The sequence below is a fragment of the Salminus brasiliensis genome, chromosome 7 (assembly GCF_030463535.1).
Source record: "Salminus brasiliensis chromosome 7, fSalBra1.hap2, whole genome shotgun sequence".
NCBI lineage: Eukaryota > Metazoa > Chordata > Actinopteri > Characiformes > Bryconidae > Salminus > Salminus brasiliensis.
Window position 1 is genome coordinate 602,649 of NC_132884.1, and position 141,328 is coordinate 743,976.

The window sequence follows — 141,328 nt, forward strand, 5'->3', positions numbered from 1 at the left end:
GGTGGCATTTCCGTGTTTAGTGTGAGTATGCATGTGGGCGGAGTCTCAGACTCAGGTGAGTTACCTGCGCAGAGCTCCCGGAGCTTTGTTATGGCTGTGTTCTTTATATTACTGTCATAAAGCATGACCATATTAAAGCATTACTGTGGTACTGTGAGTTCAAATACAACGAGAGAGAGAGGGAGAGACAGAGGGAGAGAGGGAGGGAGAGAGAGAGAGAGAGGGAGAGACAGAGGGAGAGAGGGAGGGAGAGAGAGAGAGAGGAGAGGAGAGAGAGAGAGAGGGAGAGAGAGAGAGAGAGAGAGAGGGAGGGAGGGTGGCAGTTATGCTCTCTGGACACTGACGGATGGCTGTGGCATCACTGGTGATTGTGAGCATGACAGAGCCAACACTTAGACAGCTGCTCCACTTAGGAGCCTGTGCTGGATTGTATTGAGTTTGAGACACACACACACACACACACACACACACACACATTGAACAGATCAGCGCTGAGTCGTTGGGTCGGGCCGGGTTAAGGAAAGCAGTGCTGTGTGTGTTTCTCTCAGTGCTCCATAAACACGTCTCAGATTTATACACCCATATTGTGCGGCTGAGAGGAAGCTTGCGTGGTGTGTGTGTGTGTGTGTGTGTGTGTGTGTGTGTGTGTGTGTGTGTGTGTGATTCCTCTGCAAGGCGCCAGACTATCTTGGTTTTGCTGACACACACCACCTTGAACACGCTATGTGCTCTACTCCCACACTGTGATCTATCTGTGTATGTGTGTGTGTGTGTGTGTGGTGTGTGCGTGTGTGTGTGTTACACTCCCTCATCCTTCTGTCTGTCCTAGAGGAATGGTTTAGTGACGCTAATGTTGCTAACAGTGAATGAAAGTCAATAGTCAATGAAACAGCATTGTCCACATTCCTGTGAAACGGGAGGCTACTGCTTCCATTCATTGTTAGCAGCATTAGCATAAGCAGCTGAACTTTGCCTTAAAAGCCACATGAGAGCTTTACACTTGTTTAGGTAGGGATGTTCTGATCCGGGTCCAGGCTGTTTGATGGATCAGTATCAGCTGTTTTAATCTTGGTCCAGTTCTCATCCTTTGTTTTACCCCTGTGTTCTAACAGAGCGCCCTCTGCTGTCCTCTAGTTTACGAACTCATCATCTGTAATTGGTGGATTTCTGCGCCCCATCTATGTGAAACTTTCTACCAGATTTTGGAATTAGCATTGCTGTGAGGATTTGATTGCATTCAGTGACAAGAGCATTAATGAGGTCAGGATGTTGGATGATCACTAACCCACATCATCCCCAACTCCCCAACTCATCCCAAATGTTTTATACTGGGGGGCTTCCATACCCCTCTAGCCCACACCTGGCATTAAGCAGCATGGTGCCAATAGGTTCATTTTAATCTGCTCCTTAAGTGACCTAAAGTAGCTAAAGTAACATTCCTTAGAAGGTGCGTCCACAAACATTTGGACAGATTGGAACAGTCAGATTAATGTAGAGTGAAGCGATTTCTCTGGTGCTGGTCTGAGACGTCCTGAGACATGTTTGTTCTGGTACTGGCGAGATGTGAGATGTTCTCTGAATAGGCCGGATGCTTCCTCTGAAACCTCATCCCACAGGAGTCTATTTATAAATGTGAAGCTCCTGAACTTACTTTTGTCTGATAACAACCCAAAGGAGAGGAGGAGAGAGATCTGAAAACGATATGAGACGCATAGAACCTACAGACCTGCTGTGGAAGACCACCCTGTGAGCCACAGGCTCCTGAGACTGAACCCTCTGACCCTGAAACAGGTCAAACACGGTCAGAGCCCCTCCAAGAGCACAGCACTGAGCCATGAGAGGCGGTGTGTTACTGCAATTTCATCATGTGATGTGGAGTCAGTTCCATGAGTCAACTCCACCGCATCTGGGAGTCGACTCTTTGAATCCACTGACTCAACAATTTTTTCATCGAATTCAGCCTGAGGGGCATTATGAGCAGTCAGCAGTTTGAGTTTGTTTAATTACCAGCTGGAAGTCGAGTATTTGTTAGCGATGTTAGCCTCGTATCTCCTGTTGTAAACTAAAGAAGCACACTTAAGACACACTTCATGTCCAAATGTTTGTGGACATCTCTTTTAATAAATGCATTGAACTACTTGAAGCTGCACCCATTGCTGACACAGATTATGCAAATGCACACACACAGCTTATCTAGTCCTTGTACAGATCAGCATGAACCTATTGCTGCCTAATGCCAGGCGTGGGCTAGAAGGGTTTGTGGGGTGATGATCATCCAGCATCCTGACCTTGCTCTGTTCCCTGAATGCAATCAAGTCGCAATCGCAATGGTCTAGTAAGTGACGTAAGTAAGTGTTGGTCCGTAAGTGACGCTCTGTTTGTTCTCATCTGTAGAGCACTGTGTCCAAGCATGGCTCCCAGTTCAAAGGGAATTCCCAGCATGATGCTCTGGAGTTCCTCCTCTGGCTCCTGGACCGAGTGCACGAGGACACCAACCAGGACACAACCAGCACCTCCAACACCACCAGTAACTCCATCAGCAATGGCTCCAGTAACAGCAGCAAAGCCAAGGCCATCAGCAAGGTAAAGATTGTCAGTGTGACGCTGCTGTCGTACCCAAACCTCCTATCTCTCAAACTCACTGTTGACTCCAGGTCGGCATCTCAGTCTATTCGCTGCTACCGGTCACTGGCTCTGTGTTTTTGGTGAAGATCTCGTCTAGGTTTCGTCTAGGTTTCTCAGATGTTTCAGAGGTGAAGTGAAGAGCTCTGATGATCTGGGTCCAGTGGTTTCTGTCGAGTAGTGCACCTACATATCAGTCAGTGAGTGAACAGTCAGTTCTGATGATGAAGATGCTGAAGCAGGGAAAAATGGACAAAAGGGTCAGAACATCTCCAAAACATCAGGCAGGTCTTGTGGAGTGTTCCTCCCGGTATGCACTGGTCAGTTTCTACCAAAAGTGCTCCAAGGAAGGATGACCAAAAGTCATGGGTGCCTAAGGCTCATTGATGCTCATGGAGGTCCCACCTCACACCTGCTGCTAATGTCTTGGTAGACTGCAGCACAGCTTCAGAGTTCTTCTGGAGTCCATGCCTTGGTTGGTCAGGGCTCTTTTGGGGGCGCAAGGTCTTGGGCAGGGGACATACACAGTCTTAGGCAGGTGGTATTAATGTTCTGGCTTAATACCAGAATTAGCCCCGTCTGACCGGGTTTAGTCCAGCAGTGTGTGTAATCAGTCAGGCATGAAAGCGCAGGAATGTGCTGTATTTAAAGAGCAGGAAGTTTCCGAACTTAAATGCACACACACACACACACACACACACACACACAAGCAGTTTGAAACAGCTGGGAAACCTGCTTTACCAGGTTCATGCATTTACACTCACTCAGACACACACTCAGACACACACTCGTACACACACACATACCCACCCACACCTGCTGAACCACACCGGCAGGTTTCCAGCGCAGGACTGAAGTAACCTGAAGCTTCACCCAGATAAAGAGAGAAACACTGGGTTTCAGTTTAATGACTCTGCTGATCCTGCTGATCCACAGTGTAGCCAACCTTAGCCAGAGCTGGCCCAGCGGCTAATGTTATCCAAAGGCTGCTAGCCCTGAGTCACTTCTTCTACAGCCGCTCAGGGCACATCCACAGTACAGCTGTGTAGCGCTGCACTGGCTGCGTGATGGATGATGATTGATGCCGAGTGTTTGGTGGCTAAGGTGTTGCTCACCCGCTCAGAGAGAGACCTTTTGTCTTTCACAGGTTCTGTTTGATGATGAAAAAGGCACACAGGTGCTCAAGCCGAGCAGGGCTAGTTCTGGAGTGGGATTAGTGCCCGTGCCGCTCCGTACCGCCCTGCCTGGTGGGAAAGCTGCATTAGTGTTGATCACATGTTCGGGATATCGGAGCGGAGAAGGCTGCTCCACCTGATCAGCACCGTCCCACACCGGAGGATGAAGAGAGAACATGAAAAAGTGGAACCCAGCCTGCTCTGCTCTGGACTTCCACACCGATGTGATTCAGGGTCACTCTGAAGGTGCTCTGCTCACCTCGCTGTGGTTTAGCCATGATGGGAGCTGGCCTTTCTGCCCTCTGTGCAGTCGGCAGTCAGGAAATCAGCCCGAACTGCTTATTCGGGGTAATTTGGTCTGTGTGTGTGTGAGTGTGTGTGAAGGTGCCCGGCAAGTAGTATTGATGTTGATGGTGTGTGTGTCTGTGTGTTGATTTTATAGTGAAGTGTGGGTGAAGTACTGCTGACTCCTCAGTCATTTAGGACGTTTATTCTGTGTGTGTGTGTGTGTGTGTGTGTGTGTGTGTGTGTGTGTGCGTGTGTTGAGCAGGGTTCATCACTGACTTTTCAGTGCAGACACACACACACACACACACACACAATATGTATCAAATGACTTGCCTTTTGTTTTCAGTTCAGGTTGCTATGCTGTTGCCAAGCAGTTACTATGGTACACCAGGTGGTTGCTTTGCAGTTCGAAGTAGTTGATTTTGTGGTTGCTAGGCAGTTGGTATGCTTTTCTAAGTATTTACTACTATATTACTATGGTATTAATTTACCATCATCAAATAGAATTACAGGTGATTGCCATGGGGTTGCCGGGTCTGCAGGTTCCTCCTCATACACACTGACCAACACACCGCACAATCCGATTAGAGCACAGACAACATGTCTGAAATTCTTTACATTCCACACGAGAGAGAGAGAGAGAGAGAGAGGGAGGGAGAGAGGGAGAGAGAGAGAGAGAGAGAGAGAGAGAGAGGAGAGAGAGAGAGAGAGAGAGAGAGAGAGAGAGAGGGACAGACAGAGAGAGAGAGAGAGAGAGAGAGAGGGAGGGAGAGAGAGAGAGAGAGAGGCAGGTGGGTGGAGGTGAAGACAAAGTGAACAGGTCCTTTCTGACCTTTCTGACATTGCCAGGAAATCACTGTGATGGAAACACACACACACACACACACACACACTCCAGCAGTGCTGCGTACTCAGACAGATTGCTTTTCCACGGCAGATATTCTTCATGTTTGGTTTACCGTCTGATCCGTCTTCTTCCAGCTGATCCAAATTTATGCAGAGAAAAGAAACATTAAAGGGGAGTTACCCAGAACCTCTAAAAGCTCCTCACAGAAAGTTCTTCACCTAATGGTGATGAAGACGCTGCCTGATGCCTGAGACACGGTTCTACCAGAGTTCTGAGAAGAGTTCGGCTCTAGAACCTGCTTTTAAAATCAGATCATTAAAATGGTGGAGGGATACATGCTGCAGGGTGTAGTGCGGCTACAGAAAGTAGTCCCTAAAGAGAACTGCATTAGTTCAGATTCTCTATTCACTATTTTACCTTCATCATCATCATCATCATCATCATCCCATATAAAACTCAGAAGACTCGTGTAGCTGCACTGGTGGGTTTGGATAGATGGGGGATTATACCTCAATACCAATACTGATACTTTTAAAAGTAGATAGATACTTTTAGATAAAAAGATACTTTTTAAATTCTTGTAGCTCCGCCCCCTTCCCTTTCTAAGCAGTCCCGCGAATGTTTGAACACTTTTCATGCTTGAACTCAGGGTGTTGTCACACTGTAACTCTTCACTCTCAGAGCAGCAGACACTGGAGAACTGGAAATGTGAAGAACGCATGCCTTCATTCTCTGTTGTGGTTCCCTGTCGCCGCTCAGTAACGGTTTAACTACAGCTCAGAGCTCCTGCCTGTGTCTCGCTTTACTGAACGGGTCATTATTCTCCAAATCCCCCCAAACAAAGGGCTAAAGTTTCACATTCCCTCAGTATCTGTCAGACCCGTTCCGCCGGGCTGGGGGACAGCAGTCCCATAGGAAAACACTCTCTCTCTTTCTCTCTCTCTTCCCAAACAGCGCCACAGGCCATAGCTTTCTAAGCACAGAGCTGAGAGTCAGACCAGATGAATAATTAAACACCAGAAGAGAGAGAGAGAGCGAGAGAGAGAGAGACAGAGAGAGACCAGCAAATACTCATGTCACAAATGTGTGTCATCAATCAGCTGAGCCAGCAAACTCTATGTGTATGAGCACCTGGGGCCCAGACAGGACTACAGTTATGGATTGGTCACCAGGATAGGATATTTTTTTGGAATGCAAACACGCAATCAGTGTTATTCAGTGTCACATCATCATCCGAACAAACCTGACACTGCCATCCTGTGGTGACGCAAAGCAACAGCAATATTGTAAACAGCTGTGTACAGTAACAATCCCAACTGGCACTGTAACACCCTTCACTATCAGCACTGTAACACCCTTCACTATCAGCACTGTAACACTCTTCACTATCAGCACTGTAACACCCTTCACTATCAGCACCGTAACACCCTTCACTATCAGCACTGTAACACCCTTCACTATCAGCACTGTAACACTCTTCACTATCAGCACCGTAACACCCTTTATTATTAGCCCTGTAACACTCTTCAGTATCAACACTGTAACACCCTTTACTATTAGCCCTGTAACACTCTTCACTATCAGCACTATAACACCCTTCACTATCAGCACTGTAACACCCTTTACTATTAGCCCTGTAACACTCTTCACTATCAGCACTATAACACCCTTCACTATCAGCACTGTAACACCCTTCACTATCAGCACTGTAACACTCTTCACTATCAGCACCGTAACACCCTTTATTATTAGCCCTGTAACACTCTTCAGTATCAACACTGTAACACCCTTTACTATTAGCCCTGTAACACTCTTCACTATCAGCACTGTAACACCCTTCACTATCAGCACTGTAACACCCTTCACTATCAGCACTGTAACACTCTTTTACTAAAGATTTAGTGAAATACTGAAAGTGCTTGAGAGAGAGAGAGGCGGAGAGAGAGAAAGAGAGAGAGAGAGAGAGAGAGAGAGATAGAGAGATAGAGAGGGAGATAGTGGGTTTTTCCTATGACCTGGTCATACCCCGGGGGTTTTAGAGAGTAAGCCGGGGTTGAATGGGCTGAATTACTGGACGCTGTTGGGCTGAAAGAATCAGCGTGAGTCAGCAGTGCTTTACTGCAGGGCTAGCATTTCACCCCCCGCTCCACTCCTCCGCTTACATCCCTCCATCACCCCCTAACACCCAACCCCCTCCTGCTCCTGCTGACCCGCAGTCTTTTTCTCTTGGCTCATAGGGGGCGTTCTCTGAGCCAGAGAGAGGGCTTGTATTGTGGGGTGGATTTTGGAGAGAGCGGAGCGTTGTTAGTTGATAACTCTCAGCTGTGATCGGTCATCAGTTGCTGTGATTCTCTTTTCAGGCCGGGTCCCAACTTCGGCTGTCCGAGTTCTCGAGGTTGATGGTGGGACGTAAACAGAAACATGGAGGCTGTGAAACGGAGCTTGTAGTTCATTAACAATCAGCCCATGTCTGTGTAGTCTCTGTTAGCTCTCAGCTCCTGTGATTTTGAGAGAGAGATGAAGAGAAAGAGAGAGAGAGAGAGACAGAAAATAGAGAGAGAGAGAGAGAGAGACAGAAAATAGAGAGAGAGAGTATAGTAATGTATCCTCTATTCAGTGTTTTCTGAGGTCCAGCTCTAAGTGCCTTTTGACCCATTTCTTCAGCAGGTGAAGCAACGTTCAACTCAGCTCTAGAACAGATCAAGAGATCTGTTTACTCTCTCTCTCTCTCTCTCTATTTATCTCTACAATGTGGAGAGATTGTAGCTCTACATTTAGAGCATTATTAATATTCCCCCTAATGAGAGACTGTAGCTCCGCCCCCTCAGTGTATATCACAATACCTACATTTACAGCATTATTAATATTCCCCCTAATGAGAGACTGTAGCTCCGCCCCCTCAGTGTATATCACAATACCTACATTGACAGCATTATTAATATTCCCCCTAATGAGATACTGTAGCTCCGCCCCCTCAGTGTATATCACAATACCTACATTTAGAGCGTTATTAATATTCACCCTAATGAGAGACTGTAGCTCCGCCCCCTCAGTGTATATCACACTACCTACATTTAGAGCGTTATTAATATTCACCCTAATGAGAGACTGTAGCTCCGCCCCCTCAGTGTATATCACAATACCTACATTTACAGCATTATTAATATTCCCCCTAATGAGAGACTGTAGCTCCGCCCCCTCAGTGTATATCACAATACCTACATTGACAGCATTATTAATATTCCCCCTAATGAGATACTGTAGCTCCGCCCCCTCAGTGTATATCACAATACCTACATTTAGAGCGTTATTAATATTCACCCTAATGAGAGACTGTAGCTCCGCCTCCTCAGTGTATATCACAATACCTACATTTAGAGCGTTATTAATATTCACCCTAATGAGAGACTGTAGCTCCGCCCCCTCAGTGTATATCACACTACCTACATTTAGAGCGTTATTAATATTCACCCTAATGAGAGACTGTAGCTCCGCCCCCTCAGTGTATATCACACTACCTACATAGAGAATTGTGAATTTCCCCACTGCGGGACTAATAAAGGACTATCTTATCTTATCTTATCTTATCTTAGAGGAGTGTAACACCTAAAATACATTCTTCATATATACTCCAGTGTATAAACTATATGTATAGGTTAATAATTTCGTGCTTCAATAAATGTACATTATTTTAAAGTGTGTGTACGTTTAAAATGAATAAAATAATTTATATTGCATAATATTGCAAAATGTATATTTAATAATGCATTTTTGCCTCCCTCCCTCTGTTAGTACCAGTGTTGATGTAGTATATTTTATTCATGTGGAAATGATGTAAACATCCGAGTTAAGTCAACACCCTGGTTTAAACCTGTCTGATCTCCAAAAGTGACAAAGTTGTTCTTTTCTGGAGCGGAGTGGAGCAGAGCAGGGAATCTCCAGACATGGAGTCAGAGCGTAGAAAGTTTATATTTGTCTAAAACTAAGAAAACCAGGCCAAAATATACAAACTCTACAGTCGAAACTCCAAACAGGGCTTCAGAGCTGCTGGCGCTGGTGAATATTTAATGGTTCGGCTGTTTTTGTGTCAGACTCTCGCTCTGCGGGTTTTCTATGAATGGGAGACTGAGACCTTTTAGGGAATAGTAGCTCTATATTTAGCTCCGGAGGAAACTGATAGTTGTGGTCTAAAGTGCAGCTTCTGGAACAACTTTTGTTCCGTATTGTCACGCAAGGCCCTGTCTTCACCTCCTCCTCCTCCTCTTCATCATCATCAACCCCTTTCTCTCACTGCTCCTTTTCTTCAGGCTTTAGCTCATACTGTAGATGTGGTGGGTCAGTCAGGAGTGTGCTGTAGATGTGATGGTCAGTCAGGAGTGTACTGTAGATGTGATGGTGGATCAGGAGTGTACTGTAGATGTGATGGTGGGTCAGTCAGGAGTGTGCTGTAGATGTGATGGTCAGTCAGGAGCGTACTGTAGATGTGGTGGGTCAGTCAGGAGTGTGCTGTAGATGTGATGGTGGGTCAGGAGTGTACTGTAGATGTGATGGTGGGTCAGGAGTGTACTGTAGATGTGATGGTGGGTCAGGAGTGTACTGTAGATGTGATGGTCAGTCAGGAGCGTACTGTAGATGTGGTGGGTCAGTCAGGAGTGTGCTGTAGATGTTATGGTGGGTCAGGAGTGTACTGTAGATGTGATGGTGGGTCAGGAGTGTACTGTAGATGTGATGATGGGTCAGGAGTGTACTGTAGATGTGATGTTTTACTGTAGATGTTATGTGTTTAGGTGGGAAAGCTGGCCTTGCTCAAACATTATAAAGCTGTACTGAAGTAATAGTATGGATTTCACAGACAGTTTAGTGACTGTTACAGCGCCCCCCTCAAGAGTTTTCTTGTGTAGCAGACGTATTCAGACTGACTATTAATGGCATTAATTATTAGCTCACTCAAGCGTAAAGTGAAGTGTGTTAGGTTGTGTCCTGCTTTCCTCTCGGACTGTAACTGAGTGTACTGCTCGAGTGTGTAGACTATATCTTGGTCTCTTGTAAACACATTTGCCCTGTATGAACCTTACTTACACTTACGTTATCAGTCTACAGGACACACACCCTCATTACTCTGTTTGGCTGGAAGGGTGAGAATTTGTAAAACCTAAGCTGTGTGTGTGTGTGTGTGTGTGTGTGTGTGTCCTGCAGGGTCACGTGGAGTCTTCATCTGGTCCAGACCTGCAGCAGGCCAGAACCAGGCACAGCTTCGTCCAGGATCACTTCCAGGCTCAGTACAGGTCAGGGATTTGAGACACACACACACCACCTAGACACCAACACCCTCCATCTGCAGCACATTCAGTAATATGTGTTCAGACCCAGCGCTGTAGCTCAGGCAGTGTGGGCGAAGTTCACTGATGGAGATTGGCTGGAACTCCTGAACATACACCGGATATGAATAATATATGAAGTCGCATACAGTATTTACACCAATCAGCCACAACATTAAAACCTGCCAAATATAGTGTAGTTCCCCCTCAGGCCACCAAAACAGCTCTGACCAATCAAGGACACCTCTGAAGGGGTCACCTATGATGTCTGTCACCAAGACTAATGTTAGCAGCAGATCCTCTTGTGACCAGTGACTTTAAGTTCTAGTTGAGAGGTGGGACCTCTGCGAGCATCAGTGAGCCTTGAGTGCCCATGGTCCTTCCTTGGAGTTCTTTTGGTAGGTACTGACCCCTGCACACCGGGAAGAACACTCCACAAGACTTGCCTGATGTTCTGGAGATGTTCTGACCCAGTCATTGTCTAAAACACCACAGTTTGGTTCTTGTCAAAGTGTCTCAGATTCTTACGCTTGAACTGACTGTTCACCTGCTGCCTAATAGATCCACCCCTTCACAGGCGCCCCTGGAGCCAGATCATCAGTGTTATTCTTCTGCTCCAGCTGTCAGTGATTTTAATGTTCTGGCTATTAACAATAATTTATGAATACACTTCCCAAATTAGATTGGGACAGGATGGTGACCGTACTGGTCCTTCTGGCATCATCCTTACAGAGGCCTGTGGCTGCAGCGTTAGTGTGTGTGTTGGGTCATTAGGAAGTGTTCAGCTACTGTCATAATAGCTGCGTATAATACCAGCATATTTACCACCTTATTTCATTTCACACAGGGATTTCAGTGTGACTGTTTGCGGCTGAAGGGTAGCGTAGATCACTGTGGGAGTCAGTAGGTTTAATACGACCACAGCAGACGGGTTTATTTATAACCCTAATCATGATTATAGCAACTCCATCAACATGCCAGAAAATAACTGTCAGTCTGTGTAAATAGGATTAAACGTGTTTCTTCAGCCTGATGAGCTTATCCAACAGCTGTGTGTGTGTGTGTGTGTGTGGTGAGAGCGTTGTCCTTCAACAGATGTGCTGCAGAAACATTTGTTTTGATAAAGAGTTTTGCACAGTCTTACATCAGATTTTTATAAAATGATTTGTTAGACCACCTTGTGGACTCACACACTGGCCATTTTATTAGAAACACCCACATTGTACTTCCACTTACTGGCCATTTTATTAGAAACACCCATATTATACTTCCACTTAATGGACACTTTATTAGAAACACCCATATCGTATTTCCACTTACTGGACACTTTATTAGAAACACCCATATCGTATTTCCACTTACTGGACACTTTATTAGAAACACCGTCCCCGTTGCTTCCACTTGCTGGCCACTTTATTAGAGACACCACACATTACTGGCCACACATTGCGATGGCGATGCTGAAACGATATGTTGTGTAGCCCTAGTTTGTCCACATACTTTTGCCACTTTTGCCGTATTTGCACCCTCAATCTATCCTCTTTTCCTCCTTTTCTTTTTTATCACTTTCTTTATTCCTGTTCTTTTGGTTCCTCTGCTGAAATATTCAGACAGAAACGGCTTCATGACTCCACCTGTGTAAATATTAAAGCATCCCCATCAGCATCGCTCTCTACCTCTACCTCTCTCTCTCAGTCTCTCTCTCTCTCTCACCTGGACTGCAGGTGTGTTAGTGGTTCTGCACTAAATGCATTTTCACTGTCCTACTGATCAATAATGAAGAACAGCTTTAGAGAGAGCGAGAGCGAGAGAGAGATGGTGGGAGAGAGCTCCTGGGTGAGGTTGTGTGTGGTAGAGTTGGCTGGCTGGCTGACGGTGAATTTATATCATTTATATAATCTCACATTTTATTCAGTTTGGTAGAGACGTGGCTCTGATCCAGCAGGAGGCTCTGAGTTAGAGCTCTGAGGTGAAGGACAGCAGTGCTGCTGTTGTTCAGTGAGTAGCTGCAGTGAAGGAACAGCAGTTAATGAGGGAAAAGGATCCAGTGAGGGAATAACAGTCTGTGAGGGAACAGCAGTCTGTGAGGGAACAGCAGTCAGTGGAGGAACAGCAGTCTGTGGAGGAACAGCAGTCTGTGAGGGAACAGCAGTCTGTGAGGGAACAGCAGTCAGTGGAGGAACAGCAGTCTGTGAGGGAACAGCAGTCAGTGGAGGAACAGCAGTCAGTGAGGGAACAGCAGTCAGTGGAGGAACAGCAGTCAGTGGAGGAACAGCAGTCAGTGAGGGAACAGCAGTCAGTGGAGGAACAGCAGTCAGTGAGGGAACAGCAGTCTGTGGAGGAACAGCAGTCTGTGGAGGAACAGCAGTCAGTGAGGGAACAGCAGTCAGTGGAGGAACAGCAGTCAGTGAGGGAACAGCAGTCAGTGGAGGAACAGCAGTCAGTGAGGGAACAGCAGTCAGTGAGGGAACAGCAGTCAGTGAGGGAACAGCAGTCAGTGAGGGAACAGCAGTCTGTGGAGGAACAGCAGTCAGTGAGGGAACAGCAGTCAGTGAGGGAACAGCAGTCAGTGGAGGAACAGCAGTCAGTGAGGGAACAGCAGTCAGTGAGGGAACAGCAGTCAGTGAGGGAACAGCAGTCAGGCTGATGTGGATTATGTTGGCCTTTAAAGCAGCACTCTGTTAACTCTGGAGTTAGTGATGAACTGACTCTCTGAACCTGTTAGTGAGATCAGTGTGTGGTTTGTTGTTGATGTTGTTGTTGTTGTTGTTGTTGTTTTCAGGTCGTCTCTGACCTGCCCACACTGCCTTAAACAGAGCAACACCTTCGACCCCTTCCTCTGCATTTCCCTCCCCATACCGCTCCGACAGACCAGGTAGGACTGTGTGTGTGTGTGTGTGTGTGTGTGTATGTGTGCGTGCTCAACAAGCATAATTTAAGCTACCGACTTACTTCAATCCATGTTCTAGATAACGTCCTACATGCTGTACCTCCTCTAAACCGTGTCTCCATCTCCACTGTCTCCAGTCTCCAGCAGTTAGTCTCCCTGTGCTGATATCGGCCCATTTCTGTTTTCCCCCAGAAATCAGTTTTTAACCCTTAATCTGTAATCGTGAGAAGGCGGGGCTACACTTAGGAATGAAGTGATTGACAGTCTTGGCTGGGTGAGGGCGCTCCTCTGCAGGACCTGCATGGCGTCCTCTCTGTTCAGTACATGGAGGAGCTGAGCTGCACTTTTACTGCTGGAGCGTCCATGTTAGCTACATTAGCCTCAGAAGCTGTACTTCTGAAGGACAGTGGGAGTGGTGGTTTGATTTTCCTCCAAACTATGGCTTTAGTGTGTGTGTGTGTGTGTGTGTGTGTGTGTGTTTAGGGCTCTGAACATAACCCTGGTGTTCAGCAGTAAGTCTCAACGGTTTGTTCGGGTGGGTCTGGCTGTGCCTCTGCTGGGATCAGTCCACACACTCAGAGTAATGCTCGCCCAGGAGGGCAGCACCAGCCCAGAGCAGGTAACACACACACACACACACACACATACACGCACACACACCCTAAAACATGTTCATTTACATAATTTCAAAATGGCCCGGTGCTCCTACTTACTGGCCACTAGTTAGAAACACCAGATCAGTCTCTCTCTCTCTCTCTCTCTCTCTTTCTTTCCCCCAGGTGATTTTGGTGGAGCTGTATTCTAACGGGTTCCAGCGTTCCTTCTCCGATGATGACGACATGACCAGCATCTCCGAAAGTGATGTCATCTACGCCTTCCAGGCTCCACCCTCTTTCTCCAGAGGCAGCTCCTCACGATGCTCAGGTAACCCAAACCGCTGCTCACCTGGTTCTTTTGTCCCTTCTGATGTGACTTTAGCTCCAGGTTGGTTGAGCTGAGGGAGCCCAGTTTGTTTTTGAGGGAGTGGACGATGAAGAACAGAGCTGTCCCGGTCATGAGGACTGGTTCCCGTAGCAACCCGTAATTTCATAACTAGCAGAGTCTGGAGGTGATGAGCTGCTGTCCTGCATCAGCAACACATTCTCCTGAAGTCGGCGTCAGGTTTTACTGTTGGGGTGTAAATATAAACGGTCAACACTGTGATGTAACTGTGATGGGTTGGAATTGGCCTGTTTTCCAGCTCTGTTTGGGTTCTGCTGGATGTTCTTTTGGAGGAGGAACAGCAGTGTTTGAGGTTCACCAACACAGAGAAACAATCTATAGCCCCTTTAAAGGAAAATGAGAGACCATTAGCACATTTGTGTTCATCGATATGGAAACGTGAACAGTACTGTTAAACGGCTTCCAGTCGTGTTGTAATCAAAGGCTGAGGCTACTGCCCTTTTCTAAACACACCCATAACACACCGAACACACTGACCAGAGTTCCCACTCCATCCAGTTTAAGCTTGGTCAACTCCAGCTGAAAAACGGCGAGCGCTCTGTAAAACGATGCAGGTGGACGGTCGACAACACTGCCATTTAGAGCGTCAGAGACGTGACGGCGCAGCGACTGTGAGAAAGGTCTATCCAAACTGTCTCATTTTATAGATCAGATTACGCAGCTTTGCTGAAGGCCGCTCTGAGTACGTACCGGGGGTCACTTTACGTTGGTACACACAGCCGACCCTCCGAGTTCTAGTGTAGTTAGTTTAGGGGGACAGTGGGGAGACTGTACAGTGTTTTCAGGAGCATTTGTACGTTATACTACACAGCACACAACTCTAAGCTCCAGTGTACACTCAATACACAAACAACCCCTCTCTCTCTCTCTCTCTCTCTGTGACTACAGAAGGAGGGTTAATTATGTATAAAGTGCTCACAGGGGTTATGAAATATTAAAGCAGTTGATGGATCCTGATCTGTGACCGTGAAAGATCTGTATTATTTCACAGTGAAAATACTGATCCAGGGTGGAGTAGCCGGACATGCTGGTGTGTGCCGATGGCTTGTATTTGCAGTGTATAAGCAGTGGTTATGACCGTGCCTTCCTGCCTATTCATGCCTGCTGTAGTTCCCTGAGCCCTAAACATACTGTCATCTACACAGTTATCCGTCCAAAAAGTTAACACTCTCTGGAGCAGATCAACATGAACCTAGAGGGGGTATAAAGCCCCCCAGCATTGAGGAGCTGTGGAGCAGTGGAAGAACTGTGTTCTCTGGAATGATGGTGGAGGAGCTCCATCCAGTACTTTTAGGATGAGTTGGGGATGATGAGGTGGGGTGGTGATCATCATCCAACATCCTGACCTCACTAATGCTCTCGTCACTGAATGTAATCAAATCAAATACTCACAGCAATGTTCCCCCAGAATCTAGTAGAAAGTCTTCTTCTCTGGACAGTAGAGACAGTTACTCCAACAGAAGCAGGATCAGCTCTTTAATAGCCTTGATTTCAGAAGAAGCAGTGAATAAGCAGGTGTCCCAATACTTTTGGCTATATATTATAGCTATTATGGCTGGTTGAAGCCTAAACTGTGTCCATACTTCAGCCCATGTTCTAAATGAGGGACTGCATGAGCAAGGCTATTACAGATAGTAGTTGGAACCGTCGATGGTTCCGGGCTGAGGTACGCCAGCTGCTCGCTGTGTGCTAGAATCTGTGGCTGAGTCTCAGAGGGCTCCTAACTCATCAGTCATAGCAGCTTCTGCTCTCAGATAGTGTTTCATAGAGCTAATAGAAAGCATTTATCATTAGCTCTGTGTTCTCATTCTGAAAATAATGGAATTATTGACTGTAATAAACACATTTAGATGAAGCGCATCTTGTCCACTCTCATATAAACACACTGCACTGCTCTTAAACCCAAACACCTTTCTTGAGCGAATCAGATTCATCATGACCAACGACATAAAGTAACGTGATGACCTGTGATCAAGCTGACCTGTCTGTCTGTACACTCAGCAGAGTGTTGGCTCAAATCCTCTGCATTAGCAGCCGGACTCACTATTTTACATTCATAGAAGGAGCCTCAACCACCTTCTTTAACTGTACAGAGATCCCTGGAGTGAGTGTCCCATTGGGTCCTGTAAGTGGTCACTTTGATCCTTTGAAGTTTCAGCCATGAGGTGATACAATCACCCCCTAAGACAATGACCATCAACCCCCTTAATGTTGATAAGTACCTTCACCTTCATCCCCCACTTACCCATCAAAGTCCTCCTCCTCATCTCAGTGTACTTAAACCCTGACTGTCTATGACTGGATCGGACTGGGCTGGGTCGGACTGGACCAGACTGACCGTGATTAGCTAAGCTGTCCGTGTGTATGATTTTCTGTCTGCACGTGAATAAACCCCAGCACTCAAGATCCAGTCTCCTGACTTCTGAATCTGACTCCTGTATGCTGAATTTCTACCAAACCCATAATAAAAAAATAGAAATAGTAAAAAATACCATGAAAAATCTGATGGACTTATAGCTCTGTAATGTTTAAGAACTAATCTGGGCTGGTTCTTGTCCTCTGTCAGTTGCTTGTCTTCTTTGTTACCAGTACAAATACAATAATAATAATAATAATAATAATACTGGAGTAATGTGATTAATGTAATTGTGACCCGCTACTCAGTAAAGTGAGTAAAGTGATTGATCCTGACTATATAAAGAAATGTTATTAATAATGTCTACACAAATTACCATTATTAATAATTATTAAATATTTGAGTCGCTTGACAGTCCTAGTAATTATCCAGCACAGTCAGTTCTGACCCGGCCTGACTGGACTCAGACTTGCAGTTTGCACCCTGCCGGCTGGTGGGGTATTAGCTTCCACGGCTGTTAGCTACATTAGCCTTGTAGCTCATAAAGAAGCAGACCTGGCTGATCCATTCTGTTCAAACAGTTGATTTGAAGCCAAGCTGCTCATCCAGGGCAGTAGCTGCAGCCCCTCTATGACGGCTGGCCTCTGTCTGAAACCTGCTGCCTCCGCCCGTCTGCGGCCCAGTGGCATGCTGGGTATGTTATTGATGGAGGCTCAGGTAAACTGCTGCATCACTCTGTCAGGACGTTCACACCTGCAGTGGCTGCTGGCTTTCTGACTGTGGGGTCAAGCCTGTAGTTCAGTTCTGAATGAGTTTTACTGCATTTATGGGGACTCGGACCTGTTAGCCTTGCCAACAGTAGGGCACCCGTGGACATGCGGGGAACTGGTGTGTGTGTGTGTGTGTGTGTGTGTGTGTGTGTGTGTGTGTGTGTTTTGCTGCACTTCTTGGGCCTGCTTACCCTATTAGCCCATTAGCCCAGCCAGTAATAGGGGGACCTGTGGACCGTTGGGGACCTGTTGTGTGTGTGTACATCTGTGTGAGAGAGCAATAGGTCTTTTTATTCTGTACGCATACAAACACACACACACACACACACACACACACACACACATACCCACACACACCAAGCTGATACCTAGGTAGTGTACTATTTTAAGAACACACTTACACACTCTCCCAGACATGCGCACACAGTCTCACGTTCATTGTGTGTGTGTGTGTGTGTGTGTGTGATGTATTGCTCTGTCAGTTATTAATCTCTCAGCAGGACCAAACGGCCACCTTTGCCTGGAATCTGAGATCATCACTCGGTATCGGTTGCCAAGGAAACACACACTGCCCCTCTGTGTCCCTCTCTTTCTCACAGACAAACCAAACACACACACACACACACACACACACACACCAGCAGCAGAATGTCAGACAGTCTGGGGCTTTGGAGCATCGATTCACCTAAAACTGTGTCACAGAGTTCATTTCCTCTCTCCTCTTTGTTTTACTCATTTCTAAGATATTAATAAACAGAAATTAATAAACATTGTTACAAATAAGAGCACAAACACAGGTGTCGTCACACTACGAAGAACATCACCTAACTTGATATCCTACAGCTCACTGGGGAAAAACACAGCGCATCCAACAAGAACCAACACAGAAAGCTACATTCTGATGAATGTGAATGGGCGGGGCTAAACTGCTACTGGCTAAATGGGTGGGGTTACAGTGCAGTAGACTGAACAGTAGCTCATGCATCCACCTATTCTCTGTGCTGTGACAGCTCCCTCTAATCATGGCATCCCCCGGTTTTCGTGTCTTTCAGGGCTCCATCACTCTCTTCCCGCCTCCCCATACAACTCTGGACCTGAAGGTCAAAGGTCACTGGCCGCAGGCACTATATCATCAGAGTTTCTGAACCAGGGCACTTCCTCCAAAATCCTCCTCCTCATCTGTAACACGACGGGGAGCGGACAGCAGGCAGCCAGGTCACTGTTTACAGTGTTATACACTCATACACTCAAATACAGGGGTAGTTCAGGCATGATCCAATGCCCACACCAATCTCAAAGTAATGACCAGAGGGTAATCTCTGGAGTAGGTAATGACCAGAGGGTAATCTCTGGAGTAGGTAATGACCAGAGGGTAATCTCTGGAATAGGTAATGACCAGAGGGTAATCTCTGGAGTAGGTAATGACCAGAGGGTAATCTCTGGAGTAGGTAATGACCGGAGGGTAATCTCTGGAGTAGGTAATGACCGGAGGGTAATCTCTGGAATAGGTAATGACCGGAGGGTAATCTCTGGAATAGGTAATGACCGGAGGGTAATCTCTGGAATAGGTAATGACCAGAGGGTAATCTCTGGAGTAGGTAATAACCGGAGGGTAATCTCTGGAATAGGTAATGACCGGAGGGTAATCTCTGGAATAGGTAATGACCGGAGGGTAATCTCTGGAGTAGGTAATGACCAGAGGGTAATCTCTGGAGTAGGTAATGACCAGAGGGTAATCTCTGGAATAGGTAATGACCGGAGGGTAATCTCTGGAATAGGTAATGACCGGAGGGTAATCTCTGGAGTAGGTAATGACCAGAGGGTAATCTCTGGAGTAGGTAATGACCAGAGGGTAATCTCTGGAATAGGTAATGACCGGAGGGTAATCTCTGGAGTAGGTAATGACCAGAGGGTAATCTCTGGAATAGGTAATGACCAGAGGGTAATCTCTGGAATAGGTAATGACCAGAGGGTAATCTCTGGAATAGGTAATGACCAGAGTGTATCAAGTGTTTGATTGACAGTTGATACACGTTTCCTACTGACAGTCACAAAGATCCCATAATTCCAGAAACTCTTTCCTGGAGTTTTTTGGAGGGGAACAGAGGACGCTTTTCCCTGAAGGAGCTGGAAATGTCAGCATGGCATTTCAATACCTGAGGATGTGAGAGAGAGGGAGAGAGAGACAGAGAGAGGGAGAGAGAGCAGGAAAGAGAGAGGGAGAGAGAGAGGGAGAGAGAGAGAGGGAGAGAGAGAGAGAGAGGGGGGGAGAGAGAGAGAGAGAGGGGGAGAGAGAGAGAGAGACAGAGAGAGGGAGAGAGAGAGCAGGAAAGAGAGAGGGAGAGAGAGCAGGAAAAAGAGAGAGAGAGAGACAGAGAGAGGGAGAGAGAGAGCAGGAAAGAGAGAGAGAGAGGGAGAGAGAGAGAGAGAGAGAATTGAACCCATAATTTTACTTTAATATTTCCGCTGTTCACATAAACACAGAGAGATCAGAGGGATGACTCAGATTAGACTGCAGATGTTTGTGTGTGGGATTAGATTCAGGTTATTGGATTGAGAAGATGTGAGGGAAATTAATAATAATCAATCTCTCTCTCTCTCTCTCTCTCTCTCTCTCTCTCTCTCTCTCTCTTGTTCTTTTAGGTTCAGTCCTCCAATGCTGGTCTGTGAAGAGCGGGGTGTGTCGTGGGCGGAGCTTCAGCAGAGCATTCTCAGCAAACTCTACTACCTAATGCTTAACGGCACACAAGTGCAGGTACTACACACACACACACACACACACACACACACAGTGTATACAGTCAACCAGTACACCTGAAACCAACAGTGACCCACATTCATCTCCACTGGGGCTAACGTTCTGCAGGCTGAAGGGGTGGAGTTAAACTACTGCAGGCTGAATGGGTGGAGCTAATCTGCTGTAGGCTAAATGGGTGGGGCTAATCTGGTGTAGGCTGAATGGGTGGGGCTAATCTGGTGTAGACTGAATGGGTGGGGCTAAACTTCTGTAGGCTGAATGGGTGGGGCTAAACTTCTGTAGGCTGAATGGGTGGGGCCGTTTATAAGGGTGGTGTTCTGATAAAGTGGACTGAAGGTCATTATGGCGGACTGGGCCTCTGAACTGTTAGTAGACTACAGTGAGAAGGGTGTCTGAGGAGGTGTTTGTGATATTTTTACTGTACATGTTTACGTGTGGGGATCCGAAATCCAGCGCCCCCTACAGTTCTGGACCCCCTTTTTGATCTCTCTGAAATCTCTAAATTAGACATCAGTGCAGAGCTGAGCATTGCTGCTGGTGAAAGCACAGCCAGCCTATCGCTTTAAGCCTCCAGAACACGGCCGCCTTCCCAAACAAAAGCTTGTCTTTCTCATCTGCTGGTTAAATTTTTATATTAGCTGCTTAATTTATTTCTCTTTATGCTCCAGTGCTGTTCCATTTTCTCCAGCGACGTCTTAAATTGTTCCCTCAGCCTGATTCTCCACAATAAGCTGAAGTTCAGGCTGCTGCAGAAGAAAGGGAAGGGCTGCTGCTTTTACACGACTGTCTGCACCGCAGATGCAAACAATGAGCTTCAGAACAGAGGCTGCGCTTAACCGAGCTCCGTCCACACGCTGCTGATGTTTCGATAAACGTCTTTCTCTCTGTCTTTTGTTTTTTGTTTTTTTTTCCTTAAATGATTTATTGCACAACACCTTCATTACTGTGTAAAACACACACAGTCATGTAGACTGACAGCGACTGAACGGAATGCCACATACTCCCAAAGTAATGGATTTTTGACAGTCATCCGAAAAAAACTCCCAGCCTACACCACAGCACACACTTCAGAGAGTCAAAGAAGACATTAGGCTGAAAGGGCAGAGCTAAACTGCTGTATGCTGAATGGGTGGAGCTAAACTGCTGTATGCTGAATGGGTGGAGCTAAACTGCTGTAGGCTGAATGGGTGGTGCTAAACTGCTGTAGGCTGAATGGGTGGAGCTAAACTGCTGTATGCTGAATGGGTGGAGCTAAACTGCTGTATGCTGAATGGGTGGAGCTAAACTGCTGTAGGCTGAATGGGTGGAGCTAAACTGCTGTAGGCTGAATGGGTGGAGCTAAACTGCTGTAGGCTGAATGGGTGGAGCTAAACTGCTGTAGGCTGAAAGGGCAGAGCTAAACTGCTGTAGGCTGAATGGGTGGTGCTGAACTGCTGTAGGCTGAATGGGTGGAGCTAAACTGCTGTAGGCTGAATGGGTGGTGCTAAACTGCTATAGGCTGAATGGGTGGAGCTAAACTGCTGTAGGCTGAAAGGGCAGAGCTAAACTGCTATAGGCTGAATGGGTGGTGCTAAACTGCTGTAGGCTGAATGGGTGGTGCTGAACTGCTGTGGGCTGAATGGGTGGAGCTAAACTGCTGTAGGCTGAATGGGTGGTGCTAAACTGCTATAGGCTCAACAGGCTGGGTCAAATGACTGTAAGATAAACGGGTGGGACTAAACGTTTGTAGGCTGAATCAGCGTTAAGCTGTATAGGTGAAATTTGCTGGTATAGACAATACAGTGTTATTTGTGGGGTTTATATTTTTAATTTTCCTTATCATTAGTCTGTATAGCGCCAAGGGTTAATATGGGTTGTATTTTAACTTAACTAATTTTGTAGACTTTGCATCCCTGTTTTGTCTGATGCTCCCATGCATTTCCTATGTGCTGTAGACCTCTGCACACTTACCTTTGTCCAGTAGCGAGGTTTCCTGGCCCTTACTGCATTGCGCATGAGGAATTGGGTGTCATTTAATTTTAATGCACAAATCCAAAACTGGTGATGTATAAGACATAACAGCGATACCTAGGGGCACTGGTTCTGCAGCTGTGTGTGTGTTTATATATATATATACAGTTTGTATATTAGTGTGTATACGCATTGCAGCTAATATGCTTGTTCGAGCAACAGCCAATATGTCCCACATATCCTGTGTCATTGTGTGTTTGTGTCTCTCCAGAATGCGAGTGTGTTATTCCGGATCCGAGTGGTGGGCGGATCTACGTCCTGCAGTTATCTCTCTCCTCAGGACAGCCGGCCGCTGTTGCATCCAGCAGTGGACAGGTGAGTTCGAGCTTTAACTCCTCAAGCATTATTATACAGTTATTAATCCTAAAGGGCCCAAATCCCTCCATCCTTCCCCTCTGACCTACAAAAACAACCAGTTACTTTAAACAGACTGTTTGTGTGACTGTTCCTTTAAGGCTGATACATGCAGGTAAGCTCAGCTCTGATTGGCTGCGTTGTGACTTGTTCATAGTGTTATCTGGTTTGAGGCACTCCTTATTACTACTGTGAATGATTTAGTACATGCTATAAAGTATTATGTATGTGATAGGAATTGTTCAGCTTCCACTATGATTTATTCAGTTTCTACTATGAATAATTCAGATTCCGCTATAGATTATTTTAGTATGTGCTAATGTGAATTATTGTATATCCACTATGAATTATTCAGTATTTACTATGACCTATTCCGGTACTGATATGGATGTAATGTGTAAGGTGTGCAGTGATGAGATTTGTGGATCTACAAACAGATCCTTAGGGTTTAACCCCTCATGCTCTGTGGCTTTTATCACCTCAGAGGGATAAACTAATCAGTAACTACATGTAAAACAGTGTAAGCTGGCTGAGCTGTTCCTGAGTTATACCAGTGTATCAGTATAACTTTAGCTTCATGGTTTACTGCGCTGTGTCGCATGATTTCCAGACGCCAAACATCCTCTTGACTGCACAAAAATGCTGTTTCTCGACGGTTTCACTGCAGGATTTTGAAGAGCCAGTCTGACTGGCACCATATGCAAACCCTGTGGTTTTCCAGTTCAGTAGACAAAAACAACTGGCTTGTATTTGACCCCCCCAGCTGGATGATTGATTTCATAACTGTAGTTCTGTTTGTCCGTGTGGATGGGTGTTCATGCTGTCTGTAGAAGCTGTGCTGTGAATCAGTCTGTATTTGTGTCATTATTATTTCAGCACTGTTAGACGACGCAGTTTAACAGTTAAACAAGCTCTGTGCTGGGGCCCAGTGTCTAAATAAGCTCTGTGCTGGGGCCCAGTGTCGAAATAAGCTCTGTGCTGGGGCCCAGTGTCAAAATAAGCTCTGTGCTGGGGCCCAGTGTCTAAATAAGCTCTGTGCTGGGGCCCAGTGTCGAAATAAGCTCTGTGCTGGGACCCAGTGTCTAAACAAGCTCTGTGCTGGGGCCCAGAATCTGAAAGAGCTCTGTGCTGGGGCCCAGTATCTGAAAGAGCTCTGTGCTGGGGCCCAGTATCTGAAAGAGCTCTGTGCTAGGGCCCAGTATCTGAAAGAGCTCTGTGCTGGGGCCCAGTAGCTGAAAGAGCTCTGTGTTTTGTCTCTCCAGACCTCCAGATAACTTCAGCTTGCATTTCTGTCATTAGATCTGGGATATTTTTTGTATTACAGTGTGTGTGTGTGTCTGTGTGTAGAGCTGTTGTGTACTGAAGCTTTCTAATGCAGCATTCCTAGCATTCTCTGTTCTCCCGGGTCCCTGACAAAGCACAGTGCTGGTGATAACAGGTTATAAGTACAGATCCCTGAGCTGTTGTTATTATTTCTGATATAAAGACTATTTTTAGGTTTCAGGATTGCGCTGGGTGGAAGGGATGCACTTTCTTCAGGCAGAGGCTAGTTCTGTCTCTCCCGCTCTATCTTCTCTATCTCGATTGGCAGCAGTTTTGTAAGTGAGATCTGTTTCGGGAATTATCTTTCACATTGCTAGCCTCAACAAGTCCCCGGGTGTTCAGCCAGCTGTCGATTAGTGTCTTATAAAAGAGAAGTTCCACAGAGTTTTAAAAAATGATCTGTAGAACTGAGAGCTGAGCTCAGTCAGAGTCGGAGGTTCAGTGTAGAGACACTGACCCCCTCTGATCTCTCTACAGTGGAGGTGAATGGAATCAGGCGTTGGTCACCATGACTACAACACAGATACAGCCCATAATGTATCTCCTATCTTTATATGGAATGATGATGATGATGATGATGATGATGAGGGTAAAACAGTGGAGAATCTGAACTAATCCAGTTCTCTTTAGGGACTACTTTCTGTAGCCGCACTACACCCTGCAGCATGTATCCCTCCACCATTTTAATGATCTGATTTTAAAAGCAGGTTCTAGAGCCGAACTCTTCTCAGAACTCTGGTAGAACCGTGTCTCAGGCATCAGGCAGCGTCTTCATCACCATTAGGTGAAGAACTTTCTGTGAAGAGCTTTTATTAGAGCTTCAGATGTCTGCTTCCCTTCACCTCCACTGTAGAACCACAGCTCTGACTGAGGGAGGTTATCTAGAACCTCCACTGTAGAACAGCTCTGACTGGAGGAGCTTATCTAGAACCGAGCATCTCACACAACCCCCCCTCCCCCAAGCATCATTACCTTATTTCTTCACTGTTTTTAAATCATGATGTAATAACTGACCACATTAAAATCTAATTTCATTTTTTTAAAGCAGTCCAGCACCCGGATCCCCTTGCTGTGATATCATCGCTCATCATTAATCAAACCTGTCAGGTGTTTAAATCACCTTTAGGCCAAAACAGCTTTGATCTGAGATTTTAACAAAAACAAGCTGCTCTTCGTCCTTCTCTAAACACAGAGAAAAGTCCAATTCTAAAAGAAGGTGAAGTGCCCTGGCGTCTGACAGGCAGCAGCTCTGGGAGTTGAGCAAGTTACACACAGCCTGTGCAATCACCTGCTACACACAGGTAACACGGGCCTTCAGAAGGTACATCTCTGATCCTACAGTGACACCTGGTGGACAGATGCTGCTACTGAACACTGGTTCCTCATATCGCTCCTGCAGCTATAGGGCTCACTGTTATCTATGACATGGATGCTCTGTAGTTCAGTGCATGTCAGAGATTAGTGATCAAGTCTGAGGTTCATCTCAACAGTAATGCATCTCCAGAGAGTAAGAGGACTGAATGCTGGGGTTTTGCTCTTCCAGAGCTCTGAAGCTGTGTGGTTCTGGAGGTCCTCCGCATGTGAAACTTGTCATCGAGTGGGAAACAAAAGTGAAAGAATGGTGAGCTACAGTGAGTGCTTTTTATAAAAGCTCCCTGTTTCGTATTTTAAAACTTACATACAGTATTTACTGAGATTAATGTCATGTGTAATGTATAGATACAGTTTACACGCACACACACAAACACACACATGCACATATATGACATACTATTACATATAGATACTTTCATATATATACGTATACATACATGGATAAAATGCAGATGAAATCCATTTTTGCATCTCTTTACTTTTTTGTTAATAAAATATTAAATATTATACTGTATCAGAATTTCATGATGAATGGGCCAATAGAAACGCTCAAAAATGGGGCACATTATTATTGAATAGAGGTTATTATATTATTATATATGAATATATGTAATACAGATGCCAGTATATATACCTACATGTATAAAACATATACATGTAAAAAAGTTTGTGTGTGTGTGTGTGTGTGTGTGTGTGTGTGTGCGTGTGTGTGTGTGTGTGTGTGTGTAGTTTGTTTGGCAGTATTCAGGAGGAGTGTGTGAAGGATGCTGAAAGTGTTCGTGTGCAGCAGCAGAATCACCTGCAGCAGCACAGCTGTACACTGGACGAGTGTTTTCAGCTCTACACCAAAGAAGAGCAGGTAAACACACACACACACACACAATCTTTAACACACACAAAATTAATAGACTAGAAAATTATGGTTGCGCAGATTAAATGGTTCTCACTGGTCGCTATGGTAACCCAGGTGGTTACTATCATGTTGCTGGGTGGTTGGTATGGTATACCAAGCCTCCTCTAGATAGTCAATACTGAACTGAAGATCATAAATCTGTCAGAGGTGTCATCAGCGCCCTCCTGGCAAACAGAACTGGGCTCTGCACTGTTCCCTGGAGGAGCAGCAAAGACAGCTGTCCGTCATCTTCAGCTGGAATGTGCTCTCTCCTTCCTGGACGTTTCTGCTGTTAAGGACCACACACCTGAAGGGCGCCCAGCTCGGGTCGATCGAGGGGAAGGACAGTTTGCTGGACAACTGCAGCAGTTTGTCCTCACCCTCTTTGATTGTCAGTGTGGCACTCTTCGTCCAGTCAGTGTTGATTTGGTCAAACCAGCGAATGATCCCTGCTGGATAGCCGCCACTAGCATTGCAGTAAAGGTCGGCGCCCTGACCTTCCACAATCTTTTCTGGCCAGGAGTTCATGGTCGGCTCAGTGAATTTAGCTAAACAGGGGAAAAAATTAGCTTCATTACTAAAGAACCCCTGGAGAACCCCTGAAGAACCCGTTCTCACAGTGCGGACCTCAGTAACCAAACCACTTGCCCTTGTTTCCCCCCTCCATGCCCTTTTGTTCACAGTCCAGAGGAAATGAAGCGTAACTCTTACCTGTGACGCTGATCCTGAACACTCCGTCTTTAATGATGCCACGATTGGTTGAAAGCTTGTACAGGTACTCTCCTTCATCAGTGAACGCAGTGTGGGTCAGCTCCAGAGACGGATCGCTCACAGATGGAAGTCTAAATCGAGGGTCTCCAGATCCACCGCTGTTTTTAATTGTAAACAGTGGATCTTTTTGACCATTCTTATAGACAAACACTGTATTGATAATAATCCCCTGATCTATTCCTAAAGAGGTCCTGAATGAGCAGGAGATCTTCATGCTCTGCCCAACGACTCCAGCTGCAGGCTGGCATTCCACTGAGAGCAGTCCTGCTGAATCAGAGGACGACACATTTACAGTGGTTTTCAGAGGCTTTAGTGCATTTTTTAAATAGACAATACAGGACAATACACAATACAGGACAATAGACAGTACAGGACTACAAACAATACAGGACTATACACAATACAGGACAATAGACAGTACCGGACTATACACAATACGGGACTATAGACAGTACCGGACTATAGACAGTACCGGACTATACCCTATACAGTACTATAGACACAACAGGACAATACACAATACAGGACTAAAGCCAGTACAGGACTATCATACTAAAAATGATTGTACAGTAACTTACTTTCAGTTAATGTTTCTGAACATAGGGATAGAAATGTCAGAGTGAAGGACAGGAGAAGGGCTGAAGCCATGTTTACCTGAGAGAGAAGTTAAGAAGCGTCAGGGTAATGTAGGGGTGGTAAAAACACCCTAACCAAATATATAATCAAATAATCAAAAAAAAAAATCAAAGACAATCAGTACTGAAGGTTTTTCTGACCAGTGACATTAGTGGTGCTATATTTAGAAGTTTCATAGAGAACCACCTTGAGGAACTGTTTAACCAGACCAAGCATTTAGTTCTTCATCATTGCTTTACTAAAGAACCCTTTTATGGGTATTAATCCCTAACGTTCTGTGGTGCTGTTTCTAGCTACATATGTATGTATATATATATATATATATATATATATATATATATATATATATATACACAGTGGGGCGGTCTCCAGACCTCAACCCCATAGAACATTTGTGGAGGGAGTTGGAAGTCTGTGTTGCCCAGCGACAGCCCTGAAACCTCACTGCTCTAGAGGAGACCTCTCTCATCTTTCTAAGTAGGGGAACTTACACAGTCAGTGTCTGACTAAATACTTTTTGGCCCCATTGTGTGTATATATATATATAAATGACCAGTAGTAACTAATATTATGATAAAATGCCAGTACTTACAGATGCAAGCTATTCGGACTGACTGAAGAGTGTGTGGAAGCTAAAACTCACAGACCAGTCTGTTAAAGGTGTGAAACTCCAGCCAGGCTTCTGCTTCTGCTCTGCACAGTTAGTGGTTTTCCTGTTGTAAGGCAGATCACACCCTTGTGGTCAAAGCAATGCTATATGTCTAAATGTGTCCTAATGAATGCCATCAGCTACTTAACACACACAGCTTGTCTAGTCCCTGTAGATGTAGTAAACAACAGTACAGAATGCTAGTGTTTGCTAATTATCTTTAAGAGTTAAGTGACCTGCTGGCCTGGTGCTGGTCTGGACCAACATACCTGTGTCCACTAATCAGCAGTGCTGGTCTACGCTGGTTTGTTTTAGCAGGATGTTTATAGACGACAGTGAGTCAGTGCTGAGATCTCAAATTATAGATAATTTAAAATGACAAATCTCAACATTTTCAGTTGCTTTTACTTCTATTTAATTTGCAGTGCTGCTTGTGAGTTCCCCCAGTGGTCAGGGCCCTGAACTGCAGCCTCTGAAGCATTTTGGGATAATATGGACCTGTGATAGAGCTTTAATTGGGCCTTAAAATTGCATAATAAATAATGCAGGGCTGAATGCGGGGGGTCTGTCAAAGGTGGGAGAGGGGCTAGGAGGACCTGCACATTTGAAGCCCAACAAGTATTTGGGAAAGGATTTCTGAATCCAGCCAAATCATACATGAAGACTGAGGTTCTGTTGAGTGCAGACAGACATTGAAGGCTCTACTCTGTGTGTGTGTGTGTGTGTGTGTGGACAGTTGGCGCCAGACGACGCATGGAGGTGTCCTCACTGTAAGCAGCTGCAGCAGGGCATGCTGAAGCTCAGCCTGTGGACTCTGCCAGACATCCTTATCCTGCACCTGAAGCGGTTCCGCCAGGTGGCTGACCGCAGAAATAAACTGTCCACGCTGGTCAGGTTCCCCCAGAACGGACTGGACATGGCTCCCCATGTGGCCAAACGCAGTCAAGGCAGCCGAAACCCTGCACCCTGGCCTCCAACCTGGACACACGGAGACTCAGACTTCCTGTATGACCTTTATGCTGTGTGTAACCACCACGGTGGGATGCACGGCGGACACTACACAGGTACCTCCACCTCACAGGCTTTACTTATTAATACACTCACTGGCCACTTTATTGGAAACACCTACTTTGTGCTTTCAGTCACTGGCCTCTTCACAGTGGGGGATCACAGGGTTGGGCCGCTGTATTTTAGTTGAATTAAATTAATTACTCTAGTTTTATTGTTGTGGATTGATGTCAGTTTTGGAGTTTACTTTTTAAAAGAGTGAAAATGAGTCACGACTAAATTCTGGAGTTTAAATGAAAATGATTTGCACACCCACATAATTTGCAGCGCTGAAGGGGTTCAGAAGAAGCTGCAGCTTCAGAAGCAGTGCTGATTTGTCTGGCAGATGCTCAGTGGGACGCTTAATGAGCAGGTGATGGAGGGGCAGAGTGTAGACCACTCTGTTGCATTTATAGAAACCTGAACTCAGAGTTCAGTGAAATAATAAACATGATTTCAGCAGAGTGTCGGAGTGTGCTCAGAGAACAGGTTTCACTTTCCTTCTGTAACGCCTTCATTAGCATCTCCAGCTGCTGGGATGTTCAGCAGGACAGAACTCTAGTTACTGCCCCCAGCAAATAATCCTGCAAAATCTTAGCCCCGCCCATTCAGCCTATATTAGTTTAGCTCCTCCCATTCAGCCTACAGCAGTTTAGCCCCAGCAATAATCCTGCAGAAGTTTAGCCCCGCCCATTCATCCTATATAAGTTTAGCCCCACCCATCCATCCTATATCAGTTTAGCCCCACCCAGTTAGCACACAGCAGTTTGGACCCAGCAAATAATCCTGCAAAGTTTAGCCCCACCCATTCACACTGAAGTTATAAGGAGTGTTTATCCCTGCTTTTTGAATTAGATTCAACACAGGAGAGCCAATCAGGACAGATCTTATGTCCTGTAAATAATCTGAGGTGTGTGTGTGTTTGTGTGTGTGTAGCATATTGCAGGAACTCAGTGGACGGTCAGTGGTACAGTTATGATGACAGCAGTGTGGATCTGGTGCCGGAGGAGGAGCTGTGTACGAGAGGGGCGTACATCCTGTTCTACCAGCGCAGGAACGCTATCCCGCCATGGTCTGCTAACAGCTCCATCAGAGGTATGAGCATCAGCCTGTCTAGAACCGCCAGAGGAACTAGAGTGATTGGTTGATTCTGGTTAATCTGGTTAATCTGACAGCCTTCGGTTCTACCAGTGAAGTCCCGACCAATGGGAGAGCTGGTTTAGCTGAATCTGCCCAGATACCACTGAGAGAGCCATCCTGACTGGACAGTTTTCTGTCCAGTGTTTGGTCTAGAACACCCACTCACTCCTGATCAGACAATGAAAAGGATGTTTTATAAATATTATTTAGGATTTCCACCCTGACCTGATTAACTGTCTGACTGTGAACCTGGTTATGAGGGTTAATTGAGCTGCTGTGAATTATGCCCATTATTATGACTGTATGATGTTACAGGGTCCTTCGTCTCCTCAGGTTCGACCAGTTCATCCGTGTCAGAGCACTGGCTGATGCGTCTGAACGGAGACAGTAAGAGGGGCAGCATGGTGTCGCGCTCGTCCACCACCTGCCCCTCCATCCCTGACTCACCTGACTTACCTGACCTACCTGTCTTCCAGGATGAAGCTCTAAAGGATGACAAGGGTAATCTGTCCTTCCCTAAAGACCGAAGCTGCTCTAATCACTGTTCACTACATTCAGAAAATTCTGGAGCACTACCTCCTACAGCCTGCTCATTACAGTGAGAGAAAATGTGTCCAAGTACGTTGCATGTCCAAATGTTTGTGGACTTCTAATGAATGCATTCAGCTACTTTAAGTTGCACCCATTGCTGACACATATACACACACAATAATAGTGATTGTACATGAACCTATTGGCACCATACTGCCTAATACCAGGCATGGGTTAGAGGGGTATAGAGCCCCCCAGCATTGAGCTGTGGAGCAGTGGAGGAGCTGTGTTCTCTGGAATGATGGTGGAGGAGCTCCATCCAGTACTTTTGGATGGGATGACTTGGGGAATTGGGGATGATAAGGTGGGGTGATGATCATCATCCAACATCCTGACCTCACTAACTCTCTTGTCACAGAATGCAATCAAATCCTAACAGCAATGTTCCTCCAAAATCTAGTAGAAAGCCTTCTTCCCTGCACAGTAAGGACACAGGATCAAATCTTTTTAACACTCTTGATTTTAGAAGACACAGGGAATAAGCCAGTGTCCCAATACTTTTGTCCATATTCTGTATCAGGAAGCAAAGCTGCCAAGCAGAAAAGTGTTTTCAGCTACAGTGGCATTGCTTCCATTTGATTTCCTTTTGGTAACATCTATAAAAAAAATATTTGAAATGGAATAATTGAATAAAATGACTTCTATAGGCGCTTCATTACTGCAGTAGATAATTCCCCCTCTTATTAATGCTAATGACCTCGCTCTCCGCGTAAGCACTGGTTCACATTTTACAGAAGAGTCAGACTTTTCAGTGCGTGTTGTTCAGAGAATTCTTAGAATGTTGACGTCTTCTATTTACAGTGTGTCTCCTCTCTCTTTCAGTCTCATTAGGAGGTTTCGAGACGAGGCCTTTTATCCGAGGGCTGCAGGGACGCAGTGTAAGCATGAAAAGCCCCACCAAACCAAAGGAACATACCAGTAAATTATTTCCTCTGAGATGGTCCTTCGGCTCCAAAGACAGACGCAAACCTGCTCCAGCTGCCTCACCTGCTCCCGCAGCCCCTCCTGCCCCTCCTGCCCCTGCTGCCCCTGCTGCCCCTGCTGCCTCTAACACCCCAGTCCAGCTAGTGGAGTACCTGGAATCAGGCAGAAGACCTCGGTGCACCAACGACCCCATCACTACTCTGGTGAGCTCATCTTCCAACAAGGAGGCCCGAGAAGGTCCGAAAACCCCAGAGGGTCAAAAAGGTCTCCACGACTCCCCACGGGTGGCTGAGGGTCAACAGCGACCCGGACAGAGAACCGGGCAGAAAGAGGATGGCACCTTGACACGAAGAAGCACCAGGAGGTCCAAACAGGATCAAGCAAGAGCCCAAAACCCACAGAACCAGAGAAACTCTAGCATTAGCATCCCAGGTTCAGGAGGGACACTCCTGAGGAAAAGCAAGACGGCCTCAGACACACTAGTGGTGGACGAGACGGAACGTAAGGCAGACGAAACGAAGGCTCCTGATGGCATCATGGCCTTCCTGAAGGGCGGGTTTCTGAAGAGGGACCCAGCACAAGCATCTGGCGAAGGTGACCCGGCAGAAGATGGCGTTCCTGGGGAAAGAAGCACATCCCGACTCTCCCTACCTTCCAGAAGCCATGGCACAACCACACGGGGGGCGACTAATGGCGTCGGGACACAACTGGGAGACGAGTTGGCCAATGGCAGAGCAGTTGACATCAGACGCTCACACAGCTCCTCCAGCATCCCTCGCAGGACTGGAGGGAACCTGCAGAGGACAGTGTCCCTGCAGCGGAACGGCGTCTCAGGGGGACTGCGGAACTCCAGTGGAGAAAAGCACTCGCATGGGTCACTGCAGAGGACTCGACACAGTAGCAGCTCCACACTGGGCAGGAGGAGAGCAGTGCCCGAGTCCAGCTTCTGACACAGGAACCAACCATAGCTGGGTTTGCAGCAAGGATCCCTGAGGAGGAGTTCATTGAAGGTGTTGCTATAGGTAAAATTGGGCGATGCTACGTTGCTGATAGTCTTGGTGCTGGAGGTCTGCTATCTCATGTAGCAGAGATGGTGGTTCAGATTGGCTTCAAGAGGATGTATGTGCTAGTCTTCATCTTCCAACACTCTTAGAAATGGTTCTTCAGTAAGGCAATGGTGCTATACAGAACCATTTAAGCATGTAAATATATAGATAGAAAAAACTGGATGTGTTTAGCACTAAAGCAGAGCTTGAGACGTTTCTAGCAGCAACACGGCAGGGCTACTCAAAACGCGAGCAGCTTTGGGTGAAATCTAACTGTGGTACCGGTAATGCTAAACTCCCAGCAGAGTGTGGGATATTAGGTGCAACATCACTGCTGAGAAAACACATCCTAAAGCATCCAAAGAACCGGCAGCTTTCTGGAAGAGCAGGGGCACAGCTGTGTTTTCCTCCGTATCTGCCCAATTACCAGCAAACTCACAAAGGTGTTCTGAATAAATTTTTTTTTTTTTTTTTTTTTTTTTTTTTGCTTCCAGAAGTTTACCGTGCCCAGTGGGCATGTATAATAGAGTAAACTCTCAATTTATGTAAATCAAAACTGTTAAAATGGAGATGAAGGTTTTTGATTTAATGGAGCTGTAGTAACAAAGCGCTGACAACTGCAGGTGACAGAAATTACAGCCATATTGAAAATATCATTGTGATAGTGATGCATAAACCCCTGCCATTCTGCTGAACAGCGGACAACAGAACTCGTTATTGGGAATATCTGTTTGTGTAACGGTGCTGTGCATATCAAGTGCCTCTCAGGAACTGAGATATTGTTTAGCACAGGAAGCATGCGTGTATTAGCAGTGCTGGGTAGTAAAGGTAGACCTGATGCATTCATAAGAAGAGTCTGAAGATCAACACTTTAATAAGTTAATAAGAATATCCTCTAATGCAATACAAACACCCTCAGATATTCATTCTCTTTATAGCTTTAATCTTTTCCCTCCTTAGACTCTGTTCTTTGTGTTCTTCTGCAGCTGTTTGTAATGTAGCCTTTCATGCTGCATTATTACAGCTTATCACAAACCATGAAAGATACATTTTTAATTTAAATTAGCATCATTCCTTTATTTGATCATATTTGTTTTAATGATAAAGAACAGGATCAAAGCAAACATGACTTAAAAGTGTTCAGTAAATGTGAGTCAGACGTGACAGCAGAGGAAACAGTCTACAGGAAACTGACCTTGATGAGGATGGTTGAGGTGAGCAGAGGCAGCGTCTACTGGTCGATGGTTTAATTGTGGTTAAAAAGAAGAAGCTTTATAGAACCTCCTCCACTGTTAACCTCATTAACAGAAACATTTGAGAATATATCTTTAAGAATGAATTATTCTTATAATCTTTATTAAGAGACATGTTTTGGAAGCATGGAGAGTACTGAAGAATATCAGTTGGTCACTTTTGTGAGTCTGGCCCCAGTCTGAGTGCACCCAGGGGTCTTGGGAGAAATGAGGGCCCTGTCTTGGAAAATTCAAACGCCTTTAACATTCGACCTACAGCTGTAGATTTAAAGAAGTGTTTAACGTGCTGCACTGCATCACAAACACTATATTAAATGCCAGGTTTAGGCTGGAACTCTTTCCTGTGTTCTGAAACGAATGTTCTCTCACCACGATCGTCCTAACAAACACAACCAAGCTAGCATTAGTGTAACTCTCTCCTCAGCTGCCAAATAACAGCGTCTTCTTGGTCAAACTCACTGTTTAATTAAAGCAAACCTGTGCAGTGCAGAATGTGGGGATGTGGGGAAAGAGACAGGATGACTGACTAGCATAGAAAACAGCCTGAGACCATTTTAGACCCTCTTATTCAGAGAGAAGGAGCCGAACGGTACAGAAGTAGGATCCAGGTAGCAGTGTAGCTTGTTGTTTTTCTCATCTGATGAGTCATATCTGTCATTCACATAATTCATTCTTCCCACTGTGAAATCAGTCAGCAGAGTTACACAGCTGAAATGAGATATTCAACAGCCTAGCAGTAGTATGAGCTTCACTATCTGGACAAAAGTATTGGGACACCCCTCTTGATCACTGAATTCAGGTGTCTAGTCAGTGTTCAGTCCAGCCTCTAGTCGTGAAGTCTGGGAGGTTCTGAAGAGCTCACTGAACTCCAGCGTGGTTCTGTATGAAATTTCACCGCTGCACCAACAACAACAAGTCAGCTGGTGAAATCTCCTCCCTCCTAGATCTTCCTCCATCAGCTGTGGGTGGTGTTATTATTGAACAGTGGAAGAGTTTAGGAGGAACAGCTCACAGAGAGCAGCTCAGCCACCGAGTGTCTGTCAGACCACGTAAAGTTACAGAGCGGGGTCAGGGCCGAGTGCTGAGCTCAGAGCAGAGTGCAGAAAAGCCTCCAACTGACTCAGTAACTGCAGCAGAGCTCCAGACCTGCTGCTGCTGCTGGTAGAGCTGCTGTTAAGGGGGGCCTGTGGGTTTAGACTGGGATGGCATGAAAGCTCTTATAGATGGAATGTGGAGGTGTCTCAAAACTTTTGTCTATTTAGTGTATCTGCTTTAGCCAGCTGGGCAAAAAAGAAAACGGATCATTTCTCATTGTGTGGTCTGTAGCCCTGCAGCGCTGCTGTAGGAGGACAGGAGGCATGTTCACAGCCATGGTGAAATGAGTCATTATGTCCGGAGGGTCGGCTTAAAAAGGTGCAGGGGAGAAAGTTAAGATCAGATGAAGTCCAAAATCAATTCAAAGGTAATCAGATTATATTTCATTCAGAAATGGTAAAGATTAAGTTACTAATAGGTTAATTGTGTGGTGTAATATGTAGTGACTGCTGGACAGCGGTAGGGAGACTACCCAGCACTGTGTTTACTCCTCCATCACTCCATCATGTCAGCGCCGGATACGCACAGCTCTCATTCTGAAATGTTCATAGTGTTTATACACGGGTTAATTTATTTGTGTGTGTAAGATTTGGGGATGTGTGTGTTGTATTTGCACTGTCCGATAGCTGCTAGATGCTCAGAGCGGTCAGCTGGGAGATGTTTTGAGAGGCAGTAAAACAGGAGTGTGTGGAAAATAGCTGGTGTGTGTGGTTTGTGTGAGTGTGTGTGAGTGGGTAGGTGTATTCAAGCTGGTGTACCCGGAAGGCCTCAGTGAAAACCTGTGTGAGAGGAAATGTGCACAATTTAGAAAAGCAATAATCACTTAAGCTTTTCTGATACACGCTCCAGTGTAAGCCATGGAACCGCTAAGCTAATCAGTTACTCTGAATGCAATAATGATTCAGATAGAGATGCCAAGATATGAGCGTCTGTATTTCAGTGATGTCATGTTTGTCATGTGCAACAGAGTGGCCTTACTATTGTCCGGATTAGCCGCCAGCAGTCGGTCCACTTCCTACACGCTTCCTGTTTTTAAGGGAAAGGTGCTAACAGTGAAGATCGAGCTAGCATCAAAGTCAAACTGGCCTGGTCAAGAAAATCTTTCACTTGAAGTGGAAGCTCATTGGTCAACATACTTCTGCTTACTAGACTAGCTAATGAACAGTTCGCCAAACAATGTTTCCTCTAAAACCACGTCTCATCAGCACTGCCCACGCTTAACGACCCTAATCAGCTTCATATCAAATTACATCATGCTAATTGTTAGCCTTTCATTGTTAGCCATGTTAGCATGCTTGGTCAAGCTAATCCTGGGACAGAAGAGCCTTCATTCTCTACATTATATTTATTTACACTATATGGACAAAAGTATTGGGACACCTGCTTATTAATTGTCTTTTCTGAAATCAAGGCTATTAAAAGAGCTGATTCTGCTTTTGTTGGAGTAACTGTCTCTACTGTCCAGAGAAGAAGACTTTCTACTAGTATTAGATGGAGCTCCACCACCATCATTCCAGAGAACACAGTTCTTCCACTGCTCCACAGCTCCTCAATGCTGGGGGGCTTTATACCCCTCCTCTAGCCCACGCCTGGCATTAGGCAGCATGGAGCCAATAGGGTCATGATGTTGATCTGCTCCAGAGAGTCCTATTCTATTGGTATTACTTCTTCTCTACAGGGACTAGACAAGCTGTATGTCTGTGTGTGTGCATTTGCACGTCTGTGTCAGCAATAGTTGCAGCTTAAAGTAGCCGAATGTATTCTTTAGAAGGGGTGTCCACAAACATTTGGACATACAGTGTATTAGTGTTCAGGCTGTAGTTCTCACACAGACAGAATCAGCTGAAAGCTTCGCTATAACTGAGGCCTGCGCTGTTAAAGAGTCCCAGATCCCTATGAAACGATGTGGTTACGCTGTATTTGGCTGTGTATCAATCACCCCACATCCTTCATCATATTTTATTGATTAAAAACGTCACATAAAAGCAGCACAGACACTTTTATCCTGTTCATCACAGCAGCTGTAGCTGAACCAGCTTCATCAGGACACCTGGGTGGAACAGAGGGCCATCGCTTTCTATCGTTTTCAGCCCACACTGAATCACTCGTACCTTTATCAATGTTTACCAAATGAAGCACTTGTTTTACGAGGATGTATGAAGGAGTTCGTTTCAGTCTGTTTTCCTGGATTTGTTTTTTTTATATGCAACTTTTATATGCATTTTGAATGTCTTTGTAAATGTGAATAAGAGAACAGATTTTAGAGTGAGAGTCTATTATTAGTCTATTATTAATCTGTACACGGAGGCCGAAACCCGGGTCAGTAACATGTAGACTTGACTGTATATCAGAGTTCCTCAGTTCTGCTCATCTCAGCGAGTGATGCTGCTCAAACACTGTGGTTCGGCCTCATGAAGGACTTTAGCGATAAGCTGAATCCAGTCTGTTCTGAGCAGGAAACACTGAAGCGTAGGGGTTTACTCGCAGAGCAGGACTGATAAACACACCGTACCTGTGGCACAGTGCTTCACGTTCTGCTGGTGAGATGATTATGTAAGACCTACAGTGTCTGAACTCTTTTATTTTTGTAAGCCTCTATTAAAGAAACACATTATTACCCACAATCTCAAGACTCTTCATCTCCTCCTTTAAATCCCTATGTTTAAGAATCTGAGACACTTTTACAAAAACCAAACTGGGATGTTGGGTCAGAACATCTCCAGAACATCAGGCGGGGCTCATTGATGCTCATGGAGGTCCCATCTCAGAAGGGTCAGAACTTAAATGATCTGCTGCTAACCTGCAGCACAGTTCTTGTTTTTGGCAGCACAATGAGGACCTACACAATATTAGGTGGTTTTAATGTAATGGCTGGTCTGTGTATGTCTTTTATAGATTTATATATTTATTACCTGCGCTGTTTATATAACCCACATAGTGGAAGACCTAGCATTTGAAAGCAAATGTCAAATGTGAACAGTTTTGTCTGCCAGCAGCACGCAGGCTTCTGGAGAGCCTGAGCTTCAGAGAAGAGGGCAGCTGTTCTGCAGGGTCAGAGATTACTCTCATCTACAGAAACAGGTTTTAACACCCAGGTGAAAATGAAGAAGAGTGGTAATGAGAAGGAGACCTGCAGATGAATATGATCTCCTGAGCAGTTTCACCCGGGATGTACGAACCTGGCCGCTCAAGGCTGTCTGCGGAGGAACAGGATGGGGAGCTTCTTCTGATTACAATAAATGTGGAGCGGCGACTTCAGCACCTTTTCATCTGAAGTGTCTGACAGAGTGCTGCTGCAGCGAGGAGCGCTCCTGTCCCCGTACCTTCTGACTCATTTCTCCACTGCTTCAAGTACATGCCTCTTGTTTTCTCCAAGGTGACTTATTCTAGCTGGCCACTTTATTAGAAACACCAACCCTTGTGCTTCCCTTATTGGCCACTTTTTTAGAAACCCCAACCCTAGTGCTTCCCTTATTGGCCACTTTATTAGAAACACCAACCCTAGTGCTTCCCTTATTGGCCACTTTATTAGAAACACCTTCTCTTGTGTTTCCCTCACTGGCCACTTTATTAGAAACACCAACCCTTGTGCATCTACACACTCTAATATACAGAATTCATTCAACTGAAATGTGCCAAATTAATTCCCATGGAACTAAAGCATTACACTGTTTACAGGATACAGGCGCTGGGCTGTAGCTGTGTGTGTGTGTGTGTGTGTGTGTGTGTGTGGACTGTCTTTATGTGTAAAACGATCAGATAGATTCAATCTGAGAGACTGGAGCATTAGCGATGTTCCCCCGCAGCATTTTCACACTCTCCCTGCCATTTCTGCCCACCTGAGTGTGAGGAACCACAGAAGCGCTTTGGCCCAAAAGGTTTCAGCACAAGAGCCTCCACAGCTGAAGAGTGGAGTGATGATATTATGGGATATTCCTGGGATGCTCCAATGAACTCAGACTGTATAGTTAATTTGCATGGAGAGGGATTAAAATTCAGTGTCTGAGGCTCTAGAACTGTTATTAGATTATTCTGAATATTTATATATATATATATATACTCATACACTGTCATCAACAAAACAAGCTCATTCAAATGTATTATTTCTTGAGACACATTTGACTAGACAGTATTTAATCTGTATAGAGCTGCAGACTGCCGTTCTGTGAGTAACACTGTAAAGCTCACTGTATAGAAATGTGCTGGTGTAGTCTGTGTGTACTGTGTGCACTACTCTGTGTGTCGTGGATTGTCTGTAAAATGATATGTAGAGTAGCTGTGTATCGTTAAAACTAGACAGTCACAGCCGGAAACTAAATCCTTGTGTGTGTGAACATACCTGACCAAAATACCATCTGATTCTGATTATAAAAATGAATCTGAATTTTGTCTTGCAATATATAAAAGGATTAGGATTTGTCTTAAAATAAGTCAGATGATCAGTTTTGTGTTTCGAAATGAGTAAAAGTATCATTATTTTGTGTTGAAAGAACAAATGTCTTATAATATTCTTAATATATAATGTTAATATATACAATATATAATCATATATAATCTCATTATACTGTAATGAGAAATATTAGATATATTTACCAGACGTTCCCTCGCCTTCAAGGTCACTGAAACACTGAAACATTGCATTTCCGTCTTCCAATTTCCCCGACTTTCACTGTGTGTGTTTTTATACCTTCTCACTTTGAAATTATGTAAATTCTGTGACTCAAACCCAGCTCCTCTGAGCAGTGTGAGTAATCCATCTGAGGGTCTGATTATAATGATGGAATGAGGGTCAACTCGGTCCTGCAATCAGCTGAGCCGAACAGAAGCCACATGTGACTTCACTTGTGTGTGAGATCACATCTGCTCTCCCTCTGCCCCACAACACACTCTCACCTGGAGGCAGAGGACACCTGGAATGCTGCGGGACATGAACACACTGACAGCACCGCTTAAATGTCACGTCCGACTTTGACTCGGTTCTTGCAGACGCAGAGATGATGCTCCTTTGTTGCCATGAGACTGCTGGTTGCCATGGCAAAGAAAAACACACTTTTCACTGTTGTATGTTCAGACATGTAATGTGGATCACAGGGGTGGGTCACTTCCACGTGTCTGCAGTGGAACATCGTCTTTTCCTGGGTTTTCACTTTTCCTGCACAAGGTTCTGCACGACAGTGACGACTGATTTACAGATTATTAATCCAGAACCTGCTGAGTGTGGAGATAAACATGCTTCTGATAGACAGCTGTGATGTTGTTAGTGCATTCACCCCAGAGTCGGGCTGGGCGATACGGTAAAAATACTACATCACGATATTTATCACGATATATCAAATAAATCACAGACTAAAAACATCAGCAGCGTCAGATTCTTATAAACTACTGTTCAGATTCTCTCCAGTACTGAACACAGTGATTTATACTCAACATCTGTTGCTCTTCATCTATAGCAACCATATCATCCATAGCAACCACCCAGCAAAAAAATACAGTTTCCTCCTAGTGGCCGTCCTGCAACTGCCTGGAAGTGGGATCCCCTTAAGTACCCATATGTATCATGTAGCAACACCATAGCAAGCACTTAGCAACCACCTGACAAACCACAACAATCACAGAGCAAAAAAAGGTTTACCCCTAACCACCACCTAGCAACACTGTGGCAACACCATAGCAACCACCAATCAATAAAAATGATTTCACCCTAGTGATCACATAGTAACACCACAGCAGCCACGTAACACATCACTCCAGCTGATCTCACAGATGTTATCTCCACACTCAGCACCTTCAACACTCATTCATAAGTTTGGCTTAGTCAGAACATGATGGGGAAAGATGCTGAGCTCTAGCTGTAATTCCACTAAACTGCGAGTTCAGTAAGTAAACGGAACATTGTGTTAATAGTAGTGTTCTGAATCTCAACGTGATCATTATCTCTGCTTGCTGCTGTAGAGAGATGATGCTAATGAAACAAATCTGAAGACTGTTCCTGACAAACTGAAAATAGCTGAAATCTGCACAGTTACGCCCCTCTACCACAGAAATAGCAGGATTAACACACTAGTGGAGGGCATGGTCAACGTGGGCACTTTTCATTTCAGCGCTTGCACTGGCACAGATTCTACACTCCTGTTACTGCAGGATAAGTGCTGCTGTGGCAGGTGTATCGGTTCCCCACTGGGGCTCTAACTGTGCCTCTAATTCCTATTAGGATCCATGTATGTGTGTGTGTGCTGACCTGAGATAAGCAGGAGTACCCCCCCCCCCCAAATTCCAGCACGATTCTTCCCAATTAGAGAGTCGTTTAGAGTCGGTGAGCTGATTCTGAGCCTAAGAGAAAGAGTCTGATAAAAGTTTCCAGAGATCAGCTGGTTTACAACTGAATCCATAATGATGCATTTATTTATCATTTCACACACATTTACAGAACATATACAAATAAAAACACACATAATGAGACAATAATCATCATTTCAAAAAGAATCATTTCACTTTCCTGAACTTCACATGAGTTATGAACTAAATTTACAGTAAATTAATACTGAACAACAATAAAGCTACAACCTTTACCTGCAGCACTGATTTACCCACATATACACTGAGCTAACAGCAGCTCTTCTGCACATCCTCCCTCTCCAACTGTTCCTTATTTATTGTCCAGTTCTAATGAAGAAAACATCATCACTGGCAACACAAACAATGATAGTTGTACAAAGTAGAAATTCATATTTACAGTGTTCAATATATTCCAGTTATACTCATATCAGTATATATATATATATATATATATATATATTTTTTTTTTTTTATATATATATATTTTTTTAATTATAAATATTTTTTAAATAATTATATATATATATTATTAATGCTCATTATTTAGGGCAGTAAATTGTCCGTCTGTCTCAGCTGGAAATGTTTTCTGCTGCTTATTTCTTTACCTTGTGCCCTTTACCTATTGATCTTTAGATCTTCTGCCTCTTCTAATCCACATCATCAGTCTTACAAAGGAGAGGTCCAACCGAAAGGCAGGTCTGGGGTCAGGGTTTGTATTCAGAGGTCATTTGAGCTTTGATTTAGAATAGATCTGCCCCATTACAGAGCATTACTCCACTAACACAGTCTGGATTCTCCTAATCGCTGTGTTTACAGTGCATATTTAGTTTATGTTATATATTAATTTGTAATGAATAAATATAAATAACATAATAAAAAACTGTTTTTTAATCATTACTACAGTGGGGAGATACATGGTGCAGGGTGTAGTGCAGCACAAAATAGTCCCTAAAGAAATATATGTATTAGTTGAGATTCTCCACAATTTGGGTTTCTGTTTCTGTTCCATTCAGAGCTCAGAGTGGGTCAGTTTCTCTACAGTGAAGCCCCCGACTCTGACTGAGCTCAGCTCACCCACACTGAGCTGTACAAAGAATGCTCTAGAAGGAATTCCCCTTCAAGACTTCAAGAAGTGTCCCCAGGTCACTGTCCAGTGTCCTCTGAGTGCGAGTGCCTCCGTCCATCCGGAGCCAGATGCAACGTGACGCTGCCCTCTGTTGTGCTGGGGTTGACCCGAAAGCGCTTGTGCACCGGCTGGACAGCCACGATGAGCTGCCTCTTGAAGTTGTCGCTGAGCAGGATGTAGAGGAAGGGGCTGATGCAGCTGTTAGCGTAGCCCATGCTAATGGCTATGTTGTAGGTGTAGTAAAAGGTCGGGCTGGGCTGCCGGACGCCCAGGTGAACCAGCTGCAGGACGTAATAAGGAGCCCAGCAGGTGAAGAAGGCCGAGCAGATGGCTACAGCCATGCGGGTCACCTTCTTGGTGCGCACCTGAAGGCTCCTTGGGGGCAGGGGGGCGATGTTGGTGGACATGTGCTGCAGGATCTTGAAGAAGACCAAGCAGATGATGGCCAGCGGCAGGGCGAACACCAGCACAAACTGGTAGAGTGTGAACCAGTAGATGTCGGTGGAAGGGTTGGGGAGAAGAAGGGCGCAACCAACTCGCCCACCAGGTAGAGGCATGAGTCCTGCATACAGAATTAGAGGCGTTACGGAGATGACAGAGAGCAGCCACACTATCACCACTATCCCCACGGCAACCTGCGGCGTCCGGGCGTGGTTAAAGCGGATTGGATGCACTGTAGCAACGTAACGGTCCAGAGTCATCACCGTCAGGATGTAGGTGCTGACTGTCTGGCTGTTAGAGTCCAGAGCGGTGATGACCGTGCATAGGACGCTCCCAAAGCACCAGGAGCCCTCGCCCAACAGCTGGTGGATGAGGAAGGGCATCCCCAAGAGGAACAGGAGGTCCACTATGGAGAGGCTGAAGATGAAGATGTCTGGGACGGTCTGCTTGGCGCTGCACTTGGTCCTCTTTACGATGGTGTAGATGACGAGGCAGTTGCCCACAATGCCCAAAAAGCAGATGATGCCGAAGATACTGGGCAAGAAGATGACATCATACTGAGCTGTGCTGTTCTCTGCAGATAAACAAACGCATGAGTGTAAGTTCAGGACAGTACACAGCAGAGCAGACTAGAGCAGCAGCAGGGTGGGACAACTTTGCATGACTGTGATTAGCTACATTTTGTGGACAAAAGTATTGGGACACCTGCTAATCCATTGTTTCTTCTGAAATCAAGGGTGTTTGTGTTGGAGTAACCGGTTTACTGTGCAGAAAAGAAGACTTTCTACTACATTTTTGGAGGAGGAGCATTGCTGTGAAGATTTGATTGCATTCAGAGACAAGAGCGTTACTAAGGTCAGGATGTTGAATGATCACCTGTCCCACCCCTCCAAAAGTACTGGATGGAGCTCCTCCACCATCGTTCCAGAGAACACAGCTCCTCCACTGCTCCACAGCTCCTCAATGCTGGGGGGCTTTATACCCCTCTAGCCCACGCCTGGCATTAGACAGCATGGAGCCAATAGGGTCATGATGATCTGCTCCAGAGAGTCCTATTCTATTTGAAGGTTTTTTAAATATTGAGGAATTGCTCAGGTTAAATCAGCCATATTTTAATTTTCATCACCTCCTCACCCTAACAGACGTCCAAAAATCTGCTCTCGGTGCTCTTATCTCCAGGGAGGATGTGCCTGATGATATTAGAGCGTTACAGTGTGCTGAAGCCCAGGGCCAGATGGGTTTAGTAGCGAATTCTGTAGAGTCTGGGAGGCGTTTGGTCTCCCCCACGCTGAATGTGTTTCATTCATTTTTAAAAAGGTCTTTGACTTCGTTTTTTTGAGGGAGGCTTAAACGTCGGGTCCCTTCTGAAGATGCCTGAGCCTCCTACAAACCAACAGCATCCATAACCCAGATTTTACACCAATCAGCCCTAGCATTACAACCACTGCCAGCTGGAGGGAATAACATTAAAGATCTGGTGGCTTCCAGTGGCTCCTGTCAAGGTGTGGATCTCCTGAAGCAGGAAAATGGACAAGCGTGAGAACCTGAGACACTGTGACAAGAACTGTAATGTTCTAGACAATGACTGGGTCAGAACATCTCCAGAACATCAGCAAGCAGGTCTTGTGGGGTGTTCCTGGTATGCAGTGGTCAGTACCTACCAAAAGTGCTTTAAGGAAGGACAACTGGCGATCATGGGCACCTAAGGCTCACTGATGCTCATGGAGGTCCCACCTCACAACCTGCAGCTCTTACAGGATCTGCTGCTGATGTTAGTGTTAGTGCTGCAGATACCACAGCAGGACACCTGCAGAGGTCTCGTGGAGTCCACACTCTGAACCTGTCAGATCTGTGTAAGTGGTTGTAATGTTATGGCTAATTATTGTTTACCAAAGCAACCTGTTCTGATATCAGATTTCAATCTGTTTGGTCTCTGATTCATGAATCTCACTATCTAAACTCTATCAGGTCAGATTCACTTTCTCCTCTCGGGTGTCTGGAACTCACCTGTCAGATGTCCAGTGGAGTTGAAGAGGAACACAGATGAGTTGTTAAGCGACCCTTTGAAGAAATCCATGAGAAAAGGAGGACACTTGAATCCCAGCTGCTGAACTTTAGCACAGGTGCGAAGCTGAAGTGCCCCCTGTGGGCAAAATACAACATTTACAAATTCAGCAGTGAGTGTTGAGGGTGTCTGTCCATGAACACCTCCAGGTTGAGAGTGAGAGAGATGTGCTGGTCGTGCAGACCCACAGTCCGGAGCTCATTACAGCTCCGGGCTGCTTGGACATATTGCTGTCATTGGCACAACGCTCCTGCCCCCTACAGGCGCACAGAAGAACTGCAGTCCTGGACGGTTTCTCCAGACCAGAAAGAAACACATTCTTCAAACACTGAACTCTAAAATTGAGTTACTGTAGAATCCATAACTTATCGATTAACAGCGTGTTTAGTTTGCTGTAGTTATGTGTAGTTTGTAAGTTAGTTGCTGTGTTTCCATGACACACCACCAGGTGGCCTCATGCTGTCACTGTTCTGACGTAAAGTCATTATAAACATCTTCGTGTTTATTTGTTTATTTATTAAAAGTGTTGAATGAGCTGCATGTCTGATAAAGGGCTGCTGCTCTTCCTCCAGGTTGATGCTGTTGTATTGTTTTCAGTAAATGTGTAATAATTCAGTAACAGTGTAGAAACTGAAAGAATCTGTAATATTTCCATAATTCTACACACAAATATTGGTCAGCCCAAATTCTACACACACGTTACATGCTGTATTAGCCAGCCATAGCATTCTATTGTATGGCCTGAATTCCACACATACTGTAATCACTGCTTTGCATTTCTTTAGAATTCTGAACATCCTATTGAACAGCTCAATTATTCTATTGGATTCTACACATTCTATTGGACAGTCTAGCAAGTCTATTGGGTTCTATTGGGTTAGAATTCTTTAGAATTCTAAACAGTCAATCAGACACCTTAAGAATTCTATTAGAATAACTACAATTCTATTGTACTCTAAACAAACTTTTGGATAGTGGTCAAAATTCTACATGATTCTAAGTGTTCTATTGAACATCCTAAGCACTCTACTGGATGGCCATAATTCCACACACCCTACTCTATTGGAGTCTAAACATTCTATTGACCTAACAACCTAACAATTCTATTGAATTCTGAACATCCTATTAAACAGCCCAGTTATTCTATTGAATTCTACACATTCTATATGCCAGCCTAACAATTCTATTGGACAGCTCAACAATTCTGTTGGACAGTCAAATCTTTCTACTGAACTCTGAACATCCTATTAAACAGCCCAATTATTCTATTGAATTCTAAACATGCTATTGGACAGTCTGACCATTTTATCTGATCCCTAAAAGTTCTATTGGACAGTCTAACAATTCTATTGGGTTCTAAATGTTTTATTTGAAAGCCCGACTATCCTGTTGGACAGCCCAATCATTTAATTGAATTCTAAATGTTCTATTGGACAACCTGACAATTCTACTGGATTCTAAAAATTCTGTTGGACAGCCCAAAATTCTACTGGGCAGTTAAATTTTTCTATTGGAGAGCCCACTCATTTTATTGAATTCTAAACATGCTATTAAACAGCCCAGTCCTTCTATTGGATTCTACACATTCTATTGGACAGTCTAATAATTCTATAGGACTCTAAATATCTTATTGGTTAGCCCAGTAATTCTATTGGACAGTCCATTTTTTCATTTGGACTCTACACATTCTATTGGACAGCCAAACATTTTTGGGGATTCTGAATATCCTATTGACTAGCCCAATCAATTCTATTGGATTTGAAAAATTCTGTTGGGCATCCCAGCCATTCTATTGGATTCTGAGCATTCTATTGGACATTCTATTGGACAATTCTAAAGGATGCTACACATCTTATTGGATAGCCCAACTATCCTTTTGACCAGCACAATCATTCTATTGGATTTTAATCATCCCGCTGGACAGCCCAGTCATTCTATTGGACAACCTAACAATTCTACAGGATTCTGAACATCTTATTGACTAGCCCAATCATTCTATTGGATTCTGAGCATCCCATTGGACAGCCCAACCATTCCACTGCATTCTTAACATTCTATTGGACAGTCTAACAACTCTATTGGACTTTAACTATCCCATTGGACACCCTGATGACCACAATTCTACACACCCCTATCACTCTATAGGACCTCCAGAATTCTATCCGCGTGCTAAGCGTCCTATTGGCCCGAATCTTAACGTGAAGGGGGTGGGGTTGGGGGCGGAGCCTTCGGTCCCGGCTTGTGCTCGGAGGAGCTGTAGCGCGCGCCGCTCTCTCTGCGCTCCTCGGGCTCCTCCGCGCTGCTCTCCGCCTCTCCCCAGCCGTCCACGGAGACGGAAACGGAAATAGGGCGACTCTCTCCGTGTCTGTCCCTCTTTCGAAGCAGAGAAAGTCAACAAAAGGAGACACGGATCCCTTTCAGAAGATTTCTGCTGGTAAAGCTGACGGAGCGGAGAGCTTTGGGCGCATCGAGGGGACAAAGAGTGGGATAAACACTGGGTGAGTGCTGCATGTAGCTGTCCTGGCTGGAGGGGAGATGGACACCATCGTTATTGGATGATTAGTGCCATTGATTTCGCAGTTTGGGGGCTGTAGTGTTAGAAAGCAGTGTTTTATAGTGTCTGGAGGGGTTGGAGACATTGCGCATTGCGTATAATGATTCATAGCTTGATTGTCAGACTGTTTCCAGCCTTAAAAGTGCCTGTTTTCAGCTTCTTGTTGGAATTGTCCGTTCCACCTTAAATGGTGCAGCAGTTCCATTCTGGCGCCTCAGGCGCCAGAATGGAACTGCTGCACCATTTAAGGTGGAACGGACAATTCCAAATACAAGTCAGCTCCAGCTGCCTGTAATGACTGTAACACAACTTAATATCATCTCTTCAACCCTCAAACACTCAAAAACACAGATTTTACTCAGACACCCCCATTAAAAGAACACATACCCATTAAAACCAGCTTCAGATGTGTTTATACCAACATAACAGGTTAAAACCTCCAACTCACATTACTTTTAGTCCTTCACTCTACTAAATGACCCGTATCACGATATCATTACCAATACCACACTTTTTTTATTTCAGTTTTTTTGTATATAATAATACGAGTAGACCAATCAGAACAGAGCTGATTTGCATGCATCAGTATTGTAAGCCAATATAAATGTGTCGAAACCATGCAGTGTATGGGCCCTTTAACCCTCCTGTTATCCTGCAGCCCATGATGTCCCAGATTGGAGGTCCCCCTGAGGATGCTCTGATGTGTGGTCTGTTTGCACAAAGCTAATTTGACCCTTCTAATTGTCCAGTTGTGCAGAGAGAGCATCGTGGGAAGCTGCACGGCCGCTGCTATGGAGGCCATCGCCAAGTACGACTTCAACGCCACTGCAGACGACGAGCTGAGTTTCAGGCGTGGAGAGACACTCAAGGTTGGTAGAATGTGTTTACGCTGATGTTATGACCTGCTTGAGTGGCGCAGCTGTCTAAGTGTTAGCTAGTAAGTTGTCCCTGGTGATGCCACAGCCATCCGTCAGTGTCCGGGTGTCCCAGAGAGCATACCTGTCCTCCCTCTCCCTCCAGCACTCCAGCGTGGGCATCTGTTAGCTGTTAGCTGAGTCTGCAGCTGGGTCGCCCTGCTGTATTCATGTTGAGGTTATAAGGGGTGTTTCAGGCTGGGCTGCTTCTTAAGGATCACAGTGGTGATCGTGCCCACCTGGAGGATGGTTTGGTTGGCCACTACTTTATCCTAAAAGGTATTGAAGATGCTGTGGTGTTTTTATTTTTATTAATTACAACATATATTCCAGCTTATCCACCATGACTGGGATAATAAAATGTAAATATGAGTTATGATTGTTTCAGACACGTAAACCCACACAGACGTCAGAAGTGTAGATTAGAAAAATGAAATAAATGGATGATTTTGTGCATCTTATGACTTATTACTCTGTAATAACTTATTTTTCGTCCAGTACGTTTGGCATAAGTGTTGTTGAGGATGATGAGGTGGAGTGGTTAGCATCATCCAACATCCTGACCTTACTAATGCGCTTGTTGCTGAATGCATCAGTCAATCAAATCCTCACAGCAATGCTCCATCCTCCAAAATCTAGTAGAAAGTCTTCTTCTCTGGACAGTAGAGACAGTTACTCCAACAAAAGCAGGATCAGCTCTTTTAATACCCTTAATTTCAGAAGTAGCAGTGAATGAGCAGGTGTCCCAATACTTTTGTCCCTTATAGTGTACATACACAGACTGCCAGTGTGTATTTGCTTTCACAGTCTCTTCTCAATAAGATGCGTGTTTTAATAACATCCATCTACCGAAGCTCCGACTGCTGAATCTGCCCTAAACTGGGAGCATCTGTTACTATGGCACAGCTGTGTGTGTGACGGCGGGCTGGCAGTGTGTGTACCCTGCACTCTCTCTCCGTCTCCCACACCAAGGGCTGATTACGCTGGTTTCCCAATTCACACAGCACTAACCCTGTCCTCAGCTTTATTCATACATTATAATGGATAGTGATATTAATTACTGTCACATTTTGAATGGGTCTTCCTCTCTTGCCCTAATTGCATGGTGAGGTCTAAATACCTGTCTGTCTCAGTTTCAGCATCCAGGTGCCCTAAAATGCTGTACATGAAGGGGCGTGTTTATTTATCATATTTTTACATTTACTTTCATTTAAAATATCAACTAAATATTTGATCAAATTTAAATACTCATTTAAACTGTATTTAAGCCTCTTTTCTGAAACTGAAACTGTGTCTGAATAATCCATTAAAGTACGCCTGATGCCGATCCTCAGGATTGTACCGGGACATCCCTAACTCCCTAACCCAGATTCTGCAGGCATTAACAGTATCTGCACACATTTTTGGACCCCTGTCATAAGCATGGCGACGAGGCTCCGGTTTGCCGGCAAATCTCTGAGGCCTGTGATGCTCTCGGCTCTGATCCAGAAGATTGTTGCACAAGCAGCCCTGCAGTTATGTGGTCGCTGTGACGCTCCTGAACCGAGTCCACCCTGCCCCGTTTGGCTGGGACTCTCTAGGCTGCAGTGAGGGGCTTCAGAAACGCCTGCCATCTTCTTCCACTCCTAATTGAATTTAGACCGCAGAGAGCCATGCTGCTATTCAAGCCCCCCAGGCCTCTCGCTCTCTCCCCCTCCCCCCCCTCTCTCACTCTCTCTCTTTCCCCCAAACCGCTGAGCTTCAAAGCATTCGGTCTTTCTCCATGTTCCAGACCCCTTCTAATCATTAATCTCCATAAGAACGCTGAGTGCTCGGCCCGTGCCAGCCAACACCAGCAAACACCAGCAAACACTTTGACTTTCAGGAGCACTCCAGAGCTGCCCTCCTCCGCTGCTGTCCTTTGAGTCCCGGCGCCAAAATCAAAGCGTGAGGATCGTCTGGGTTTGGTTCCACAGGGAGGAAAAACGAGGCCCATGCAGTGAGACAGTGACGAGCTGGAGTATCTGTCAGCACCCTCAGCTACGGAACCCACCTTTGATGTTGTGTGTCACTCTGTAGTTGGTGTCCTCGCTCATTCACTATATGGACAAAAGTATTGGGACACCTGCTCATTCACTGTTTCTTCTCAAATCAAGGAGATTAAAAAGAGCTGATACTGCTTGTGTTGGAGTACCTGTCTCTACTGTCCACTAGATGTTGGAAGATTACTGCTGTGAGGATTTGATTGTATTCAGCGTTAGTGAGGTCTTCACAGTGCCACTTGTTGTGTCCAAACAGCAGGAATAAACTGTGCTCCTGTGAGAATGTGGGGAAGAGGCCTGTCTGTCGTGTGGGGGATTTGTAATGAGTATGAGGAGATGGAGAGCCGTTATTACTGCTATTGCTGTTATTACTGGTTTCTGCTGGTGCTGAGCTCCGGTTTCTGATCCTTCCCTTTCAGCAGCTAATTTTAGCCCCGCTGCAGTTCAGCTTTTCATTCTCAGAATAATCGAATCCAGCACGCAGCCTCGAGCCGCCCGTCCTTCAGCAAACACGTTTGAACCTCTTGCTCCTTCCAGGACATCTGAGAAGTTCTGGAACTCTAGAAAACACTCCAGCAGTGTCTGGAGCAGGGCTTGGACTGCAACTGGACCACTGGTCATGGTACAGACTGAGGAAGTTTAATAGCCGAGTATTTGTGTTGTTCTGTGTCGTTCTGTGTCGTTCGGGTCCAGATTTCACACGCTCCTCCAGGCAGTCATGCAGGTTCTAAAAGCTAGACAGCTGATTGGCTCAGATTATAGAGCTCGGCTGGTAACTGGTTTTAATTACAGGCCAGTAGCATGTTATTAACATCAGCAGTCTGTTGAACCAGTACCAACAACAAACACAGCTGGGTTCCACACAGGAACTGGAACTTTGGGCATTGTTTTTTTTCTAAGCTACAAAAAACATAAATTATAATTATTTATAAACCTCGCCCGCCCCCTAGTGGTCACGGAAATCCACCAACTGTATAACACAGCGTATGAGGTGTGGCGTCACGCTTTCTGCTCCTCCCACCAACACATTCACTTCACCAGGCTCCATATCCCAGAATCCCACAGGTACCCACACGACAGCCACACATTCTCCGTCAGCCAACCACCAACCATTTCAAAGGTTATCCTCCCAAATCCATGTGTATATACGTAGTGTCTAAATATTTATGGACACTCAGTCTAATGAATGTATTTAGCTACTTTAAGTTATCAGTTGCTAAAACAGATGTGCAAATGCACACACACAGCTTGTCTAGTCCCTGTAGAGACGTACTGAGCTGTGGAGCAGTGGAGGAACTGTGTTCTCTGGAATGACAGTGGAGCTCTATCCAGTAACTTCGGGATGAGTTGGGGAGCGAACATCCTGACCTCACTAACTTAGTCACTGAATGCTGTCAAATCCTCACAGCAATTCTCCTCCAAAATCTAGCAGAAAGCCTGTCCTGGACTTTTAATGTTCTCGAGTTCTGAAGAAACAATGAATGCGTTGGTGTCCCACTTTAGTCAGGATAGTGTAGCTTTAGCTATCTCTAAAACATCTTATGATGTCATCACCCCCCACACATAGTCGGGTCAGAAGACGCTCCGCTAGCTCAGAGACCCTCCCAGACACTGTGTCCACTCGCAGACACGCCTTGCTCTGACCTGCGTCAGAGGTTGAGTGTGTGTTATGGCGGAGTGGGGGTGTGAGGGTGTGTAGCGGTGCAGTGCTGTGTGGAATTCTGTCTGAGTTGCGCAGTTCTTCACTTTCACTCCCGAGGTGGAGAGGCCGGCCGGCGGGGCGAGCGAGTGAGATAGAGAGATAGACAGACAAGGGGGGCGGGGGCAGGAAGTTGGGGGTAGCTGGGAGAGTGGGCTAATGTTTACCCTTCTCTCAGCTCTGTGGTGAAGATGACAGAAGAAGGCCAGCAGTTCCTAATCCACTGTGTGTGTGTGTGTGTGTGTGTGTGTGTGTGTGTGTGTGTGTGTGTGTGTGTGTGTGTTTAACAGAACAGAATGCTAACAAGCAAGCCTGGTGTGTCTGCACAGCTTCTTGACACATAGTCCACAGGGTCAAGCAGTGCACGGACACAGCTCTCAGGTTCCCACACACACACACACACACACACACACACACACACACACACACACACACACACAGATATGCTCTGAGCCTGATTACAGTCAGTAGTGAGGACTGGAGAACCCAGAGTACCAGTCAGTGTTCCTACATATCAGAGCCATAAGAACATCTGGTGTCTGAAATAGTTACTTTGTGAGTGTGTGTGTGTGTGTGTGTCTGTGTGTGTGTGTGTGTGTGTGTGTGTCTGTGTGTGTGTGTGTGAGAGAGAGAGAGAAAAAAAGAACTGTTGCTGTGGAGACGGCACACCTTGCCCCTGTGTCTGCCCTGTCTGTTTACATTTACCTCCACCTGTCTGCTTACTGACTCTTCCTCATCTCCACCCTCCTCCTACCGCAGCGTCTCCAGGTGTTCACTGTCCTAAGCCCTGCCCCACTTATTACCATTGACAGTTTGGTCTGTTTTGGTTTGGTTCTGTTTGGTTCAGTTTGGTTTGGTTCAGTATTGGTTTGGTTCAGTTTGGTTTGGTTCAGTATTGGTTTGGTTCAGTTTGATTTGGTTCAGTATTGGTTTGGTTCAGTTTGATTTGGTTCAGTATTGGTTTGGTTCAGTTTGATTTGGTTCAGTATTGGTTTGGTTCAATTTGGTTTGGTTCAGTTTGGTTTGGTTCAGTATTGTTTTGGTTCAGTATTGTTTTGGTTCAGTTTGGTTTGGTTCTGTTTGGTTCTTATTGATATTTAGCTGCTTGTGTTTGCTTTTTTAAACAAATGATTTTCTTAGGTCAGTACGAATGCATTTGGGCTCATGAAGCCTTTTCCCATTTATGGAACTGGTTGACTACTGGTTGAGTACTGGTGTAAATCTGCCTCCAGAGAAGTTCTGGTGGTGCATGTTCACACTGCACACAGTAGTTCTCCTGCTTCTGTAGGAGTAACTGTCTCCACTGTCCAGAGCAGAAGACTTTCTACTAGATCTTCACAGTACTCCTCTACAGGGGGTAGACCAGCAGTGGGTGACTTTTGGCAACATTTGGAAATATAATGTATGTTGCCATGGTGACCAGTGGGAGCGTTATCATTCGGCAGGTCGTCAGCCACCTCCATGTATAAGAGGGAACATGTAGATTTTAATAGAGGCCTTTAATGCTGTTGGACGTGGACATCAGAATGCAGCGGTCAGGGCTGCCTTTACTTCTTCTGCACACCACAGCTGCTTACTAACTCACACTGCAGATGCTGAGCAGAGTGTTTCCCTGGGAAATGCCTTCGGTTGTAAATCAGGTCTTTGCTAATTATAGCTCTGCTCACTGCATCACGCCGGCTCTCTGGAGGCCTGGCGAGGATGCTCCTCCTCTGGGTGCTGCTTTGAAGGAGTCGCTCCTCTACGAGTCTCTCGAGTCTGCCAGGCTGTGCCTCCCACCTCAGGGGAGCGGAGAGGGCTATATTTGGGATATTGTGGTGTGTTGTGTGCCCCACTTTCCCAAAGCCTTATGGGAATTGGAGGTTCCTACATCAAAGGCCATCACATCAGCAGCCGCCCACAGCGGAACCGCGGCTGTAATGGGGAGCATTTCACCTTCAAACACTTCTTGTGCTTTTAACTTGTGAAGCCACACACACACACACACACTCTCTCACACACACACACTCAGAGAGGGGTACCTTGGGTGTAATTTTGGATTGTCTGCTGTGTGTCGTGGTTCTGCTGGATGTTCCTCTGGTATCTGACACACTGTACCTTCAGAGGGGCTCTGAAGTCGTCTCTCAGGGTGTGTTCGGGTTCGGTTTGATTAAAGCAGACCCCGGTGAGAACTGTGCCATTTGAAGCCTGGTGGACCTCCGTTGACTTCCAAATGAGCACAACACGAACCAAAGACGTCTAAACGGACCAAACCCAGGATGAGCCGGCTCTTCATTACTATGACTTACGTTAGAAAAATGTTGAAACATCAGAAATTCTTTTGATTTTTAATCAGTACAGCCCTGTTTTCACCTTTTAGTTGCTGTAATAAATAAAACCATGAGACTGAAGCTGAGGCTGAAGCTGAAGCTGAGGCTGAGGTTGAGGCTGAGGTTGAGGCTGAGGTTGAAGCTGAGGCTGAGACTGAAGCTGATGCTGAGGCTGAGACTGAAGCTGATGTTGAGGCTGAGGCTGAGGTTGAAGCTGAGACTGAAGCTGATGTTGAGGCTGAGGCTGAGGTTGAAGCTGAGACTGAAGCTGATGTTGAGGCTGAGGTTGAGGCTGAGGTTGAGGCTGATATTGAAGCTGAGGCTGAAGCTGAGACTGAGGCTGAAGCTGAGACTGAGGCTGAGACTGAAGCTGAGGCTGAGACTGAAGCTGAGACTGAAGCTGAGACTGAGGCTGAGGCTGAGGCTGAAGCTGAAGCTGAGACTGAGGCTGAAGCTGAGACTGAAGCTGAGGCTGAAGCTGAGACTGAGGCTGAAACTGAGGCTGAGGCTGAAGCTGAGGCTGAGGCTGAAGCGGAGACAGGCTGAAGCTGAGGCTGAAGCTGAGACTGAGACTGAGGCTGAGGCTGAAGCTGAGGCTGAAGCTGAGGCTAGTATGCGTGCGCTGTGTGTTTTGGGCTAATGAGACTCTTTCTATAGGAACGTTTGAGAACTTAGGTTTCAAGAAAATGTCCTAACGCTGTGTTCAGGCTTGTAAAGTGTTCCAGTGGAGAGCAGAGGAGCGCTGGGTGTGTTTCTGCTGATGAGTCAGAAGAAGTGGTCACCCCCCCCCACCCCCGCCCCTTCTGCCCCTCCTCCCAAGAGTGACACAGAAGGAAGAGCTCAGTGAGGATGTAAAGTCACTCCTGCAGTTTCCTGAACAGTCCATTTTAGTCACACAGTGCCCCGCCTTCGGCCGGTCAGCCTCTGCCTGCTGTCAGTGAGCCTGATCCTGGATCAGCCAGCTAGCCACTTAGCTGCTAACAGAAGGGTTGTAGCAATACAGAGTATTGTACTGTATTATAACAGTATAGACATTGCAGCATTCTGTCGTGGCTAGTTTGGTAGCTTGTGGCTAGTGTGTCGGGCGGTTGTTTTTCTGTGCAGGGGGGGGCGGGAGCAGGCTAGTACAGATTTGGGGGGTACATACTGAAGGTTGGGGGTAGAGTGGGGGTGATGAAGGGTTGGGTAAATTGGAAGGGTGCTGAAGAGTATACTGGGTCAGGTTGGAAGGATATATTCAGGTTGGAGCAGACAGGGTAGGATGGGGCAGATACCGATTGTAGGTGTAGAGGTAGATCGGGACAGATCAGAGGCACAGGATTGGGTAGGAGGGGTGTAGTATACTGGGACAGATCGGAGGAGCAGGACCATGTTGATGGGGTGTGGTGGATTGGGGCAGATGGGAGTGGGTTGTACAGGTCACCATAAAATGCCCTCATGCTCACAATCAGTCAGTCGTCAGTGTCTAACATGAAGGTGTAGGGGCAGATGCAGCAGGTTGGAGGGTGGGGATAGGGGCAGGTTGGGGCAGGGTGGATGACAGTGTTGAAAGCAGAAGTGGAATCATGATCTCATGGTGCTTCGTCGTCATTACTGTGTCATCATGTAAAAGAGGAGTTACTCACTTTGCCCCAGAGGGATGGAAACGATGTTCAGCATAGACATGGAGACATCTCCAGTTTTCCCAGAGGGCACCTGAACATGCAGTCAGGCTGTATGTCATCACTGCCATCTAACAGGAGCTCAGAACTCACTCAGTAACGCTCAGCTGAAGGCTCTACTGCTACTCAGAAGCTTAGTAAGCTTTATTGGCATGAGCAGCTTTGAATGGATGGGATCTGGATTAGGGGTGGTCACTCTGAGGATGTTATCATGATGAATGATGTCACTGTGATAAAGTCAGCGTATTGCACACATCGTCAGTAGAGATGTCCCGATCCGGTCCAGTCCAGACTTGGCGTAAGAGGCAGAGCCAGGCATTTTTAATGGTATCAGCTTTTAAGGTTTCACTTCCAGTTTCAAGGTTTGTCGTAGCAGAGCCTTTAGTAGACTTGATCCTAAACGGTTCATCTGTGGCATTGTTTCAGTGAGGAAAACCAAACTGAGCTTCATCTGAACTGATAAGAGCAGAGATAACTGATGATGCTAACTCTCCATTCCACCTTAAAAAGTGCTGCAGTTACAGTGTGTGCATTACAACAGCAGAACAGCCCTGCCGCCTTATTTCAGGTGAACTGAAGCATTAGTGAACAGTCTGCATTAAGACAGTCTGATCAGATCGGGGGTAAATAACCTTCTTCTGGACGTCAGTAATGGTCTGTGCTTAAAGAGCAGTCAGTCTGGGACAGTGTTTAAGCAGCATGATCAGAGGCAGAGGATTGGAGAGGTGAGTTGGGGCAGATAGGAGGTATAGGAGGGTCAGGTTTAGAGGGGTGTAGTATGTTGGGACAGTTAGGAGGACCATGTTGATGGGGTGTGGTGGACATTATTTAAACAGCACGTCAAAATATAGTGAAAAATATTGAGTATATTATATATCTAATACCCCACCCCACTACTTAACACTCTCCCCCTATCACATGGTGACACTGGCTGAGGGGGGCTGACGCGCTCCGAGGAAAGTGCCGGGACTCAGCTCTGATACATCAGCTAACAGACAGCTCTGATCCGATCACCACCAACACTGTTAGTCCCTCCCTCTCCCTCCCTCCCTCTCTCTCTCTCTCTCCCTCTCTCTCTCTCCCTCTCTCTCCCTCCCTCTCTCTCCCTCCCTCTCTATCTCCCTCCCTCTCTCTCTGTCTCTCCCTCCCTCTCTCTCTCTCTTTCTTTCTCTCTCTCTCTCTCTCTCTCTCTCTCTCTCTCTCTCTTTCTTTCTCTCTCTCTCTCTGTCTCTTCCTCCCTCTCTCTCTCTCTCCCTCTCTCTCTCTCCCTCCCTCTCTCTCTCTCCCTCCCTCTCTTTCTCTGTCACTTTTCTCTATCCCTGATTCTCGATTTCCCATTTCTCTCTCTCTCTCCCTCACTTTTTGTTCTAATGACCTATATATTTTGAGGTGGTTTTAGAGAGAGAGAGACTGACATTCTCTTTCTCTTGGTCTCAGTGTCTCTCTCACTTTCTCTTTTGCTCTCTCTCTGTCTCTCTCTCTCTCTCTCTCACTCTTTGTTCTAATGACCTATATATTTCGAGGAGGTTATACGCTCTCTCTCTCTCTCTCTCTCTCTCTCTCTCTCTCTCTCTCTCTGGTGGGGGTTGAGTAGCTGCTGTAGCTTCAGAGATATTTTTTTCTGGAACAGATGAAATTGGGACAGATTTTACACTCCTCCCACACACACACACACACACACACACACACACTGTGACAGATACAGGGGAAAATGTGCTTATGCTAATTTGGGACAACATATGGCTAATTTCCTGTTGGACACTGTAGCTTTCCTTCAGTAAACAGTGTATGTATTCCACACACATACACACACGTTTTTTCACATTTTACATTTCCTGTAACCGACCTATACATTCCTGATATTCCAGGACATTCCTGCACTCAGTGGATGCGCACCATATAGACAAATGTAAAGGGACACCCCTTCTAATCACTGAATTCAGGTTCTGAAGAGCTCACTGAACTCCAGCGTGGTTCTGTATGTAATAGGAGACACCGCTGCACCAACAACAACAAGTCAGCTGGTGAAATTTCCTCCCTCCTAGATCTTCCTCCATCAGCTGTGAGTGGTGTTATTATTGAACAGTGGAAGAGTTTAGGAGGAACAGCTCACAGAGAGCAGCTCAGCCACCGAGTGTCTGTCAGACCACGTAAAGTTACAGAGCGGGGTCAGGGCCGAGTGCTGAGCTCAGAGCAGAGTGCAGAAAAGCCTCCAACTGACTCAGTAACTGCAGCAGAGCTCCAGACCTGCTGCTGCTGCTGGTAGAGCTGCTGTTAAAGGGAGACCAGCTCCAGATTAATAATGCCTATGAGGTTAGACTGGGGTGGCTTCTGTAAAAGCTTCTGAAGGTGTCCCAATACTTTTCTCCTTGTGGTGCACATACACAAAGTTAGTTCTGTAGTGAACTTTTCCTTTGTTTGTCAGGGTTGTATATTTAACCATTTTGGACCAGTTTGAATTTGTATTTTTATTCATTTCTACATTCTAGATGAATAATAAAAGTATTAAGGAACACATTTGCAGTTGTGTAGGGGCTATTTGACCTAGAAGGAGAGTGATGGGAGTGCTGTAGCAGATGACATGGGCTCCACAATCACCCATCCTAAACCCAGTTGAGATGGTTTGGGACGAGTTGGTCAGCAGAGTGCGGGAAAAGCAGCCAAGTGCTCAGGACCTCTGGAAACTCCTTCAAGACTATTTGAAAAGCACTCCACTTTTGCCTGGTACTGTGTGTGTATGATATATATATACATAAATTATTGTTTTTTGCAGCCCCTTAAGGTCAGTGTGGGTCAGGCCCTGTGTGTCCCCTCCGGGCTGCTTCAGGTCTGTTTATAATACAGCCAGGTTTGGGTCTGGGAGGCGAGTGAGAGCTGATTAATGTGTGTTTGGATTACCCGCTGAGGAACAGAGGAGCAGTGAGAACCTTCCAGAACTAATCTGCCCACTCAGCTCAGCGCGCTCACTCTCACACTGTTAGAGTTTCACTCTTAAAGCCACAGTTTGGTGAAAATGTTCTGTACCCGGTCTCCCAGCACATACCCGCGCCTGGCAGAGCTTTGAGGACGGCGTGTGATGATTTAGGCCTCCAGTTAGCACCATGCTAATTGGTGGGGTACAGTCTTCCACTGCTTGTTAGCTACATTAGCTACGTGGAACTTCACTTTAACCTAAAGAATCAAACTACACACAGTGAACACGGCCTGGATTTCAAATTTTGCTGAACTGCTCCTTTAAATGTGGTGTGAGTGAGTTTCCTGCTGGCTGGCAGCACTTAGAGCTACAGATGGCACCTTTGTGGGCATGGTGTTGTACATTTCCAGCCACTTTGAGCTCAGGAGCTCTTAATAAGTCTAAAAATCAGTGTGCAAAATGATAGACTACCTGGACAAAAGTATTGGGACACTTGCTCACTTGTTTTTTCTGTAATCAAGGACATTCAAGAGTTTCTTCTGCTTTTGTTGGAGGAACCGTCTCTACTGTTCAGAGAAGAAGACTTTCTGATAGATTTTGGAGGAACATTGCTGTGAGGATTTGATTTGATTGCATTCAGCAACAAGAGCTGGGGGGCTTTATACCCCTCTAGTCCACGCCTGGCATTAGGCAGCATGGAGCCAATAGGGTCATGATGTTGATCTGCTCCAGAGAGTCCTCTTCTATTGGCAGTACTTCTTCTCTACAGGGACCAGACAAGCTGTGTGTGCATTTGCACATCTGTGTCAGCAATGGGTGCAACTTAAAGTAGCTGAATGTATTCGTTAAAATGGATGTCTACAAATATTTGGACATGTAGTGTACAGTGGCTATTGCTGTATATAGGCTCTCTCTTTTATGGTCTTTTGTATGATCTGTGCTGACGTGCAGTGGTGTGGAAGTGCTGACCACACTCACCGTCCACTCAGAATACAGTATTGTGATGGAAGTGATCACAGTGATGATAACGTGTGGTCTTGTATTGCGCAGCCTCGTGTCTGAACCTCATTCGTTTGGAGAAAAAGCTCCCAGCTCTGCAGGTCCAGGTCTCTGCTGCCCCTCAGCCGGTCATTAGTTTGGTTTGGGCAGGTTTTCCAGCGTGTTTCTGGCCGGGCTGAAGGCAGGCTTATGTATACAGGATGTTGTGTGTGGGTTAAAGCTGAAATGAGGGATATTTCCTGTGTGTTATTTATAGAACGGATCCTTCGGTTTCAGCACCGCGGCCAACACTGCTGCCTCTAAACACGTGGGGCGGCGAGAGGGAGGGGCTTACCCATGGGCGGCTAACGGAGAGTGCTGTAAATAAACAGACATGAGAGAAGATATTGTATTGAATTCCTTAAAACAAAGCATTATTTGACTTTATTATTGGGAAGTGGAGTTGCTATGCAACACAGATGGACTTGGCTTACATGCAACACTGCTCCACTTCACTTTGCAGAACCTGGCTTTGACCTGTATCTTTAAATCAGTGCCTTCTGAACACAAAGATTTTCTCTATATAGAGCATCATCCTGCATCAGCTCCCCCTTAAACCATCATCCAGCATCAGCTCCCCCTTAAACCATCATCCAGCATCAGCTCCACCTTAAACCATCATCCAGCATCAGCTCCCCCTTAAACCATCATCCTGCATCAGCTCCACCTTAAACCATCATCCTGCATCAGCTCCCCCTTAAACCATCATCCTGCATCAGCTCCACCTTAAACCATCATCCTGCATCAGCTCCCCCTTAAACCATCATCCTGCATCAGCTCCCCCTTAAACCATCATCCAGCATCAGCTCCCCCTTAAACCATCATCCAGCATCAGCTCCCCCTTAAACCATCATCCAGCATCAGCTCCCCCTTAAACCATCATCCAGCATCAGCTCCACCTTAAACCATCATCCAGCATCAGCTCCCCCTTAAACCATCAGAAATGCGGGTGTACAGCTGTCCATGAGGGGGCGCTAAAACAGTGATTTGCCTTTACTGCAGTTCAATACATTCTCAACCTGTCCATGGGGAAAGTACCAGTTCTCACATGATACTGCTTTAATTACTGTCCTGATTGTCACTGTGTTCCAAGCCCTCGTCGTGCTGCTCTGAGTGGATTTTACTGCCCTGACTCTGGTTCTGATCTGTCCGCCGTTGTCCTGCAGGTGTTAAATGAAGAATGTGACCAGAACTGGTACAAAGCCGAGCTGAACGGGAAAGAAGGGTTCATCCCCAAAAACTACATAGAGATGAAGCCGCATCCGTGAGTACGAGCTTTAGTCCGTCACTCCAGCAAGAGTGCGGATCCACCACCACTGTGACCCACCACCACTGTGACCCACCACCACTGTTATACACCACCACTGTTATACACCACCACTGTGACCCACTACCACTGTTACACACCACCACTGTTATACACCACCACTGTGACCCACCACCACTGTGACCCACCACCACTGTGACCCACCACCACTGTGACCCACCATCACTGTGATCCACCGCCACTGTGATCCACCACTGTTACACACCACCACTGTGACCCACCACCACTGTGACCCACTACCACTGTTATACACTACCACTGTTATACACCACCACTGTGATCCACCACCACTGTGATCCACCACTGTGACCCACCATCACTGTGACCCACTACCACTGTTACACACCACCACTGTTACACACCACCACTGTGATCCACCACCACTGTTACACACCACCACTGTTACACACCACCACTGTTACACACCACCACTGTTACACAACACCACTGTGATCCACCACCACTGTGACACACCACCACTGTGACACACCACCACTGTGACCCACCACCACTGTTACACACCATCACTGTGATCCACCACCACTGTTACACACCACCACTGTTACACACCACCACTGTTACACACCACCACTGTTATACACCGCCACTGTGATCCACCACTGTTACACACCACCACTGTGACACACCACCACTGTGATCCACCACTGTTACACACCACCACTGTGACACACCGCCACTGTGATCCACCACCACTGTTACACACCACCACTGTTACACACCACCACTGTTACACACCACCACTGTGATCCACCACCACTGTTACACACCACCACTGTGATCCACCACCACTGTGACCCACCACCACTGTGACCCACCACCACTGTTACACACCATCACTGTTACACACCACCACTGTGATCCACCACTGTTACACACCACCACTGTGACACACCACCACTGTGACCCACCACCACTGTTACACACCATCACTGTTACACACCACCACTGTGATCCACCACTGTTACACACCACCACTGTGACACACCACCACTGTGATCCACCACTGTTACACACCACCACTGTGACACACCACCACTGTGATCCACCACCACTGTTACACACCACCACTGTTACACACCACCACTGTGATCCACCACCACTGTGATCCACCACCACTGTTACACACCACCACTGTTACACACCACCACTGTGATCCACCACCACTGTGATCCACCACCACTGTTACACACCACCACTGTGATCCACCACCACTGTGACCCACCACCACTGTGACCCACCACCACTGTTACACACCATGACTGTTACACACCACCACTGTTACACACCGCCACTGTGACACACCACCACTGTGATCCACCGCCACTGTGACACACCACCACTGTGACCCACCACCACTGTGACCCACCACCACTGTTACACACCATCACTGTTACACACCACCACTGTTACACACCGCCACTGTGACACACCACCACTGTGATCCACCGCCACTGTGACACACCACCACTGTGACACACCACAGATCACATGACAATTTTACTGAGAATATACTGAAAGAAACCAGTAGTAATAATTCTAGTAACCTGTTGTTGTCCCCACACACACACACACACACACACACACACAGGTGGTTTTACGGGAAGATACCGCGGGCGAAGGCGGAGGAGATGCTGAATAAACAGAGGCATGATGGGGCTTTTCTCATCAGAGAGAGTGAGAGCGCACCGGGGGATTTCTCCCTGTCTGTCAAGTATGTCTAATCTACTCTACTCTACTCTACTCCATTATACTTCATTTAATTCTATTCTGTTCTACTTTGCTTAAATTCTATTATTTCTATAATTTCACTTAATTATAATTTAGTTTGTTTTTCTGTATTTTACTGTTTACTGTACTCTGTCCACTTCTAGTCTGTTCTGTCTCTCTGAACTCTATTTAATTCTGTTTTATGTTCTGTACTTTATTCTGGGTTGTTTTGATGACTTTATTCTGTTCTACCCTTTTCTACTGTAGTCTGTTATTTTAATTCTGATCTAATCTACTGTACTCTATTCAGTACACTCTGTGATGCTGTAGCTGTGTGTGTGTGTGTGTGTGTGTGTGTGTGTGTGTGTGTGTGTGATGAGAGTGAATCGTGTGTGTAAACTCTACAGTGCACGTCTGTGCAGTTAAACTGGGTCAGCGCTCGTTAAAGAGCTTTACTCAGAGCTACAGTTCGCTCCGGTGTGCTGTAAGAACCTGCTCGCTGTGCCGGAATATTAAACCCGGAATGTTTTCCTGCTGTTAGATTTGGGAGCGACGTGCAACACTTTAAAGTCCTGCGGGACGGCGCGGGGAAGTACTTCCTGTGGGTGGTGAAGTTTAACTCTCTGAACTCTCTGGTGGACTACCACCGCTCCACCTCCGTCTCCAGGAACCAGCCCATCTTCCTGAGAGACATTGAGCAGGTGCCACAGGTGAGCCAGGCTCCGCCCACAGTGGAAAATCAAATGATAATTATACAATAATGATGACCCATGTTTTAGGGGATTTGTAATAATTCCTAAAGAGTTGAATATTAGTAGGAACCTAATATTTTAGAACTGCATTTGTTCCTTAATGTAAACTCACTTGCATTAAAGGCTAGGAACCTACTATATATATATATATATATATATATATATATATATATATATAATTATATACAGAGTTAACCAATATATATTAAATATATATTGGTTAACTCTGTCTATGTATCTATGTATATTCTAATAATAGAGTTTTACTGAGCAAATAAACATATATCTATCCATATATCTGTCTGTTTTTATATCTCTGTCTAACGATCAATAGATAGATGAGTAATACTTTAGTATTAGAATATACATAGATAACCTGAGAGTTAACCTATATATTTATATATATATATTTATCATGTTTGTGTGAATATCAGTATTATTTAATATGGGAGTTGTATGATATGATTGCATTGTGATATTGCAATAAGTCTAAAAGTATTGATCAAATGCACAGTTCTACACATAGTCATGTTCACATTGTGTGTGTGTGTGTGTGTGTGTGTGTGTGTGTGTGTGTGTGTGTGTGTGTCTTTCTGCAGCACTCCACGTACGTACAGGCTCTGTTCGACTTCGACCCACAGGAGGAGGGTGAGCTGGGCTTTAGACGCGGCGATTTCGTCCAGGTCCTGGACAACTCGGACCCCAACTGGTGGAAGGGGGCGTGCCACGGCCAGACCGGAATGTTCCCCCGCAACTACGTCACCCCCGTCACTCAAAACATGTAACTGCGAGCCGACGGGTTATTACAAAAATACTGAAAAAACACAAACAAAAACACACAAACTGGAACTGTCTATTAAAGCGAGCGGGGGCTTCCAGCCGGGTTGCCATGGAGACAGAGACCGTGGAGGGGAGTCGGGGAAGAATAGGCTGGACTGGCGGCTCAGTGTGCCGATTGGACGAGAGCGGCATGACTGAGCTCTGCTGTTGGTTGGCGGTGCGGCGAAGCTGATTGGCTGGAAGGTTCGCGGACCTGCTGGTGAGATGCTGTGGGAGGAGTGGAAGCTCTGGCAGTGAACCTGTGCACCTCAGACTGCGCTGCTCCTCTACATGCTGGACACTGACCCCGCACTGCTCCCATCCTCCTCACCCAGCCGCACCGAAACACGAAGGACAGAAGTGAAGACGTTCAGAAACACGACTGAAAGAATAATGATGATGATGATGATGAAGATGATGATAATGAGCGACTGTGCGGAGTGTCAGGCGAGGGAAGGCCCAGCGAAGGGTTTGACACTGAAACTCTAAAAGATATCCTGCATCTGTATCATTTTTAAAAGCATATTTTACATAATTATATGTGTTTTTTGATTGTGCATTCTCATACACTATATGTCCAAATGTTTGTGGACACCCTTTTTAATGAATGCTACTTTTAGTTGCACCCATCACTGACACAGATGTGCAAATGCACACAGACATACAGCTTGTTTAGTCCCTGTAGAGAAGAAGTACTGCCAATAGAATAGGACTCTCTGGAGCAGATCAACATCATGACCCTATTGGCTCCATGCTGCCTAATAATGCCAGGCGTGGGCTAGAGGGGTATAAAGCCCCCCAGCATTGAGGAGCTGTGGAGCAGTGGAAGAGCTGTGTTCTCTGGAATGATAGTACTTTTGGGATGAGTTGGGGAGTTGGGGATGATAAGGTGGGGTGGTTGATCATCATCCAACATCCAACATCCTGACCTCACTAACACTCTTGTTGCTGAATGCAATTAAATCAAATCCTCACAGCAATGTTCCTCCAAAATCTAGTAGAAAGTCTTCTTCTCTGGACAGTAGAGACAGTTACTCCAACAGAAGCAGGATCAACTCTTTTTAATACCCTTACTTTCAGAAGAAACAAGGAATGAGCAGTGTCCCAATACTTTTGTTCATATAGTGTATGTTGGTCTCATTAATGCTGTCCCTGTGTTGTGTGAGTGCAGTCGGGGGTTATGAGTAATCATGTTATTACTGTACTGTATTACTCATAATATCAGTGATCATATCGTTTTCAGAGCAGCATGTGTAAATCTCTTTATCCTTGTGTCATAATATCCGATGATGTCATAAGGCCAGTGATGTCATGGGGCTGGTTCACTCTTCGAGTCCCGCTCGGGGTTTTTGGAATGCACTGTGTACTTCAAGTGATGGGTGATGGAGTACAGTCTCTGTAAAGCTACATTTGCAGCTTGAGGTGCCTGCTGACCACACACACACACACACACACACACTGACCAGCTCCATCAGAGTGGATCTCATGCGATGTCTGTGAGAATGTACAGTGTCTGATCACCTTTAAAGCCCCAACCAAAACTTCTCCCTGTACATCCGAGACCTCTCCCAGTACAATTAATCAGTACAACTCAATTAAGAACATTCGAAATCTGAGAAGAACCTTCAGTCTTCTAACTTTTATAGAACCAATCGCTGGTTCTTCTGTGGCTTTGCTCAAGGAACCCTGTGTAGCACTGTTGATTTACTTCTCTAGTGTGCTGAAGCTCCAGCTTGATCTGTAGTTTATCAGCCATTATCAGTACCTGACCTCGTGGCTGAATGCCATCAGATCTTCGCAGAAATGCTCCAAAATCTGGTGTTAGGCCTTTGCAGAAGATGAGACGCTGTTGCAGCAGTAAAGGGAAACAAACTCCCTATTGTTACCCTTGATTTCTGGAGGAGCGGGTATCTACAAACTTCTGGACATATAGTGTGTCTCAGGAGCACCAACAAATTAATCCAGCTCCAGTGCTACTAAATGACGACTGTGCTTTTCTCTATTTGTCCATCAGGTTCAGCTCTGCACATCGTTCTGCTTGGGGTTTTAAACAGTGAATTCAGGCGATAAACCAGCAAACTAGCTTATTAGCTGCCTGCTAACGGGTATTTTTTGCGTTCCATTTTCAGAGCTCCGTGCCTTTCCACCTCTGGAGTTTCTTCCATAAGGAAAACACTGTATTACACTGTAAAGTGCTGGCTGATGATGGTCTGTGTAAGGGTGTTCATCAATGACTGTAGAAAGCATGAACAGCGCAGTGTCTCTCAAAAGTGCTGCAGTATGACTAGTAGCCCCGCCCATCCCCATATGTTTCAATTAGATAACAGCCCCGCCCATTTTCCATCTCATTTTCTCCACTTTCCATCTCCAGAGTCTCCAGAGTCCAGCAGTTAGTCTCCATGTGCTGATTTCAGACCACTTTCTATCCGTTTTTTAACCCCGGGGCTACACTTAGGAAAGAAGTGATTGACAGACAGTCCTTCTGTTCAGTACATGGAGGAGCTGAGCTGTATAGGAACAGCCATGAGCTGCACTTTTACTGGTGGAGCGTCCACTTACCGGACAGACTGGGAATCCAGAGAAAAAAAACGCTCTGTTTCTGCACTGGAAGCTCAGTGAAGACGGTCTGAGACACTAAGGCTCAGCCTGGGAGGGTGGGGCGGAGCCATCAAAAATGTAAGCGAGTCTGGCCTCATTTCTGTAGAACGTAAACCGTCCATGTTTTCTACAGTCGGTGGTGTTAACAGTTGCCTTAAGAAATTGAGGACTGAATTAATCTAGCATGCTAAAATGCTAAAGTGCTAAAGTGCATGCTAAAGTCTGTGTGAATGGGGGGGCGGGGTCAGAACTCTACGTTCTGTATTGTGATGTCATTTCTCTGAGGTAGCTTATAGGTTGGAGTGGTGGGTGGGGGACAGGATATTATTGGTTAATATTATTTTGCCCTGCCCACTGCTGCATGGTGACATCATCAAAGGTCAGAAGATGTTTACATTTCAATGGAAAACGTTTGAAATATATGATGAACTGTGTTTAATAACAAGGTAAACAATGTCTGTAACACGTCACCGAAGGCCAGCGTTCATAACACTACATGACCTCTACAGTACCGTGCAGAAGTTTCAGCACCCCGGATCAAATCATACATGTTGGGAACATATGAAGAATGTTAATAAGTGAACAAAAACTCGACAGTAACCTTAAATATGACGATTTCTGCACATTTTAAACAGTGTCTGCTTTTAACAGATGTGCATCATCTCTGTACTTTTTATTTAGTCTGTTAAATTGAGTCAATAAACAGTAATTGTGTATGAGAGTGTACAGACGTGTGTCTCTGTAGACGATTGTGAAATACCCCCCAACATCAGCTTTACACTGATCAGCCATAACATTAAAACAGGTGAGGTGAATAACATTGATTAGCTTGGTGCTGCACACCACAGGACCCCTTCAGAGGTCTGATTTAGTGGCATAGTGTGACCTACACATTGTTAGCCTGGTGGTTTTAATGTTATGGCTGAGCGATGTACCTTTGTTTGGTCAGGGTCAGGGTGCACAGAAGTTTTCATATGACTGTACATGTACATTAGTTATTATAGTTTTGTTATTATTATTATTATTATCAGTAAGTCTTCTGAGGCCTGGCGCTCGTTGGAATTGGCCTTATAGGGCAGTGTTTCGAGGCCCGCTTCCCTGCTTCAACACACCCACTTTACCTCAGTACTAGGCTGTAAATCAGCTGGTTAGTTGGACCAGGTGTGTTGGCTGCAGGACAGTGGGCCTCCAGGTCATGGCCTGTGTCTCGGGTCTCCTTATGAACTCCAGTTTGACTTCCAGTTCACTTTATGATGCTCTCTCAGCCTTTCTGCGTAAATACGAGCTGTTCTTCAGGACTCGGATGCACCTCACTCGCTCGTCTGCTTAATAATTACATTATCAATAACATTGAACGACCGCTAATGATGAGGTAGCGCTGTGCTACGGCCTTTTAGTGCTGGGTGGAACAGTCCGTTCATCTGAGCCGGTAGAACCTGCCAGTGGAGCGTGCTGTTTTGCTCATTACAGCATGAATGGAACTTCTAAATAACAGCCAGCTTCAATTTCCTCAGGTTATCATTGACTAATAATGTAGTGTGACTTTACTGAAGCCGTGAAGTCCTGTTTTACCTTCAGAGCACTGTTCCTTTGGCCTCACTCTTTCCAAACCTGTTTCATGTCAAAAAGCAGCGTCTGGCGTCTGAGTCCAGAAGAGCAACACCACTGGGGTTCATCTCAGAGCTGTTTTCTCTCTGTGATCCATAAAGATCAACAAAAGAATTGCTGATGTCTGCGGTTCTGCCCCCGCTGTCACTCGTACACTGGTCAAACACATGTGACTGATGATGTGTTGCTGGACTTTGTCTTTGATGAGTTTACTGTTTATTGTGCAAAAGTCAGAACACCCTTCCCTGTGCCAGAAGAAAGCAGAAATACAGATTTGACAGAAAAACACCCAGAAGCCTCAGCAGCTAAATCTAACCTCAGCTGTTTTTGAGTGTTTAGAGCTCCACCTTTACCTTCATTACAGCCTCGCTTTCAGTATTTCTGCAGAAGCCTGCTGGAGATCTTTCTTCACCTCCTGCACAAGATCCAAAGCACCACCTCATCTATTAAACAAGGTGGCGGGAGTGTTCTGAAATTCCACTAGTTCAGACTATGGACTGGCCAGTGCATTGTTCTGAAAACAGCAGCAGATTATTTTGGCTCATAATATTATAATAATAATTATTATTATTAGCTAATAATAATGTGTAATAATGAGACTGTATCTACTGCCATAACCTCTCATCTCATCCTCATCCGTCTCTAAAGTGTGCTCTCTTGCATAAAACATCTTAACTAAACTGTAGATTTTCTAAACTGCTTCCCTTCATCTGAACTGAGCCTGGAATATAAATAAATACTAATGAACTTAAACGATTCTAAATGAATCTAAATGAATCTAAATGAATCTGAATGAATCTGAATGAATCTGAATCTGAAATTTATTATCTGTCGCCCCCTAGTGACAGGTTCTCAGTATAGCTCCTAGGGATGCATAATTGGAAAGTAGCTCTCCTTGTTTTTTAAGAATAAATAGATAATCCTCTGAATATTAAATGATTAAATAACAATTCAAAATAATGAAAACATGTATTTAACTCATTCAGAGTGGGGGGGGGGGGGGTTGGTGAGTTTGTTCTAGATAACTTGTCCCAGTCAGAGCCAGTGTTCACAGTGGTGGTGAATGGAACCACATCTGAACCTCTAACAGCTCCCTCACAGGAAGTTCTTACATCAAGTGGTTATTACTAGGGGACGTGAAACGCGGTCATCACACAACACAAGAACCACCTTAGAGCTCTTAAATCCAAGCGTGCATGAGTAGTGCCCTATAATTGCGCCCTCGAGCGCGCTTACTGGAACGCGACCAGGCTCCGGCCACATCACGCGCATGCGCAGACGGATCTGGCGCTCGGTGTAGGGAGGGGAGCAGCGTGTGGAGGAGCAGTGCCTGAATCGCGGTTCTGAAGCTGTTCTAAGTGAGTAACTACACCGTTTATAACATCGTGCAGTTCTGTCAGCCTTGCCGTCCGTGCCCAGTTTCGCCTGTGTGTCGTGACTGTCGTGTTTTGGGTGTTTTTGGGAGGTTGTGATGGGCACAGCTAGCTCAGTTAGCCGGAGCTGTGTTCAAACAGCTGGATGTAAACAATGCGTTTAAACCCGGATTAAACTCAGAAAGAGAGCCGGGAGGTCTCCCTGTCTCCAGCTTCTCGTTCGAGTTGTCCGATCCACCTTAAATGCTGAAGCTGGCTCCAGGATGTGGCTGGGGGTGTAACTGCTGCACCTCTTAAGGTGGAACGGGGGGGGGAATTTGAGTATAAGCGAACTTTAAGTTCTTACAAAGCTTCAATGTCTTCATTCTTTCACTTTCCAGACCTGTATTAACTGCTCCAGGTGTCATTTATCCTCTCTGTCTCTTCACACCGCCTAAAAGTTCTTCCACACCAACCATGGACCAGGTATGGGAAGACTGTAAGATCCAGGCTTTCAACACAGAAACCCAGAACATGGTCAAAGCAGCACTGAAAGGTACTTCTATAGACTCCTGTAGACTCCTGTAGACTCCTGTAGACTCGTATAGACTCCTATAGACTCCTGTAGACTCGTATAGACTCCTGTAGACTCGTATAGACTCCTATAGACTTCTGTAGACTCATATAGACTCCAACTCATATAGACTCCTGTAGACTCGTATAGACTCCTGTAGACTCATATAGACTCCAACTCATATAGACTCCTGTAGACTCGTATAGACTCCTGTAGACTCGTATAGACTCCTATAGACTTCTGTAGACTCATATAGACTCCAACTCATATAGACTCCTGTAGACTCGTATAGACTCCTGTAGACTCATATAGACTCCAACTCATATAGACTCCTGTAGACTCGTATAGACTCCTATAGACTTCTGTATACTCATATAGACTCCTGTAGACTCGTATAGACTCATATAGACTCCTGTATACTCATAAAGACTCATGTTGACTCATAAATTCATATAGACTCGTTTAGACTCATATAGACTTGTGTAGACTTCTGTATACTCATGTAGACTCCTGTAGACTCGTATAGACTCCTGTAGACTCGTATAGACTCTTGTAGACTTCTGTATACTCATATAGACTCCTGTAGACTCGTATAGACTCATATAGACTCCTGTATACTCATAAAGACTCATGTTGACTCATAAATTCATATAGACTCCTGTAGAATTGTATAGACTCATATAGACTGCTGTAGGCTCATATGGAGCTCCTGCTCGCTCCTAAAACATACTAGGCTCTTGAATCATGGTCTGATCCTAAAATACAGTTTTCTGCACTTTGCTCCCTTTTATCCAGACCCCACTGCAGTGGACATGGGAAAACTGTCCGAAGCTATCGTGGACCAGTCACTGAAGGACAGGTCCTTGTGCAGAGATGCAGGCCATGTCTGCTATGTTTTAGTACAGGTAGGTTCCTTCAGCCAAACAGTTCAAACCACTGGTCAATACACTGGTTTACACTTCATTAAACAGGGGTCACATTGATTTTGATCTATTTCTCAGTAATGCTGATCCAGGTGGGTTTAGTCTCAAATCCCATTCATATGTATCTGCACCATTTTGCAATTTCCAGTGTCATTGGCCATTGGTTCAGAATCCTCATAGTGGAGCATCCTTAGTAAGAAAAAGCATCCTTCCCCAGAAAAGGTTCTTAAAAGGTTTTCCACCTGAATCTGAAAGGCCTATTAAGCCATTGAACCAGGCAGTGAATCACTGGCATTAGATCATCCATTATGTTTAACAAAGCATATTTAGATTTTAGATATTTAAGCATAGAAGAACCACTTTTGGTCCCATGACTTACCACTTTATGTAAAAGAGGTGTGTGAATGTGAAGCACCACTAAATTGGTGAAGAAGCTTTACATCATGTGAAGGTTGTTTAGATCTTTTAAAGGTATGAACATGGTTCTTTATGGAACTAAAAGTGTTTCTTCTATGGTGTTGTTCAAAGAACCCTCTGCGGTATCTGTATTGTAAGGAATTTAAGGGTCAGATGTTATGTGTACTGTGTTATGAGAATCCAGACCAACCTCAGATCAGTTTCCGTGGGGTTTTGAGTTAAATCAGGTGGTTTAGGATGGTGAGGTAGATCATTGGGGCGTCGCATGGAAATTCCAGATGTATTTTTTGGAATTTCACAGTCTGTCTGGGATCTCTGGGGATAGAATTGCAGGATAGAATTTCGCCCACGCAGTGTAAACAGTCCATGATGTTCTCCTGTAACACTGAACCTGCAGATCCTGATTGAATCTCTGTGTCACAGATAGAGGCAAAGCACGGCAACACGAGTGTGTTCCGGAGGAATCTGCTGACTCGACTCCAGAAGGAGTTCACGGCGAGGGAGGAGACACGCGAGCGGAGCGTGCAGGAGTGGGTGTGCGTCGTCTCCTTCATCTGTAACATATTCGATCATCTAAAGGTACGTTTACCTGATTCAGATTATTGCAGCTCAACTTGTATTGACAGTACTTTTTTTTGCTTAGCTTTCTAAGAAAACCTTGTATGCTAACTTTATACAGGCTGTATTGGATTAATGCATAATACAAATATGTGTTTAATCTTATGTGATTTATGAAGTATTTCTATTGGTCCAGTAAAGAACAGCTGGTGTTTAAAATACAAAACAATAAACCAACAAAAGTAAGCAGTGCTGATATGAATCTGGTGAGTGGTGTGTTTTGTGTTCAGGTGAACAACGCCCCCATGGCTGCGCTCGTGGATCCGGTGTACGACTGTTTGTTCAGGCTGTCGCAGCCGGATGCTCTGATGAATGAAGAGGAGGTGAGTTCCTCTGAATCTGCTGTGGTTGTTTCAACACTTTCACTGTTTCTACCTGAAACGCACACGCCTGTCTAATGAATAGTGGCTCGTGCTTTAGCTCATGGGCACCATGCTGTCTAATGCCAGGCGTGGGCTAGAGGGGTATAAAGCCCCCCAGCATTGAGGAGCTGTGGAGCAGTGGAGGAACTGTGTTCTCTAGAATGATGGTGGAGGAGCTCCATCCAGTACTTTTGGGATGAGGTGGTGATCATCCAACCTCATCTACTCTCACTAATGCTTTTGTCCACATGGTGTGCTTGAATTTAGCATGAGTCCAAATGGACATCAGTTAAACTGTGTGTGTGTTTGACAGGTGGACTGTCTGGCGCTACAGCTGCACCGTGTGGGTGAACAGCTGGAGAAGCTGAACAGCCAGCGCATGGACCAGCTGTTCTACCTGCTGCGGGACGGCTTCCTGCTGCAGGACGGCCTGAGCTCCATGACCCGCCTGCTTTTGCTTGAGGTGCTGGAGTATCGGGCCAGTGGCTGGACACTGAGCGCTGCGGCTCAGCGCTACTACTACAGTGAGGTTGTGGACTGAAGCGGCAGGAGCCGTGATAACCCCCTGCGGGTCAGCGCCCCGCCGGCTTTGGAGTTCAGCCAGCTGTTCCGGTGCTGGTGCGGACCGGTTGGAGAGAGTTTAGAGGGGATTTGGGAAGTGGGAGCGTGGTACAGCTGCGGCAGCCAGGCTCGCTGCCTGTAGCCCTGCTCATACTCTGTGTGTGTGTGTGTGTGTGTGTGTGTGTGTGTGTGTGTGTGTGTGTGTGTGTGTGTGGGGTTATCTGGTGTTAAAGTTGAAGGAGGTTCTGAATGGTTCTGTTGTTTCAGCTTGGAGAACTGAGGTGCAGTTTTGGGTGTGAAGCCGCCGAGAGAGAGAGAGAGAGAGAGAGAGAGAGAGAGAGAGAGAGAGAGGGGGAACAGATTTAGAGGAGCTGAATAAAACATGACAAACATTCGGCTGCTTGTTTTAGTGGGGGCTTCTGGAAGCCCATTCTAAGTATCTCATAATAATGACTTGTTTCCTCTTAATATTGACTTGATTTGTAAGATTTTGATTTGGTATGTAGAACATAAACACTGAACACGCCGCGGTGATCACTTTCTTGAAATGTACCAAGTCAGTATTTTGATTTAACAAGTCACATTTTAGAGAAAATACATTTTTAGGTTGAAGATTTGGGGGGAAAAAGTAATGTTACAACATGAGTCAGAATATTTTAGGCCAATATTCTGAAATGCTAAGTCATGATTTTGACACAGGAAGAAAATATTATAAGAGAAGGGTCATTATTTCTTTTTAATTTTATTATTATTATTTTTTAATATTTGGACTTGAGTTTCTCAGAATACTGACTTGCTATGTCAAAATAATGACGTTCTACCTCAAAATGAGTTATTTTCTCTAAATACGATAAATCCTGACTTTCTTCAGAATATTGACTTCCTGTGTGAAAATAGTTACTGAGTAAAGGTCATGTTTTATTGGGGTGCAGACAGTACTCCAGTGCCCTGGGGGTCTTCCACACTCACAGGACTGGACCGTGGTCGCATTGATTACTCTGATGACTGATTCTTTACCACTGGTGCTTTATAAGAATATACATTTCATATTTTTTTTTCATCCAAGGTTTTTACATTCCAATAATAAAATGACAAATAATAATAAAAAAATAGATAAAAGCTGATCAGCAGTATTGATCACTGATCAGCAGTTCTGTTTCACAGTTTCCACTGGAATTGTGTAAAGCGCTGTGTGTGTTTGTGTTTTGACAGTAAAAAAAATTTATTCTTTAAATAAAGAAATCTGGTTTATTAAACGAGTGTTTTGGTTTTTAATCTGAACTTTAAACCGCGTTAAATTCGCCTGTAGTTTAATAAAGTGGGGAGAACATGGCGGATCCGGATGGAGAGTCACTAGAATCATGGCTCAGTGAGTAACTGAGGAATGTACAGCTTTTATTTAGATTGTTTTAAATCATTTCTGAGGGACATTCTGTGTATTTTGTTGATTTATTGATATGTCGTGTGAATTCGACATCTTTCAAACGCTCAGTTCTAGCCAACGTTGGCGAATTCAGGTCCGGAAAGCAAAAATCCGCTCCAGGACTCTGTTCCAGGTCCAGAAAGTAAGACTCCGCTCCAGTGTTTTGTTACAACTGCCTGAGCAAGTCCTCTGGCGCTGGGCTGCAGCAGAGCTACCGCGGCGGCTCGAACAAAACCCTGGGGTGGATTCTTACTTCCTGGAGCCAGATTCGCCTCCTCTGGTTTTAGCCGCGGTTAGCAGCTTAGCTGTGTTTACATTAATGATTTTAGGACCAAATGAAGTTGATAGGCGATGTATTTGTGAGATTTGCTCTTCACGTAGCTGAGAACCGTTCAACACGTTCTCCTGCGAGGTTCTAGTCCTTCGGTGTCGCGCTGTTTTCAGAGCTGTGCTAGATAGCTGCCTTAGCTTCTTCAGCTAAAGTAATGTGATTAGCTGTAGGCAGCAGTTCTCTCTCCAGCTGATGGCAAACATCTTTACAGATAGTAATATTATAATATGTGGCTGATATTGCGTCTAACAGTGCAGATTACAGGGGATGCAAGAGCTGCTAAATGTGCCAGCATGACGTTTCTTGTGTTTTCCACACAGACAAAGCCACCAGCCCTTCCAACAGACACGAGGACTGGGAGTATATCATTGGGTTCTGTGACCAAATCAATAAGGAGCTAGAGGGGTAAGAGTGGCCCAGCTCTCACTGTGTCCTGTCCTCACTGTTTCACTCTGGAAGTGATGAGCTCTTCTCTTCTTCTGCTCTTCTTCAGTCCACAGATCTCAGTCAGATTACTGGCACATAAAGTCCATTCCCCTCAGGAGTGGGAGGCTCTGCAAGCCCTGACCGTGAGTTCCTGCTGTGGGTTTAAGGCCTGCTCAGTTTGATGGGTTTCAGTCAGCTCATGTCTTTTTCTCCTCCGGATGCTGTAGGTCCTAGAAGCCTGCATGAAGAACTGCGGCAGGAGGTTTCATAATGAAGTTGGAAAATTTAGGTTTTTAAACGAATTAATCAAAGTAGTTTCACCGAAGGTGAGATTCAGTACTAGATCTGGGCAATATCTCGATGTTTTTATACATTTTGCTGTTGCTGCATAATATTAAGAGGCATTTCTAAGCATGCCATGCGTGTTGAAAATGTCTTTAAATATTGTGATATAATATTGTGACCATATCTCCCAGCCCTATTCAGTACTCATGAATTGTCTCATGTTGGCTAAAGAATTAAACACTGTTTTTTCTTTATGTGTTTTCCACAGTATTTAGGGGACAGAGTGTCGGAGAAGGTGAAAATGAAGGTAATAGAGATGCTGTTCAGTTGGTCGGTTGCGCTGCCGGATGAGACCAAGATTGCAGAGGCTTATCAGATGCTAAAGAGGCAAGGTAGCTATTTGACCACTGTGGAATCTGACCTGTGTAAACGCTACAGAGCGCGTTAGTTTGCAAGGTCACCGTCATTTGTGTTCAACTCAGTCCTTCTGCTCCATCAGGCATCGTGACGACAGATCCAGACGTCCCGGCGGATAAGACTCTGATTCCCTCTCCTCCTGACAGGCCTCTGAATCCTGTCTTTGAAAACGAGGAGAAGAGTAAAGTAAGAAAACAAGGCTTTTTCATTTCAGTTCCTCGGTTATTACTACAGACTATTAAACTTCAGGCTGTTACTGAATAAGTCATAGTTTATTGTTTAATAAGATCAATAACTGAATAATACGGGACGTCTGTTTTTTCTGTGTAGCGTCTCGCAGAACTGCTGAAAAGCAAAAAGCCGGAGGACCTACAGGAGGCTAACCGTCTGATCAAGAACATGGTGAAGGAGGTAACCTGAGTGTTTGCTGAGTTTGATCTGCTGCTTTTGTACCTTAATAGTAGCAGTTTGGTGAAACATTAAATAAACATGATTGATCTCTGATCTCAAATTCAGTCGATCAGGTATCTGATGTGTGTTTTGTTGTTAGCAATGTTAGCCTAGCCTCTTCTGTTATGAACTAAACACTGGAGTAAACACTGGGTTTACTCATCTCTGTAGACGACGGTGGGGAAACAGAACGTCTCCACAGAGCTGAACGAAGTTCTAGTGTCAGTCTAAATCTGTAAAAAAGGTCTGTTCATTTATTCATAGGCTGATGAATGATTAAGCAAATGAATGATTTGAGGGCGTATTTACGGAGATCCGGTTGATGACAGATTTTACTGAAATTAACTGTAGTGCATGTTTACGAGTCACAGCCGTGTGTGTGTGTGTGTGTGTGTGTGTGTGTGTGTGTGTGTGTGTGTGTGTGTGTTTCAGGATGAAGCAAGGGCGCAGAAAGATGCCCAGCGCACCAGCACTTTAATGGAGGTGAACAACAGCGTCAAACTACTGAACGAAATGCTGCAGCACTTCAGCAAAGACCAATCCACCCAGGCAGACAAAGAGCTTCTCAAGGTACAGGATCCATTTATATTGGTACTTCGTCTGTCAGAAATACCAAAATACACACTATGTCCAAATGTTTATGGACACTCCTAGAGGGGTTTAAAGCCCCCCAGCATTGAGGAGCTGTGGAGCAGTGGAAGAACTGTGTTCTCTGGAATGATGGTGGAGGAGCTCCATCCAGTACTTTTGGGATGAGTTGGGGATGATGAGGTGGGGTGGTGATCATCATCCAACATCCTGACCTCAGTAACGCTCTTGTGGCTGAATGCAATCATCTCCTCACAGCAATGCTCCTCCTCCAAAATCTAGTAGAAAGTCTTCTTCTCTGGACAGTAGAAACAGATACTCCAACAGAAGCAGATAAACTCAGCAACGTCGGGGGGGGGGAAGTTGTTCTCAGATGTGAGAGAGTTGGTGTTTGTTGGGGCAGTTAATTGTTGAAGTAATTAATGGAGGGATTTTACTTTGTTAGGATCTGCATGATGACTGTGATAAACTGAGGACAACAGTGTTCAAGCTGGCCACAGAAACTGAAGATGACGACAGCAGCTTAGGTAGTAAATGCTGGACAGCAAGATTTCACCTTTATCCACCATTATTTTTATACTTCATTAGAAATCCTCCTCACTGACCGTTTCTCCCCTCTGGTTCACAGGTGAAATCCTGCAGGCGAGTGATGACCTGTCTCGTGTTATTAACTCCTATAAGAACATTGTGGAAGGACAGCCTGTCAGCGCTGACACGCCTGGATCTACAACATCAGAGCGTAAATATTACAGCCCTCAGCTCCGCTCTTTTTATAAGTTACTTTACAGCTTTGCTGATCAAATTCTTATTTTTCTTCTTTGTTTATGAATGTTTTTAGGTTCCAATACTGGAAGTTCCTCAGAGATTTTAATAGACTTGGCAGGTTTGGATCTTCGCAGTCCTTCACCACAGCATCCTCCTCCTCTCCCATCGGCTCAAATCCCACAAATTCCAGATGACCTCTTCATGTCTCCACCAGCCTTTCAGCCTCCTCCTCCCCACCTGAACTCCTCTTCAGTCCTACCAGGCTTACAAATCAACGTGAAGGACAATCTTCCAGTCATGAGTGAGACTCCAAGCAGCCTCTCCCTCCTGGATGAAGAACTGATCTCCTTAGGTGAAGTTTTCTGTGATAGCTGACTGTGTTTGTGGGGGGTTGTGTGGCTCTGCTGACGGCGAGTATTAACTCTGAGTTCTCTGTAGGTCTCAGTGATCCAGTCCTCTCATTAAGCTCTCAGAAACAACAGCAGGAAGACGAACTGAACAGCCAGTGGACGTCCTTACAGGTACACCCGTCGTAGGAAACGATTCAGTGCATCGGGATCTCTCACTTTTACCACAATTTCACAAATTCTTAATTATTATATATGCCCGTTCACACAGTAGGGAAGTACAGAGAGTAGCAACACTTCAGACAGTTGTGAGTGAAGTCATTGAGCCTTAATAAACAGCTTTTCTGAGATGAATTTGAATATTTGCAATTATATTACTTTTTTTCCTTTTTTAACAGGCCCCTAATCCTCTAATGGATCTGCTAGGCAGTCCTCTTCCACTTGACCTCCTTCAGCCAGCAGCTCCAGCTTTCTCTGAATCTACCTCAGCGCCAGACTCCGGTCATGCCCCACAGCCTTTCGGAGCAGCAGCTGCTTTCCCCTTACCTGTTCCTGCTTCATCTGGGTTCAGCTCGCTCCAGGACCTCGCCCTGTTGGATTTGGGAAAGCCCTGCAGGTGGATTACTGTTTCATCTCACCACGATTCGATTTGATTATTTTAGTCTGATTTTTGTTTTTTTGAATGCATTTGTACATGTGTTGTTAATGGGACCCAGGCGGACTTCTCAAATGGGCCCCACTGTTACCTTAATCTCACATGGGTCCCATATAGGCCCATCCTGTATTCAGTGTACAACCCAGATGGGATCCATGTTTAACCCCTCCTGGTTCCATCACTGACCCTAATGGGCATCCATATGTGGAACTAATAGACAAAATGTTCTGCTTCCCAGTTGGGCGACCCATATAGGATGGACATGTCTTTTTGAGCGACACTGCAGATACTTAATACTGTTCCTTCTTTCTGACTGTAGTGGTGGTGGTGGCGGTGGACTGATGACAGATGACTCCTCACCATCATCTCTGCCCTGTGGAGTCAGCGGGGGTCCTGTTGTACCGTCCTGCACAAAACCCCCAAATTCAGTCTTCCCTCCAGACAGCCCTCTCCTCCACCCTGTTTCATCCCCTCTGCTGGGAAAGCAAGGAACTGCATGCACACAGCCTGACCCCTCACTGACCAACGTCTTCGTTCCACTGGACTCAGTCAGACCCAGTGAGTTTTACTAATGACTTCATTTTACTTCTTGCTGGATAGAAGAAATGTCCTTATGGCTCCCGAGTGATACACCCATTGCTGACACATGTGCAAATGCGCACACACACAGCCTGCCTAGTCCCTGTAGAGAAGAGTTACTGCCAATAGAATAGGACTCTTTGCAGCAGATAAACATCATGACCCTATTGGCTCCATGCTGCCTAATGCCAGGTGTGGGCTAGAGGAGGGGTATAAAGCCCCCAAGAACTGTGTTCTGTGGAATGATGGTGGAGTTGCAGGTGAGGTGGGGTGGTAATCATCAAACATCCTCACTAACGCTCTTGTCGCTGAATTTAATCAAATCTTCACTGCAGTGTTCCTCCTAAATCTAGTAGAAAGTCTTCTTCTCTGGACAGTAGAGACAGTTACTCCAACAGAAGCAGAAGAAACTCTTTTAATCTCCTTGATTTCAGAAGAAACAATGAATGAACAGGTGTCCGAATACTTTTGTACTTTTATAAATATGTCTGCAGTGTTTTTTAATGTGCAACTCTGATGTTGCTCAGGTAGAGAAAGCCCTGTGACGGCCTATGATAAGGATGGCGTGTGTGTCCTGTTGCACTTTGCGTCCGACTCCCCTCCCGGACGGCCCGACGTTCTGGTCATGGTGGTGTCCATGCTGAACACAGCGCCCCTACAGGTGAAAAACCTGACACTACAGGCAGCTGTGCCAAAGGTAAGAGCACAACACTCCAGATGAAGTCCTGCGGGTTTTTGTTTGTGGTATTTTTATTTTAGAGGAATTAAGTGTGTCTGTACTGGTTCTGCAGACATCACTGAACTCATCTGCATGGATTTGCTGGATTTGGCAACCGGCTTAATTCAGCAGCAGCTGCAGACGGTTTTAACTGATTTAGAAGTGGGCTAATTGAGGACTGTCTGCTGACTTTTAGGATCAGTGGACCAGTTTGAGACTGTGGGTGTTTTCAGCTGTTTTGAATAATGAAGCATATTTTCTAATAATTCTCTGTGTACTTCAGATGCTTTGTGTTTTTAGTTTTATTTTTTACCTCATTAAACCCTTAAGTTCTGTTTTTCTCCCCTGTGGTTAATCAGATATTCTTTTATAAATCAAATTAAACAGAACTCCCTAACTACTCCTGCAGATCATTTAATAATTTTTAGATTAATAATTCCCATCAAAATTCATCATATTAACCTTTTCTGAGTGAATCATTTGATGAAAGTGATTCATTAAAAATAGGGATGTGCATTTCAACCATTTGATTATGACTCATTCCTGGGGTTTTGTCATTCGCTGGACTCTTGAGACTGGGCTCAGTCCAGCTGTCATTTACTCCTTCTTCTTGTGTTTGTGTGATTGACAGTCTATGAGAGTGAAGCTGCAGCCGCCCTCAGGCACAGAACTGGCGCCTTTCAACCCAATACTGCCCCCTAGTGCCGTCACACAAGTAATGCTGCTGGCAAACCCACTGAAGGTAAACACACCTAGAGCCACTTTCCCACTGCAGGAAAGCCAGTCAGCAGATTGCTGTTACAAACTCCTTATATCTATTTTTAATTATTTCATTTATTTTATTTTATTTTATTTTATTTTATTTATTTTATTTATTCTCATTCATTTAGAGATTACATTTCATGCAGTTCTGGTTTGTTCTGTGACAAGGTTTTGATCTAAATGTAACAATAACTTTTATGTGTGCGTTTAGGAGAAAGTGCGGATGAGGTACAAGCTGACGTTTCTGCTCGGAGATCGGCAGTGCACGGAGGCGGGGGAAGTGGATACATTTCCGCCAGTGGAGCGATGGGGCAGACTGTAGTGTTCCCGTTTAAGCTCAGCTTCTTAGGAATCTGACCGTCAGAGCTGGGTTTATAAGACGAGGGTTGGAAGTATACCCTGAAGTCGTCTCTCCTGGCAGGATAGCCTTGTGATATTCCTGCACTAAACTGTTGGAGGAAAACTCCAGAATGTTCCAGACTACTCTCTGTGTGCTGCAGCAGGAATTGCCCTGAATTTAGGAAAGGATGAAAAACCTGACTTGAAACTCACTTATAATAGAAGGCAGTGAGCAGTTCTAGTTCTGAAGCCATGTTACTTTAATAGTACTGGAGCTACAGTAGAGTAGAGGTAAAAGTAGTTCCTGTTACTTTTCCATTCACTATATAAGGTTTCCTGGTATCCATATTGATGTGGCAGAGCCTGGTAAACATTTCACTCACGTCACTACACTAATGAGGAATTACAGGCTCCTCCCTCTAAACTACAACATATTCACACCTTCATTTAAAAACACCCTTAAGTGAAAAAACCTTAAATACATGTTTTGTAGAACGGATTACTGACAGAACTCAGCAGCTGCCAGTTTACAGCTACTGTAAGTGAGTTTCCAGGCAGCAGGTGTTGTGTTTGGAACAACTGACTGTGATGATCACCTGTGTGCCACAGATGCAGCAGGTAGCGGTTCGGTACAAACTGGAGTACTCCTTTAACCTATTAAACAGTGTAGCTTCCCGTAGAGGCGACAGCTGGTCCTGCTGAACGAGCCCAGAGCCAAGAACTCTTATTAGATCAGATGTCTTTTGAAAGTGCAAACATGTGTCATTTAAGCAGTGTGTACACCTGTCTCACCAGCATTATCATTACATCATTACTGGAATTCTACCTATTATTCAAAATTCTCTGTATATCTCAGTGTGGGTGAGCTGAGCTCAGTCAGAGTCGGGGGTTCAGTGTGAATCTGAGCTTCACTGTAGAGAAACTGACCCACTCTGATCTCTGTACAGTGGAGGTGAATGGAACCAGGTGTTGGTCACCATGACTACAACACAGATACAGCCCATAATTTATCTCCTACCCAAACCCACCAGTGCAGCTACACGAGTCTTCTGAGTTTTATATGGAATGATGATGATGATGATGATGATGATGATGAGGGTAAAACAGTGGAGAATCTCCACTAATGCAGTTTTCTTTAGGGACTACTTTCTGTAGCCGCACTACACCCTGCAGCATGTATCCCTCCACCATTTTAATGATCTGATTTTAAAAGCAGGTTCTAGAGCCGAACTCTTCTCAGAACTCTGGTAGAACCGTGTCTCAGGCATCAGGCAGCGTCTTCATCACCATTAGGTGAAGAACTTTCTGTGAGGAGCTTTTAGTAGAGCTTCAGACGTCTGCTTCCCTTCACCTCCACTGTAGAACCACAGCTCTGACTGGGGGAGGTTATCTAGAACCTCCACTGTAGAACCACAGCTCTGACTGGGGGAGGTTATCTAGAACCTCCACTGTAGAACTCCAGCTCTGACTGGGGGAGGTTATCTAGAACCTCCACTGTAGAACTCCAGCTCTGACTGGGGGAGCTTATCTAGAACCTCCACTGTAGAACAGCTCTGACTGGGGGAGCTTATCTAGAACCCAGCGTTTCACACCAAACTCACCTGCTGTAAATGAGTGTTTACATCTTCCTGTTTAATTATGCAGAGATTTTGGAAACTGGAATTCATGTCTCATTATGTCTCTTGTCATCTGAAGTCTGAAGCCACTGAAACTGAAGCCGAGTTTGTTACAGATGAAATAGCTGCCTTGTTCCTGTTCCTGAGTGAAATGATAGATTCTGGGGAGGAGGATAATGTTATGTTTATTACAGAATTATATCCGGCCATAAAAGTTTATATTAGTGTGGGTTTTTTTCCTTTGTTGTTTACTCTTTGATGGCTTCGGGTGTGTCTGTATTTATTTACACGTGTGCTCTGGGATTTAAAAGATAATTATTTATGCTATCAATTGATAATTGATTGATATTGTGTTGGAGCTATTGCAGTGTCCCGTCGCCTGTTTGGGCAGCTGGAACCTGGCTTCTGTTAGGTCTTAGGATGAGTTCTAACGGTTGTGATGTCATACAGTATTAACAGCATTTTAACATGAGGTGTGAATAACGAGGGAGCGGGTTGTGTTGTGGGATCACAGAGGAGCTCTGCAGACCTTTCTGTGAGTTTCTGATATTTTGACCCTTGGAATCATCAAATTGATGATATGTAAAAACTAACACTGTACATGTAGGTGTGTGTAAACGATAAATAAAAGCTCTTTGGATTATGTCTGTGCCGTATTTTTCACTCTCTTTCTCACAAACTGTTTTCATTGGGGTACAGTACCATACTTTCACTATAGTACAGTCTCAGCTCTTTAATTGAGTTAGATTGAGATACAGTACCATACTTTCACTATAGTACAGTTTCAGCTCTTTAATTGAGTTAGATTGGGATACAGTACCATACTTTCACTATAGTACAGTTTCAGCTCTTTAATTGAGTTAGATTGGGGTACAGTACCATACTTTCACTATAGTACAGTTTCAGCTCTTTAATTGAGTTAGATTGGGATACAGTACCATACTTTCACTATAGTACAGTTTCAGCTCTTTAATTGAGTTAGATTGGGGTACAGTACCATACTTTCACTATAGTACAGTTTCAGCTCTTTATTTGAGTTAGATTGGGATACAGTACCATACTTTCACTATAGTACAGTTTCAGCTCTTTAATTGAGTTAGATTGGGGTACAGTACCATACTTTCACTATAGTACAGTTTCAGCTCTTTAATTGAGTTAGATTGGGGTACAGTACCATACTTCAACCAGATGTTTATCTTTATTATCTGCATGCTACTGCATGCCTTGTTTCTCACTGATTATTGTATAACCCAGTCCCGCTCTAGTTCTCTTTATGCACCCTACATTGTGCACTACGCAGGTCATAAAGCTGCAGCTTATTTACCCTAAACATCGCATTATGTGTCCAAACGCGAGCCGTGTGTGATTCATCCATCTCCCACAGAGCGCCACCATCCGTTTAGTGCTCTATTCATCTGCAGCAGACGCCATACTCACGTCACTCCCGAGTGCACTACATAGGGAGCACGGAGCGGATTGGGATGCACCCCTCCTGCCTCGGTTTTTGTTTTGAGCGCTGGAGCGCCGTAGCGCCGCGTGCTGAGGTCACTTCCTGCGCCAGGTTGAGTGGAGAGCAGCAGCAGCAGCTATGGCAGACGAGAAACCCAAGGTGAGAAATTAGAGAAAAGGCTGCAGAAATCCGCCATTTATCCCCTCTAATTCAGCCCGTGTGTGTTTATTAAAGACTCCAGAGCCGGCCTGGGCTTTACATCTCCAGCGGAAGCTGTGCTTTTCTCCTGGCTCTGCTGTGCAGGCTGTTAGCTGCGATGCTAACTGTGCTGGCCGGGCTGCCTGGTCAGAATCCGCCAGATATGATCAGAACTGCAGCTGTGCGCTGAGACATCGGTTATACCTAAATATGTGTAGAGATTTACACACGTGAAGGCTGTGTGTGTGTGTGTGTGTGTGTGTGTGTGTGTGTGTGTGTGTGTGTGTGTGTGTGTGGGGGGCTGTGTGTGTGTGTGTGTGTGGCTCTGTCTGTGTGTGTGTGTGGGGGGGGGCTCTCTCTGTGTGTGTGTGTGTGTGTGTGTGTGTGTGTGTGTGTGTGTGTGTGTGGGGCTCTGTCTGTGTGTGTGTGTGTGTGTGGGGCTCTGTCTGTGTGTGTGTGTGTGTGTGGGGCTCTGTCTGTGTGTGTGTGTGTGTGTGGGGCTCTGTCTGTGTGTGTGTGTGTGTGTGTGTGTGTGGGGCTCTGTCTGTGTGTGTGTGTGTGTGTGTGTGTGGGGCTGTGTGTGTGGGGGGGGGGCTGTGTGTGTGTGGGGGGGCTGTGTGTGTGGGGGGGGGGCTGTGTGTGTGTGGGGGGGCTCTGTGTGTGTGTGTGTGTGTGTGGGGGGGGCTCTCTGTGTGTGTGTGTGTGTGTGTGTGTGTGTGTGTGTGGGGGGGGCTCTCTGTGTGTGTGTGGGGGGGGCTCTCTGTGTGTGTGTGTGTGTGTGTGTGTGTGTGTGTGTGTGTGTGCGCTCATACCGTAGAGAGCCGCGATGTGCTAAATATCCCAACCTCTGATCAATGAGTCAGTATTTTATTCTGGGATCTGAGCATCTGCACCGAGAGACCTTCCAGCTTCAAGTACGGCTCGGCTCGACCCGCCATCCTTTAAGATCCAGGGAAGACGAGCGTCCAGACTTTTTACTGTCCTGCACCGAAGTGGTGGACTGAACTTCCCCTGGGTGTCCGAACAGCAGAGTCCAACGCTCACTGTCCTCAAACCCAGACTGAAGACCCTCCTCTTCTGAGAGGACTTGGGTGAAGAGTAGAGTATTATGGTCTCCTTATTGACTTGTGTTTAGTAGAATTTTAGTCTATTTAAACTAGCTGAGCTTCTTCTTCAGTAAACAGTGAAGCTCTTCTGTAAGTCTCTCTGGAGAAGAGCGTCTGCTAAAGGCCTTAAATGTAAATGTGAATATTGTGATTTAAAAGATATTGATGTTTAGAAATATCAAAAGCGGGGGGAAAACATCCAGCAAATCTACAGTATGTTCTGTTAAATACACAAGTTAAGTATTCTCAGAGCCGCTACGGCCCAGGGATCACAAGTTGGAATCCCGAGCCGTGCTGCTTTGCCATCATCAGTAACTCAGTCGAGTGCTTGTTGTTGTAAGTTTCCATAATGAACTGATATTTTTGGAGCTTTGTTTTCAGTAAATGAGTGTCACCATGATCACACTTGTCCTCCGTGTCTGATTCCCGTCTGTGTATTCTGTTGTTTTCAGGAAGGCGTGAAGACTGAAAATAATGAGCACATAAACCTGAAAGTGGCCGGACAGGACGGCTCCGTGGTCCAGTTTAAGATCAAGAGGCACACCCCGCTCAGCAAACTGATGAAGGCGTATTGCGAACGACAGGTACAAACGTCTTCAGCAGACCTTCTCGCCCACACTGAGCTGACTGATCAGATGTGAAGACGAACCCGTAGGCTGCCTTCACTATTCAGGTTTCTTTTTTTGGTTGCTCAGATCAGATTTGGCTGTGTTGACTGTTCATAAATGAGTGAGCTGTGTCTGTCTGTAAGGTGATCGTGAACGAATCTGTCCCTGATACAGCCAGCATGCGCACACTGTTTATTTACATCAGCTCAGTCACCAGCGCCAAAAAAAGGCTCCTGTGTTGTTTTGCCACGCTGCCGCCGCTGCTGATGTGAAGCTGCAGTAGGAGGAGCTCATAAAGCAGCTATACCATATGTCCAAATATTTGTGGACACCTCTTCAAATGAATTCATTCAGCTTCTTAAAGTTGCACACCTTACTGACAGAGATGTGCAAATGCACACACAGCTTGTCTAGTCCCTGTAGAGAAAAAGTACTGCCAATAGAATAGGACTCTCTGGAGCAGATCAACATCATGACCCTATTGGCTCCATGCTGCCTAATAATGCCAGGCGTGGGCTAGAGGGGTATAAAGCCCCCCAGCATTGAGGAGCTGTGGAGCAGTGGAGGACCTGTGCTCTCTGGAATGATGGTGGTGGAGCTCCATCCATGACTTTTGGATGGGAAGAGTTGGGGTGGTGATCAATCATCCAACATCCTGACCTCACCAACACTTTTGTGGCTGAATGCAACCAAGTCCTCACAGCTATACCAAAATCTAGAGGAAAGTCTTCTCAGGACAGTAGAGACAGTTATTTAAACAAAATCAGGAACTTTCAGCCTGGGCTGATTGTTAAACAGTGTACAATAAAGTATAGCCGATCAGAACCGAGCTTATTTACATATACCTGTCTTAAAGACAGTGTGCGTTCATTTCTAAGGGATAAAGAGGTTTTTGGAGCCTAACTCCATATAATGGTATCTTTGAAGGTACAAGGCCACTGTTGGGTGGTTAAGGATGATAATCTGCCGTTGTCTCTGTTCCTGGTTCCTCCTTTAAAACACTGGTTTTAATCTCTGACCCAGGGCAGTGCAGTCATGTGAGCAGGTTTCACAGATGAAGCTCTTTCTATTCAGGGTCTAAAAATAAATACCTCAGTATCCTCTCTGACTTCCTGAGAGATCTTCTGTTTCCGTCTAGAAATGTCAAGGTTCTCAGCCAACGAGAGCGAGGCTGTGTTTCCTGAAACTAGCAGATCATTGAATGAGAGCTAGCGCTACCCGCTCTACCTGTACCTTCCTGTACCTTCACTAATGCACCGCAGTTCTGTCTGAGTGTCAGTGACGGTTCAATCTCTGTATAATGAATTGGGTTCCCTGAATATCCCTGAGGTTTTTCCTTTTTTAATTGATTTATGAATGAGTTCATGTAAGTCCAGGCCACTCCATGAAAACCATCACAATTAATAAATAAAAATAGTACTAATTAATACAATCTCAAACTTTGTCTTTCAACTTATGCCAATTAATTCAGCCACTAAAGCAGAAAGGAACCGTGAAACTAATCCTTTGCTCTGTGTGCTGTGATTTTTCCACAGGGACTTACAATGAGGCAGATTCGCTTCCGGTTTGATGGACAGCCTATCAATGAGACAGACACACCTGCCCAGGTACGACCTGCTGTGTCCACTTCAGATACACTGGGGGGGGGGGTGTTATGACATTGTAGTATCACTACTTACTATAAATATGATTTTCTTATGGTGATGGACCCCACCAGTACGTCTAGAACCCTAACCATATCAGCCCTACTTGGATGCTCACATTCCAGCCTGTAACTCCTGGGTAGTTTAGAATATCTCGAATAGGAAATGTGACGGACATGCTTCATTATTTTTTTTGTTGAACTAAAGCCATTTTACGCCCCTAAAAAAAAAAAAAAAAAAAAAAAGCACATGCCTACTGTGCCAACGCCGGCTGTAGGTTGAGGAGAGCTGGTTCTGTTGCGCTGTCAAGATTTAAAGTAGAGACGGAAAGATTGATTAGCTGTGTATCGGCTTTGGCCGATAATTTAGCTGAATTTGATTGGTTGTTACTGAAGTCTCGTGTTGGTTGATGTAACCTCTGTGTCGTGACGGTTTTGTTCTTTCTGCAGTTGGAAATGGAAGATGAAGACACGATTGACGTATTTCAGCAGCAGACGGGCGGTGCGATGTAAAGCAGCAGCTACCTCCTCCTTCTCTCCCTCCTCCTCCACCACCACCTCCCTCCCTCTATCCCTCCACCCCTCCACCCCTGCGCTGCTGTGTTCTTACAAGCTAACCACCATGCCAAAACCCCACAGACTGAAATGCCCAGTCTCAGATACAGATGGACAGTGTTTTACCTTCATCTCTCTCTCTCTCTCTCTCTCTCTCTCTCTCTCTCTCTCTCTCTCTCTCTCTCTCTCTCTAGTTCTGTTATTATACGAACAGTTAAGTCGTCGTGCATTTCAGAGCTATGTGGACCTACGACCAAGGAATCCAACGCCGTCGATCAGGGTGTTCTGTGTCCGTATGTTTGTTTTTCAGGTAGTGTGAAAAATGGTCAAGGCTGAATCACCTTCCCTTTTTTTGTTTTACTCAAAATGGTTGGCTTTTATATATCTTTTATATATGTTGTAGTTCTCTTTTGTACCCAGTCGGTTTTATTCAGTCACATTTACGATGTGAAGTGTCGATAAAGTAGTTTTGTGTTAGAATAAAACAATTGTATAAAATGACCCATGTCTGGACTTTTGTGTTCCTCAGGTTGTGCTCATAGATCAGATAGTAGTTATTAGACCTATGAAGTAGGGCTGGACAGAATATTTTAAATATTGATCTGTTGCTACACAGGTTATGATCTGTGTGCGATGGTCTAGCACTGAGAGCGCAGTTCTCTCATGTTTATTAGCTGCCCATGTTTCCTATTGCTTGGATGCACAGTTAGATATTTACTGTAAGTATAAAGCATGCTGTTTTGGTGTTGCAAATAAATACTGATACTTAAACATTTATACATTGTTTTTTAAGATTTTTAAACATAAAGAAATATGAGAAATATTCCCATGTTAGAAGCATCAGCTCTTTAAAACCGCTTCTACTTTCTTGATGATGTCACCATGCACCAGTGGGTGGGGCAAATTAATATTCACCAATAATATCATGGTTCACCTCCCTTCACTCTCACTTATCATGGAGAGAAAATGCTCAGCTAGATCAGAGCTCCGCTCTGCCGCCGTATTTCAGTACAAATACAGGGCACCCCTGGTTAAAATGTAAACAAGTTATGTAGTATATACGTTTTACACATTTTAACACACGTACTGTTTGTTTACTGAATTTTACAAGATAAAACTGTACGCTGCATTTATGATATCCATACTGGGACATAAATCCTGCTTTGATGTACCATGCACAAACACACCCTATACTGGTAAGCTAGCGGGTTAACCAGCTCTTGACCAGCATAGTGTACGCTGCATTTGATTTTGGTCATCCTGGTCGACCAGCTTGGTCAAGCTTGGGCATACTGATCGTTTAACATGGTCATGTTGATCATGCTTGTAAACCAGCTAAACGTACCCTACCACCGGTCAAGATCCAAACTGGTCAACCAGCTCAACCCGCTTGAGCTGCCCAGGCTAGTTTGTTGATCTGCAGGGATATTTTAAATTTAGTCAATAAATAATTGAAATCCTTTCCATTCCTTTAAGACGTATATGTAAATATGCTGTGCTCTGATTGGCTGTTGGCTTGTTCACAGCATTCTTGGCTGAAACACTCCTTATAACTTCAGTGTGGCTGAATAGAAAGGTCCGTATTAAAATCATAAAAGTAATTCATATTTTTGATCTGGACTTGATACAACTAATTAAACTTGATTTAATTCCAATAGAAACACTAGAAATTTGATAGAAAAGAGATTTGATTGCACTCCGCCCTTTAAGGTGAGGCATTAAATATTAAATTAAAAGACGTCTTGTCATTCAGATGTTAAATAATAAAGAAAAAAGATGATGATTCAGGATAATAATAATATAAAATAAAAAAAAAGAGCAAACGTGAATCAGCGTGAGGAGGCGAGCCCAAATGCAACGGATCCCGCTCCGGCCAATCAGGACGGCCGCTGATCCCGCACCGGCCAATCGGAACGAGCGACGGGAACGCGTCAGCCAATCAGAGCGCGGGCTAATCGCTCGGCTCGAGCAGGTGGAGTTTTAAGCGTTAGCGTTAGCATGAGGCTCTAAAGCTGCACAGCGGGGTCGTTTTTTATTTGTAAAAAAATCCGCTTTATATCAGGAAGAAATTGAACGTTTACGCTTTAAAAATGACCACCACCACCACTTTCCAGGGTATGGATCCGGAGGCGAAGAGCAGCTCCAGGTAAAAACGGGGGGAAAGAGACGAAAAGGAAGAAAGGAAGCTAGAAAAGACGGGGTTGAAGTGAAGTTGGCAGCTGGTCTTTCGAATTGTCCGTTCCACCTTAAATGGTGCAGCAGTTCCATTCTGGCGCCGGAGGCGCCAGAATGGAACTGCTGCACCATTTAAGGTGGAACGGACAATTCGAAAAACGAGGTGGCTAAAGCTTCGCGCAAAATAGCAAACTCAATTTTTTATGAGTGTAGCTTTATAATATTATCGAATTAAGCTTAATATTTTGTATCTTAAACTATTTTAAACCCGAAAAAAAAATCCAAAACCAAAACTAGCTAGCTCTATTCATCTGCAGGAAGGAGGCACATGGAGGCTGAATCACAATCAGAGATGCTGTCTAGCTGCTTTAGTCAAACGTGGCACATTTAAAACGACCACAAATGCCCTGCATTGATCAGAAATATCTTAATCAACTCCAAATGATCCCCCCTTTGCCTGGACACCTTAATAATCGTATTGTTTAGCTGCCCAGGTTTCCCTTTGTTGTCCATTGACTGCTGCTCTGCTGCTCTGCTGCTCTATCACGGATACTGCAGTATTGTCTGCCCATCTAACGCTTCCCTTTACACACCAGACAGCCTGCTATTATTGCATGTAGTGAAATATCCAAGTCTCCAGCTCAAATTTGAAGCGATTCCAGCTCCCAGCACCCTGTCCTGCAGTGCTAAAAAACAACAGAGACGGTGAGTTTGAATGACTGGGTGGGGTTCAGCCTCTGTCTGTCGCAGGCTGGTCTTAGGAGCCAGCCACTGTCAGTCTGTCAGCCTCTCCTCAGGCTTGCAGTGGCTGCAGAAAAAGGCTGAAGGCTCTGTCTGTGGAAGGTACAGCCGGCAGGCTTGAGAAAACCACATTTCTGATCAGTGGTGAGATGCGAACATCAGATGCATGCCCTTTGCATGGCTTTGACACATCAGCACTGTCATGTTTGCATCCCCGTGGGAGGATATGAGGTTACATGCAGTTTCACGCCGAGCCGGTTGGCTTATTTGTAAAGCAGAACGCATATTTATTCATGTGCAGTTTCACTTTTCCTCCAGTAAGGTCAAAGACAGGTCCTACAGTAGTGGAAGCGTGAAGACCATGAGGATGGACCGTAAGGATTTAAGCCCCGGCATGTTCTCAGATGTGTTCAGTGAACAGGTGCGAACAAGGCCTGGGGAATCCTGCTCTGTTAAACGTCCCAATGTGGTCTTTGAGCGGTCATTCTCAATCCCAGACCTTTGGGACGCCCTTAAAGGTGCATTAATCAAGCTTTAGGAACGGCACCGTAATCGGTTTAGTAGGACTGTTGTGTTTGTGAACTCAGAGAGACTTATTATTATCCAGTCAGGCTACACAATCACTCTACTGTTCTTTTATTTCGTAGATTAGTTGCGTTCAACCAGAGCAGGCCTCAAACGTGAGGGGGTGTGATGGTCTGATGGTGGTGTTCACGTTGATCTATCTGAGATAGATCTGCTTATTATGCAGAATTACTGTGTTTAATTACCTGACCAGGTGGAATGCCGCTAACTCTGCGTCCAGCGTGTCTTTTGCCCGCGGTGATGCAGAACGCTTACCGGATTCCAGCATGTTTTTCTAGCCATCATAATTATGATGATATTTGGGCGTTGTGAGGGTGGAGTAATGGGGAGTTGATCAGATGGAGGTGGAGTGAGTGAGGGTTGAGGAGATGAGGGTGGCATGATGTGTGGAGTGATTGGGTGTTGAAGGGATGGGTGGAGTGACTGAGGAAATGGGGGTGGAGTAACGAAGGTCAAGGAAGTGAAGGTGGTGAGATGGTCCATTGAGGAGATGGGGTGGACTAATTGAGGCGTTGAGGAGATGGTGGTGGAGTAATGGGGCGTTGAGGAGATGGGGATGGCATGAGTGGGGGTGAAGGTGATGAGGGTGGAGTAATGGGTGGTGAGGATCGAGGAAGTGAAGGTGCAGGGATGGGCTGTTGAAGAATGGGTTGGGGGATAATAGGTCGTGGGGGGGCTAGGGTGCAGTGATTGGGGGGGTGGTAGTATTGGGGCGTTGAGGAGATGAGTCACTTGAGTGATCATTGATTAGTAAAATGTGTGAAAAGTGAGCAGCTGAATGATCAGATATCTGAGACCAGTTCTATTAAATGAGATTGGGAGGATTATTCATGTCTCAGTAGTTTGTGTTTCGCTGCCTCAGCACCGCATCTCGACTTCCTCTGGACTGAATGCCTGTATGTCTCTCCTCCAGAGTGTTGCGTCCACCTGGCGGCGGCTCCAACATCAGCTTTGGCTCTGAGGAGGAGAAGCCTGCTGTCCGCAAAGACAAAATGGCTTCCAGTATCTTTGCAGAGCCGGAGGATCCTCATGCTCATCGAAGGAACAACCCACCAGGTACGAAAACACGCGAAGCAGGCGCTGCCCCGACCTGCTGCGCTGACCTGCTCACAGGGCCTGGTGGACTCTGCACAGCTCACACCACACAACATCCATCTCCTGCAACGAGTTATACTGTAATGTGCATGAGGGGGCGCTACACTATGAGATCAGTGCTGCACGAAGCCACTACATCATCTCTAATACCCACAGTACCTAACGACAGCAAGAGACTGATGATGTGATGTGTCGGGATACAGGGGTTACCAATCAGTATCTTGCGTTAATATAAATAAGATTATATTGCAATTAAAAAAAAAAGGAATAATACATATAAACAATACAAAAACACAATCATATACATCAAATCTGAGTAAAAAGTAAGTTTTCTGCCATCAGAACAGTGGGATATGAGGACAGACTACAACACTGCCATCTAGTGGTCGGGGTTTAAACACAACACTGAATGAACCACTGTCTGACAGCAGTCTTTACATTCAAACTATTAATTCATAATCAACACTGTGCTTTTGAGAATCAAAATACAATATAATATTTTTAATGACTAAACTCTAATATGCTCAGTGGTGGTCCTCCTATGGTGGTGGTCCCTTTCCTCTGGCAGGTGGTGTAGAAGGGGGTTGATGAATTGTGCAGGTACTGATGCAGTAGGTACAAAGTGCACTCTATAAAATGGACGATAAATGTAGCTGCCTAATATGTAGTATACCTAATAAACTGTCTACTCTGTTTACAGGGTCTGGCATGCAGGAGTTTTTAATCTGTATTTTCCAGTCAGACCTGTTTAATATGTCTTTAGCTGTAGTTTACAGAGTTACAGAAAGTGGAAAAAATTCTACCCTGAGGGAGAGCCGGTCGTCCTGGCTGAGCGAGCCGGTTCACTCCCTTACAGGACGTGTTTACAGAGCCGTACTCTGAGAGCGTGACCTCACCACTGCAGAAACCTGACCACAACACAGATACGGTCCATAATTTATCTCCTATGATGATGATGATGATGTAGAGACTACTGTAGAGACTACTTTCTGTAGCTGCACTACACCCTGCAGCATGTATCCCTCCACCATTTTAATGATCTGATTTTAAAAGCAGGTTCTAGAGCCGAACTCTTCTCAGAACTCTGGTAGAACCGTGTCTCAGGCATCAGGCAGCGTCTTCATCACCATTAGATGAAGAACTTTCTGTGAGGAGCTTTTAGTAGAGCTTCAGACGTCTGCTTCCCTTCACCTCCACTGTAGAACCACAGCTCTGACTGGGGGAGCTTATCTAGAACCTCCACTGTAGAACAGCTCTGACTGGGTTCAGATAAATGCAGTGGAAATACTGTCGCTGGTAAACAACTGAACACTGCAGGCGCAGCACCGGGAGTTAGCTTGAAGAATGCTGAAGTATGTCTTTAACCAGTCTATCAGGATTTGATTTATCATCATTTATATGACTTATAAAACATTATAGACTCTTGACAAACAGAATTCCTCTGCTGTACCTGCTGGAATGGCCCTGTTTGTCTCCTCTAAAATACCAGCTGTATGATAAGAGTCTGATTGCAAGTGGACTTTGATATTAATCTGCTGTGATCTTGCCCAGCATGAGATTAACTTTTGCACTGTCATGGTTGGAACATTAAGCCAGTCTGAGACCGGTCTGCTGGAGCGCACACAGCAACTCCTTTAAAGTGTTGTTTTTTTTTTCCTTTTTTTCCCCCACCTCTTCACTCTCTGCACACGTTCTGACAGACTGTAATACACTACAGGAAGTGTGGGGGGCGCTCTATAATGCTCTATAATGTTCATATGATCCACACGCTCATTCTGACAGACTGTAATACACTACAGGAAGCGTAGGGGGCGCTCTATAATGCTCTATAATGGTCATATGATCCACACGCTCATTCTGACGGACTGTAATACACTACAGGAGGCATAGGGGGCGCTCTATAACGCTCTATAATGGTCATATGATCCACACGCTCATTCTGACGGACTGTAATACACTACAGGAGGCATAGGGGGCGCTCTATAACGCTCTATAATGGTCATATGATCCACACGCTCATTCTGACGGACTGTAATACACTACAGGAGGCATAGGGGGCGCTCTATAATGCTCTATAATGTTCATATGATCCACACGCTCATTCTGACGGACTGTAATACACCACAGGAGGCATAGGGGGCGCTCTATAACGCTCTATAATGGTCATATGATCCACACGCTCATTCTGACGGACTGTAATACACTACAGGAAGCGTAGGGGGCGCTCTATAATGCTCTATAATGGTCATATGATCCACACGCTCATTCTGACGGACTGTAATACACCACAGGAGGCATAGGGGGCGGTATAGCTATTTATTACACCATAAGAAAATGCAGGATATAGACAAGACTCTGCGTAGATGTATATAAAGAGAGTAATAAAGGATTGGTAGTTGCAGTGGTACTGCCTGGTCCACACTGTTCATCGTGTGCGTGTGTATGTATTGTGTGTGTTTCAGGTGGGAAGCCCACAGGTGTGCTGTGTGGAGAGCCTTCAGCACCACTCAGGAGGTGTGCACCTCAAGGTGGCAATCAAAGCAACTCTCTGGATGAGCCTTCATCTGCGGTGAGACTGGGAAGAACACACACACACACACACACACACACACACACACACACACACACACACACACACACAGTCCTCAGGCCTGCTTTAGCTGTCATAGCTGTACCTGAAGGCTGCTTTAAGCTTCTGCTTCGAGTCACGCAGAGTCTACGGCATAGCCTGCACAAGTGGCCTACACCATTTTGAGTGGTTACACTGGGGCTTGCAAGAGTCTGCTCCATCGCTCTGCAGCCAAAACACTAGTCTGGCATGAGGGGGTTGGTAATACCGCTGTGTTTACTCTTATGATGTTTTACAAACAACGGCGATGGAAACTGAGCGGATTATGTTGAAGCAAATTAGCTGCTGTTTACTTTTACTAAAATATCTGCAATGAAGGAGAGCTCAGAGAAGCGTCTGTGCGGCAGCTGAGCCGAGACACAAGCAGGGTGAATTTTCCCGTCCTTGTCCGGCCACTGAGTCACGGACAGGGAGGTGATGGATATGATGATTTGGTTCGTCGTCTGTAGCCATTTATCTCCCCTCAGAGTACGCACAATCAGGATCATGTTTAACCTGAATTTAAAAGTGGCAGTGAAGGAAGATGTATGATGCCACCATGCGGACCAATCTGCGTCACCGTGGCACGCACTTACCCTTCTCGGGAGGTGCGCATCAGGCTACGGCATAGGGGGCGCGACTACAGCATAGGCTTCACTGTAGATTCGCCACAGAAGCACAAATTGGCCTTGAGTTGTTTTCCTGTTACTTACACAGTGCTCTCTGTTTATTTTCAGAATGGAGACAATAACCTAGTGAATGCTGGTGAGTAGTTAAATATTATTTTGGCTAATTATTATTATTTAATGCTGTAATACTAGTAGTAATATGGTTTATCAGACATCTAAAACCATTCAGACCAGGTAAGTGATTTAAACCATCATCCTGCATCAGTTCCAGCTTAAATCATGCTCCACTGACTGGAACAGGGAGAATGGCGGGTTGGGTGGGTGTGGTTGTGTGGGTGGGTGTGGTGAAATGTTAATGTTGTTGAGGGTGCACAGATAGTGTATCTAGTGTGTGCAGATAGTGTTAGCATTCACATTCAGGGTGGTGGATATTCTTTCTACACATAGCTTGAAGGTCAAGTTATCCATTTACATTTAGGGCCTTTATCAGACTCTCTTCTCCAGAGTTCTTACAGAAGAGCTTTACTGTTTACTCTGTTTACTTCACTGTCCTCTAATCTTAGACTCTACTAAACACAAGTCAATAAGGAGACCATAATACTCTACTCTTCATCCAAGTACTCTCAGAAGAGGAGGGTCTTCAGTCTGGGTTTGAGGACAGTGAGTGTTGGACTCTGCTGTTCGGACCCCCAGGGGAAGTTCGTTCCACCACTTCGGTGCAGGACAGTAAAAAGTCTGGACGCTCGTCTACCGTGGATCTTAAATCCACCCAAATTTCCTCCACATCATGTATATGGCCTGTCAAAAGTTTTAGGACACTTCTTCTCATGGTCTGAAGCAGTGTTTGCCATTCCCCTCACTAGCAGCCAGGGGGCACAAAAGCACAGTTGTTTTTCATTAAATTTAAGAGCTGATAAGAAGTGAAAGCTGAGTCCCGTGCAGCTGCAGGACCTGTTAGGGTGGTGTGTGGAAGATAGCTGATAGGACCTGGCAGCGTTTCTGTGTTTTTTTTAGTTAAGTTTTACGTAACTGTAATGCAATACCGCGGTAAACGTTCCAGCATGTCTCGTTAGTAAACACTCGTGATGAAAGAACACATTTGGTGAAAAGAGAGGTTTAATGCTTAGGGCCAGCATCCTTCACTGAATGCGGGCTCCTCTCTGAGTCCTGTATTGTTCTGTATCTGTAGGATCTGTGTTTTCCCCCATATCCTACAGTCCTGAGCACCACTGCTGTGTTTGGTTCATAAACACACTAATAAACACCAATAATTCCATTTTCCAACCTCACTCAGACGGTGCCTTTAAGAATGGTCTATGTTAATGAGCTCTATATATATTATTGTTGTGCAGTGGGGCTTTATACCCCTCTAGCCCACGTCTGGCATTAGGCAGCATGATGCCGATAGCTTCATGTTTATCTGCTCTAGAGAGTCCTATTCTATTGGCAGCACTTCTCTACAAGGTCTAGACAAGATGCATTCATTTGCAGAGGTGTCCACAGACATTTGGACAGACAGTATATTGAAAGTGATGTCTGAATGAAGTATCAAAATCTGAAGAAATACGTAACGGACGCTCAGTTTGCGCATGGGTGGCGGGTCACAGATGGAGTGTTAAGCGGTTGAGTGGACGAATGACCCCCCCCCTCTCCCCTCGCAGAGAGCACAGATGATGCAGAGGCCGGTCCTGAGCCGGCGGAACCCACCGGTCCTCCGGGCGAGAGAGCTCCGGCGGGAGCCCCATCAGGCCGCAGGAATCCACCCGGAGGAAAGTCCTCCCTCATCCTGGGCTGAACTGCGTCCTCCTCCAGCGCCCAGCATCCAGAGCCATGTTCACAAAGTATCTCTCAGCACTGTTCCTGGGTCAGCTTTGCCTTTGCAGTCCACCATGACCAAACCCAGTGCTGACTGGGAGGTGGATTCTGATCCCAGTTTGATCCTCTTATGCAGATACTTTGTAAATACAGGCCTAAATCCTGTTTGCCAACAATGTTTTCTTGTTTCATGTTTGTTTGTTTGTTTGTTTTTCTTTTTATATCACCATGAAAGTATTATTTGCTGCATTTGTGCAAGTCTGAGCATATCTCCCCCTTCCATAGTCCTCCCTCTCCCTCTCTCCCTCTCCCTCACTGGTGTGGTTAAAGGGGGTGCTGGTCTGGACTGAAGGCAGGATGAAACCTGATGGTTGTGGGATAATTGTGTGTTTCGCTGAGAACTGGCTTCTTTGTTGAGGATCTAAATCCTGTGCTGGGTTTTATCTGAAGTCTGCTGTGTGCGAGGTGAGCGCACATGGCAGACGGTGAACCTGTCTTGGCCCCGGAAGCCCGCGGTGGAAGGAGCGTGAGGATTGTTATTGTTCTGTCCCTCGGTGTAAATGGATGAAATGTTTGTGTTATGAATTTCTAAGTACAATAAACTATTGTTATGAAGCCGCTGTGTGTGTTCATCCGTCCTTTACAGACGGCAGGCGTTTGAACCATTTCTGTTTATGTAGGAATTCAATGTTTGTTTGTTTTTTTTATTATTAAAACATATTTCCATTGGTTACATTTTTTTTTACGTACCAACAAAGGTTCTTTAATACAATGATGCTTTATTGGGCAAATGTGAAAAGATAAAGGGTTAAATAGTTGATATGAAAGAACCCCTGAAGAACCGCTCGTTTAAATCACTGGCCACTATTAGAAACCCCAGTCCTGTGCTCCTGCTCGCTGGCCACTTTATTAGAAACCCTGTTCATAAAGGCTGTTTTTGGTTACAGTTTCTTTAAGACTGAGAGGTGTATGTAAATGAGCTTGTTTATTATTGGCTGACCTGTTTTGTACTTTAACCACAGAAGCATCAACACTCCTTAATGACTAAAGCACTGGTTTCTGTGACGTCACAAAAACGCAAGTAACTTCGAACTGGTTTTGCAGCGTAGTTCCCATGAATGGACTGGAAAACTACCATGAGCAGTGTAGTTTACAGAGCAGCCATGCTGGTCCACCAGTATAACCCACTTGACCAAACTCAAGCCAACCAATATGAACAAGCTGCTTGACCGGTATGACCACCTTAACCAAACGGGTCAACCAGCATGATCATCATGACCAGCTATATCAGTCTAGTCCACCAGTATGCCCAGCTCGACAAACAGCTTGGTCAAGTTGGTCATGCTGGTAGACCAGCTAGTCCATCAACCCAAATGGAAGCATGCTCTGCTATGATGGACCAGTTAAACCAGTATATTTCCACCTGGATGATCACCTTTTTAACCACCATGACCACCAAAACCAGTAAGAGCTGGTCTTGATCTGGAAATTTACACAGGGGCTGCTTTAATGGTTATTTCAGATATCAACTATACATGATCAATAACAATAATAATAATAATCAGACTGGTCATATTACAGGATGACATGTCCTTACAGTATTTTGAACTAATCATGTTAGCCTACAATTGATTTACTTTATGCTCTTATCAATAATTCCATTTAGTAATCGTTCCAATTAAGGATCTCCACAGTGGATTTTAACAGGTAGAAATTGTAATGATAGAAATCCCCACTGTAAATCTGTATAAGTCTATTACTAGACAAAATTGTAAATAAATATAAGTATATGTTTAAATATCTGAAACTGAACATATCTGAATGCATGTTATGATGAGTTGAATCTAAAATGAAATATGATATTAAATTATGATTTGTAGCAGAATGTATTTATGGGTTTGTGGGCCTTAGTTTTACTATGTTTTGACCTGGTATGTTATTATACTGCCTTCATAACCATGTGTTTATTATTACACACGTTTTATATTTAATACAGAACAGCCTGAGCTGTAAATCAGCATTTCTACTAAAATGGGGGAGCTGGGGCTGTTCTCCGTCCCCGGGTGAGCTGGAGGGGTGAGCTGGTGTGGTGAGCTGGAGGGGAGAGCTGGAGGGGTGAGCTGGAGGGGAGAGCTGGTGTGGTGAGCTGGTGTGGTGAGCTGGAGGGGAGAGCTGGAGGGGTGAGCTGGTGTGGAGAGCTGGAGGGGAGAGCTGGAGGGGTGAGCTGGTGTGGAGAGCTGGTGTGGTGAGCTGGAGGGGAGAGCTGGAGGGGTGAGCTGGAGGGGAGAGCTGGTGTGGTGAGCTGGAGGGGAGAGCTGGAGGGGTGAGCTGGTGTGGAGAGCTGGTGTGGAGAGCTGGTGTGGTGAGCTGGTGTGGAGAGCTGGAGGGGTGAGCTGGAGGGGTGAGCTGGAGGGGAGAGCTGGAGGGGTGAGCTGGAGGGGAGAGCTGGTGTGGAGAGCTGGAGGGGAGAGCTGGAGGGGAGAGCTGGTGTGGTGAGCTGGTGTGGTGAGCTGGTGTGGAGAGCTGGTGTGGTGAGCTGGTGTGGTGAGCTGGAGGTGTGAGCTGGAGGGGAGAGCTGGTGTGGAGAGCTGGTGTGGTGAGCTGGAGGGGAGAGCTGGTGTGGTGAGCAGGTGTGGAGAGCTGGTGTGGTGAGCAGATCCGGGTATCGGGTTGGGGGAGGGGCTGAGGGGAGGGGGAGGAGTCACGCTGCTGTCGCTCTTAACTGAAAGCGAAAGTCTGCAGCTCATTCCTGCTGGAGCGGCGCTGCCTGAGGAGCTTGTGACTGTAAGTAGTGAAGTTTCAGCCTGGGGTTGAACTCTGTTCTCTCTGTTTACGCTCATTAAATCGTCCTGGGACTTTTGCTGTAGCTTCGTTTCTCAAACCAGCGAATAGTCCGACCTCCTTTCCCCGCAGCGCCACACGCGGCCAGCGCTCAGCCGAGCCCCGCAGAGCCCCGCAGAGCCTTCACCACTGCCCCCTGTAGTCTGCTCGCCGCAGCGGGGCCCGAGGGCTCGGGTTCTGCCCTGCTTAGTCCTGTATTAGTCCTGTATTAGTCCTGTATTAGTCCTGTAGTGAAGCAGCAGGTAAGGGAAGTGCTGCTCTCAGTTCAGGAAGTTCAGGAGAATTCAACCAAAACAAGGAACCAAACTGATCCACTGATCCATAACCTTCATCCAGTAAAGCTCTGAGCAGCTGTAATGGAATAAGTGTAAAACTTTACAGCTGCTCAGTTCTGTGTAAAGTGTAAACTAGTAGGAAGCTGAAGCAGCTCCTCAGACTGAACTGTAAAGTCTCACCTCTGAGATTTAGAGAAATTCTGTCAGAATTGTTCATTTCAGACATCAATCATTTTTTACTAGTAATAATATCATCCAGATTAGCTCTGTTACCAGGACGAAGTGTTATTGTAACTAGTCACATTTTAACCTACAATAGATTTACTTAGAGTTTCACTCTCTAATCAATAATTCCATTTATTAACTAGTTAGCTATTAGTTTTACCCCCCAAATATATATATATATACATACATACACATTCAATTACATTTTACATGTCTTTTTTTTAAAATGTAATAATTATTATCAATAATTCTTTTTTTTACCAGCAGAAATTCAATAAAGATATCTATAATTACTGTAACTGTAAACTGTGAACAACTGCTTGTTAAATGTAACAATATTTCAACATATTAAGTGCATTTTGTTTTAAAACCTTTTAAAACATTCATGTATCTACAATTTAGTTTTGTCTAGTAATAATATTATTATTTTTACCCTAATCTCGAATTACAGTGGACATATTGTTACATTTATTGACTAGTTGTTCCCAGTACTTCACTACACTGTACTCTTACTGTATTTGTGAAGCCTGGCACAGAGGCGTGTCTGAGAACCGCAGTGTAGTCCAGGTGTAGACGTGCCTTTGTGCTGCGGCTGTGTTTATGTCTGTCTTGATGAAAGCAGCAGTCATGTGCTCAGACTTACGACCATGTTGTGACTCCACTGCTCTGATGGTCACCAGTTATAACCGAGCAGCTCTGTGTTATAAATGCTGATTTACTGGATCGTAAAACATATGTCGACGAACAGTTGGCACAGCAGTGATGACTAATCCCTTCCCTTCTTATTCATCCCTGTGTTCAGTACAGACAGGGTATTCTGCTGATGCACAGGTCTGGGCAAAAGTCTGTGAACAGAAATAATATGTGTATTAGGTCTGTAGAGGACCTGACTTACTTACACTCACAACATTAACTATACATGCAGTATAGTCTGACCAGGGGCGCACAAACTTTTGCATATGACTGGGCAATATGCAGATCAAACCAAGAATGAAAATAGACTAAAAAAATATGCAAATTATTAATAATGCATTAGGACCCATTGTTTGTTAATAGTAATAACAATAGTTCTTAATATTGATTTTTTTAAATAATAAATTATTGCTGTAAAGTCTGTTAGATATTATTATGACAAATGTATTGTAATTGTATTTTTTTCACCTGGTTTAACTGATTAAACTGCTGAACTACAGCCACTGTAATTCAGACCAGAGCTCCTCGTTATGGAGCTGCTGCACATCGCCGAAATTAAAGAATCAGGAGCCGGAGCAACCCCACCTTTTCACACTGGGACGTTTTAGGGTTTTATCAACACACAGTTTATCATCCAGTCATGCTGAATGAACACTGTGAGGTACACATGTTTATTTCAAGCTGTCAAAATAACATTCAATCAGTGTGGCTTCATATAATAATAATAATAATTAATTAATAAATAAATAAATAAATAAATAAGTGCATGCTGGACAATCGCTATAACTACACACCCATTACTGCTTTCTCTTTGTTGTCTCATTAAACTGTGGTGTATAATAAAAAAATAAATGTAAATACAAGCATTCATTATATTCCCAGATCATCAATGTTTATAAATATTAGCATCATCAGCACATTAGCTTTTAATATGATGAGCACAGGGCCATGTCCTGACTCTGTTTATATGGTTAATGTTCTGAGGACACGTCTGTCTGATTCCAGCTGTCAAACGTTCACATAGAAATGAGCTGGATTGTCCCAGAGAGAGAGTTCTAGATGGAAATCAGTGGATTAATTGCCTTTAATTCAGTTGTTTGCTGTTGTTTGGCTGTAAAACTGCCCCATTATGGCAGCGGTCAAGTTCTGGTCAGGATAGTTTAGTATATAGGGTTAATTTTGCCGGGCCTGTTGTTCTGGTTCTGGTCTTTAATAGAAAAAAAAAATATTTAGTAAAAATGTGTTCTGAAGCTCAGCGCAGTGATGGAACCGTGCTTCTCCTCTTCTCCTCTTCTCCTCTTTGTCCTATCTGTGTCCTTCCCCCGCAGGTATTTTCAGCTGTGGATGTGAGAAAGTTCCCCTTTCACAGAGTCCAAACTACAAAAATGAGGAAGAACACAGACTGGAAATGATCCAGTTCAGTTCAGTTTCATTTCTCTAGACTTTTTACAAAGAATGTTGTCCCAAAGCAGCTTTACAGAGCTCCGGGTTCGAGCCTCTTTTGAACAGCTAGTGGCGACAGTGGCAAGGAAAAACTCAGGGACAGGGACCAAGACTCAAAAGGTGGAACCCGTCCTCCTCGGGTCAATACAGAACATTAATAAAATTTAAAACAGGAATAAAACTAAACTGAATTAAGAGAAAATGAAACAAGATCAAACCAAACAAGATGAAAACATGAGTGAGGTGATAAAGTCCTGCAGTGAGCAGGACAGCGGGCAGGAGGGTGGTGGAGGAACCAGGAAGGAACAGCTGGACAGTGGGCCTCTATTTCTATAGACTATAATAGACTATTCAAATCGACTGCACTACTTGAACTCTATATATCCTGTTATTCAGTAATCCTCTATGAAGCGAATACTCTATAATCAACTAGTTGTTTGAGGTATGTTGTTTGGAGGTTGGCCTTCTGGGGTTCGCAGTGAGGAGCTCTTCTGTGATAGTGGTGATGCATGCAGAGACATTTCATGTGATCTAAAGCCCTGTTCCTAACTTCCCCTGCAGGAGAACATGGCTTCAGCTATTCTTCTGTTCCTGGCCGTGGCGTCTTCATCCCTGTGTTCTGGAGCTCTGACTGATAGTAAGACCTATTTAATTCAGTCTGACTGGTCGGTTTTCTGTTACTGTATGTTACTCTTTTCTTTTAGATAATCACTGGTTTCAGAGCCACAGCATCAGGTCACTGTACTCTGAGGTGGCGGGACGGCCTTTAGAGAAGAAATATTAAAAAGAGTTAAAACGTCAGTTCACGCTGTTCAGTTTTACTGTCTTCTTATCCAACAGGACTGCTCTCAGTGGAATGCCAGCCTGCAGCTGGAGTCGTTGGGCAGAGCATGAAGATCTCCTGCTTATTCAGGACCTCTTTAGGAATAGATCAGGATATTATTATCAATACAGTGTTTGTCTATAAGAACGGTCAAAAAGATCCACTGTTTACAATTAAAAACAGCGGTGGATCTGGAGACCCTCGATTTAGACTTCCATCTGTGAGCGATCCGTCTCTGGAGCTGACCGACACTGCACTCACAGATGAAGGAGAGTACCTGTACATGCTTTCAACCAATCGTGGCATCATTAAAGACGGAGTGTTCAGGATCAGCGTCACAGGTAAGAGTTACGCTTCATTTCTGTGTGCTCCAAAATGACTAAAAAGAATAAAATCTTCAACTTTAAGAAAGGTGATTCTGGAGGAACCTTTTTATCAGTTTATTAAATGGTATGAATCGGTACCAGTGCGGCTCTAGTTTTAAGGGCACTCCTCAGTACTCATGTGTGTACTGCTTTCCTTTCTGTTCAGCCAAATACAGCCAACCAACCATGAAATCCTGGCCAGAAAAGATTGTGGAAGGTCAGGGCGCCAACCTTTACTGCAACGTTAGTGGTGGCTATCCAGCAGGGGTCATTCACTGGTTTGACCAAGTCGACACTGACTGGACGAAGAGTGCCACACTGACGATCAAAGAGGGTGAGGACAAACTGCTGCAGATGTCCAGCAAACTGTCCTTCACCAAGTTTGACTTGAGCTGGGCGCCCTTCAGGTGTGTGGTCCTCAACAGCAGAAACGTCCAGGAAGGAGAGAGCACGTTCCAGCCTGGTAAATATCCCTGTTTATTTTTAATGGGGCATCAAAATGATAGAGGCCATAGTCGCCCCCTATGCTTTCTGTAGTGTATTACAGTCTGTCAGAATGAGCGTGTGGATCATATGAGCATTATAGAGCATTATAGAGCGCCCCCTACGCTTCCTGTAGTGTATTACAGTCTGTCAGAATGAGCGTCTGGATCATATGATCATTATAGAGCATTATAGAGCGCCCCCTACGCTTCCTGTAGTGTATTACAGCCTGTCAGAATGAGCGTATTGATCAAGCCTGCATTATAGAGCATTATACAGCTCTTTCTCATAATCTGTTGGTTGGATCTCCTGGACTGAGCTGGCTGTGTTTGTGCAATACAGTGACAGCGCAGGGCAGCTCAGATTACAGTCTGGTAAGAAAACAGGAAAATCATGTCCTTGTTTTTTCTGCAGTTCTGAGCTCCAGGCTGTAGTCTTTGCGGTATGAACTAGCATTTATTTATTTTCATCTTTCAACACAGACTCGTCAGTTAAAGTAGGCTTAGTCTGTTACTTTTGGTTCACATGTTTGTTTATTTCTGCATTTCTGCAAGTCATCAGCCCCTGTTTCTGCTGTGGAATTGTATTGTAATAATACTGGCATGTTAAGTTGTAAAGGTAAAGCAGCAGGAGGGTATAGTATATATATATATATATATATATATATATATATATATATATATATATATATAGTTAGCAGTTATTTAAAACCTAAATCATTTATATTTGTATGTATTTATGTATGATGTATGCTAGGTATGTAACAGTACGTGTATTCATACTGAACCATCACAGTCCGGTTCACAGAGAATTCACAGTATGCGCTATTAGGGTAAATACGGTAATTTTATAGGCATGCGTGCGACCTGGAAACCTTCAGCTGTGAGCCGTTGGATTTGTATGATATTGTGGGAACTGTATTGGTAACTGCAGTCAACCGTGGTTTATGTGTACCACTACGCCCCTAATATGTGTATGTATTTGCTGAATTGTTTATCTATTTATTTGTCTCTGTTTACTTCCTTCTAGAGGGTCTACGAGACGCTTCAGTGGAGGACAAGGATAAACAGTTAAGCACGAACATTGTTGCTCCGGTGGTGGTCATTGGCTCGCTCCTCGTTGGGCTCCTGCTGGTGATCTTGCTACGTGGACGATGTGGTCGGCGTAAGTATCTGCAGCAAAGAGACACTCGCTCATTCTGCAATAATGATGCTCAGCATCAAGGAGCAATCAGACCACTGGTAAAAAAAATTATATGATGTCAAAATGGGGTACCGTCCAATCAGCTGCTGAAACCGCACCTGGTCTGCAATTTGGAGGGAAAAGAAAGACAGTGCAGTTTCAAATGTACTGGAGCTTCAGGATGTTCTTGTCTGAGACTCCGGGATTAAGGGCATCTCAGTGATCCATTCCCAGCGAGCCTCAGTGTTCAGATATGAGTCAAATCTCACACCCTGATCGGAGGTAGTCACTGTCAGAGGCTCTGAGGTTCATCACAGTGCCGTACATCGCACACATCCCATACCCTGAGCCCGATAGAAGTCACACCGATCTGCCTCACAGTGCTTTCAGAAGCTCTTCAGAAAGAACGCATGACCTGACCAGTCTGGAGGCAGTGCTTGCGTAAACTGGGACAAGGGCAGATGTTTGAGGGTTTGTGATTCAGAATGAACAGCAGTGCTACTGATCTCAGGCCAAGCCTTAGTGAACTGCTGTTGTCCAGTCTTGGTGAACTGGAAGGCCGTGTAATTTACTTAACATTTGGAGAAAGTTCTTTATGCTGGCGGATCACCAGCTCGGCCCAGAAACCATGGGAAAGCAGAGCAGAGAGGAACAGCTGTAGTGAGCGAACAGCCTGGCCTCTCTGTTCCTGGCCAAAATCACAATCACATCATCAGGACAGAATGCTGTAGTTCAGTTCTGTCATTACACAATACGGGATATTGGGACACCTGCTCATTCATGCTTTCTTCTGAAATCTTGTCGGCTCTCTTGAGTCACCAACATAGGAGAATACTATCAACACCCTAGCAACCACCAAGGATACCATAGAAACCACCTGGTAAGGGAGTTACCTAAGATGTGCAATCACTCCCTTTTATTGAGTTGGATTTAGAGGTGCTTGTGTGTTTTTCTGGAGTAAAGGCTCGCTTTTTCCCTGAGTAAGCAGTTTAAGTACAGTTTGTGTCCCGAATTAAGGAAATTCATATAGACTCTAATTATAGAGACAATTCTTAGGTTTGTGCCACAGATATTTTATACATTTTTACTTCTAATAGTTGGATTGTATTTTTATTTTACATGACAGCGAGCCGAAGACCTTCTACTGTTCCTATTCTGAGTATGTTCCATATCATAATACATATCTGTACATTTTTACAGTACCTTTGACGTTGGGCTTTGGGTGTTTTTTCTGGTTTCTAACATTGTTCGGAATTGCTGCTCTGAAGCCGCTTTAACGTTCTTATCTTCATCTAAAATATTTCTTGTTCCTACTCTTAAATAACACATTTCTTCACTGACCATAATCCTCTGGATACCTGAGAGCAATTATCCGGAAGAATGGATGACAATAGAAGTGCTGTTTGGCGGCATGGTTGTGCAGTTTGGCTTGATAACATGGTGTTTATTTTTCTGCGTGTGTGGGATAGGGGCATGTGGGACATGTGGGACATGTGGGATAACTCATTTCCTGCCCTGGTACTTTCTCTCTGCCTTCGCTCTGACTGACACCCTGTCCACTCTTGCTCTGGAAATTCCAGCTCTGTGGACGAAGCGAAAGTGAAAGCCCTTGCAGTGCCCTCGCAGTGATTGATCAGACTGTTTCTTTTGTTTCTTTTGTTTCTTTTAGGTGGTGTATACACTTCCAATGACATGCCAGATGTGGAAGAAGGTACTTGTCTCTTTATTTTCTTGTTTTCTGCCAATCACGTTGAGAGCCGTTCTGACAGGCCTTCACTAAACTGGTTGTGACACGTTTGATCTGGTAGCTCTTCTTTTATTTTACTGTGCCATCACAGTCAGATTTTATCCCTCCCTCACTGTCTGGTTGTTTTCATCATACCGAGATGTCTGGGTTGCCTTATTGTGACAGTATGAGACGCTGCCACCAGCTGCACAGGAGGGCCGGAAGTTGAGGTTAGGCTAGCCTACATACAAAACTAAAAGAAACACAACCCCCATTAGTGCTGGATACAGATGGAATCTGACCTCCGCCTTTAAGCACACACACACACACACGTGCAGTGTCACAGGTGGGCAGAGAGGGTTAAGGTGCCTTGTTGTCACTGTCGGTGGGTATCGGACTCACAACTCATCAAGCCTGTGATCAGTAACCCAGTTCTCTAACCACTGAGCCTCCAGCAGAGCAGCGCAGCGGCAGGTCATAACATGTCCTTTGTTTATCACCAGCTTCAGACAATAACACAAGACCTTTCACTGTAGAAACTATCGCTGATTCATACTGGATTAAAATCACAGCACAGTTCTTACTGTTAGAGAAATAGAGTAGTCTGCTGCTTCCCGCGTGCATTATCATATATGGGCTTCAGCTGTTTGTGTCCGCAGCTGAAACAGCTGCATTGACTCACAGTGCTTTTACTTTTGATTCCTGTACTTTTCATATTTTGATTTTTACAAGAGCAAAATCAGTTCAGGCTGAAATATTAAACATGTAAACATAATCTAAAATGCATTATTAGTTCAATATGAATGAATTAATTAATTAAAGAGTGTTAGTGGGCACCTAGCTTCATAGAATATTAACATATAATAAAATAATAAGAAAATAATTAAAGCCTGTTATTGTACTGTGGGTGCCTCGACTATAGTCTCCTTAGCAGTATCTAAACATTAGCCAGGTACTCCAGAGGAGTTCCTGAGGCTGAGGCCTAGAGGCCGGACACTCCTCCCTCGCTGTGAGCATTGCACCTCTTCTATCATGTAAAAAACTGTAGAACTCTGTAGTATCTGAAGTGTAACCCCGTCTTAACGTCTTAATATTTTTTTTACAGCCGTAAATCTAAAGCAGCCATTTGGAGAAGCTACTGAAGTGAAAACATGAAGAGCTGAGGACTGAAGAGCTTCAGCAAACCTCAGCGTTTTCTACTGCCACCAAGCTTCTTCTTTCTAACTGTCACTTCCTCACTCCTTCATCACCAAGTGTAAATCCTTCATCCACATACGTGAGCTGGACTGGGATGCTTGAGATGGCAGCTTGCTGCAGTTTGTGGTGATGTTGCCAGAAAGCTCCTTTAATCAAATCAAAAGTAAAAACAGTAGTGGCAAAATGTGGAAAGTCCCAGTGAGTGCTGTGCAGCGTCTTAGAGATTGGAAATACAAGCAGTGAACTATAACCAGGGACAAGGGCATTTCCTCAAGGATGACTGACTGACTGAGTCGACTCTGCACTAGAAAGATTTATGCAATTATAGTCATTCAGAGTGGGGTTTGGTGAGAAACGCTCAGTTCTAGGAAACCTACCCAGTCTGGAGACTAAAGCAGCCTATCATTAAAATGGTGGAGGGATACATGCTGCAGGGTGTAGTGCGGCTACAGAAAGTAGTCCCTAAAGAAAACTGCATTAGTTCAGATTCTCCACTATTTCACCATCATCATCATCATCATCATCATTATTCCATATAAAACTCAGAAGACTCGTGTAGCTGCACTGGTGGGTTTGGATAGGGGATAAATTATGGGCTGTATCTGTGTTGTAGTCATGGCGACCGACGCCTGATTCCGTTCACCTCCACTGTACAGAGATCAGAGTGGGTCAGTTTCTCTACAGTGAAGCTCAGATTCACACTGAACCCCCGACTCTGAATCAGCTCAGCTCTCACTCTCAGATATACTGAGTTATACAGTATATCTATATTATTATAGTATATATTTGAAACAGGAGAATCTACCTAATATTTACTGCGTTGTACTTTTGGAGGGAAAAATGATCTACAGATGATCCACCTTCATTCATTCACCTTTATCATTTTCTACTTTCTAATGTTCTTGCTCTGATGGCTGTTCATATCTCAGTGACTAGTTGATTTTTAGTCAATGAGTGTGTTTTTGTGTTACTTTACAAACATGTGCCGATGAAATCGTTCATATGTACAGAAATGTGTAAATCATTTTGCTAATATGAAAATGTGATTTTGTTGATTAGTTATGATTGATTATGGTTCAGCTGTGCTGTACAGGGGATTTGGTGGGTTTGCAGTGTGTGAGTGTGACTGTGTGAAATATGGAAATTCTATATGTTGTTAGTAAACAAGCCTCCATCCAGAACAGAAAACTTTATTTGGTGCTGATTATCACTTTAGGAGATTTTTCTGGCAACAAGAGTACTTCTTAGGACTTCTTTCCTAATAAACAGGCGAAACATTAAATTCACATGTATTATAAGTGTGGTTTGTGTCGGAGGTGCACTTTGGTTTTACACTGGTAAATAAGTAGGTTTTTACCCAGCTAAGTAGCTAATTTAGCTAATTAAAAAGTAGCTAATTTCCCAAACCTAAGCAGTAAAACAAAAGTGGACATATGTGGGCTTATATGTCGTATATTACATTTCCGTGTGGGATTCTCCGGACTGACCGTGTCTCTCTTTTATTACTTTATTTGGAGTCAGTGGATTTATTCTAACTTTTGCTAACACAGCTGAGCCACTCTTTCAGAGGTTAGCCCAGCCAGAGCAGAGCGCAGTTGGTCGTGGAAGTGAATCTTCATGTCTAAGTTTATTTTCCTCAGAAGTGACCAAATCTCTCATCAGAGAAACGAATGGAATTTTGCTGATGAGAATTTGCAGACAGAAGCCCTTAATGAGCACTGTTCAGGACAGGGGCTCAGTACGGTACAGGCGAGGTCAGTTGGGGGAGGGAGTGTGTCGTGGTGTTCTTGGAAGGACTTCTTCTTGAAAGGAGATTCGTGAGCACCGTCTTTCAATTGCAATGATGAAACATTTTATTCAAAAGTCCAGTGTGGAGAGAGCCTGCTAATGCTCTGTGCCCCTCTGCTTTCTCTCCATGTGTTGTTGCACTATTTCCATATACAGGATGTCACTGTCTAACTCCACAAGGGGTGTAAATCAACCGTCACATACTATATTTGTTCAGTTCATGCTCCTTTTCAAGGCCAACCCATAGGCCTCACCATATAGTCTCTCAACTCCATACCATTCCTTCAGATCTATAAATACCCGCAGAGCTATTGTATATACACTACAAGTGTACTGCATGTTTTTTAAACATTGTGTGGGATTAGTGTAAATACTGTACTCTTGTTTTATTAAAGTGTACGTGTTTGTTCTAGTGGTTCTGTCTTCATGTGGACACACTAAAAGTGTCTCTGATGTAAAGTGTGAATATTAATAAATCAATCAATCAATTCACCTTATCTCTGAAGTCGGCCTGTATTGAGAGTAGCCCTCATTTTCGATGTAGCCGAGTGTTGAACAGGATGAAATAAGCAGTAGAAGATAAAATCAGTTTCAGTAAAAACGGTTATATTTGCATAAATACCAACAGAGAGTTTAATTTAAATAATAAAACCATGTAAAATGTCAGACTAAAGCAATAGTGCAGAAACAGGAAGTAAAAAGTTCCAACACTGGATCAGATAGACAGGCGCGGCTTTGCTGGTGATTAGAGATACGGCGTGTAAAACTGAAACGGGCTGAGCTTTGGTTCCTGTGTTACAGCAGGTTCCTCCAGTTTAGTAAACACTCTCGCTGGTGTGTGATGAGGGCACTGCATCATTCCCATAGTTTTCATTCAGCTCTGATGTATGCCGGTGTGGGACCAGTGAGCTCTTAGTGAACAGAAGCCGGCGTGTTTCCAGATTAAACAGAGGAGTGAGTGAGTGATGGCTGTTGGCTGTTGGCCATTAATGAGAGATTAACCGATGATTTAAGGGTGTGGGCAGGAGTGGATCTCAACACCTCAGCCTGGATAGTGTTAGTAATAGTATCGAGCTGAAGGCCGCTGGTAGCAGCTCTGATTCAGTATGCAGCAGGGTCACACACACACACACACACACACACACACACACACACACTGCTGAGTATTGAAAGATCATTTCTTACTTTAAACTTCTTAGAAGTAGAGAATTAAAGTCCATAAACAGAACGAGTGACTGAGTAAAGGAAGTCCAAAGCCAGTCTGACCGGTACAGAGGAATGACTTCACTCAGTCTTGAGATGGCCTAGTTATTAAACCTTATTTCTCACCTCCTTTGTGGAGTGGAGTCACAGGAGCTGTAAAGATAGATGTAATGTGTTCTAGGATGATCCTGGTCCCAGTCTTTTCTGTCCTGTACTTTTCTTACTGTTGACTGTTTGAGGGCTTGGGCTACTTCGTGAGGAGAGAAAGTGTGAGTGTGAATGTCTACCAGCTGCAAACAGAGCACTGAAGGCTTGACTGGCCTCTGTAATGAGACAGGGGTTGGGAAAGGCACTGAGCTCGTATTGCATGGGTTAACTGCCTTCCAGAACTTGAAGGGTTGTATTCAGGTGTACTGTTGCTAGTGTGTGGTGAATCTCACTGAGAGCTAGACCAGTTAAGAAGGCTTTTGTCCGTGTGTGGCACTAAATCTGTGGTCATGTTTTTTTCCTCATTCTTGTTCCTTTCTTCTGCTGGCCAATCAGAGAGCAGGAGGCGGAGTGTAATACAGCGCTCCATTTGTTTGCCATTATGGTGCAAACCTGGGCCAATGCAGAGCTCTTCTGATGTGGGTGAAAGGTTAATGCAGTGCAGTCATAACGAAACCAAAAGCAGCCGGCCAGACCACGGCGTGATCCTCAGGCGCTTGTTGCCCTTTATCTGGCTTTGGCACAAATATGGGCATGAACCAGCTCGCCACCAAAGACGACAACACAGAAAGCCTGAGGAGCAGGTTGTGGTGAAAGTTGCTAAACTGGCCCTTTGTCCACTCTGAAATTAAGATTACAGCTTTGAAAAATGACAAATCCACCTTAAATCTAGTTCATTTATCTTCTATTGGCCATTATACGTTTGTGTTAAGACTACTGTAGCACTAGTCCAGACGTTTCGGCCTGTTTTAAAGAATTATGCCTCATAAACCTGTAGCTTCATTGTCAGAGAATTTGCTGGAAAGATGAACAAATCTTTCCAGCAAAACATTTTATAGCAATATATGAAAATGTTTAAAACTTAAAACACAGAAATATTCTTACAACCATCTCATAATGAGAATAATTAGCTACATTACCCACACTTTATATGATGTCTCTTGCAAACATCTTATTCTTTGTTGTCAAAATGAGACTAGTGACTTAACTGTCCAATAAAAGGGTGGATGTTCTTGCCACCGTGCCGCTCAGCCCCACAATAGAGCTGCATTCCAGATCAGTTTAAGCTGCTTCAGCAAACAGACTACATCAACTACATCAACTCTACAACATAGCCCGGGTCTTCTACAAGCTTTCAGTGTCAGCAGCTTGACAGAAGGACACTGAGGCTCACTAGAATGCTCTGAACATCTGGACTGGTCCCAAATCACATGACCAATTCAGTCCTTCAAAGATTTCTCCTACTCTAGGTTCCCTAGATATCTTCTCAAACATGTTTCCTTACTGCAAAAACAACAGCTGTCTGGAGTGCCTCCACGGTTTGAATTAAGTGTGTGTGTTGCACCACTCCAGGGGTCTGGAGTTGAGGGTTCAATTCCTGCTCTGCTCTCTGTGAGGAGTTTGGTTCTTCCTGGACTCTTTGGGTGGACATCCTCCGCATACTCAAAAAAAGCTCATGGAAAATAATCTGGCTGTGTATGTGTCTTTCCTTCTTTCTGTCGACAGCAGTGCAGGCTTGTGAAGTTAGCTGCTAACACACTGTGTGTACATGTGCAGAACACGAGCGTGGGGGCGGGGTTATGAGGTAGGTAAGTAGAAATCCATAGAAATTTTCTTTATGTCATCAGAGTGTTTGATGTCATCAAAGAGTATTTTTAAGAAATAAAACAGAAGCTGCTCTCATTTCTGTAAACTACAGCATTTGGAAGAACGACTTCCCTTCATTTCTGCTGGATTAGCTTCAGTGTTTATTAAATTGCAACATTACCATGACGTGGCAGAAACAAGCCGCCATGAAAACCACTGTCTGGCGGAAACACTGTTGTTTACTGTGGCGAAGGTTTCGACATACAGCTAAGCTCGTGGATAGGACAGAATGTGACTCGTTCTTTACAAGAGATATAAGTAATTATCAACACGCCGTTCAGAACACTTAAAACCAGCTATTAGCACTGCATCTGGCCTTAGTTACAAACACGAAAGCTGCTTCAGGACAGTTTGAAGACCTGTCTCAGCAGGGATGAGGGGTAACTGTTCGTGCATCAGTCTGAGAACATAGAGACTGTCTCTGCGGTAGAGCCCAAAAAATCCAGCCCGACCTGAGCCTGTGCATGTTCTGTCTGAGCCTGACCGGGCCCGCCCCGTAAACTGTCATTATGAGCTTGAGCCCAACATGTTTTAAGTAGGCCGTAAAAACTGACCTGAGCTCTGCTCAGAATGGTGTTAATGAGCACAGCGCTGCAGGTCAAATGTAGTGCGGTGGAGGTGGAGGAGCTCAGGTGTGCACACTGATTATAAGATTCTAATAAGAATCAGTGTGATTTATTACTATATTGTGATCACACCATAGCTTTATATCATACAAAAATATCTCTCCATTCCGTACTCTTGGGTGATGCAGCCGTTACGTTCCGCTGCTGTGCTGCTTAAGGTGGAATGGAGAGCTCGAATTAGATGCCTTGTTTTAACTGTAACTGGTAACGTCAGAGCACTGATCAGCTCAACTGAAGCTCTTAGGGGATTTTTTGCTTTCTTAACTGTAATAAGCTCACCAATGAACTGTTCAGGGTACGTCCTGGGATGGTGAAGAGGGGGATTTATGAAGCAGCCTGAGGGAACACACTTCAGAAGTCAGGAGCTGCTGCAGAAGAACAGTGGCAGCTGTGAGGAGCGTGAGTGAAAGTGAAAGCTGTGAGAGCTGCAGGGCAAGGTTTCTGTCTTCTCTCCTTCACGCTCAGATATCCAGCTTCTCTCTGTGAGTACTGAGCTTCTCATCCTTCTCCCCACTTTTCATGCTTTGGCTCTTGACTCTGACAGTAGCAGCTCTGCAGGCTGAGGGTAGGGGGTGAATACAGCTCGGGGTGGACGCTGGTAGCTTTTCAGTACAGGTGTGAAGTTTGATTCAGGTCAGAAGCTCGGAAGACTCTTTAATTGCTGATAGAACGTTTACTGAGGGAGTTTTCCAGATGATGTAGTGGGACGGTGGTCACATGTTGGGCTGCTGTGTGTTTTACTGTGTGGTGCTGTTCTGCTTCAGCTGCTGAGATGAGGAAATACACCAGTGACTATAAGACCTCCTGTAATAATGACCAAGATCAGAGAGGGTTATCTGAGCCGCAGCACCCGAAGGCACGAGTAGCACCGGCTTTTGGTGTAACTGCTCAAGGCTATATTGCAGATCTGTTCTGACAACACAAAGCTGTAGTGAACGTTTTGGAAACATACACTATATTTCCAAATGTTTGTGGATACGCCTTCTAATGAATGCCTTTAGTTACTATTGCTGAGCTGTGGAGCAGTGGAGGAGCTGTGTTCTCTGGAATGATGGTGGTGGAGCTCCATCCAGTATTTTTGGGATGAGTTGGGGATGAGGATTTGGGGTGATGAAGAAAGTCTTTTTCTCTGGACAGTAGAGACAGTTACTCCAACAGAAGCAGGATCAGCTCTTTTTAATACAATTGATTTCAGAAGAAACAGTGAATGAGGTGTCCCAATACTTTTGTCCATATAGTGTATCCGTGTATAATGAAAGTATCATGATTGATCTCTGATCCCAGATTCAGTCGATCAGCCAGGACATGTGTGGTATCTGACGTGGACTTTTTTAGTTCACAACAAGAGATGCTAGGCTAACGCTGCTAACAAACACTGGCCTTAGACTGTCACCAATCCATTAATAATAAATAAATGTCAGAATCTTTATTGGTTTGCTTTAAACGTCTGTTTCAAACAGCATGATGGGCCGATCAGACGTACTTAAACACGTAAGCTGAAATATTGGTCTACTCAAACCCTCTTTCACTTCATGTTTGGGTTTATAGACCAAAGTTAGTCCCACTGTCTCCTAAACCTCATCCATCTACCAGCTGATGAAGATCTGGAGGAGCTCTGAGAGACACGCTGAGAGACAGACAATATAAGGGGCGTGTCTAAAGAGATGAGACTGGTGACAGTCTAAGCCCAGTGTTTATTAGCAATGTTAGCCTAGCATTAGCTAGCGTTAGCTCACTGCATACCAGGAATATCCCACAAGACCTGCTTGATGTTTTGGAGATGTTCTGATCCAGTCACCTAGAACATCTCAGTCTGGTTCAGTCTGAACAAAGTGTCTTTTCTGGACCTGGGAGAGCTTTGGTCAAGTGTGATATCGGTCTCTGGTCCTCCTGAAATTGTTTCAAGTGGACTCTGGTTTGGTCTGCTGCAGGTGTGGAAGCTATCTGCTCCCTGTACCATGTGTGGGGTTGCCTGATTGGTTCATTTCGTCAGGTGACTGCTTCACCTTATCACCTGCACGGCTACAAACCTTCTCCTGCGAGAAAGGCTCCTTGTTTGCAGGTGTTCCTGCATGGTGAACGCCCTGACTCCAGAAAGCGCTGATCTTCTTCTATCCATGGTAAACAATAAACAGCCATAAACAGATGAAAAAAAGATTTTTTGATAAAATGAACTCGGAAAATTGACCCGTGGTTTGAAAGCAAGCCAGTGATAATGAGCCCAGAATCGGTCTTGGGTGTTGACTGGTATCGAGACAAGTTTTTTCCTGCTTAATCAGTGTTGTTCCCTTCACCTGCCAGTGGTTTTAATGTAATGGCTGATAGTGACATAATGGATTTTATGTTTTGTTCAGCTTTAGTTTATTTTTAATAAAAGCATAATTGTGAATTTGGCAACATATTTTAATATAAAATCTGAACTGTGTGACTTTGGCTTTCTAGTGGACGGCCTCCAGAACTTCTGCTAAATCAGTGCAAGTGTCTTTTTCAGGAGAGAATGCTTGTGATGAAAAGCAGTGAGGATTGAATGGTTGGATTCAGCGCTGTTACTGGACTCAGACTTTACTTGAAACAAGTAAATAGGAGCAGGGTGAACTGCGGGCAGCACTTAGTAGACGGTAGGGAAGAGGAAGTGTTTGGGAGGCTGACGTGGTCGATGTGGACAGTCTGTGTGATTCATTTTCACAGAGAGAACTCAGCCCTCTGACGAGTCCCTGTACTGCATATGGTTTCTATTAAAGACCAGGACATGCTGGTAAAGAGGGCAGCACAGTAGATCACCTGATTCAGTCAAGTCAGCATGATAGGCTAGGCTAACAGGGCTAATGTCTCTTCTTTTTGTTTTATATGTAAATGTTTATTTAAATTTGATGTTCTAAATGTAAAAACCTGGACATTACCTTTGCTTGCATTTATTAATTAAATAAATCTGCATCATAACGCCTTACTGTCATCACTGTACTTCCCCCTGTAGAGCAGCATGGCTGTGGAGCTCGTCCTGCTCCTCGCGCTGATCTCCTCCTCTGTGGGAAACGCCAATAACAGTGAGTCAGAAGACCAATTTTTACTCTAGTGATAAGCCCTGCAGGCCCAGACCTACACTTCCTACACTGCAGTTCACACAGGCTGCAGCACAGACCAGCACATACAAACATACAGTCATGTGCAAAAGTTTGAGCACCCCTGGTTAAACTCCAGGTACAGGCTGATGTTGGTTAAATGTCACATCCTCTTCAGAAACCCATTCTGCTTATTCTAATACATGACTGCTGTTTATTTATTTGTATTATCTGAATTTAACAGCAAAATAAAACATTAAATATGAGCTAAAGTAATTGCACATTGGATGTGTTTCATTTTTTCCAGTTTGTTAAATTCAGTGAGTAAAACTGTCTAAAATGTGCAGAAAATGTCATGTTTAAGTTTGTCTCTGCAGATGATTTACTCCCTCATTTACATCATTTAAATAAGACTAACAGTGCAGGAACAAATCTGCAGCTGATGGTTTGATTAGATGAATCTATTTTGGCCTTTTACAAAAGTAAAGCAAATATTATAAAAATTGACTATATATTTATATTTCATCATCATCATCATCACATCTGTAGTGCATTTTCAGTTTCTCTGTAAATGTCCTTCACACGGGAGTCAAGGGCTCTCTCATTGTTTACTTCTGGGACCTTGTTTACAGTAACAGTGTGTGAAATGTGTGAAGGCTGTAATTTAACCAGCCTGGCTCTTACTGTGAGGTGCTGATTTGGGGCCGAATTCACAGACGTGTCTCAAGAAAAAAATCTTCTCAAATCAAATTTTTTAATCTTAATTTTATGTTTAAGAAAAAAATCAGCAGAAATTCTTCAAAGAATTCTCAGATTTTTCTTAACTAGTGTTCTGTAATGGCACTCTCTCATCTCATTCTTATGGTAAAATGTATTTTATATAAATAAATGATTATTTATTATATTTGATTATATTAGATGTTTGCTATTCTTTTGCTTTTACTTGATGTATTTTTTCCTTGTTTATGTAAAGCACTTTGAATTGACACTGTGAATGGAAGGTTCTGCAACAATTCTATAAACATCTGAAAACAATGGAAACAATATGTTCATATATATATATATATATATATATATATATATATATATATATAATGTTTATTTTATAATCCTTCATTAGTTTCTTCTTAGGATGGCTTTTGTGAAACCAGCCCAGTCCCCCACAATATCCCTGGAGCTCATTAAGGATTCAAGTAAAATAAAATATAAATATTGCTTCATCTAAGCTGAGCTAACCTAACTCTGCTCTTTAACTATTAAACTTTAACTCTACTGTAGAACTACACCAGCTGCTTAACCTGGGCCCTGCTGCTGCCGCCAAACACCCTGCACTAACCTCGCTTAATAAAGCTGACATACGGCATTCTCACTGTGTCAGTTCACCTCCTTAATGAGCTCATATTCAGAGAATCTGGAGGAGGACTGAATGTATGGGTTTGGACCATGTGTGTTAACCACAGACTGAGATAGTGATGAAGTCAAACACACATATGTCGTACAAAGCAAAATCCAATAATACAGATAAAGAAAAGCAGAATGCTCTGCGGCCGTTTATCCACCTGACCCCGCTCTCATACTGCAGTGCTGATTCTCTCCTATAAGAACCTCACTGGTGACGGGTTCGTTGTTCTTGGAGGCGTTGTTTTGGCACCTTTTTGAGGGTGTTGTGTGTTTGTGCTGTTGTTTCAGGGCTGGTGGACCTGGAATGTAAGCCTGCTGATGGAGTCGTTGGGCAGACCACAAACATCTCCTGCTCTTTTATAGCTTCTGTTGCAGATCAGCACATTACTGTCATTACAGTGTTTGTCTATAAGAATGGTCAAAAAGATCCACTGTTTACAATTAAAAACGGCAGTGAATCTGGAGACGCTCGATTTAGACTTCCATCTGTGAGCGATCCGTCTCTGGAGCTGACCGACACTGCACTCACAGATGAAGGAGAGTACCTGTACATGCTTTTAACCAATCGTGGCATCATTAAAGACGGAGTGTTCAGGATCAGCGTCACAGGTAAGAGTTAGAGTCTGTGCCCACATGGGTTCTGGTTTTCTTATATAAATGTTGTCAGGTGCTCTAGCATGTTTAACTGGTGATCCCTTCCCTGTCTTCCCTGGACAGTAGTAACAGTTACTCACCCCTCAACATCCCTTTGATTTCAGAAGAATCAATGAATGAGCAGGTGTCCCAATACTTTTGTTCATGCAGTTTATGTTCTGTTTTAGGCTGAAACAGAAACTACACATGAAATAAGTAGCTGCATTGTGGTTCAGCACACTGTTCAGTGACAAAGTAGACATTTAATAGAAATTGCTGAATCATGGAACAGCGATTGACTCGTGAGAAACAGCGCACTTCTGTTCACTCCTGAATCTGCTGCAGAGTCAGTGGAGAATGAGTCTATTGAACAGTAAGGCCACATTCTGCCCCTCTGGTCATGTTGGCCTTCGGGAGGCGCGCTCCGGAGTTGACCTGGAATTCTGCAGAGAAGGTTGAGTCCTTGTTGATGTTTGGGGTCAGTTGTAGATTGTCACACAGAGGACACGTACTCCGACCTCCAGAACTGCTTTCTGTTTTTGTTTGATTCAGCAGTCTCAGCCTCTCAGGAGTCCCTTGTGTTTCTCAGACTCACTTTCGTAACCCCAGAGTGAGCAGTGTCAGTGTGTAAAGGACAGCCTGACCGGCCCTGTAGAACAGTGTCACAGTCCCACGGTCAAAAGGCCCAGCCCTGCCCTGCCCTGCCCTGAGAGCTGGACTGAGAGCTGGACTGGACTGAGAGCTGGACTGAGATCTAACTGAGAGCTGTACTGAGAGCTGGACTGGACTGAGAGCTGGACTGAAGAATTAATTTTGGTTTCCAGAGAACTGCTTTATGAAAATGAAAATAAGACTAAAAGTAACTCTTGCATAAAGTCTTGGTTCGATTCCAGTGGCTGTCAATCATGGTTCTTGAGTACACACTGCTTTTGCTCCTGAAACACCAGATGACATTAATAAAGTAATGAAGAGGAGAGGATGTTCTGCACCAGTTAAATAGCTGGACTATTGTATGTATGTTTTTTCTACTCAGCCAAGTACAATGAACCAGCCACCAACTCCTGGCCAGAAAACATTGTGGAAGGTCAGGGCGCCAACCTTTACTGCAATGCTAGTGGCGGCTATCCAGCAGGGGTCATTCACTGGTTTGACAAAATCAACACTGACTGGACGAAGAGTGCCACACTGACGATCAAAGAGGGTGAGGACAAACTGCTGCAGTTGTCCAGCAAACTGTCCTTCCCCTCGATCGACCCGAGCTGGGCGCCCTTCAGGTGTGTGGTCCTCAACAGCAGAAACGTCCAGGAAGGAGAGAGCACGTTCCAGCTGAAGATGACGGGTAACAGCTTGCTCTCTTTCTAAAAGTTCTGCCAGGCTGTTCTGAGAGACTGTAGCTCTGCCTGTAGCTACATTTAGAGTGTTATTAATATGTTATTGGTGTTGCCAGGTGATGATCCAGGTTCTCCAGTTACTGTGACTGTTGGTGTGGTAGTCGGTGGCTTCATTGTCATCGTTGCCTTAATTGCGCTCCTGTTCTACAGAAAACGCATTCAGCGTAAGTATCATCAGCATTCAGAACGTATGACTGTCACATGCTCTTCTCTGAGGCTTCAGAAAGGAAGAAGTTACTGCAGGAGACAAGCTAACCACAAGGAGAAATGTGTCAATTCAGCAGAACTGAGAAAAGATGTACTTTTGACCCCATTCAGAGAAGTGTGATCAGCCTGTACCGAACCAGACTTACTTCTGCCACATATTTCACTAACTGCACATCTGGAGACGCTTTAAACTGCAGTTGGGTCTGATGTTAGGTCTTAATGAAAACAGTGAGAAACAGTGTGGAACAGTGATTGTGGAAAACACACCAGACACCGCACAGTGCTATGTGCTACGTCTCTCAATCGTGAAGCAACCACAGGTCCAGTGCCTCTGTTGGATGGTTGCAATATGATGTGTAGCTCCGCCTATTCCCATATGTTTCAATGACAAAAACTCCACCCATTTTCCATCTTATTTTCTCCTCTAATCTGTCTTTCCATCTCCAGAGTCTAATTCCAGCAGTTAGTTAGTTCTTCCTGTGCCCATTTTTAAATTTCCTGTGCCCTACTCTACCCCTGCTCTATTGCAATTAGGCAGGGCTATACTTAGATTTAGCCTTGGCTGCCAAAGGGTCTCTAACTAAAGGCAGGGATCCTGCAATCCTAGCAGCAAGCTGAAGAATAGCTGTGGTAGTGAAACTGCTAGAACAGTCTGAAAACTCTGGGTGTTGGTAAACAGTAGGGATTTTAACCGTGTTATGCATTAAAGAGCTCATTTTCAGTGCCACCGAGAGTTTACCAGCCTTGACCAGCCCACGCTTCCTAATGAGTTTCAGTTTGGAGTTTCACTGTAGAACAACTGAAAGTCTCATAACCATCCAGAAAGATCCCTTTCTAGAAGAAATGGAAGACTGGAGTAGGGCTGTCACGATCACTTGATTGCTTGATTATCAGAAAAATGGTCAGATGGACATAAATTCTCTGTGATTCAAGGCACTGGGCCTGAGAGGGGCTCTCAACCAGAGCTAACAGTGAGAATAAAGAAAGGCAAGCGTTGTTGGAAGAATATTTGTCAGGAGGCTGGATTATGTTACTGCAGACTGTTTCCACTCCACAGTTTGAGCTTTAATTTGTTTTGGAGGGCTTCACACTGCAGGTGTGCAGTGAACAGGTGGCAACAGCTGGCTCATTGGCTCTCCAACACTGAAAAAGGCAGGACAACCCCCCTGCAATCTGACCGCCAAGCTATTGAAAAGCCATGGTAGTTGAGAGCCCCTCTCAGGCCGAGTGCCTCGGAGCACAGTGCTCTATTTGTGTCCATCTGGAATCTGATCATTTTTATGATCATCAGTCTGAGAACCAGATGTTAATTACACATTTTTGTGGGTGGGGTTTAAGAGAGGTTTGGGCTGTTGAATGTCTAAGTGGTAGATGGTTCTGTGAAGAACCTTTTAGAAATGGTTCTACAAAGCAATGGATTTGACTGTTGTGATTTGTCAGAGATCTGCTTTTCAGCACTAAGGGTTTGCCGTGTACAGCCTTGAAAAGTGGTTCTAAATACAACCATGACAACTCAGAGAACACCTTAATGGTTCTTTGCTCTGTAAAAGAGTTCTTCTCTGTGATGAATATGGTCCTTTTCTTAAGTTCCACTACTGTTATGAGGCAAAGAACCCTTTTCAGTACCATGAATTTACCATGTACCCCTTAAAAAAGGTTATTCAGAGGTTCTTTAGGAAGGGGTTCTATGTACAACCTTGACAAGAACGCCTTGTGTATGTATAATTGGTTCTTTGTCTGGTTAAATGGTTCTTCTGTATGTTTTTATAGTCCTGTTGCCAGTAGAATAACCCCTTTTCAGTGCGTTATCTTTAAGAGAAGTTTTTATTAAAAGTAAAGCCGATATTATTGATTATTGCTGACAGTGATTCACAGGATCAGTGATATTCATCTTTAACTACAGCAGTAATTTGTGTGCACTCATTTTACCAACAGGAGTCAGAAGACCTTCTGCTCAGCCTATTCTGAGTATGTTCCTCAATATGTTCGTTATTTGGAGTATCTGTGGTTTTGGGCCGGGTGATTTTCGCAATGGTTTCTAGAATTCTTCAGTATTCCTGCTCTGGTGACGTCTGCGTCTCTGTCTCCTCATTAAAGAGAAGCATGTCTAGTCCAGTCTTGTCCGGTCAGGCTCCTCTCTCTGCTTTCTTCTGCTTGGTGTGAGAGTCTGGTGGACACTAGTCTGGTGCGGGTGTGATCATATGGACGCTGCCACACTGACAGTACTGGACATGTGATATTTTCTAATGTCAGAGTAAATTACACAGAGCTCCTCAGATGTCTCGGTGTGGGTCAGCCATGACCAGCCCACACTTCCTCACAGAGTTTCAGTACTGCTACTGTAGAGTGACTGAAAGCCTCAGAACCGTCTAGCCTGCAGCTCAGTTCACTTTCTAGAGGAAATGGATGGCTGGAGCAGGGTTGTGACCAGGTCTCCATTACTTAATGAGCTGTAACAGTCTCTGAGCAGTCTGAACAGTCTGGGTAAATCCATACACACTCTATTAATTCAGTACAATTCTATACTGTTTGAAGCAGACCAGCTTTCCCACCTTAACACATCAGTATATCTGCGTGCCCCAGTACTTTTGGTTGGTTGTTGTCTGTGTGTGGGATGAGGGCAGCATGCAATCGTAAACCCCCCTTTCGGCCCTTTGTTTATTCTTGCCTTTCCTCTGATTGACTCCCTGTCCCTATTTACTCCGGACTTTCCCGCGCTGAGGATGGAAGTGAAAGTCAAAATAGTGCTGTCATCTGAAAAGTTGCCATATCCTGAAAAATATTTAACCCCTTTGACCCTAAAAGCCGGTATGTATGCTCTTACACGTTTATACTAATTAATAGTTAGAATTAGTATTTAAAGTACATGCTGAGAAATTGATAGTAGATAAAGTAAATAATAGGTCATATAATGAACTTTAAACTGAGCCTGGGCTTGAAGGGGTTAACATCAAGAAAAATCTGGTGTAAGAGTATTTATTAACATTGAATATTCTTTTAAAATGTCAAATTTAATATATTCTGTCCTAGGACATTCTGCTGAGCATAACGCTGAGGCTGAGGATGAGGATGAGGATGAGGATGAGGATGAGGCTGAGGCTGAGGATGAGGCTGAGGATGAGGATGAGGCTGAGGATGAGGAGGATGACACGGGTATGGTTTATATTCCTCTTATACATCTGAGTGAAGCTACCAGCTGTTTAGAGAGCTGTTCTAACAGGCCGTGGTCTGGACGTCTGACTCTGCTCTTATCTTATATTCTTTATATTTCCTCATCTCTCCGTGCTTTCCTTCTCAACAGAAGAGCAGGACGGTACTGAGCAGCTGCTGGAATGAAGACATGAGCATTCAGAAGAACTGAAGGAGAAATTATTAAAGGGATATGCCAGCATTTTTCTACCTTATCTGTATCCACTGCGTCCAGTACGGTCAGTTACCGTGGGTAATAACTGTGTGTGCTTCTCTGAATGATACACAACCCCTCTTGGTTTGAAACTCATTTATAATGGAAGTCAATGATGATGCTTCTATTTTAAATCAGGGGTTTCTGTTCCAGTTCTGAGCAAAGGCTGTTCTCACATTACCAGACAGAAGTGGCACAGTTCTGCTTCTAGATTAAGTACATACACTGTATGTCCAAATGTTTGTGGACACCACTTCTTTAAATGCATTTAGCTGCAAAGTTTAACCCCTTGCTGACACATATGTGCAAATACACACACACAGTTTGTCTTATCTTTGTAGAGAAGTACTGCCAATTGAATGATCCTAATGGCATTATGCTGCCTAATGCCAGATGTGGGCTAGAGGGGTATAAAGCCCCCCAACATTGAGCTGTGGAGCAGTGGAAGAACTGTGTTCTCTGGAATGATGATGGTGGAACTCCATCCAGTACTTTTGGGATGAGTTGGAGAGTTGATCATCATCCGACCTCCTGATATCCCTATGTGCTGTTGTCACTGAATGCAATCAAATTCTCCTTTTTTTTAATACCCTTGATTTCAGAAGAAACGAATGAATGAAATGAATGAGCAGGTGTCCCAATACTTTTGTTCATATAGTGTATTTAAGTTATGGCAATGTAACCTTAACCAGAATGAGGCAACTAAAATTCACGGCATCATCCAGTGTTGCCATTACATCACTACTTCTTTTCCACCTTGGTCTCGCTCAGATTACGTACAGGTACTAGAAATCATTTATAATGGAAATCGGTCGAATCTCAAATGACTGTACTCCCTAGGTAGTGCACTACATAGGTCAAATGAAAATTGTGGCTGTCGCCCACATGCACAGATCCCTACATCAGCATCACAGACTGTGTCAAAGTACTCAACCAGTCTGACCAGCTTGGTCAAGATGGTCATGCTGGTAGACCAGCTAGTCCATCAAGCTCATATGTAAACATATGCTGCGATGCTTAATAGGACACCGCTATATAGGGTGTGTTTTCACCACTCTGAACATCAAAGACCAGCTAAGACCATCTGAGAAGACCAGCTAACAGCAGCTGGATTCTTCAGCCAGGCTTCCTCTAAACGATCTGACTTCCTTACACTTGTGCCTTTAGGGAATGTCTCAGTCGTTAAGGGTCAGGACTGGAATGCGTGTGAGATTATCATCTTTCACACTCATTATGATCACAAGATGCTGAACTGCTTTAAGCCAAACTGAAATTAAAACTGTACTCAGGGCTCGTGTGGAAAGTCCCAAAGAGTTACAACCTGACCAGTCACTCCCAGTGATGAAGATGAGCTCACACCAGCAGTCACTGGAATAAAATGAGTAGCAAAAAGAAGAATGTGAGCAATTTGAACAGGATTACAGGCGATTACAGCAGATCTGAAATATTTCCTCATTACTGTCCTCTAGTGTTCAGTTTCAATGCGTACATGGCCTCCGCATGAAGGAAGGAAGTGAAAGTGCTCACAGCAAACGAGGAATCGGACAGCTTATCATTCTGATTTGGGCAGATCTGTGTTGTAGTCACCTCTCACATTCGCTGTCACTGCCTATATCACTATACAACAGCATTAGATATTAATTATATTTATATCGTTGTCGTCGTGCCAGAACTTTTTGATAATTTTTACCATAATGTGAAAACCCCAGCTACTCTGTTCAGTGCCTTAAAGTTTAAAGATGAACAGGCCAACAGAAATACTCCCAAACTCTGGTCTCACTGACTTCCACTGAAAGTTCCGGCAGGTTTCCGCTTCTCCTGTAAAGTTACTATATTCACCATGATAAGTCAAGGCTGGTGCAGCGCTAACATTAATTCCTCACACTGCTTTTTCAGGAGCTTCTCTCTAATAACACACACGCAGAGTGTAACAGGGAGGTCATTCCAATTCAGGCCTAGACATTACACCCACCACACCGACGACCTCTACCTGCAGCATGACTCTGAACTGGGCCTGAGGGTTCAGGGATAGCTCTGCCCAGGTGCTGCATATGGGCTGGCCACTGAATGGGTGGTGTTTCTCTGCCTCCCTCTGGTGGTCATACTGCCTCCACTTCGACAGACACAAACAAATGCATAATGTGGTGAATATATATATATATATATATATATATATATATATATATATATATATATATATATATACATACATACACACACATAACTATTCCTAACATTTTTTGCAGGAACTTTTATAAATGTGTAAATACGCAATCTAGAGATTTCAGCAAGAGTGGGAAATCTCAGGCTTTTCAGGGATGAAGTCGAGCTTTATGTGAATGCACATTCATTGTTTTTCCTCTGTTGTGAACCACTGTATATATGCAGTGTCTAATCTGACAAATAAGCTGAATAATTCAATTCAAATCTAATAATGCACTGTTTTACTTTGCACCTTTCATTTATACTGCACCTCTGATCCTGAGAACTGAGGACTACAGTTCGGTGCTGTTTATGCAGAACCTCAAAATGGGTTCTTTAAGTGTATGTAATCATCAACCACTAAGAATGAACCAGTTGAATGTCTATAGGGTTCTTTGGTTAATGAGATAAGGGACAGAATTCTCAGACAGGGGTGTCTGGAACCTGGCCCTGTGTGTGTGCACCTGACAGAAGGTAGTTCTGTAGATGGGGGCAGTCTTAGTTTTTCAGCATGTGAACACTTACCTTAATTAAAGCACCTTAACGGCTTAATGGCTAATGGATGAGGCCATTAAAAGCCAAGCCTGTGGAGAATGGGCCCTTTAAAACCTACTACCCTGTGTTTGCATGGAGATTAACTGTTTTATTTTTGTAATAGTTTGTAATTGTTGGATTTATGTTCTTGGGGTCTGTAAAGGTTTTCTGGTTCTTAAAAGCTAGTTTTATTTTGGTACTAAATCTGATCAATCTTTCACCTCAAAATGAATAAAGCTAACATTTCTTAACCAGTGGTGTTTAATTTTATATCAACCTCCTTCCAGTGTTATGCTTTTAATGTAATCAGCAGGGGGCGCTGCTATGCACTAGCTTCAGAACTGCCTCTAATTCCATAACCTGCAGTGTTATGATTCACTGGCTAATGTAAGGATAAAGTATGAATATGGATATGAGCAGCTTTCAGTCTTCTTCAGCAAGACAAACTCCCACACTCTTTAAATACTCAGTATTTATACTCAGCTCTGTAGTCTCTCTGTAGTCAGCTTTGGGCTCAGGTTATCTGAGCACCAGTAAAACTGCTGGATATTTAGGATGTATAAATAGGAAGAAAGTCTTGTATCCTAATGAGAAAGATTTCAATCTGCATCTGAACTTGAACCCACCTGGAACATATAACTGGTCTCACTAGCACATTACAAAATATAATCCAAAATTAATCAAATAAAATGTCTTTCAATCCTAAACCATCAAATCATTGACATGAAATCTGAATTTTTGAAATTTAAAAGTGTTTATTTGATCTTCTGATTCATTATTTAAAAAATAAATAAAAAAAGTTGGCATACATGACTTTCATTCTGTATCATATTTGAAAAAAAGGTTTTTGCCTTTAAAATGCCTTTAAATTATTATTCAAATAATTATTATTCTTATAAGTCAAACTTAGTGTTTATTTATTACACTATTATATAATTTATTAACAAATTATTATTTATTTAATTATTTTAATAGTATTGCTGTTAAAAAACAAATAAGGATATTCATGAATCAAATATAAATTAAATATATAATATAATTAATATACATATATATGAATATATTATTGGTTTTAAAGGGTTAACTCAAAGCTATGGGTGTGACTGGGGTGGAACCCTCTTTCCTTTTATTTTTGCCTGGATAGGCAAGTATCAGAAAGTATCAAAAAGTATCAGAAAGTATCAAAAAGTATCAGAAAGTATCAGAAAGTAACAGAAAGTCTCTGGTTGACACCATAGCAGGGAGGAAGCTGCTGACGGCTGAGGAAGCTGGAGGTGAGTGGCTTTGGACTTTCTGGACGCCAGGCTGAGTATGAAGCCGAACTTGGCTGATCAGAAATTTCAGCAGCAGCTCAGAAAATCACAGGGTGAGATAACTTAAGCCTGATGTTCCAGATTGTCAGGAATATTTCTTATGTCTCCTGTTGACCAGGTTCAGGTTTAAGCTTAAGTTATCTGGCTAAACTGAGTAATCCTGCTTTATGAAAAACCCCCTGTCTTGTGAAGTCATGGACCTGATCACAGGCTGTGCTGGAGGGATGAAACACCTTGCTTTAAGAAAGCTACAGTTTTTATGACATGACCTAACTTGCACCCATACTTTGCCCACCTGTGTGTGTGTGTAGAGAGTGTATTGTTGAGGCGGCTCTCTGTCTTGCACACACTCATCCAGCTCAGGTGCACTGACTTCAGGTGAGTACAGGAATCAGACTATATGTATATATGAATTTCACTGCTGAATGATCTGTTGGGTGGTGGCTCACATTTATCTGCATTCAACAAAACCAGACTTGTCTATCAGACTGCCAGATGGGTGCTCCTGGACATTCACAGTTCAGAATAACAGCAATTACCGTTGGCAGGGGCAGCTCTAGCAGGACATAAATGTGATGAACTGACACATTACATTACAGTGGGGCTATTTAACTGCCGGTGTGTCAGTGGAGGCTGTAGCCATGTGTGTGACTGAAAAAGGCAAAATTCAGTTATCATAAAGGGCCCTATCTTACACCCCGCCAACAGTCTGTTTCTGGAGTATTGCTGCGTATCTTGGCAACCGAAAACACAGGAGCTCCACTCAAACAGCCTAGGCAGACGTCAACAGTCAGACGTTCGTTGTTATCTTGGCAGTAATTTGCCAACACAGGCGCGTGCAGCTCACCGCATGTACACCCCACTTTACACCACTGAAATAGCAATCCACAAAAGTCAGACCACACCTGGCTCTTATAGGGAATGGCGAGTGACACCCATGATTAATTAAGAGATTTAGTACATGCCTTTTGCACGTTTCGAGCCGCGTAATGTACACATTTCCTATCGTTACGATAGCAAGGACACCCTGACACGCCCTAATCAAGCTGCACGTTTGACAGCTTGCCTAAAGATTGCTAAAATAGGGGGCAAAGACTGTATAAATACTTTTGGTAATGTAGTGTACATTGCTAGCTATAGGTGCTTCACGTTTATTAGTGTATGTGTGTAATATGGGCTAAAGTCCAATTCTTCTTTCTCTCCTCTATTAGATGGGGACAGCAACCAGCCTGTCACGGTCAGTGTCGGGCAGATGGCTACTATCCACTGCAAGCCTCCTCCGATGTCACAGGATGGCGTGTACATGTACAAACAGCTGTTCAAACAAGAGGACGTGGCCTATTTTACAAAGACGGTACTTTCACCCCCAAGGGACGTTTCTTAGCCCGGTTAGATACTAACATAGAGAACTTCGCCGTGTCCATCATAAACGTGACGGTGTGGGACACTGGGGCCTTCTACTGTGTGTTTGATAAAGAGGACACGAACTCCCCAGGCATGCAGAAGACTCTGTTAGTGGTGTCAGGTAAAGAAGTGACATGTGGGACGACTCAGTTTTCAGTTTGTGTTTATTTCCTTTTGGCAGCAATTGTACCTGTAATTAATTACATTTGAACCAAAGTCAGTCAGGGTAATTAAAACTGTGCTTTGCATGTCAGTGTAGTCAGAAATATGAATTCTATTGCTTTCACTGGGGTTTGATAAAAGACCTCCCTCGCCAGGTGACGAGTCCTCCTCACCACCTGAAGTTCCACTGATTACAGTTCATGTTGACACTGTCGGTGCCTGTCCTGTAAATGTTCTCACAGTCTGAGCTTTACATGCTAGCCTGTAGCCTGTGTGATTCTGTCTTCTAATTCACCTGCTTTAGCAAATGTACTTGTTTTTCTAGACCCTGCTTTTGAATCACAGATATATAAAAGCTTAAAGCATTTAAAGTAGGGCTTTCAATCAAGCGGAAATCAAGCAGTTCTTAATATTATTTCACTGGTTTATGAGATCTTTCACCTAAACCCCCCTTTGGGAAAAAAGAGGTGCTTAACTGTGAGGTTTTGGATACAAATGAGAAAAGCATGAGCTCTTCTTCTGCTTCTGCTAAAATATCTCTGAGATGTAGAAGAGAGCTTTATGAAAAATGAGGAGATCTTACTCTTCTCTTCTATGAATCTGATTGAGGTGAGACTGAGGAGAGATCAGTCTGACCAAAAGAGTGAGAAAGGTAGAAAGAAGGATTGTTTCTCAGGAGCTGAATTTCAGAATCAGGTCTCACACTGGTCTCAAACTGAACCATGTTTAGGAGAAATAACGAGACTAAGAGAAGACTACTACCATGCTTTCACTGAGCTTCTGTCTATCTCAGCGAAGGTCGAGTCCAGAGAGACTGCAGCTTCTGGACAGGCTTGATTTGCTTGATGTGATGTGATCTTTGCACAGTAAAGTCTTAACTTGCATTAGTGGGTGCAGTAGTGAAGGTGTTGATGACAAAGCTTTACCCAGGTAGTCCTGAGCCTTAACCCGATCTTTTGAGAGACTAGGCATTTTTAAAGTGGCTCCTTCTAGGAACTTGTCATCCGTAAGTGTCTTTACATCCACTTCATTATCTGATTAAAAATATTGTTAACTATTGTCAGATAGGGACTGACAATCAGAACTGATTTCTGAGGAATAATAAAATCATATCAGTGCAGGGAGACTGACTGCTGGAATTAGAGACTGGAGAGACAGTTTAGAGGAGGAAAATCAGATGGAAAATGGCTGGAGTTGATCTGTGGTGGCTTCACTTTTGAGAGACGTGAAACCTAACATTGCAATACTTCAATATATCAATAATTTCTTACTCCCCTACTGTTTACATGAGTTATCCCTTCAGTTCTTCATGCTTTTGTTGTGCTTTTTGTTTCACAATCCAGTGGACGGGTTCCCCTTGGTCCTCCCTCAGTCATGGTTCCTCTTGGTAGTTCCTTCTTTCGTTTTGAGGGAACTTTCTTTGCCACTGTCTGACCTCCAGAGCCACACATCATGTTCTGTTCACTTTCTGGAGGAAATTAAAGCCTGACTCTTCAGTTCCTGACAATAACAGAAACATTTATGCATCAGCAAAAATTGGTTTCAGATGCCTGATGGACATGCAGCCTTTTGCAGAAGTCTGTGCACCCCTGGACAAACTCCATGCATAGCTGATGGCATAAATCACATTCTCTACAGAGAGCACACTTCTGTACATTTTAATAATCACTTACTGGGCGATACAGTGTGCCAGTGCATACTGTCTTCATTGATGTTCCTGTAGAACACAAGAGTAAGAAAGATCATCCTTTATTAGTCCCAAAGTGGGGAAATTCACAGCAGCAAAGGGATAGCAAGACACTCGGTTACAAAAAGTAGATACATTAGCAGCTTATACGCGATATAAATCATAAAAAGTCATAAACAACAATATTAAAAAACAACAATATTATTGACAGATTATTTACAGACAATTTACAGTTATTTACAGATCCCTAAATTGTGAAAAATGTGTGCCCTCTATTGGTAAAGATCATTAATAGAACAACATTTTAAAAGGGGAATTAAATAGACAATAAAGAAATGAGCCAGGGCCTGAAATGTGCTGAAGGAACAGAAGAAGGAAAGCACATGGAAAGAGTAGAGAATGCTCCAGAGTTTGATGATCTCCTCGGACTCGTCTGGAAGACGGCCAGCTGAAATGAAATGTTTGGTTGAGGCTTTTTTTCAGATGAGGCTTAAATCAGACGATGATGGTTGGAGAAAGGTCTGACCTTCTGAAAAGATTGTGACCTCACTCTTGGCCTGGAACTGGTGCACAAAGACACAAACAGCGTTGAAGGAAAATTCTGAACATCCAGAAGACGCAGCTCACAAAGCTCTGTGTGTGAGAGCCAGTCTTCTAGGTGTCTACTTGTTCCTTAAAATAGCCAAAGAACAGAGAACCACCTGTCAGTGTCAAACCTAGAGGTGCTGGAGTCATTTCCAAACAGAAAGCTCATGACTGGCGATCACCCACCAGTGACCAGACCCATGACGTCTCAGGCAGAACTATCAGAACTGTTTACTGTGTAAAAACCTTTCATATCTCTGTTAGACAGTTTGGGGCACTTCTGTTGGCCCATTTGTCCACTTTTGATGTTTATTGATCATGATACAAGTAAAAAAACACAACACCAAATCGTCACTGTAACGGAAAAATCTCCAAATCAGCAACTTTACTGAAGGGAAGAACTTTAGAGCATTTCTATTGGTCCATTCATCATGGACTAATAGTCCAGTAAGTTTTTCTACAGTGAAGCACAATTTCACACCAGTCCTGCCGTCGTCATATTGGACATTACAGTCTGCAGCTCTTTACTTCTGTCTGTAATATTTGAGGTATGAGAGCTGCCGCTGGTTTACACAATGGAGTTTCTTGCTGTTAACTGTAATGCTAGGCCTTCTTCACACCAAAGCCAGGCGAGCGTGACATACATCAGAGATGCTTTAGCTTTAACCGATGGAAAAAACCATTTGTGTCATCTGAGGTTTCCTGTAAGTAGATTGTCAGAGTGTGTGAGAGTGTGTGTGTCAGTAGAGATGGCGCCTTCCCCCCTGCACACACTCATCCTGCTGTGTCTCTGCAGCGACTCCATCTCAGGTGCGTCTGTTTCAGGTGAGTTCACAGAGTTTTAGTGGACATTTAGTGGAGCTGGAACCGTCTGAACGCTTCCTGTGATGAAGGGTTAGCCGAGCTGTGAGAGTTCTAATAATGCTCTCTAAGCCACACTCACACCGCTCACCACAGCCACTGCACTCATAGCCTTCTTACCAAACACCCAAATACTTCAGACTAAGACACTCAGAATTCCTGCTTCTACAGGTGCTGTTCAGGGGATCAGTGTGTAAACGTGTGCGGGAGGCTGTAGCCGGAGGGCATTTTTGTCTACCAGCACTTTTTAAATGTCAGATTTACTACAGTGTGTGATTATCACTGAGTCGTACACTTTAACAGGAACACACTGATCTGTTGCAACACTATTGAGTAATGTTTATTGCGGTGAAGAAAAATGAGAAAAACTGTTTGAATACTTATTAATACATAGTGAGTTTATAGAAAACAAAAAGCCTGTATCTCCATTTTTGCCGTTTCTCTCTTTTCTCTATAATGTGAATCTGCAGTTGTTCTTTATATGGACCAATAGAAACCCTCCAAAATGACTCAGAATTAAAGCTTTTACACTGACTTCCATTGAAAGCTAAGAAGTTTTTTTCTTCCTAGTGTAAAGCTGCACATTTGAGGATACAAGGTTTTTGCATAACAGAAAGAATACATGAAAAAATCTGATATCTTTCATTTTAAGACATTTTGGGGTATGATTCCTTCATCATTACATTATCAACAACATCAAATGTAAAAAATGGAAATTTAAAGATGAAATTCATTTGATATTAAAATTAGTTTGAGGGTTTAAAGAACACAGCTCTACACATTCTACCAAAATATAAAAGCTTTATTATACGACTGACATTAATGACTTTATTTACTGGTTCAGCATAACTGTATAAAAGTACTCTTTAAACTTAATTTAAAAAAATAATTTCCTTTTGAAGAATATTGTATTATGGTTGTTTTTCACAGCGAGTTACGTGAGTCTCAATAAGATGAATAAGCTGTGTTAATGCTGCATATAACAGACGGAGATCCTCGTGGATGTGCGTGAAATCTTTTAGAAAAGGAATTAATACAGCGAAGTTCATTCAGGTTTCTGCGTCGTCTCAGGAAGAGCTGAATATTCATAAAACTCTAAATTAAATAGAAATAAAAAATCAATCAAGTTCAGCTGTAACACACAACACAGTCATACACGCTACAGCTCACAGTGGAATGCTTTGATTGTCTGCACACATCAAACAATAAAACATAGCAAAACATAACAAAACAAAATTGAAATAACTACAGATTCAATAAAACAAAATAGAATAAAAATCATATAATATAGATTTATAGAATTACAATATAGAAAAACAAGATATTAAAGTGTTGAATAGCCGAAGACTCCACTGTTAAGCCGAATGATACCAGAGATGCTGGTATCAGCTGTGAAATCTGCTACTGCTGCCTGTAAAGCCCCACCTTTGGAGCCCTGCTGGTTGTTCTTAACCTCAGTAAGGGTTAAAGGACAGGTTTGCTGTTCATCAACTCAGATTTCATTTAAACTCTTTACCCAGATTTATATCTGTGTGAATCATAACATCACCAATGCACCAGGCTTTATGTCTGGGGCACGCAGCACTTCTGTTTAGATTCATACTGGATTTCAACACAATTCAATGGGCAGTTTCAATAGCATTTCCATCAAAGCTAAGTTTCCTACTGATACAGTATAGTTTCCTAACTAGTGTATCCAGTCAGGTTTATGCTTTAGTACGTTCCACTGACTGAGCAGAGACAGTCTAGAACAGTGTTGCTGTTACATCACGTCTCTAAAGCTCCCACAATCCCACACCATGCCTGCAGCGATTAGCCTCCAGCCCTCAGTCTCACTGCCGGAAATTTATGGATGGTTAATCCAAAAGTATTTGGATGGTCATAATTTAGGGTGCACCCATTGCTGACACGGGTGTTTTCACACAGTTTGTATAACCTCCATAAAAAAGAACAGACCAATAAAAGGGAACAGCTAGAGCACTGAGCTGTGGGGTTCTCTGGAGGGATGCTGGAGCTCCATTCAAAACTTTTGGGCTGAGCTGGAGTAGCAGAACTAATCATCCATCCATCCTCTTACTATCATGGGGCTGAACGCAATCAAATCCTCTTCAATATTCCAGCACCTAGTGTAAAGCCCTCCCAGAGGAGTAAAGAAGGAAGGACAGGCTTTTGGACGTCGTAGACTTCTCAGTAAACGTATTAGCACATCACGCTCAAACAGCTGAACACTAGGCTTTGGTTCAGCCAAAACTAAACACAGCAGCTCAGAGTGGTTTTAATGGGTTAACTGGTTTTAGTCCGTTGGTCTGAGAAGAGTAAGGGTAGAATTTCAGTGAATTTCATTTGTTCCAGGCAAAGTAATGATGACTGTCATTTAGCAGAAGAAAAACATACACCTACTTTACATTCAGTGTGATGAAGGGGAATTCCACCAGCTGAGCTGAGCTCTCAGTCTAACTCACATTCAGAGTGGGAGAGCTGTGTGAAACTGAGCTGTAGAGACACTGACCCACTCTGATTTCTGTACAGTGGAGGTGAATGGAAGCAGGCGTCAGCTGACATGACTACAACACAGATACAGCCCATAATTTATCTCCTAACCAAACCCACCAGTGCAGATCCACGAGTCTTCTGAGTTTTATATGGACTGACGATGATGATGATGATGATGATGATGAAGGTAAAATAGTGAATAGAGAATCTGAACTAATGCAGTTCTCTTTAGGGACTACTTTCTGTAGCCGCACTACACCCTGCAGCATGTATCCCTAAACCATTTTAATGATCTGATTTTAAAAGCAGGTTCTAGAGCCGAACTCTTCTCAGAACTCTGGTAGAACAGTGTCTCAGGCATCAGGCAGCGTCTTCATCACCATTAGGTGAAGAACTTTCTGTGAGGAGCTTTTATTAGAGCTTCAGACGTCTGCTCCCCTTCACCTCCACTGTAGAACTCCAGCTCTGACTGGGGGAGCTTATCTAGAACCTCCACTGTAGAACTCCATCTCTGACTGGGAGAGCTTATCTAGAACCTCCACTGTAGAACAGCTCTGACTGGGGGAGCTTATCTGGGCTGGGGGTCCGTTCTCAGCACAGCAGAGACACTGATATGGCAGTGTTCATGGTAGTGTGTAGTTGCTGCAGTTTTTATATGTCAGTGTCACTGCTAGGTTAAGAGTCAGGCCACCACCCAAAAAGAGCGCCTCTGTGGTCAGAACCTGACCGCTGATGGACTGGATGTGTATCAACAGATAGGCCTTCATCTCTAACAGTACACCAGCAAGGTGGAGGTGAATATGTTTACATACATTATGTATTAATATCCATATACACTCTTCTTTCTCTCCTCTATTAGATGGGGACAGCAACCAGCTTGTCACGGTCAGTGTCGGGCAGACGGCTACTATCCACTGCAAGCCTCCTTCGATGTCACAGGATGGCGTGTACATGTACAAACAGCTGTTCAAACAAGAGGAAGTGGCCTACTTTTACAAAGACGGTACTTTCACCCCCAAGGGACGTTTCTTAGCCCGGTTAGATACTAACAGGGTCATAGAGAACTTCGCCGTGTCCATCATAAACGTGACGGTGTGGGACACTGGGGCCTTCTACTGTGTGTTTAATAAAGAGGACACAAACTCCCCAGGCATGCAGAAGACTCTGTTAGTGGTGTCAGGTAAGCTGCACTCTATCCACCTTCATTCTCAGGATTTGATGGATGAAATATCATAAACAGAGTTGAACTGTGGGCTGTTCGGAGCCACTTCTGTCACTCTCAGACAGTAACAGTAGGATAACTGTAGTCTAGAACAGGGGTTCTCAAGCTTTCTGCAGCCAGTGATTTTGTAAGCCAAATCCTCTCCCAGCATGTGTTTATTCATCATCACTGAGCTGAAATGTAGCTTGTGTTGAGAGTGATCAGCTCTGTGATGGTGAAGTATATCTCATGTGCTCTCATTCGTGAACCACCTGGTATATTGGTGGACCACTTTGAGAACCGTGGGTCTAGAAGCATTGGGCCTATACGACCCCGCTCATTAACTTTGCATGGTCTGGCAGACACTCGGTGGCTGGGCTGCTCTCTGTGGTTTCTCCTAAACTCTTCCACTGTTCAATAATAACACCACTCACAGCTGATGGAGGAAGATCTAGGATCTTTCACCAGCTGAGAGACTGCATGGTCAGGGTCTTGATTTTACACACCTGTGACAACGGGACTAAATCATACATCTGAATTCAGTGATTAGGATGTGTGTCTCAATACTTTTGTCAATTTAGTGCACCAGCACCACACATACACTACCATTACCACTACCATGTTAGTGTCACTGGTGTACTGAGAACGGACCACTACCTCAATGATATCTCATCTTTTTTAAAGCAAGATACGATATGATAAGATAAGATAGTCCTTTATTAGTCCCGCAGTGGGGAAATTCACAATGATAAGATAATCCTTTATTAGTCCCGCAGTGGGAAAATTCTCAAATCACTCAAATGACAAAAGGTGAACATATTATTATCATTATTATTATTGTTGTTATTGTTGTTGTTGTTGTTGTTGTTATCCTATGAGATCCAAGTGTAAATTGCTGGATGCAATCAAATCCTCGCAGCAATGTGTCTCCAAATCTAGTAGAAAGTCTTCTTCTCTGCACAGTAGAGACAGTTACTCCAACAGAAGCAGGATCAGCTCTTTAATACCCTTGATTTCAGAAGAAGCAGTGAATGAGCAGTGTCCCAATACTTTTGTCCATACTGTGTAGCACTGGAACAGTGTTCTTTGATAGAACCACGTAGAAAAGATTCTTCACCAATCTGAGTAAATGTGATGGGTTACTGTCAACCAGTGTTGACCCGGTCAGCTGCGGTCTTCCAGCTAAACTGAGCAGTGTGTGTTGTACTGCAGGTAAACAGAAGGACTGTTCAGAGGACAAAAAGAATTCGGAGGCCAGCACCCTGCTGCTGATCATCATGTGTGTCGCAGCTGCCTTCCTTATGCTTCTCATCACCGTCATCCTTCTGCTGGCAATACCAAAGGTCTGTATAGCACACACACACACACACACACACACACACACACACACACACAATGCTTTAATTAACACCACCCTGTTTAGCCAAAAGACCACAGGCCATCTCAGCTATTTCTGACCTCCGCAGTGTTTAACATGTCTGTTTGGGCAACGCTCGTTTACAGGGTGAGAGCATAGACAGGATATGTGTTACTAGATACTAAATAATTCATAACAGATACAGAATCATTCATAGTGAATACAAAATAAACAATAGACGTATTCATTCATAGTAGATATTGGATAGTTCATAGTGGCACAGAACATTTTTTAGTGGATTCTAAATAATGCATGATAGATTCTTAATAACACAATAATTCATAATTAATAATTACAGATACCAAATAATTCACAGTAGATATTAAATCATTTGTAATGGTGCTGAATAAATAATAGTGGATGCTGGTGGATTCTGGTTAATCATTCATTATGGATGCTGAATAATCCATAGTACATACTGAACACTTCATAGCACATGATCAGTAATTCATAGTGGATACGTGAGTCATGTTATTTATTCAGTAAGTTCTGTTTGGTGTTTCCCTTTTTGATGAAAAGCTGTGATGGAGTGATTCCTCTGAATCACATTTTTCAGTCAGTCTGTGTAAGATCAGGAAACAGGGCTGTGTGTGTGACGGCAGGGATATTTGGTGTGGTTATTATCAGTGGGGTCGTCTGAGTATAAGAACTCTGATAGTAGATCAGCTTTCATGTGCGTCTGAGTCACTTCCACTCTTTCCACTGGTTGTTTGGCAGCAGTTATCGTAGCACAAACACCAGCCATGCCGAGAACGTCAGAGAGGACTCAGCTGCTGCGGTTCAGGTTCCGTGCTGAAAGAGAGCCCAGTGATGTGGCGGCGTTTAGAGGACGGAAAGCGTCAGGTACTTCTGGAGGCAGAAAGTCATGAATCAAAACCATGAAGCAAAATAAAAGGAAAGGGAAAGACTCGCTAGCGCTGCCTGCAGGACACCGGGACAGGCCCAGAGTCTGGAAACAGTGTGCTTTCTGACACTAGTCTCTGTGTGAGGGGAAAATCTGGTATTATGTATCTGATCGATTTCCTGAGGGTTTTTCTCAGCGGCTCATCATCTCTGAAACACACTGATGAAAGTCAGCACTCCTAATGACTTCAGTATGAGTGGGCGGGGCTAAACTGTGGTTGGCTGAATGGGGACAATAGTAGTAATAATAATGATAAATATTACTCTAGTTATTTAGCACTTTTCATACACAGACTGCAGCTTAAAGTGCTTTACAACAACGTGCAAAACAATATTAATCAATAAAACAGCAAAGTGAAAAGAACAATGTCATTTAATTAAACATATCTAAATAAGAGGACATTGATAATAGTAATACAAATAATAATTATGAAATATGAAAAAGAAAAACAGATGAAACTAACCAAATCTGTAAAAAAACAGATATTATATATATAAAAAATAAACCATCTATTTCCATGAAAATGCCAACCTAAATAGATATATTTTACTGTTTTTAAAAAACACTATAAATATATAGAGTTTTGATTCGTAGTAGTTTGGTTTTGTCCTTCATTATAAATATAAATGAGTTAATAAGCTTAAAACATGAGCAACAATTCAGTAGCAAGCAATTACTCTGACTTTCAGTTAATTCAGTTAATTCACTCACTGATTAAGACTACTTTGAAACTTTATGGAATATTTTGGAATATTGGGAAAAAATATATAAATACATCTTTTTTTTTTATAATAATTAACTTGTGGCCACAACATCATTTTTATTGTGTGGGATACGTATAGTGTGTTGTACTATCTTTAGCTCCAGAGGTGTTGTTAGTGTCAGTTTGAGCGGATGTGGTGGAGCCTCAGGTGTCAGAGGGGGGCTGGAAACGACTACACTGTGGAGAAAACTGAGCTCCTCCTCCATGTTAGAGCTCCATAAGCAGCAG

At 44.3% G+C, this 141,328-nt stretch overlaps 10 protein-coding genes across 16 annotated transcripts in view; 9 read left to right on the forward strand and 1 right to left on the reverse strand.

Moving 5' to 3' along the window:
• Positions 1 to 32,827, forward strand: part of usp43a (ubiquitin specific peptidase 43a) — a 34,070-nt gene extending 1,243 nt beyond the window's left edge. The window contains 14 exon segments of the mRNA XM_072682767.1: positions 2,395 to 2,583; positions 10,129 to 10,217; positions 13,033 to 13,125; positions 13,624 to 13,759; positions 13,920 to 14,064; positions 18,321 to 18,483; positions 19,912 to 20,023; positions 22,248 to 22,351; positions 25,257 to 25,334; positions 25,817 to 25,946; positions 28,772 to 29,099; positions 30,019 to 30,177; positions 30,556 to 30,723; positions 31,636 to 32,827. Of these exon segments, the coding sequence (XP_072538868.1) occupies positions 2,395 to 2,583; positions 10,129 to 10,217; positions 13,033 to 13,125; positions 13,624 to 13,759; positions 13,920 to 14,064; positions 18,321 to 18,483; positions 19,912 to 20,023; positions 22,248 to 22,351; positions 25,257 to 25,334; positions 25,817 to 25,946; positions 28,772 to 29,099; positions 30,019 to 30,177; positions 30,556 to 30,723; positions 31,636 to 32,687 (2,946 nt within the window). The 3' untranslated portion in view covers positions 32,688 to 32,827.
• Positions 32,828 to 41,956: 9,129 nt separating this feature from the next.
• Positions 41,957 to 45,111, reverse strand: mchr1a (melanin-concentrating hormone receptor 1a). Its single transcript, XM_072682768.1, has 2 exons — positions 45,042 to 45,111; positions 41,957 to 43,608 (listed from the first exon to the last, which is right to left on the reverse strand). Exons 1-2 carry the CDS (start codon positions 45,109 to 45,111, stop codon positions 42,611 to 42,613), a joined length of 1,068 nt encoding a protein of 355 aa, XP_072538869.1. The 3' UTR covers positions 41,957 to 42,610.
• A 2,241-nt stretch (positions 45,112 to 47,352) lies between these two features.
• On the forward strand, positions 47,353 to 68,149 carry grb2a (growth factor receptor-bound protein 2a). The gene is made up of 6 exons (XM_072683285.1): positions 47,353 to 47,597; positions 48,403 to 48,522; positions 61,376 to 61,473; positions 63,146 to 63,268; positions 63,806 to 63,974; positions 64,616 to 68,149. The coding sequence occupies exons 2-6, from the start codon at positions 48,445 to 48,447 to the stop codon at positions 64,799 to 64,801; spliced, it is 654 nt and encodes a 217-aa protein (XP_072539386.1). The 5' UTR covers positions 47,353 to 47,597; positions 48,403 to 48,444; the 3' UTR covers positions 64,802 to 68,149.
• A 2,174-nt stretch (positions 68,150 to 70,323) lies between these two features.
• On the forward strand, positions 70,324 to 75,104 carry mif4gda (MIF4G domain containing a). 2 transcript variants are annotated; one of them, XM_072682770.1, is made up of 6 exons: positions 70,324 to 70,399; positions 70,795 to 70,949; positions 71,763 to 71,872; positions 72,731 to 72,886; positions 73,156 to 73,248; positions 73,601 to 75,104. In XM_072682770.1, exons 2-6 carry the CDS (start codon positions 70,871 to 70,873, stop codon positions 73,826 to 73,828), a joined length of 666 nt encoding a protein of 221 aa, XP_072538871.1. In that variant the 5' UTR covers positions 70,324 to 70,399; positions 70,795 to 70,870; the 3' UTR covers positions 73,829 to 75,104. The 2 variants fall into 2 exon arrangements, with proteins under 2 accessions (XP_072538871.1, XP_072538872.1); XM_072682771.1 differs by having other exon boundaries at positions 70,327 to 70,399; positions 70,855 to 70,949.
• Positions 75,105 to 75,156: 52 nt separating this feature from the next.
• gga3a (golgi associated, gamma adaptin ear containing, ARF binding protein 3a) lies at positions 75,157 to 84,192 on the forward strand. The gene is made up of 17 exons (XM_072683287.1): positions 75,157 to 75,217; positions 75,923 to 76,007; positions 76,096 to 76,171; positions 76,256 to 76,354; positions 76,582 to 76,705; positions 76,813 to 76,916; positions 77,061 to 77,141; positions 77,613 to 77,750; positions 78,214 to 78,295; positions 78,397 to 78,507; positions 78,607 to 78,885; positions 78,972 to 79,054; positions 79,279 to 79,496; positions 79,855 to 80,093; positions 80,642 to 80,811; positions 81,464 to 81,574; positions 81,806 to 84,192. Exons 1-17 carry the CDS (start codon positions 75,178 to 75,180, stop codon positions 81,914 to 81,916), a joined length of 2,151 nt encoding a protein of 716 aa, XP_072539388.1. The 5' UTR covers positions 75,157 to 75,177; the 3' UTR covers positions 81,917 to 84,192.
• A 903-nt stretch (positions 84,193 to 85,095) lies between these two features.
• Positions 85,096 to 89,606, forward strand: sumo2a (small ubiquitin like modifier 2a). The gene is made up of 4 exons (XM_072682772.1): positions 85,096 to 85,158; positions 86,756 to 86,887; positions 88,447 to 88,518; positions 89,004 to 89,606. The coding sequence occupies exons 1-4, from the start codon at positions 85,138 to 85,140 to the stop codon at positions 89,064 to 89,066; spliced, it is 288 nt and encodes a 95-aa protein (XP_072538873.1). The 5' UTR covers positions 85,096 to 85,137; the 3' UTR covers positions 89,067 to 89,606.
• A 1,469-nt stretch (positions 89,607 to 91,075) lies between these two features.
• Positions 91,076 to 99,372, forward strand: jpt1a (Jupiter microtubule associated homolog 1a). Its single transcript, XM_072682773.1, has 5 exons — positions 91,076 to 91,254; positions 93,523 to 93,665; positions 96,167 to 96,273; positions 97,050 to 97,077; positions 98,603 to 99,372. The coding sequence occupies exons 1-5, from the start codon at positions 91,199 to 91,201 to the stop codon at positions 98,734 to 98,736; spliced, it is 468 nt and encodes a 155-aa protein (XP_072538874.1). The 5' UTR covers positions 91,076 to 91,198; the 3' UTR covers positions 98,737 to 99,372.
• A 649-nt stretch (positions 99,373 to 100,021) lies between these two features.
• Positions 100,022 to 112,294, forward strand: LOC140559336 (uncharacterized). The gene is made up of 9 exons (XM_072682815.1): positions 100,022 to 100,103; positions 101,413 to 101,540; positions 104,795 to 104,870; positions 105,074 to 105,397; positions 105,588 to 105,884; positions 106,934 to 107,068; positions 108,213 to 108,245; positions 108,756 to 108,797; positions 109,918 to 112,294. Exons 1-9 carry the CDS (start codon positions 100,022 to 100,024, stop codon positions 109,965 to 109,967), a joined length of 1,167 nt encoding a protein of 388 aa, XP_072538916.1. The 3' UTR covers positions 109,968 to 112,294.
• A 3,556-nt stretch (positions 112,295 to 115,850) lies between these two features.
• On the forward strand, positions 115,851 to 128,561 carry LOC140559714 (uncharacterized). Of its 6 annotated transcripts, none has more exons than XR_011979906.1 (7): positions 115,851 to 115,962; positions 118,455 to 118,524; positions 120,229 to 120,549; positions 121,607 to 121,912; positions 122,021 to 122,128; positions 124,107 to 124,979; positions 125,202 to 125,253. XR_011979906.1 is itself a non-coding variant. In XM_072683290.1 (7 exons), exons 2-7 carry the CDS (start codon positions 118,461 to 118,463, stop codon positions 125,505 to 125,507), a joined length of 957 nt encoding a protein of 318 aa, XP_072539391.1. In that variant the 5' UTR covers positions 115,851 to 115,962; positions 118,455 to 118,460; the 3' UTR covers positions 125,508 to 128,561. The 6 variants fall into 6 exon arrangements, 5 of the variants coding, with proteins under 5 accessions (XP_072539391.1, XP_072539392.1, XP_072539393.1 ...); XM_072683290.1 differs by lacking the exon at positions 124,107 to 124,979 and adding an exon at positions 125,473 to 128,561 and having other exon boundaries at positions 125,202 to 125,324; XM_072683291.1 differs by lacking the exon at positions 124,107 to 124,979 and adding an exon at positions 125,476 to 128,561 and having other exon boundaries at positions 125,202 to 125,324.
• A 5,649-nt stretch (positions 128,562 to 134,210) lies between these two features.
• LOC140559337 (tyrosine-protein phosphatase non-receptor type substrate 1-like) overlaps positions 134,211 to 141,328 on the forward strand; it is a 9,355-nt gene continuing 2,237 nt past the window's right edge. Inside the window, exons 1-3 of the mRNA XM_072682817.1 lie at positions 134,211 to 134,286; positions 137,675 to 137,995; positions 139,229 to 139,359. Coding sequence (XP_072538918.1) covers positions 134,211 to 134,286; positions 137,675 to 137,995; positions 139,229 to 139,359 — 528 coding nt within the window. The remainder of the gene's footprint in view (positions 134,287 to 137,674; positions 137,996 to 139,228; positions 139,360 to 141,328) is intronic.

Excerpts from the sequence above, each read along its gene's own strand:
- mchr1a (XM_072682768.1), bottom strand. The coding sequence starts at position 45,111 with ATGGATTTCTTCAAAGGGTCGCTTAACAACTCATCTGTGTTCCTCTTC. Across the intron at positions 43,609-45,041 it reads CTCCACTGGACATCTGACAG|AGAACAGCACAGCTCAGTAT; the intron begins GTGAGTTCCAGA and ends GTTTATCTGCAG.
- jpt1a (XM_072682773.1), top strand. The coding sequence starts at position 91,199 with ATGACCACCACCACCACTTTCCAGGGTATGGATCCGGAGGCGAAGAGC. Across the intron at positions 91,255-93,522 it reads GAGGCGAAGAGCAGCTCCAG|AGTGTTGCGTCCACCTGGCG; the intron begins GTAAAAACGGGG and ends TCTCTCCTCCAG. Across the intron at positions 96,274-97,049 it reads TGGATGAGCCTTCATCTGCG|AATGGAGACAATAACCTAGT; the intron begins GTGAGACTGGGA and ends GTTTATTTTCAG.
- LOC140559336 (XM_072682815.1), top strand. The coding sequence starts at position 100,022 with ATGATCATCATGACCAGCTATATCAGTCTAGTCCACCAGTATGCCCAG. Across the intron at positions 105,398-105,587 it reads GTTCAGGATCAGCGTCACAG|CCAAATACAGCCAACCAACC; the intron begins GTAAGAGTTACG and ends CTTTCTGTTCAG. Across the intron at positions 107,069-108,212 it reads ACGTGGACGATGTGGTCGGC|CGAGCCGAAGACCTTCTACT; the intron begins GTAAGTATCTGC and ends TTTACATGACAG.
- LOC140559714 (XM_072683288.1), top strand. The coding sequence starts at position 118,461 with ATGGCTGTGGAGCTCGTCCTGCTCCTCGCGCTGATCTCCTCCTCTGTG. Across the intron at positions 120,550-121,606 it reads GTTCAGGATCAGCGTCACAG|CCAAGTACAATGAACCAGCC; the intron begins GTAAGAGTTAGA and ends TTTTCTACTCAG. Across the intron at positions 121,913-122,020 it reads GTTCCAGCTGAAGATGACGG|GTGATGATCCAGGTTCTCCA; the intron begins GTAACAGCTTGC and ends TGGTGTTGCCAG.
- sumo2a (XM_072682772.1), top strand. The coding sequence starts at position 85,138 with ATGGCAGACGAGAAACCCAAG. Across the intron at positions 85,159-86,755 it reads TGGCAGACGAGAAACCCAAG|GAAGGCGTGAAGACTGAAAA; the intron begins GTGAGAAATTAG and ends TGTTGTTTTCAG. Across the intron at positions 88,519-89,003 it reads AGACAGACACACCTGCCCAG|TTGGAAATGGAAGATGAAGA; the intron begins GTACGACCTGCT and ends TTCTTTCTGCAG.
- gga3a (XM_072683287.1), top strand. The coding sequence starts at position 75,178 with ATGGCGGATCCGGATGGAGAGTCACTAGAATCATGGCTCA. Across the intron at positions 77,751-78,213 it reads CAGACAAAGAGCTTCTCAAG|GATCTGCATGATGACTGTGA; the intron begins GTACAGGATCCA and ends TTACTTTGTTAG. Across the intron at positions 79,497-79,854 it reads GATTTGGGAAAGCCCTGCAG|TGGTGGTGGTGGCGGTGGAC; the intron begins GTGGATTACTGT and ends TTCTGACTGTAG.
- mif4gda (XM_072682770.1), top strand. The coding sequence starts at position 70,871 with ATGGACCAGGTATGGGAAGACTGTAAGATCCAGGCTTTCAACACAGAA. Across the intron at positions 72,887-73,155 it reads ACATATTCGATCATCTAAAG|GTGAACAACGCCCCCATGGC; the intron begins GTACGTTTACCT and ends TTTTGTGTTCAG. Across the intron at positions 73,249-73,600 it reads CTCTGATGAATGAAGAGGAG|GTGGACTGTCTGGCGCTACA; the intron begins GTGAGTTCCTCT and ends TGTGTTTGACAG.
- grb2a (XM_072683285.1), top strand. The coding sequence starts at position 48,445 with ATGGAGGCCATCGCCAAGTACGACTTCAACGCCACTGCAGACGACGAG. Across the intron at positions 63,269-63,805 it reads GATTTCTCCCTGTCTGTCAA|ATTTGGGAGCGACGTGCAAC; the intron begins GTATGTCTAATC and ends TCCTGCTGTTAG. Across the intron at positions 63,975-64,615 it reads ACATTGAGCAGGTGCCACAG|CACTCCACGTACGTACAGGC; the intron begins GTGAGCCAGGCT and ends GTCTTTCTGCAG.